The following is a 144179-nucleotide window of genomic DNA, read 5'->3' as shown; positions in this document are numbered from 1 at the left end:
ATTAAACATATATGTATTTATATATTAAAGCCCATTTCAAAGCATTTTTGTAATGTTTGTACACCAGATTGAAACCAATTACTTTAAAAAATAGCTTATGCTTTGATCATTATGTTTTCAACTTTTCATTATGTTTTCAACCTTTCTGATTATTGTTTTCAGCAATAGTTTTGTTTTTCAGTGACACATTTTAGACTTAAAGGGGATTCTTTTACATGAAAATAAGTAAAACTATTGTAAAATATTTATCTATATAAAAATATTTAGTGAACAAAAATATTTATTTCTATAGAGCCCATTTAATGAATATTTATACATTCTAGTAAATACTACCCATAATTTTTTTGTAATGTTATATTGTAAGAAAAATGTTTTCCTTATTTTGTATTATTAACTGCAATGTTTAATTGCTTAATGAATCTTGAAATTCATTTTAGAATGAAACACCACATGGTGGCAGTGTTTCCTAACAAACTGGCAGAGTATGGTTCCCCTCACAGGGATTAGGGCTTTTTATAAACTGCTGTATTTTTGTGCGTGTGTCTGTCAAATTGATCACGTATTTCAACTGTTAAAAATGTGTACTGGGTTCTTAAGGGTGAAAGTGGTAAATGCTTTTTATTCCATAAATTGTCTATGTATACAGTGCCTTTCATAAGGATTGGAAAACTACAGAAAAAAAATTGTTGGATTTAGTTTGCTGATGTATACTCCGTACATTTGCTTACAGATGAAAAGCAACAGAAGAGGGGCGCCCAGGTGGCTCAGTCAGTTAAGTGGCTGCCTTCAGCTCAAGTCATGATCCTGGGGTCCTGGGACTGAGCCCTGGGATTGAGCCCAGGATTGAGCCCTGCTTTGGGCTCCCCACTTAGTGGGGAATCTGCTTCTCCCTCCCTGCCCCCTGCTCATATTACCTAGAGGTTAGAATTTCCCACCAATTGTATTTTTAGTTTACATTTAGTCTACACAGCAAATGCTCGATGGAATAATGGCGGGTGAATAAATCCACACAGTGGCTTTACACCCCAGGTCACCGAAAGCTGCAGGACGAGACTGAGGGACTGCTAGCATAGAGCCTCCCTCCTCTGTTCCTACTGCCCCGTCTCCTTTCTTTGCACCAAATCGATCACTGAATGTGTTCTATCCTGTTTAAATAATGAATTCAGTGACATTTGACCCTTGAACTATGTGGGGGTTAGGGGCATCAACCTCCTTCTTAGTCAAAAATCTGCATACAGCATTGGACTCCCCTAAAACTTAACTACTAATATCCTATTATTGACAGAAAGCCTTACCAGTAACAAACAGTAGATGAATACATATTTTATATGCTATATGTATCCTATACTGTATTCTTCCAATAAAGTCAGCTAGCGAAAAAATGGTATTAGGAAAATCATAAGAAAAACACATTTATCGTATTATACTGCATTTATCGGGAAAAATCCATGTATAAGTGGATGTGCACAGTTGAAACCCATGTGTTCCCAACTGTCCAAGACCTTAAAATGTACACATATTTGGAGAAATTTTCTTCATTTTCTACTTTGCTTTGTATGGAATAGCTTTACATCTATGGTGCACAAAGCTGGGACTAAATTGCTATGGGATTTTAGGGCCTTGGGACACACAAGATGATGTGAAGAATGTTCTTTTGCATTTATGTCATTTATGTATTTAATTAATCATAAAACCAGTCATGGTAAGCTGGGTACATATGAACTCCACAGAAAGGGAATTTCTGCAAATAATGGGAAACGATTCCCCTATAAAGGAATTAAAGCCAGATTCCCTGGTGGTTAATACATAATCCCACCAGGTCAGGGTCTTCATCTGTTGGGTTTGCTGCTCTATCCAAGCATCTACTGAGTGTCTGATGTGAAGCAGGCGCTCCATAAATATTTTGAATAAATGGAACAAATAAATCTTTGAACTTCTAGCAAAATAAAGCAAAAGCTTTTTCTGTTAAGGAATATAATAAAAGACGGCATGACGTTGGAATAAGGTCTGGAAGAATAAATAATTCATTTCATTTTAAAAGCTAGAGTTCCAATTCCTGAATCTTCAATAAACAGAAAATGAAAGTTTATTTAAAAATTTTAAAATCATGTATAGTAAAAATTAGCTGGAATTATAATTTCATGGTATTTGTATATAAAGTAGAGATATATTGACCATATCCTTTATGAAGATACTTAAAAGGAGTATACAGTTATTCAGAAGATATTTTTTCCCGCAAAGAAATACAAAACAATACAAGATGAGGTGTGAGGATGAAGAGCCAGTGAATTCTGAACATTAATATGACTTGAACTGTGGGATTCTTGGGTGGCTCAGATGGTTAAGCATCTGCCTTCAGCTCAAGTCATGATCCCCAGGGTCCTGGGATTGAATCCCACATCAGGCTCCTTGCTCTGTGGGAGCCTGCTTCTTCCTCTGCCTGCTCTGCCCGCCACTCTCCCTGCTTGTACGTGCGCTCTCTCTCTCTCTCTTTCTCTCCCTCTGGCAAATAAATAAAATCCTTTAAAAAAAATGGCCTGAATTGTGCCTCTGGCTGGAGCTTAAAGATTTTGATGCCCTGACCCAGGTTTCATTGCAATGATGCCAATGATGAACGCCAGGATGATAATTGGGGGTAATGGAAAAATATTGATTTAGTTTATGTTGATCATTTGGCTTTGATCATTTATTGAGTTTTAGTTGCTGTTTAGGCAGCTTCCTATTTGTTTTTGGCTTTTACTATGCTTTTTCTTTGACCTATGATAAAAGTCCTCTCAATAATGAACACCCTCTTATTGGGTTGGGCACATGGAAGCTTTTTGCAAGCAAGTGGAGAGACATAGCCCTCCAATCTCTGGCACGATGATGGTAGGCAGGAGGAAGGCACACACTTCACCCTGCTTTCCTTTCCTGTCCTTGTCTCCTTCCTGCTCACTTGGTGTCTGCTAACTTCCTGCTCTCTTCCACCACCTCCCGCTGGCTTTCACATTCTCCTTTCTTCTCAGTTATAAATGACTGACCCCAGGGCAGCCTGGGGTAGGAGTTCCCCAGATAAAAAGAATAAATTCTTGTGAGAGGCTCTGAGGCAGATTGCTGAAGAGCACAGACTGGGGCAGGCTTTCGGGACTGAAAATCCAACACTGGCCACTGCTGGCTCTGTGATTTTTAGGCAAATTACTTAACCTCTTTGTGCCTCAGTTTCGTCATGTGTAAAAGAGTATTTACCCTCTGGGAGGATTGAATGAATTGTGTAGGGAAAGCTTTCGGCAGAAGAGCTGGCAATTTGACTGCTAGCTTTATTGGGGCAGAATTTTAGACATCTGTGTGGAAGAGGCAAGTGTTGTGAGGACCTTCAGGGCTCAAGCCATCATGAGATTACACCCCTCACTGGTCACCTGCTTCACCTGAGAATAAAGCCGCCTGCAACTGGGACCTGGGCTGAATTCATTATCATCTGCTCTTTCTGGATTTGAAGGAATTTAAAAGGCAACACATTTTGACCAGAAAACTTCCCCCAAAACACAAACAGATGCTCAAAAAGTGTTTGAAGTTTTAATATACTGAAGCATTTTCTAATATGAGGAAATTAATCATACATTACGCTTCAAAATATTTTTTAATAAGCAGACACAAAGTTTGCTACCGAAAGTGCTTACCCATATGCATTTCTGATCTTTAAACAAAATGCTACAGTTCCTCTAGTACAAATATTGGCGATAAAATGTGAAATTTTTTCTTTATGGGGAAAATTGGTGCTTTATTCTTATGTATATCTTATTTCTAAGTTTTAAAAAAGGAAACTATTCTCAGTTGAGATTTACTTGGCCTTCCTATAAAATGCATTATTAAAGCAATTTGCTATCAAAATTAATATATATTAATTTTATAGCAATATTAAGGCAATTTTATATCAACTGGCTTATTATAGGGTTGGTAAATCTGTGACTTTTTAAATTCCAGGAGAGTTAACACACAGTTATATTAGTTTCAGGTACACCCTACGGTGATTCAGCGGTTCTGTGTCTTGCTCACTGCTCATCCAACAAGTGCCCTCCTTCATCCCCATCACCTGTTTCACCCGTCCGCCCATTGCCTCTCCTGATAACCATCAGTTCATTCTCTATAGTTAAGAGTCTGTTTTAGGGTTTGTCTCTTTTTTTCTTTGTTTGCTTTGTTTCTTAAATTCCACATGTGAGTGAAAAAAATCTGTTTTTGATGTCTTTTCAACAGAAAAAGGACCAGGAAGCAGGATGTGAGTAAAATTAGAGCAATAACATTAATGGAGAATGTGATGTACTGTATGGTGACTAACATAATAAAAAAAAATTTTTAGAAATGGAGAATGTGAAATAACAGAAAACAAAGGCTTACATTCATTTATACCCTGGTGACAAACTAAACCAGAGTCTATGTCCTAAGCCATAGCCAATCTCTTTGTCAAGACTGGTTACAAAATTAGTGGGGCCTATTACAAAAACGAAAATATGGGGCCCTTTGTTTAAAAATTATTTAGAGTTTCAGGATGACAACGTCAGAGCATTAAGCCAGGCCCAGATAAAACATCCCCGAAGCTGTCCCTTGTCCTTGTACTGTGCCCAGGCAGTGTGGGAGGCTCTGAATTGCTCATCCTTGCCTCTTCCCTTCAAAGGAGAAAAAAATAATCCTCATAAATAAATGGGAATCTTTGTGAAATGAGTAACTATTATATGATATGCTTATTGCCAGGTTCTTGGTAGATACTGAGAGCCTATTCTGCGATTACTTGGTTGTGGTTTTAAACGTTCTTTTTTTTTTTTTTTTAAAGATTTTATTTATTTATGTGACGGAGATACAGCCAGCGAGAGAGGGAACACAAGCAGGGGGAGTGGGAGAGGAAGAAGCAGGCTCCCAGCAGAGGAGCCCGATTTGGGACTCGATCCCGCAATGCCAGGATCACGCCCTGAGCTGAAGGCAGCTGCCTAAGGACTGCGCTACCCAGGCGCCCATAAACAATGTTCTTAATACTAAATGAACGGTACTTATTTACCTCTTGGCAGAGTGTGACAATATGCCCAAAATATTAAGTGTCTACCATTTAAAAGAGCTTTGGAAAACCATGAGTTTGTTTCCTTAACCAAATCATTCATCTCTTTTAATCAATCAAAGCTTGTAAACTACTTACTTTTTCATGCAAAATTAAGTACTATGGCCAACACCCTAGATCACCAAGGTGGCCTTTCCTGATTGATAACAGGTTTGACAACTCATGTCAGTTTGATTGGTGTTCTCCATCTCCAGACCAGGCTGTTAGCCACACGTAGAGAAGCATATGTAAAACCTGGAACGCAGACTATTTTGGAAATCTCTTAGTACTGCCTTTTCTCCCCATGGGAAACACAATTTCTTTCTTTCTTTTCTGCCAAGTGCAGAGTGTACTGTGTGTGGTTTTTCTGATCATATAATCTCCTCTTCATGTAGCAACATATTGAGCTCATGAACTTTGGAATTGTTTTCATTAATGCTGGATGAATCTTGTTGGGACCGAAATATGTTAAAGACAGCAATATAGTGTTGTACTTTCATAATTATTGGCATAAATGAAAGCCATCATCCTACAGCTTCTCATCTCTACTATTATCTCATCTTGCTTAGGTCATTTTATGTGCAATGTGGGAAGATGTAGGGTTTTTTGTATTGTATACATGTTATACTTTCTAATTCATAGTAAATGTTCTACATATTAGAGGTTGTGAATTTAAATCTACACGTCACTGTGGTGACTTTCAAATAATGATCTCAGACAGAGATTAGATGCCCTACTGAGACAGCATGTGTCCTGGATACACTGGATGGCTTGGCTCTGTGCCAATGCCTGCGTCATGGACAAGTGGGCTCCTGTGGCTGTGCATTGAGGCATCCAGGTAGGTAGCGTAAGACTTAGCCCATAGTTGAAATGAGTCACTAAATCATATAAGAATGTGATAAATTTGGAAAATTAGAATCTGGTAAATGTAAGTCACTAGGAGGCTGAATTAAACTTTTTCTTTTCAGTTTAGACAATGATTAGGGAAAGAATAATTAATGCATATAAACATATCCAAACCAACTCTGTCCATTCTGAATGGCTTAGAAGACTTCTGCTTTGTGATGTAATGCAGAACCCACAGAAACTATAACTAATAACCTACACCACAGATTCTATTAATTAAATTACCCATTAACAACTGTGTCATTATTAGAAATTGGGAAACTTAGTAGAAATCAGCAATTTTTAGTTGGGACCACATTTAAGTATATTTGGGTTTGTCTTTAATAGGAGCAAGGAGAGTGGGGTATGTATAACACAAATTAAACTGACAGTGCAGTTATTAGGCTAATGTGTAGCCAAGCAGTTTGTAACAAATAGTAGTTTGAGAAACTGGTTAAGGTTCAGTCCAAAATAAGGTCAAAAAAAGGCTAAGTCAAAATCCAAGAGTAACACCACATTATATTTGGTTCACAGTGACCATAACAAATATCTGTTGATCGTGAGAATCAAGTTCTTTAGGAGCTCAAGCTGTTAGAAAGAAGGTTTTTGTGACCCTGATCAGAACACATTACTCACTATTCACATCATTTTCTTAAATGATCACAATAGCATGAATTTCTAAACTTGTAAGAAGGTAAACATTAAAATGAAAAGCAAGCATTTGAATATTAGTAAAAGCTCTGAATATAACATTTATTTCTAGACATTTATTGTCTTTCACCTGAAGTAAAACCTTAGCTAATTTATTTCACCATTTCTATTTTTTTCTAGAACCTAACAACTCATATCTTCAAGTATTTAGCATTTTTCAGAGTGACTAATATTTATTTATGAAAGAGAAAAAAAGGGTAAATATCCAAAATATATAAGGTATTCTTACAACTTAAGAGCAACAAAACAAAAAGCCCATTTTTTGAAATGGGTGAAAGACCTGAATAGACTTTTCTTTATGAAAACATACAAATGGCCAACAGGTGTGTGAAAATGTGCTCAACATCACTAATCATCAGGCAAATGCAAATCACAACTGCAAGGAGGTATCACCTCACGACTGTAAAGATGGCTATTCTCAAAAACTCAGAAGATAAGTATCTTCAAGATTGTGGGGAAAGGGAACCCTTACACTGTCGGTAAGGATATAAATTGGTACAGCATCATGGAAAACAGTATGGAGGCTCCCAAAAACAAAAAATTTAATCCAGCAATCCTACTCCTTGGTATGGAGCCAAAAGAATAGCAATCAAGGACTCAAAAGAGGTATCTCCAGTCCAATGTTCACTGCAGCACTATTTAGAATTACAAAGACTTGGGAACAACCTAAATGTCCATCAAAAGATGAGTGGATAAAGAAAATGTGTTCTATACATATAATGGAATATTATTTGGCCTTTAGAAAGGAATAAATCCAGTCCTTTGGGACAACATGGATGAACCTGGAGAACATTATGCTAAGTAAGTGAAACAGGCCAGATACAGACGAACCAGTACTTCATGACACCACTGATGGCAGGAATCTACGGCAAACTTACAGAAGCAGAGAGTAGAATAGTGCTTACTAGGGGATAACTGGGGAGGAGGAACTGGAAGTGTTTGCCAAAGGGTACAAAGTTTCAGTTTTACAAGATGAATAAATCCTGGGATCTGCTGTACAGCATAGGACATGTAGTGAATACTACTATATACTTAAACATTGGTTAAGAGGGTAGATCTTACATTAAAATGTTCTTATCACAAAAAAACCTGGGAGGGAGGAGACATGTAGAGGTGATAAGTTTCCAGCACTGTTTATGGTGACAGTTTACAGGTGTATACTTCAAACTCATTAAGATGTACACATTAAATATGTACAGTTTTTTGGACATGATATCTCAAAATTTGTTAAAAAGCCCAATTTTTTAAAAAAATTTATTTATTTATTTGACAGAGAGAGAGACAGCCAGTGAGAGAGGGAACACAGGCAGGGGGAGTGGGAGAGGAAGAAGCAGGCTTCCAGCGGAGGAGCCCGATGTGGGGCTCGATCCCAGAACTCTGGGATCACGCCCTGAGCCGGAGGCAGACGCTTAATGACTGAGCCACCCAGGCGCCCCTAAAAAGCCCAATTTAAAAAACTTCCACAGAGACTTAAAAACTAGCCCAGAAGTAAATAATATAACAACACCAAAGTTCTCTTTTTCAAATGCCAGTTAAAAAACTGTGGATTAACTAACACCATTCATCTCCCCTATAAAACATCTTTTTTTTTTTTTAAAGATTTTATTTATTTATTTGACACAGAGAGAGAAACAGCCAGTGAGAGAGGGAACACAAGCAGGGGGAGTGGGAGAGGAAGAAGCAGGCTCCCAGCAGAGCAGGGGGCCCTATGCAGGGCTTGATGCCAGGACCCTGGGATCACGCCCTGAGCCAAAGGCAGACGCTTAACGACTGAGCCACCCAGGTGCCCCGCCCCTATAAAACATCTTAATACTCAGAGCAAGAAAAATGAGGGGAGCTAGTAGGCTGCTACTTCGAACGTCCCTATTTTCTGCTAGCCCTAGTAGAGTTGTGTGCCAAAACACAGGCCAGCTGCAGTTGCTATTATAATTATGTAATTTAAACAACTTATGAATCAAGGAATATGTGCCCAAAAAAGCTATTATTTCTCCAGAAATAATCCAAATACTTTGGGAAACAAACAATAAAAATTGACTGAAAATTTGTTATTGATTTACACATAGGAAAAACAACTGTAAAAGATGGGGGGAAATCTAGAAATCTAGAATTAAGCACTTTGATTGTAATTTTTTTTTAATTTTTAAGAAATGGGAAAAGAGAGATGCCGTATTATGGGTGTGAAAAATACCAGAAAGATTTTGCAAAATTATAATCAGTGGGCACATACTCTAAGGAAAGGTGTGGCCCTAGACCAAAAGATTGGCGAAAGAACGTACGTTTACGAGTTTTAGTAAAATTTTGAGCAGTTGCTGAATAAAAGTAAACAAAAATCTAAATACATTACTTGCTTTACATAAAATCACTCCTGGGTCCTCTGCACTTTTAGCTCTAGCCCACTGAAGCCACTTCTAGTAGAGACCGGTAGTTGCCCATCTAATATGTATTACTTTTGCTCCTTCTAACAGAATCCTAATTGTACCCAAGGTAACAATGGATCCTCTTAAGATTCCCAGGGTCTCTTACTATTAGTGTGATCACGTGATGAGTTGCTGCCAATGAAATGTAAAAGGAAACTACTCCGTACATTAAACAGGCTTGAATCTCATGATGCATGGCTCTTCTCACCCTTTGATCTTCACTTTTAACCTGCCTGAAATGCCAGGCTGGTGCCTGGAGCTGTGGCAGCCCTCTTGAGAGCATGAGGGGGGTCTTCTGTAGGAAAGCTGAATCAATGTAAAAAAAGAGCATAGGTTGTGATGACAAGTGAAGTTACCCTACTTTACTACATTCCTAGTTTGCTTGCCTCTGGACTTCCTTTACATTTGACAAAAAAAAACAAAACCCGTCAAACTCCTAGGTTAAGTCTCTGCTTTTTGTTTAGTTTTTAGCAGCATCAGATGATTTCTATCTGATGGCTAACTCTTGCAAATGATGTGCTGATGGAGAGTGTGGGTTCTTGGGTCAGAGTGCTGGGCTAGATGTCTGGCTCACTCACTCTCTTTACGACCCAGAGAGCTTCTTTAATTCTCAGTACCTTAGTTTCCTCAACTGCAAAATGGGGTTAATAATAATCATTCTCATAGAATTTTTGGATCAAGAAAATGGGATAATGTATGTAAATTGCTTCACACTTACCCATAGTAAGTGTTCAGTAAATGCTACCTTTAACAAGGTCAAAAATGACTTCCAAATTTATAAATCTAGTAAATTTTCAGTATTTATTTGAATTTGGAAATTTTTTCTTACTAATACACATTTCTGCTTTTTTTGAACTTTCTAGCTGCATATAATTGGATTTAAATATGCCTCTCTTTAGAATACAGGCAAAATTACAGGACATACTAAGGTCTTGAACAATGGTTTCAGGGTAGAAAATCTTGCAAAAATATGGTGTAAGAAGTAGAATTTTACAAGTCATAAATACAAACATGTAAAATATAACTTAATTTTTTTTCTATTTGATTTCTGCTTCTGAGATTCCATTCTGCCTCATGTGGAAAAACTAATCTAGATACACGCTTGTAAATTCAGTGAAATCCAGTTGATAATTTCTGTTACTTCATGTTGAAAAAGTGAAACTTAGAACCGTTTCTTCTGCATCCTTCCCTTCCTCCCTGTGCTTGATTTTACCTCTGTTGGCAGTGTTTGTGCTGGAAGGAGGTCTCTCACAAAATTAATAAGGCATCAGCTAGGAGGGGATACTCATCAGTCTTGGTTCTGGGCTGGCATCCTTTGAAAAGTAACTCATTTCACTGTCCCTCAATCATGTTCTTCCTCATGTCATAAAATCAAATAATTCTTCTTTATGTGGTCCACCCCTCATCTTTTGCTTCAGAAGGGTGCAAATCTTTTTTTTCCTCCTCAGAGAGATTCCTGTAGACATGATTTCTGTTCTTTCTCAGCCGGTTTTCAAACTCTCCCCCATAGCTACAGGGCACTGTCCCGCAAATCTCTGAGATTCCAAGGGGCTCCAGGTTGTTCAGGGGCCTTTCATTCTCTTACTGACACCCCCTGCACCTGCCTCATTTCTCTGATTTGCATGCCACATGGAATTAACGATACTGGTGAAGCTGTTAACTCTGAATTTCCAGATGAACCAGGGAGGCCCATGTGAGCTCATTGTTTTTTTCTTTGTTCATTGTTCATTTTTCTCTAATAACTTATTTATTTATGGATAAACTAAAATAATAAAATTTATTTTAAAATTTAAATTATATTAACATATAATGTATTATTAGTTTCAGAGGTAGAGGTCAGTGATTCATCAGTCTTACGTAATACCCAGTGCTCATTACATCATGTGCCCTCCTTAATGTCTATCACCCAGTCACCCCATCCCTCTACCCACCTCCCCTCCAACAACTCTCAGTTTGTTTCCTATGATTAAAAGTTCTCTAATGGTTTGTCTCCCTCTCTGGTTTTGTCTTGTTTTATTTTTTTCCTCTCTTCCCCTATGATCCTCTGTTTTGTTTCTTAAATTCCACAAATCCGTGAGATCATATGATAATTCTTTCTCTAATTGACTTATTTCACTTAGCATAACATCATAACACCCTCTAGCTCCATCCACGTCATTGCAAACGCAAGATTTCTTTTTTGATGGTTGAGTAGTATTCCATCTTGTGTTTGTGTGTGTGTATACACATTGCATCTTCTTTATCCATTCATCTGTCAATGGNAAAAGCTATTATTTCTCCAGAAATAATCCAAATACTTTGGGAAACAAACAATAAAAATTGACTGAAAATTTGTTATTGATTTACACATAGGAAAAACAACTGTAAAAGATGGGGGGAAATCTAGAAATCTAGAATTAAGCACTTTGATTGTAATTTTTTTTTAATTTTTAAGAAATGGGAAAAGAGAGATGCCGTATTATGGGTGTGAAAAATACCAGAAAGATTTTGCAAAATTATAATCAGTGGGCACATACTCTAAGGAAAGGTGTGGCCCTAGACCAAAAGATTGGCGAAAGAACGTACGTTTACGAGTTTTAGTAAAATTTTGAGCAGTTGCTGAATAAAAGTAAACAAAAATCTAAATACATTACTTGCTTTACATAAAATCACTCCTGGGTCCTCTGCACTTTTAGCTCTAGCCCACTGAAGCCACTTCTAGTAGAGACCGGTAGTTGCCCATCTAATATGTATTACTTTTGCTCCTTCTAACAGAATCCTAATTGTACCCAAGGTAACAATGGATCCTCTTAAGATTCCCAGGGTCTCTTACTATTAGTGTGATCACGTGATGAGTTGCTGCCAATGAAATGTAAAAGGAAACTACTCCGTACATTAAACAGGCTTGAATCTCATGATGCATGGCTCTTCTCACCCTTTGATCTTCACTTTTAACCTGCCTGAAATGCCAGGCTGGTGCCTGGAGCTGTGGCAGCCCTCTTGAGAGCATGAGGGGGGTCTTCTGTAGGAAAGCTGAATCAATGTAAAAAAAGAGCATAGGTTGTGATGACAAGTGAAGTTACCCTACTTTACTACATTCCTAGTTTGCTTGCCTCTGGACTTCCTTTACATTTGACAAAAAAAAACAAAACCCGTCAAACTCCTAGGTTAAGTCTCTGCTTTTTGTTTAGTTTTTAGCAGCATCAGATGATTTCTATCTGATGGCTAACTCTTGCAAATGATGTGCTGATGGAGAGTGTGGGTTCTTGGGTCAGAGTGCTGGGCTAGATGTCTGGCTCACTCACTCTCTTTACGACCCAGAGAGCTTCTTTAATTCTCAGTACCTTAGTTTCCTCAACTGCAAAATGGGGTTAATAATAATCATTCTCATAGAATTTTTGGATCAAGAAAATGGGATAATGTATGTAAATTGCTTCACACTTACCCATAGTAAGTGTTCAGTAAATGCTACCTTTAACAAGGTCAAAAATGACTTCCAAATTTATAAATCTAGTAAATTTTCAGTATTTATTTGAATTTGGAAATTTTTTCTTACTAATACACATTTCTGCTTTTTTTGAACTTTCTAGCTGCATATAATTGGATTTAAATATGCCTCTCTTTAGAATACAGGCAAAATTACAGGACATACTAAGGTCTTGAACAATGGTTTCAGGGTAGAAAATCTTGCAAAAATATGGTGTAAGAAGTAGAATTTTACAAGTCATAAATACAAACATGTAAAATATAACTTAATTTTTTTTCTATTTGATTTCTGCTTCTGAGATTCCATTCTGCCTCATGTGGAAAAACTAATCTAGATACACGCTTGTAAATTCAGTGAAATCCAGTTGATAATTTCTGTTACTTCATGTTGAAAAAGTGAAACTTAGAACCGTTTCTTCTGCATCCTTCCCTTCCTCCCTGTGCTTGATTTTACCTCTGTTGGCAGTGTTTGTGCTGGAAGGAGGTCTCTCACAAAATTAATAAGGCATCAGCTAGGAGGGGATACTCATCAGTCTTGGTTCTGGGCTGGCATCCTTTGAAAAGTAACTCATTTCACTGTCCCTCAATCATGTTCTTCCTCATGTCATAAAATCAAATAATTCTTCTTTATGTGGTCCACCCCTCATCTTTTGCTTCAGAAGGGTGCAAATCTTTTTTTTCCTCCTCAGAGAGATTCCTGTAGACATGATTTCTGTTCTTTCTCAGCCGGTTTTCAAACTCTCCCCCATAGCTACAGGGCACTGTCCCGCAAATCTCTGAGATTCCAAGGGGCTCCAGGTTGTTCAGGGGCCTTTCATTCTCTTACTGACACCCCCTGCACCTGCCTCATTTCTCTGATTTGCATGCCACATGGAATTAACGATACTGGTGAAGCTGTTAACTCTGAATTTCCAGATGAACCAGGGAGGCCCATGTGAGCTCATTGTTTTTTTCTTTGTTCATTGTTCATTTTTCTCTAATAACTTATTTATTTATGGATAAACTAAAATAATAAAATTTATTTTAAAATTTAAATTATATTAACATATAATGTATTATTAGTTTCAGAGGTAGAGGTCAGTGATTCATCAGTCTTACGTAATACCCAGTGCTCATTACATCATGTGCCCTCCTTAATGTCTATCACCCAGTCACCCCATCCCTCTACCCACCTCCCCTCCAACAACTCTCAGTTTGTTTCCTATGATTAAAAGTTCTCTAATGGTTTGTCTCCCTCTCTGGTTTTGTCTTGTTTTATTTTTTTCCTCTCTTCCCCTATGATCCTCTGTTTTGTTTCTTAAATTCCACAAATCCGTGAGATCATATGATAATTCTTTCTCTAATTGACTTATTTCACTTAGCATAACATCATAACACCCTCTAGCTCCATCCACGTCATTGCAAACGCAAGATTTCTTTTTTGATGGTTGAGTAGTATTCCATCTTGTGTTTGTGTGTGTGTATACACATTGCATCTTCTTTATCCATTCATCTGTCAATGGACATCTGGGCTCTTTCCATAGTTTGGCTATTGTGTACATTGCTGCTATAAACATTGGGGTGCAGGTGCCCCTTCAGGTCACTACATTTGTATCTTTGGGGTAAATACTGAGTAGTACAATTGCTGGGTCGTAGGGTAGCTCTATTTTCAACTTTTTGAGGAACCTCCATACTATTTTCCAGAGTGGCTGCACCAGCTTGCATTCCCACCAACACTGTAGGAAGGTTCCCCTTTCTCCGCATCCTTGCCAACATCTGTCATTTCCTGATTGTTAATTTTGGCCCTTCTGACAGGTGTGAGGTGGTATCTCATTGTGGTTTTGATTTGTATTTCCCTGATGCCGAGTGATATTGAGCATTTTTCATGTGTCTGCTGATCATTTGACAATGGAACTTTAAAAGAGGTGATATATTTATATGAAAGCAGTGTATTTCGCACCTGGGCATACTGTTCTGACGGCTTTCCTGAGTGACATAAACACTGCCAGATTTGAGTGAGGCCGGGGGTACAGAGGATTTGCTGCAGGTGCTGGCAGAGGTGGAAGAAGCCTTGACACCTGGGCCCTGTGATCCATCAGGTCCTGTGATATTAGAGGCATCTGTGGTAGGCAAGATGCTGTGTGAGGTTGATGGCTAGCTCCAGGAGGATAGCTGCAATGTAGGCCCCTAGGGTTTCTGGAGTAAGGCCATGCTATCTGAGCATTTAAAAAATAGTTTCTATGGTGTTTACCAGAACTTAGTAGAAACCGAACTCCTGACAGTGGAAGACCAAGTAGCCCTGTACCTAGAACTTTCCATCATAAGCTGGCTTCTGTCAGACCCACTAAACCAGATCAGTTCATCAAAAGATGGAAATGGTATACCTGGGATCAGTCAAGAGCAGGGCAAGAGAACACAATGAATTACGTAGACAGGTGGCCCAACCTTCTATGAAATCCCCTGTTCCATGAGTTCCTCTCCCTCGATCAACCACTACGGCTTCTGTGAGGGGTAAAGGGTTTATGACCACTGATAGAAGAGGAAAAAAGTGAAGCTTAGTTCATGGATGGGTTTACTCATTATATTGTGCGAGTCAGTAATCCATTACTAGTACACTGCAAACCCACTTGGGGGGACCTGGAAAAACAGTGGGAGAGTAGGAAATCCTCCCAATAGACAAAGCTGTAGGCCTGAGATAAAAATATATATGGACCCATGGACAATGGAAATGGCTTGGCTGGCTGGTCTGGGGCATGAAAGAAGAATGATGGAAGCATGTGGATGAATCTAAAAGACTTAGAAGACCTATGACCATAAATTGTGAAGATCTCTATATCAACTGTTGGCATGCATTGTCCACCATGGAGGAAACACTAAACAATCAAGTAGATAAATCAGTTTCTGTCACTGACCAAACATGTGCTAGCACAGAGTAGTGCATTAACAGCATAACCCATGGCAGCAAGGATGGAGGCTAAGTGTGGGCAGAAGGGCACAGCCTCCCACTTACTGAGACTGATACAGCTTCTGCTATTGTTCAGTGTTCAACCTGTTAGCTGCAGAAACCAATGGTAAGTCCTCGACACGGCACCATCCTTCTTCTAGAAGACCTACTACCCACTTGGTAGCAACTTAATACACTGGACCCCTTCTATACTAGAAGGGGAGAGAATAATCTTGATGGAAATAGACACATATTCTAGTTTATCTTTTCTGTGTGTAGGGCTTCAGCCTGGATCACTATCTGAAAGTGCACAGGGAAAGTGATCCAAAACAGAGGCTCTAGCATAATACTCAAGGAATGCACTTTACACACAAGGACTGTGGTGGTGAGAATTGTGAACATGGAATTCACTGGCTCTATCATATAACATGCCAAGGAGAAGATGATGACCTGATAAAGTGATAGAACTGCCTTTAAAAAAAGTTGGATTGAAATATAATTTATACACCATTAAATTCACTCATTTTGAAGTATAAAATTCAATTAACTTCAGCATATTTTCAGACTGTATAACCATGACCACAATCTAATTTAGAACATTTTTATCACCCCCTAAAAAACCTCACGTCCACTTATAGTCACTGAACATTCCCATCCCTAGAAATGTCTTTGATATGCTTTTTGGCACATTTGTTGCATCAGCTTAGAAATGATAACTTACAAAGATAAGGTGCCATCCTCTTAGAGGCATGATATACCCTAAGTGGATGTCCACATGTCCCCAATGGGCAGAATACATGGATCTTGGAGCCAGTTGGTAGAGGAAGTAGGATCATCTTATCTCAGTGATTTGCTTTGGGATTTGTACTTTCTATAACTGCAACTCTAGATTATGTGGTTCTAGAGATTTCGATTTCCTGAGAAGGAATGCTTTCACCAGAAAACATGGCAAAAATCTCATTAAATTTTTAACTATGGCTGTTACCCAGTCACTTTAAGCGTCTTTTTTCACGAGATTGGGAGAGGACATTGACTTGGTCATTGGGAAAAGATATGACTGTTGTTCCAACAGAGTCAGGGAAGAGTAAGATTTGGACCCAGGTGACCCACTGGGGTGCCTGTTGGTTGTCCTCTGTCAAATTTTGACAGTAAGTAGACATTTTCAGCATCCATGACCCGGGAAGGGCATGGTTTCCAAAAGGCCCCTCAGAGCAGAAAGGCTTAATCATCCCACCAAATAAGTCACCTAGAACAGAGGTAGTTACTGCAGATGTAATTAACGTGGAATTGATCACACAGGAGGAAAATGATAGTCAGCCCTGAAACTAGCTGCAACCACGTAGTTTGTGTTACCATCCTTTTTCTTTCTGTGTTCTCAGGAAATGAGACCAATCAGAATCCTGGAGCAGCTGTACCTGGAGTAAACTTATGTAAGGCAAGTGGATCCAAAAGGTGCAATGCTGAACTGCAGTGGCTGCTGTAGTTCATCTCTCAGAGTCCATCTGGGATGATGTGTTCATCTCCCTACCTGTAGGTATGTTGCCTGCTGATGGCTGAGTTGAATCCCTGCCCTGAAATTTCCCTCAATCAAAAGAACTGCTTTGGCCATGGTTACACCCCTTTGTAGGGGCATTCCACATCCAGTCACTGGTCTGTGCACAAGACCTAGTCTGTGCCTGAGACCTTCTATTAATTGGAGATTTTTCTGAAGCGCCATCTTAGCGTCATGGCTCCCAGTAGGAATGACTGAGACCTTGAGTCATGGGATATATGTTCCCTTTGCCTAAACCAGTCTCCCTCACTGCATTGGAGATGCTGCTCCCAAGGTTTTCTGTAGAACTGGACCACGTCAAACATTCTAATTTGACTTTTTAAATGCCAGGGTATACCCTGGGTCTACCCAAAAAACTAAAGGGAGCAACTGATAATTTATTTATTAAATGTAATTATAGTAAGCCATCCAAAGAGGTAATTCAGTCCCACTACTCCCTCCCCTATGTTTTGGCCTGAGCAAGATTCCTTTCTTGATTTATTTTAAAAATTGATTCAATTTTCTAAATCCTAACCTACAAAAGAGTGCCCGTTCAAACTGCATGTCTTTTTAACTACTAATCTCATGAATTTTATCTTATTTCATTATGAGAATTGACAGGGAACTTGGTAGAACATGGAATCATTAATGGATTGCAATATTTTATACATTGTTGCAAGTTAAAAATCTTTTCCATCACAGTTAGCTGTATAATCAATTACGTGACCACTTGTTTTTATTTGGTAGAGTTATGGCTCAATTTGTTGTAAGGGACAAATCACTGACACTTCATCAGTTAGCCAGATAAGAAGTCTGCCTTGTACTGTGTTAGAAAAAACTTACCATAGCTAGCCTTACTATTATTAATACATTACATCATATATTTGCATGTGGAAGACCCGTACTCAAAAGTTACTTTCTTATTTATTTATTTGAGAGGGAGGGAGAGAGAGAGAGGGAGAGCGCGCACACGAGTGGGGAGAGGGGTTGAGGGGGAGGGACAAGCAGACCCCCCACTAAGTATGGAGACTCGGGGCTTGATCCCAGGATCCCGAGATCATGACCTGAGCTGAAGTCAGACACTGAACCAACTGAACCACCCAGGTGCCCCTTAAATATACTTAAAAAAAAAGAATTAAAACTATGTGACCTGGGACCTTGATTAGTCCATAATTAAGTTAGTAGTACATAATTAAAAAAGATAAAATCCACATACCTCTGTGAAGTACATACACATGTGCATGCACCCACACACACTAACACCCCCCCACACACACATGTTCACATTTACCATAGAATTCCCTAAACATATCAGTATCATAACCATGGAAAAACACTTAATAGTATACTGATAGTACAAAACTAAGACTGTGCGATTTTTGTGCAGAGATAATCTACGAATAGAACAGAATAAAGAGTTCAGAAACAAACCATTATATATATGTTCACCTGGTGTATGATGAAAACACTGCATGTATGGGAAAGGATCCTTTCTCTTTTAAATAAATGGTTCTGTGTTTTATAGATAGCTACAAAGAGAAATAAGTGCCGTGGCTCCTGCCTCACCTCATATATAAAAGTCAATTTCTAGGAGGATGGCTGAAATACATGTGCAAAGTAAAACAAGAACAATTTTAGAGAGAAACACAGAAGTGCATTCTTGTGATCTTAGAGTAGGTAAAACGGGACATAAAAAGTATTAAGCAAGAAAATAATGGAAAAACTCTATTATATTAAATATAAGTATTTCTGGTCATCAAAAGACACCATAAATGAGATAAAGGGGAAGGCTATGGACAGGGACAGCCACAAGCCATGCATATGACAAACCATACATGACAAAAGACCTTTGTGAGAAAGAACCTCTACAAATCAACAGCAAAAAGACAAATGACCCAATTAAAAATGGGCGAGATTTGAACAGACTTTGTGAATAAGGATAGTCTGGTGGTCCATTAGTTATAGGGGCGCCTGGGTGGCACAGCAGTTAAGCGTCTGCCTTCGGCTCAGGGCGTGATCCCGGCGTTATGGGATTGAGCCCCACGTCAGGCTCCTCTGCTATGAGCCTGCTTCTTCCTCTCCCACTCCCCCTGCTTGTGTTCCCTCTCTCGCTGGCTGTCTCTATCTCTGCCGAATAAATAAACAAAAAATCTTTAAAAAATAAAAAATAGATAAATTCATTAGTTATAAGAGGAAGATAAATGAATCTTTGATATGTTATGATAATGCTTCACAGCTACCAGCATTACTAATATAAAAAAAAAGGAGACACGAGGGAAGTAGAACTCTAATATACTGCTGGTGGAATTGTGAATCGGTATGGTTTTGGAACACAGGAATATTCTAGCAACAAGTAATTCAACTTTGAGTTTTATTTGATAAAAACGATATATACATTGTTAAAAATGCCTATACTAGAATGTTCATAACACACTATTCATAATAATAAAAACTGTATATTACCAAAATGTCAATTGATCATGGAATAGGAGAGCAGATACACAAAGTGATAACTAAATAGAAATGTGAAGGAATTATCTACATCTTCAGCAACAATATAGATAATTTTCACTAACATAATGTTGAGAGAAAGAAGCTCGTGAAAGAGTGCGTATCATATATTTCCATCTACCAAGTATGAAATCCAGAAAAATTATATTATTCTTTCAAAAGTCAGGATAGTGGTTTGCCTTAATGGTATAGTGACTGGAAGGCAGAACGACGAGGGCCATTGGTGTTTGTTTTTTTTGGTCTGGGAGCTGGTTATACAGATGAGCATTCTACGCCAGTGCACTGACTGATATGCTTAAGTCCGCTCATCTATATGTGTGTTTTTGTCAGTACAATCAAGAAATCACATCTTTCCTCTTTTGAAGAAAGGAAAAAACCCTAGGTATATTTCAGTGTCCCTTCAACTTTTTAGGTGATACCAATTATCTTTTGCTTATCTGTATGCTTATCACCCCCCTGTAGACTATTTCTTACCCTTTTTACTCGTAGGTATTTCTGGCATTTCATATCCATCATTTCAGGAAAACATGACATCAAAATCTTTGTTACTCTTCTCAATCCCCAGCACTCTCTTCTAAGCCAGGGATATGCAGACCCGCGTGTCATCAGGTTCATATCTGGATGGTCTGACTCAGTTGGTGTGGGTTGTAGCCTCCAAGTATCCCTGGTACGTCTGCTAGGGGGCCAGGAGCAAGAAGCCGCTGGACCATGCTAAAGATAGCATTAGCATATTTCTGTAGCTGTCTTGACAGCATAAAGGTTAGGGATTAGAATTTTAAAAAGTTATATTGGGCCATCTGCTCCGGAATTACTTCCTGGCCCCCAGCCCTCTGATTCATTGTGCCTGAATGTAGGTGGGGAGGTCAGGAATCTCAAGGTTTTTAACAAGCATCCCAGATAGTCTGTATATTCATTAAAACTTGAGAAACATTGTTCCTGTATCTGTACATTTCTTTCTTTCTAAAGAGGAAAGATAAATTGTTATAACACAAAGTAGCGCCACGCTACTGTTCCAAAATACCTTGTCCCAACTTTCCAGCATCTCATTTTCTATAAGCTATCTATCAGTTGCTGAAATGTAGCAATTGTAAAACTGAGACTATTGGAGATTTAAATAGTTACCTAGGTGTTCCTTAGCAGTTTACAATTCATGCAAATTACTTTGACTGGCTTTTTTCAGGATAAAGAAAAACAAAAAGGTATTTGTCTGTCTTACCAGAAAATGTAACAAAGTTCTAAAAGATACAGAAAATGGCCGCAGCACATGCTCACTGCTGTTCTGAGAGATTAAGGGCAAATTACTCACTACTGCTGTCTGAATGGCAATTCACTTAAACTTTGGGGGGGGGCGCTAACAATTCATGATAGATGAGAGATGCAAAAAGAGGATGCTTTTTCCTTGCCCTCTTATCAATGATATTTTTCTTGGTCTCCTGGGGAATGTAGTACTACAAGAACCAATACTCAGGTCTTTTTCCCTTTGTGAAACGATGTTAGTCAGAGCAGATGAAAAGATTGGAAATTTATGTGCAGAATACATGATTTTTTTTTTTACCATGTGCTCTAATTATGAAGACCGAGGTATCATCTGACAGATGGTTTAATACAGACAATTTAATAACATTTGAGCTGTTCTGTGTGCCTGTCGGAAACATTAACTCATTTAAAGCAAGTTCTAATATACATTTTGTTGCTGTGTGGTCACTTTCCTTCATTATATTAGTTTTATCTAGGTTAACAAAGAACCGAGTAGGATCCTTTATACTACCACCATGGGATTAAGAAATAATTCTTCTTTTACGAAAGCAATAAGCCATTTGGGGAACAGATTAGCTTTCTACTTTTTAATAAATCGACTAGAGGTATTGGCTAGGATTGTCCAAGTCAGGAAGTTACAACTTTAATTTTTTTAAAGAAGTAAGATTAAACTGCTTTCCAAGAGTCTTTGTAAAAACAAACGGAACAAACAAAAGAAAACCAGCTGAGGGATGATGGGAACATTATAACCACCTTGGGATTCAGGGTCCTTATCAGTAACAAGAGACAGTTAATCTTCAAAGTTTCCTCAGCATTTTGAGTCTACTTTTAGTGGACTATATATAAATAGGATGTAAGATCTTTTACTTTGGTCAATGTGTGGGAAAGACATAATAAATTGGTAAAGTTACGATTAATTTGGGGGGTTTGCTGCTTCGGGAGTTTTTTTGCCATGCCTAAAAGAATCCATTCCTGTGTCCTTAATACAGAAGGTGACTGAAGCCCAGGAAACCTAACCGAATGATTGTGACTTAGTGATAATGAACTGAAACAATGTTTCCTAGATTATAGACTGAGTTTTTCAGACTGGTAAAAATAAAGAAATTTCTGTATGTTCGTATTAGGTTACTTCTGGGGGATTTTAAATGTCATACTGGCACCATCTATAGATATCTAAGGTGAAGTACACCCACAACCGTTTCATTTTATAATTCAACCCTCCCTCGTATTTAAGCCCAGTATTATTAATTTCAATTAACCGGCAGAGATCCTAAACCACACTTAAATGTAAACCACAAGTAGTATTTGCCTAGTTGGGCTACAAACCTTTCAGGCAAACACGATTCTTTCTTCTGCCAATTTATATCTTGGACACATAATGTCTATGCTTTTAAGTCTAGTCTTTAGAATTTCTACAACCTCTGTAAAATATTAAAGTTTCATTTTTCATTATGAGTAGCAAATCACTTTAACATTTAACATTTAAATCATCAATTAAAGTTTCATTTTAATGATAAGTTCTACCAAGGATATTTTAGAGTTTTGAATGGAGAATTTTGGGGTTTTAGCACCCTTCCTGAAAATTTCAATGTTCAAATGCAAAAGTAACCCCGTAATGAAAGATATATTCTACATGGATATCATGAATTAAAAAATAAGAAAATAATTTGCTTAGAAGAGTGGCCTTATTGATGTGTAGGAAAAAAAAGTATATAGTTGAGTCTTTGTTGTGTGGGATTCGGTTGCTTAGTAATCTAATTTCCTAGGCACGGTGACTGCATTAATCAGAATGTGTGACAAAGACAGTATCTTTGTTATAAAGTTTTGAAGAACAGAGGAGGGGGAAAGCACTTTAAATGTAATTAAAGAAATTCAAAGAAGAATCTGTCTGAAATAATTTTTGCTGGAGGAAGCAGGGGAAAAAACCCCCGTATTTTCCCTGTGCTTTCAGAAACGTTTGTTAAATCCAGCTCCATGACCAATAACTATAGCAAACGGAATAATAACAATTTGGTGTAAACCGAATCTGAGGAATCAAGTGGTTGACTTTCATAAACAAAAGCAAAGTCCCTGAACTCACTCTTCTTGCTATTTACCAACCCTTTCTTTCATTGCTTTACCTGTTTGAAATGGTTACTTCAGAAGAAAAGCAATAAATAACACCCTAGCTCTGCAGATAATTGTTTGTTTCCCTCATCCTGTTTTAGGTTCTGTTCAATAGTAAACCAGCAAAGATTTTGGGCTTTATTTCCCCTACAGCAACATTTCAACGTTCATCAACTATAGGAAACTCTTATCTCTGGATATGGCTTAAATATTTTCAGATACTTCCAATTAACAGTGGAAAGTATAAAAAGGAATTCCATTGATGTCTATGGTAATCATATCATATTAAAAAAACGGAGCCTTCAGAGACTGGCAACAGAGACAGTCTGATAAATTATGTTTTTCTGCTTAACTGAAGCCTCGTTTCCAAATCTTTCTTGTTCTTACTGTCCTTTAAAATAAAATTTGTTGGTTCATTTTCAGTAAGTATTCTATGTTATACAGAAGTAGGTGTAGCTATTTAGACTAGCTATGTACTAATGCTGGGATATATTCCATTCATTTCTATTTATTCATAATCCTAAAATGTAAGCTTATTTTTTTAAGGGTTTGCTTGTCTTTTCTCAAAGTTATAGGTTCACTATAATTGTAGTTAAAATCTGAAATTAAGTGTCACAGATACTTTCATCTATAAATAACAATGATTTGCAAAGGTGCTATCAATTGCATATATAATGGCATTTTTTAAAATACAGGAGATGCTTGGAAGTATTTCCTTAAACACTAAATATTCTGTAACTCCATTTGAACTAGTATCAAATAGACTCATTTAAAGATGTGAAACCAGCTTTAGAACTTTAAAACAATGTATCTTGGAAAACCCATTTATAGGCGCAGTCATGGTAAATTTCAACTTAGTCCTGTAGAAACTATTCTGAAGTTCAGTATTCTTTACACGTAAATGTTAGCTCATAACCCCCTCCAGAGCTTTCTGGTTGTAACCTGAAACTGGCTGGAAGCAAGCAAAGACCACTGTGGAGTGGTAGGTGGCAGGTTTTAATAAGCAAAAAGAACTTATATATAAGACTGATCCTGGGCTGCAGCAAGATGAGCGGATACCCACATCCGCCCATCATATTTTAAAAGTTTATATAAAAGCCTTAACTGAGTTCAGTCACATATACTGTGCACGTGTTCTTAACACAACACTACTATCAAAAGGCTAGGTCCTTGGAGCAGCATTTGGGAGCAGGAAAGGCAAGCGGACCCCCCTTCTAAGGAAAGGATGAGGTGAGGAGCCTCCCATTGCCCAATCTAACTAACAGGTCAACCAGTGGTCACATCTTCTCAATGACCTCTCCCAACAAGAAAGCTTTCCTGTTGTACTGCGTTTATTCATCTATTTCTTTTTATGGGTTCATTTATGTAATACTGTACTTCTTTTGAATGCTTCTGGAAAAAATGTTTACATGTTGCCCTTTAAAATACAGCCTCACTGGGGCGCCTGTGTGGCTCAGGCGGTTAAGTGTCTGAGTCTTGATTTGGACTCAGGTCATGATATCAGGTCATGAGATTGAGCCCCCACTTGGGCTCTATGCTGGGCGTGGAGCCTGCTTACTATTCTCTCTCTCCCTCTCCCTCTGCATGCCCCCACCGTTCATGCACGGATATACACACGCTTTCTCTAAAAATAAAATAAAATACAATATACCCTCGCTACTCCTCAAATGAGAGATTTCTCAGCATTCTCCTAGAAGCATGATTCTATCTGAGAATGTCCAGGTAGGTTTCTGTGAGGTGGAGAGAAAGCCTGGCAGTCCCTGAATTTGAAAATCTGTGGAAGCTAATGTTCTTCAGGGCTGATCAGTGCTATATCCCTGGGAGCAGAGTTAAACACACCAGCATGAAGAGCTCTTTCCCCTCTGCTCTGCTCTTTGTCAGCACATCTCTTTATCTAGTTTTTTCTTTCCATATACTCAGTTACTGCCTGTCATATTTTTCTATATAATATGATATTTTCTGCAAATGGACCTCAAGTACAGACCGATGGCAGTGTCTAAATAACCCCCTAGAATGGGATTTCTAGTTTTCCCACACTTAGCTCTGCTGTCACATATTTGTGCTGTACCAGGAAAAATGAGTCAGATAATTTGATAAGTAAACATATTACAGAGACATACTGTGGAGAATTGGATTCCAAATTTATATGACAAAACTTTAAAACATTGTCATCAAAAAATTAAATTTACTTACAGCCTCACCATAGGAACTATTTTTTTCTCCATCCTTTCAAACATCCACATATGCCTCTGAATTGTCATTATTATAATTATCCTTCATATGCCATTCTATTACTTTTTTCTGAATAGTATTTAGAATTAATTAAGAGCTTCTGAATTATTTTTTTGTAATATAAAAAAGCGGGCATTCACTGAGCACTTACTGCATTCCAGGTGCTAAACAATGTGTATCACACATATTTTCTTATTTACACAAAATAGTTGAGAGGTGGTTATTACTATGCTATATACTGAGGATTGGAACAGTTAGGTAATTCACTGAATATCACACAGGTAGCAAGTGATTGATCATAGATTTATAACCAGATGGTGTGACCTTAGAACTTACGTCCTAAATTAATATGCACTACTGCTTCTCACAACTGATAATGTATGTTAAAGAAATAAGGACTGGATGGTTTCAAGGGTTGAAGAATTATAGTCACATAAAGTTTATGTTAGGGATCTAAATCAATAAATTCTTAGCCCCTTTACAATGTTACTTCCTGTTTCTCCTGCCTCTCCACCCCAAAATAAGAAATAGCTCCGGGGATGTAACTTGGTATCCCAGCGTTTCTAGACTATTCTTGCTCCTGGGTTTCAGGGCATAAAAGAAAGGGAGTAAACCAGATTTAGTCTACCTAAGACCAGGGATCAGGGATGGAAAAAATTCATCTGCGGGTGAATTTCCGTAAGAGTGATTAAAACGTGTTTAAGTTCATCAAGCTAAATAAGCCCACCCACATGGTTAATCAATTTTACAAAAGAAACTCCTGACAGCTGTGGGTGTTAGTTATGAATATAGAAAGGGATTTTCTTTAATAGCAACAATTACCTAAAAAAAAACCTGAAAATTATTTCAAAACACTTTTTTTGGAAGATCTCTTTGGCCTTAAGGAATAGACAGATTTTATTTTTTAATTTTTTAAAAAGATTTTATTTTTAAGTAATCTCTATACCCAATGAACTTACAACCCCGAGATCAAGAGTCACATGCTCAACTGACTGAGCCAGCCAGCTGCCCCAAGACAGCTTTTATTTTTGAAAGGAATTCTTTTCCAACTCAAATGTTTTTATTTTCTCTCTAGAAAATATTAGAATATTCATGCTTCTGATATGTCCCTAGGAGTCCCCATGTCCTACCCTTGAGTCTATCTTTGTGTCTTAAGGAAGAAATAGGATTTTAAAAGTTTTAATACCCTCATATACTATGGAGAATAGTGTCTACAAAATGCCATTGGTGAAATGCCACCTAGAAATTAGGAAAAGTGGGGCGCCTGGGTGGCACAGCGGTTAAGCGTCTGCCTTCGGCTCAGGGCGTGATCCCAGCATTATGGGATCGAGCCCCACATCGGGCCCCTCCGCTATGAGCCTGCTTCTTCCTCTCCCACTCCCCCTGGCTTGTGTTCCCTCTCTCGCTGGCTGTCTCTATCTCTGTCAAATAAATAAATAAAATCTTTAAAAAAAAAAGAAATTAGGAAAAGTGAAAAGGAACTTATGGAGTGCATCCTACTATTCTAAAGACAACTATTAGGGATTATTTATGTATATCAAACTCCGAGAGGGTTAGAGAATCCAATAGGGATATTTAAAAATAAAATTAGAAAACGTATGCTAGAAAGAAAAAGGAAACAGTGGAGAGTTTACACAAGTCTTGTTCTTAATTGTGGAAAATGAGAGATTTCGTCTCTCACATTTTTAAACGGAGAGGAAGTTCACATATGTTAAAAGGCAATAAATACATCAGACTAGAGCTATTTGATAAAATAGGAGAATAAAATACTAGGACTTATCACCTAGGCATTTAACAAATAGAAATCAATCTTATTAAGAAAGTGTTTAGGGATGCCTGGGTGGCTCAGATGGTTAAGTGTCGGCCTTCGGCTCAGGTCATGATCTCAGGGTCCTGGGATTGAGCCCCACATCAGTTTCCCTGCTCAGCAGGGAACCGCAGGGAACCTGCTTCTCCCTCTCACTCTACTGTTCCCCCGTTCCCCCTGCTTGTGCTCTCTCGCTGTCTCTGTCAAATAAATAAATAAAATCTTAAAAAAAAAAAAAAGCATTTTAGGGGGATCTGGGGGCTCAGTCAGTTACGTGTCTGACTCTTGATTTTGGCTCAAGTCATGATCTCAAGGTCATGACATTGAGCCCAGCATTGGCTGGACACTGAGCAGGGAGTCTGCTTAAGATTCTTTCCCTCTGCCCCTCCCTCCCCCTCTTCCCTCTACCTTCTCTTTCTCAAAAAAAAAAAAAAAAAAAAAGCCTTTTATAAAGGGGCCTGAGAACCTTTTCTACAGTCTCACTCAAACATTAATCTATAATTAGAGGTATTTGAGATTGTATGAAACCCTTAAATAGTTACTTTAGAGTGATCAAATCTCCAGTCTGCTATAAGAAATCATGTATAATTTATTATGCAATTTCTGTAAGTGTTATTGTATGTAATCAAAGCCCTGTCATGTGTTTGGGCCCTGTCAGGAGTTGGCTAATCAAAAGTTATTTAAAACCAGGAGCACTTAAACATTTGTTTAACTTAAAACATATAAATGTGCATTTATTAGGTGTAGAATGAAGTCTTTTTCTGTGCGTATATGTCCACTGTGTAGCATTCTGCCTCACCTTTCTTGAATAAACCATACATATAATCCATCTTTTAAAATTTTTCAGTTTTAGGGGCGCCTGGGTGGCTCAGTCAGTTAAGCGTCTGCCTTTAGCTCAGGTCATGATCCCAGGGTCCTGGGATCAGCCACGTGTCAGGCTCTCTGCTTGGCGGGGAGCCTGCTTCTCCCTCTGCCTGCTGCTCCCCATGCTTGTACGCTTGCTCTCTCTCTTTCTCTCTCAAATAAATGAATAAAATCTTTATAAAAATAAATAAAAATTTTCAGTTTCAGTGTCCCAGTGTCTTTAATATGTGGAAAAAATTTATAGATTCTTACAAAGCTGAGTGCAGAATCATACTATATTTTTTATGATTCCCTTATCTCCCCTCACTTTTTTTTTTACAGCGGTTTCACTCTCACCTAATTCAATGGCTTCTTTTTATTTTTATTTTTTGTTCTAGACTCTATGGAGCCTTTCCAAAGCATTTAACTTAATTTGCATATAGCAACTTTCTTTTCACACTTACATTTTTCAATTAATGCAGAATTTAATTAAATTATACAATTACAAAGATGATTCCACAGCAGGATACAGATCTAAGCTAAAATAACATTGGCCTAAAGAAAAAAGAAGTTTTCTCTCTCTCCAACAGAAAAATCTGGTTAGGTATTTTAAGGCTCCCAGGGTGCTCAACAATCATTAGGGACAGCGCCTCCTTCTAACTAGTTGTTCTTGTGGTCCCATCAGTGTGTGAGATGATTGCTCTCATTCCTGCCATTACATCCATATTGAGCTAGTAGCAGAAGAGGAAGGAGAAAGAAAAGTATACGCTCCTTCAACTTAATAGCGTGACCCATAATTTGCATACATCACCTCAGCTTACTTAGTCACATTGGCATACCTCGCTGCAAAGGAGACTAAGAAATGTAGCATTTAGCTGGGTGACCACGTGTTAACCAAAAATTTTACTGTTATATAACAACTAGAGAGTGGAAGAACAGATGCTGAAAGACAAAAACCAGTCCCTGAAATATTCCAACCTATTTGACCAATGATTCTTTTGAAACCAAATGCTTTAGTAGATTTGTTCTTACTCTTCTCTGATCATGCCACTGCATGTGAGATGAAGACCCCACAGGTCAAGAGAACTTTCTTTTGATTTGTATCAATCAAACTAAGGAACACTCATGAAAAAATTGAGGAAGACACACACACAAAAAATGGAAAAACGTTGCATGCTCATGGATTAGAAGAACAAATACTGTTAACATGTCTATGCTGCCTAGAGCAAACTACACATTCAAGGCAATCCCTATCAAAATACCATCAACTTTTTTCACAGAACTGGGACAAATAATCCTAAAATGTGTATGGAACCAGATAAGACCCCGAATAGCCAAAGGGATGTTGAAAAAGAAAACCAAAGCTGGTGGCATCACAATGCCAGACTTTAAGCTCTATTACAAAGCTGTAGTCATCAAGACAGTATGGTACTGGCACAAAAACAGACACATAGGTCAATGGAACAGAACAGAAAACCCAGAAATGGACCCTTAACTCTATAGTCAACTAATCTTCAACAAAGCAGGAAATAATATCCAGTGGAAAAAAGACAGTCTCTTCAACAAATGATATTGGGAAAATTGGACAGCCACATACAGAAGAATGAAACTGGACCATTCTCTTACACCATACACAAAAATAGACTCAAAATAGATGAAAGACCTAAATGTGAGACAGGAATCCATCGAAATCCTAGAAGAGAACACAGGCAGCAGCCTCTTTGACCTTGGCCACAGCAACTTCTTGCTAGACACGTCTCCAAAGGCAAGGGAAACAAAGGCAAAAATGAACTATTGGACTTCATCAAGGTAAAAACCTTTTGCACAGCAAAAGATAACCAACAGAATGGGAGAAGATATTTGCAAATGACATATCAGATAAAGGGCTAGTATCCAAAATCTATAAAGAACCTATCAAACTCAACCCAAGGAACAAATAATCCAATCCAGAAATGGGCAGAAGACACGAACAGATCTTTCTTCAAAGAAGACATCCAAATGGCCAACTGACACATGAGAAAGTGCCCCACATCACTCGGCATCAGAGAAATACAATTCAAAACCACAATGAGAAAGCACCTCACACCAGTCAGAATGGCTAAAATTAATAAATCAGGAAACGACAGATGTTGGCGAAGATGCACAGAAAGGGGAGCCCTCTTACGCTGTTGGTGGGAATGCAACCTGGTGTAGCCACTCTGGAAAACAGTATGGAGGTTCCTCAAAAAGTTGAAAATAGAGCTACCCTAAGACCCAGCAACTGCACTACTAGGTATTTATCCCAAAGATACAAAGGTAGTGATCTGAAGGGATATCTGCACCCCCATGGTTATGGCAGCAATGTCCACGATAGCCAAATTATGGTGAGCTGAGATGTCCATCGACAGATGAATTGATAAGTGGTATATATATCCAATGGAATATTACTCAGCCATGAAAAAAGTAATCTTGCCATTTGCAATGATGTGGATAGAACTAGAGGGTGTTATGCTAAGCAAAATAAGTCAATCAGAGAAAGACAATTACTGTATGATCTCACTGATATATGGAATTTAAGAAACAAAGCAGAGGGTCATAGGAGAAGAGAGGAAAAAATGAAACAAGACGAAACCAGAGAGGGAGACAAACCATAAGAGACTCTTAATCTTAGAAAACAAACAGGATTGCTGGAGAGAGGCAGGTTGGGGGACAGGGCGGCTGGGTGATGGCATTGGGCAGGGTATGTGTTGTGGTGAGCACTGGATGTTGTGTAAGACTGATTAATCACAGACGTGTACCCCTGAAACAAATAATAAATTACATGTTAATTTAAATAATTTAAAAAATAAAATATCTGTGAAGTGCAATAAAGTGAAGCATGATAAAAAATGGTATGCCTCTAATTTCAATTACTTAATCAGAAGAATAGCAAAGTGATATTGTCAAAAATGTATGCAAGATGGGAAGGACTGTCATGGCTATCTGGGAAACAATCTACCATAGACATTTTTTAAATAAAACATTTTTGTTTTAAATCTGGATGTGACACCTTCATTTGTATTACTGACTCAATTCTCTGCAAATATTAGGCTTGTGTCTCTGTACATCCAAATATCCACTTATTCCTGAATGTAGAATCCTTTTTCTCCACACATAAAACAACTGCATCCCTAATGGAGACATCCACAGAATTCCATCTAGCACCTGCATTCAAGTGCAAGATCTCTGGATGATGTTTGGACTCACTGTGGTCTGGTGACCTATAGACTAAAGGGCAAGTTCTATTTCTTCCTTCACATGTATTATGTAATGGAACAGTAAACAGTAGGAACAGTATAACCCCAATAGAAACTTCCATTCAGAAAAGGGAAATGTGGAAAATACATGGCAGTTGTGAAAGAGAGCCATCGGGGCAAGAGAGTAAATTTTTTGGTTAGCCCAGTTGGAATTCCGGGTTTTACTCCCTGAGAGAATAACCCTGTCCATGTTTCTCCAATATCTTCCTATACATGCTTCAAAATGTCTGTTCTTGTGTTGCGTTTCTGCTCTGTGTTCCTTTTGTTCAACTTCTCTTTTTCTTTTAAGATTTTCCACTTATATGGCTTTTCTAAATTAGTATTGTCCCATAGATATATAATGCAAGCCACATATGTAATTAGTAAGTGTTCTAGTATTACTTAAAAAATGGGTTAAATTAAATTTAATATATTTTAACTCAACATAAAAACTATGATTTCAACATGTAGCCAGCATAAAATTATTGAGATATTTTATATTCTTTTTTTCACACAAAATCTTCAAAATTTGGCATGTATTTTATCCTTAAAAACATATAAATTTGGATTAGCCATGTTGGTGCTCAGTAGGGTGCAGTCCTAAAGCTTTGTACTAACTTGGGATGTAAGTAGGACACAGTAGTTATTATCTACCACATAAATGCACTTTTCTAGACAGTGTGAGGGATATCAGTTGTGTCCTTTCAAGAAACCTATCTAGTGAATGAAATAAGGTATATACACTGTAATGATAATACTATTTCTCAAATAATAAAGTTCTAAAAAAACACACATTTGAGTCATTCTTGTTGGAGATAACTACATCCCTTTCTATTTTCTTTTTTCTCTAAACAGAGGGGCAGTGTAGGGCTTATCATTTCATTTGTTGAAATGCATTCAGGGAAGACTCTTATAACTTTATAAGACTTTATATGGTATCACCTTCCGTCTTTTGCAGAGAAAAAGCTTTGATAAGCCTGAGAGGGGATGTTCATGTCTTTGATGTGACATTATTTTGGGAAAGACTAAATGTTAGAGTACACTTGGGGGGAAAAAAAGCTTCTCATGTATGGCAAATGAAGTTGTTAAATATTGCCCTTAGTTTACTATCCCCAAGTAAAGCACTTACGTCTCTGGGGATATACCCCAAAATCCAATACCCCAAGATCTTACTTCACAAAGTATTTATTTGATCATTTTGATTGGGATAAGCAAAATATCAACCACTTGGGATTCACCAAGGCATCCAGCTTCCTGAGGCCATCTTTTATTCTAACACTTAAATAAAATGGCTCAAACCTCTTCCTATAAAATAATACTACCTAGCTTCCCCCTTCACTTGCTCTAAAATTTTGGGAGAAAATGAGGGTTGTTTCAAGTTTGCTTCTCTGTTGTTATTTCCAGGACTCGTAATCATAGCTTCTTGCCCAAACTCAGGCTTCATTACTTTGTGACTGGTTCCCACCTACGACTTTGGAACTTCCCTTCCCTTTCTCCAATCCTCAAAGTACCACTAACATTATGTGACTGGAATTCTATGTAAAACAGATTTCTGCTTTAGACTTGGGAGAAAAAGAAGATAATTTCCACACAGTCAGAAAACAATTCTACTACTGAATTCCTTGCCCCAAACTATGTCTCTGAGAATCCTAACTGTCTATGCCAGTATTGTCCAACAAAACTTTCTGCCCTGTCCAATTTGGTAGCCACTAGCCATGTGTGGTTCTTGAGTACCTGAAATGAAGCCAGTGTGACTAAGGAACAAAATTTTTACTGTTAAATAATTTTAAATAGTCATATGTGGTTAGTGGCTACTATGTTAGGCAGTGCACATCTAGAAACTTGATTCCATTTCTTTTTCCAAGGTTTCACTCCCATTTATATCAGTAGATAACTACACTAGTACATAACTATGAAATCCCTGTTACTTTATTTCACAGAAAGAGATTTCACTCAATTTTTTCTATGAGTCTTATCTATCCAGATTATTCTGGGAGCCCTACCATGTACAATAAAAACTGCTCAATGTCGCCCATCAAAATATTTTTCTAGATCCAAAGAACCACTTACTTTGGTAAAGACCTAGAAAGACTTAAGTAGTTGCAAATAATGTTATATTTTCAAAACTAATATTTTCATTAGGTTGTACCATTTCTTTTGTAAACTCTTTGTAATACCTGGAAAGGAAGTTTGCCTATGAACTCTTTCCATAGGTAATGTTCTAGAAAAGATAAAAACATATTGTCTAGTGTCCTATAGAAACTTCACAGGCTACTTAATCTATATGATTTGTAGCCCCATCATGAGAAAGTATTATAGGCATACTTCTCCCAAACCAGAAGAAATCTCTTAAAATGTTTGTGTAATTTAATTGGAGAACGAAAATGAGTAGTTGTCTCTTGAGCATGAGGGAATGAGTGTGGTCAGTTGTAAAGTTGATTCTCTATCCTGAGGCTTCCGTTTCTGACATGTAGCCTTGAAGAGTCAGGGCCCATTCCTAAGTTTTTGTCCCTCTGAGAATGGTGGACTCTTATTATTAAAATATTCTCCTTTTCCCATCTCTGCTCCCACAATGGGATCCAGAGAATGGTTAAGTTGAATATTCTACCAAATTCCTTTCTGGGTCATGTTCTGCTTGTGCTTAGCATGAAGCTCTTCCTCTTAGGGATTTTCTGTTTCCATGCCCATACCTAAAAGAGGAAAGAGTCATAGTAAACTAAGCCTACATGCTCACAGGATCTAGAAAATTCCCTTCCTCTGGAAATTCTACCTCCTCCCTTTCCTGACACTTCACTTCTTGCCAGAAGCTTCCCAGATCAACAAACTTGGCTTCTTGGCATGCTTAGTGCTTGCTAAGTGCCCATTCTTCTCAAAGACACAGTAAGAGGGTGACATTTCCATTTCATGGAGTCTTAAGTCTCGATTTGGAAATTACTACAACCCTGAGCTTTTCAGTACCTCTATAACGGCTGGTAGGCATCCCCAGTCAGTTGTTGGACAATGATGAGAAGTCCTTCATCTCAGGTGGCATTGATCTCTACAGTCTTATGCTTTCCCTTGATTTGCTTCATAGAGACTGCAGGTTTTTAACGGACTAGGTCAAATGCAACCAATTTATGCTCATTTGTCCCAAACTGGAGCAGAATAGTGGTGTTTATTGTCATGCGCCCACAGTCCTCTACCTGGGCAGGGAAAATATCACCTTCTCCTATTCCCCAGAGCCTTGAATAATGCAATCCTGAGACCATATTTTTGTTGACAACAACTTCTATTGCTTGTGTCTGAGCTGCTGCTTCCAGTCCAGCTTTGTCACAAGAAGTGTTTTCTATTGGTTTCCAATGTCACTTTATCTTTCTTCCTCCTGAATTATCCTCATTAGTTGAGAAATATATCCTATTTACTTTGAGATATTACAGTAAAATTTTACTATAGATGATCCAGTACTTGTTTTTTCCAACTAAATCTGGTTTACCCTGGTTTTAACAAGTGCTTCTCTTTGAAATAGCTTTCTTAACTTCATTTGATTAATTAATGTATTTATGCTGTAAATATTTATGGAGTACACACTATGTGAAAATACAGTTTTGTTGCAGGAACTTTCTGTCTTTAGTGCCCTGTGGTTCTTGGTCATGCCACTTCGAAGAATGAACAGGTACACTGGACAAAGAGTGGTAGGCAGCAAAACAAAGTTTATCGAGCAATAGTATAAAGCTCCCAGGGATGAGGGGTACACTTAGAGTTTCTAAGTTGAGGAGTTTGTTTGTTTGTTTTAGATTTTATTTATTTATTTGAGAGAGACAGATAGCCAGCAAGAGAGGGAACACAAGCAGGGGGAGTGGGAGAGGAAGAAGCAGGCTCCTAGCCTGCTAGCTCGATCCCAGAACGCTGGGATCACGCCCTGAGCCAAAGGCAGATGCTTAATGACTGAGCCACCCAGGCGCCGCAAGTTGAGAAGTTTTTTTGAGCTCTTTTGCAGAACTATCTTAAACAGTCAGAGTGGGCTGAGTCATGCCGATCGGGATTTTGGTCATGTCTCTGTCTACCTATTAGCTTAATGCCTATGTGCTGATGGTTTTTTTGCTGACATCTGGGGCCTTATGTCTTAACTGCCCCTTACCCGTGATGGTGACAAATACTTTGTGGTTCATTGCTTTATTTTAGGACATTTTGCAGAAGTCATTCCTGTAAAGGCTGCAAAACAGTGCAATGCAACACTGCAATGCTAGTGCGGTCCTGCCTAAGCTGCAAAACAGGACGTTAGTGCTGTTTTACTTCAGCTGTGCTGACTCCATGTTTTCTTGTTGGGGACGCTGGCCCTGACTACCTAACTGTCCAACTAACTCCTAACAGTTTTAGATGCTGGGTACATAGCAGTGAGCAAACTTGCACAAATCCCTCCTCTCATGGGGTTTATATTCTAGTTGATGAAGACCAAAAATAAAGAGATGGTTATAAACTCTGTAAAGAACTTTTCCTTTCTGAAGAGGATGACATGAGAATGGGAGGGTATGTGAACCAGACTAACAGCTTGTTGAACAAATATGCCATGATGACTGTTCTATGACCTGAAAACTTGAGTGCAGCCTTCCTCCCCAACATTTTTTCCTTTTGTTTAACCACACCCTCAAGTACATCCCCAGGATATAATCTCCTTGATCTGCCCTGGAGATACGACTATGATACACACCTATTCTTTTTTTTTTTTTAAGATTTTATTTATTTATTTGACAGAGAAAGAGACAGCCAGCGAGAGAGGGAACACAAGCAGGGGGAGTGGGAGAGGAAGAAGCAGGCTTCCTAGCGGAGAAGACTGATGTGGGGCTCGATCTCAGAACACTGGGATCACGCCCTGAGCCGAAGGCAGACGCTTAACGACTGCGCCACCCAGGAGCCCCGATACACACCTATTCTTAAACAGTCTTCTCTTGTGTGGTCCCTCAGCACATACTCCCCAGCCTCTAGGGCTCTAAAAGCAGGTCTTAAGGGAGATGGGGTTACAGAGATCTACTTGCATGTCATCTTCCCAAGACATACTTCTGTCCAGTAAGTCCCTGAATAAACCATTTCTTGTCAAGCTGGACTTGTCAGCTTTTCTCTTTGGTTTTATGGCTCCTCCAGTCTTTGGAGGTTGATCTGCATACATCTCCCTTTCATGGAACAGAGGGGGGTACCCGGGAGTACTGGTGGCAGTTGTTACTATTTTAGGTAGGATGGACAGGGAGCAACTCACTATAAACATTTCACTTAAAGGTGGTGAGGAAGTAAGCCAAGTAGAGATCTAGGGAAGAGTGTTGCATAAAGATGGGAATGGCAATTATAAAGGCTTAAACATGTACAAGAAATAGCAAGATCGTCAGCATAGGCAAAGTCAATCTAGAAAGTAGAGCTACAGAAGCTGAAGTTACTGAGAGCGTGGAGCATTTGACTACAGAGGATCTCGCAGACAATATGTGCTTTGGCTTTTACTCTGAGTGAGATACCATTGGTGCGTGTGGGACAGAAGAGCAATTCATACAAATAAAGATTTCTTTTCTTTCTTCTTTGTGATGCATATTTAAAAATGAAATGTCACGCTAGTTGCTATTCCACAAATTTGTCAAGACCTGCTCTCGTTTCGTACACATATCTGGGGAGACACAGGAATAGGATAGATTATGAGAATTTCCTTTTTTGGGGCACTTGGGTGGCTCAGTGGATTGAGCATCCAACTCTTGGTTCCGGCTCAGGTCATGATCTCAGGGTCCTGGGACAGACCCTCATGTCGGGCTCCGCACTCAGCGGGGAGTCTGCTTGAGTTTCTCTCTCCTCCTCTCCTTCCCACGTTTTCTCTTTCTCTCACTCAAATAAATAAATAAATCTTAAAAAAATTTAAAAAAGAATTTCCTTTCTTATATTCATAAGCAACCCAAAAGAGTAAGGTTTGGGATACAGTTTTCATTATTTCAGATGAGTCACCAATTTCCAGGCAAGGAAATCTAAAATGGTGGAATAATCACTGAAGAAAGATCTTACAAGTCCATATAAATGGACAGAAAAGAAGCAGAGACATTTGAATTCTGACATGCCAGTTAGTATCCTTGGAAGGAAATAAGCTAACCATACTTATAAGATGTTAAGCCTGGGGGTAAAAATCCACCAAATCTGTAGGTATGACAACGGTCCTTTCAACTACTTCTCAGAATGTGAGTATTAATGGTACATGATTAACTAAAACAAATTTAGTTGCAATTTGGCCTCACACACTGTTGCTATTACCACACCCCCACTGCAACCCCCACACATCTGTAGGTCATCATTATGAGACCCCTTTTCCAAGGATATTAAGCAATTTGTCAGAGGACAGACATCTGGAAATAAACCGATGCTAGCTTGAGCATGGCCTTTTGGTTCTATAAACCATACTGCCTCTCTGCAGAAATTATGATTCCACCCAATTCCTATATTCTTTGGAAGAAAACAACATTGACAATATAAACTCCAAGTTTCAAATGAAAAACTAAATTCACTATGGTAAAGAGGACTACTTTTTAAGACACATTTATCTCATGTAGCAATATTTAATTTTAGCACATTGGCAATAAAATAAAAAAACAAGACATACACTCACTGTGCTTTTCAGCTTTTTACAAAGAGAGCAATGAAGTTTGAAATCTTTTAAAAATGAAATTCAGTATACACAATATGTATTTATTGAGTTAATTCCATCATAATCGTAGCACCCAAAGTTAGCCATCATTGAGATTTAGGCATATTTCCTTTCTGTTGAATCTTTTTGCCTCGATTTTCTTTTTGACGATGATGGAAACATCATATTCATGATTTATACATGTATGTAAATTTACCTTGCTGCTTTACTTAACATGATATGAAAGCATTTGCCTGTTGTTTTATAAACTCATCAAAATATACTTTTAGTGTAACATTTCTAAAATATTACATGATCATGAACTTCACCATCTAAAATTCTTTACTAGCTCCTCACCACCTTCAGTATGATGTCACAAATTCCTTAGTGGAGAATATTGGGCTTTTCATCAGTTCCCTCCGGCTCTCAGGTTTTGTGTTTTTCTTTAATTTACCAAACATACCTTGGCAGCCTGACCAGCTGTTCGAGCCTGACCTTTACCTGCTAAGCTCCTTCTCCTTATCATCTAAAGGGATCCGTATTCTCTTTTAAGTTCCAATTTTTTTTCTAATCTTTGTTCTACAAAATCTATGACCAGGTTATTTCAGCAGTCTGTTTCATGATCCCACTAAAAATCTTTTCTTTTCTTTTCCTGCTAATCAGATGTAAGGGTCCTCATAGATTTATGGCCAACTGGTTATAGATAGTCTGCACCAAAGGTAGGAGAGAAGCGCTTGCTTATTCTTAATCAGGTATGTAGTTACCTGTAGTTACACATGGAGGGATGGCTATTTANCTTAATCAGGTTTGTAGTTACTTATCCACCCACACATGGAGGGACTGCTATTTGCATACTTACAAACACCATCACCTAACATTTGAATACTGCTAATTAACTTATAAATATCTTTCCATAACCATCAAATCCCCACTTGTAATACTGAGATGATATGTATGAAAAAAAGTTTGAAGAACTGTCTGGAGAATGATTTGCAGATGAATTCTATGTGTCTTGGTATATATATTTTCATTGCAGTAGTCTTAAGTAACACTGAAAAAATAAGTATTTGATAAAATTTTGAGCATTTACAAATGAGGAAATTACTGTTTTATGTACTTAGAATAAGGCAAACATAAATATTTTTTCTCCTCAAATTGCTTACAGTCTAATGGGGAAAATAGATACATGCATGTAGAACTATATTATAACTTTAATCTCTTTCAGACTTCTAAATAAGAACAACTCAGTAAGGATATAACTGTATTTCAATTTTTACATTTTTTAAAGGTCAAAATGCCAAAATACTTTTATTTGTTTTGCAATGTAAACAACTTTAAATTATCAAAATAAATCTTATTATGAGGTAGTGAAAGGATGGAGTGAGGCTGCTATTTATAAGAATTATTGGGACCTTTGTTGTAATCTTACCAAATTTATAGAGTTAAATATAGGTGTGAGCTAAACTTTTTTGAGGTTTGTTTATCTAGGTGACAGAATATATTAATAATGGGGTTAATTTATAGCCTTCCTTAGTTCTTAAATGTAAACATGTGTGATACACTGGTTTCATAGAATAGTCTGTAGATTTAGCTTTATAAACAATCTTCCTAGTCTTTCCATTTTAAAATTACCACGTGGAAACTTCTTCAAGTTTAAGAATTAGTATGTCTCTAAAACTTAGAGTTGGATTCAAATTGGAACATAAATCAATCCTTTTACATGCCATGTCATTATAGCTTTCACTGTGGCTATGATTCCTGGTAAAAAATGATATGGGAACAGTTTTTTGAACATATCCCCAAAGTATACAAAATATCACGTTAAAAATTATTGATCAAATACATTAACATCTTGGATCGCAGAAAACATCTATAACCAGAGCTCAGTGGGAATTCTCTCCAGCTCCGTTATCTATTCACTACTTCAGTTGGTCAGGGAAGCAAGAGCTCTGCAGTGGTAGGAAGGATAGAGTTTCTAGTGGTAGAAAGGGTGGATGCTAGTGGGAGAGGTGAGACGGTCATTGGCTTATTGGAGACAGGGGATCAGAGACACATGAAAAAGTTTATATCCTGTTNAGACAGGGGATCAGAGACACATGAATAAGTTTATATCCTGTCTCCTAACCTCCTTTGGTGTTTCTCTTTACTGATCTAATAAAGACTCAAACACCTAGAGCAAATCCCAGCCCTTTTCCTCATCCGAACCAAGAGAGAAGTGGTGGCGGTAGAGTGTAATGGGAAAGACGGTGGAAAAGGAGTAGTATTAAAAATTATGAAATCAATTGGTGAAGGTACATTCTGAGAAATCTCACAATAAAAGCATCCCTGATACTCACTGAAAACTAAATGAAGCCAAGATCTGCCATTTGACCAGACTTTCATGCCTCTTATTCTCTGTGAAATTTTAGTCACCTGAGCTTCTTTCTCCCAAAAAGAGGACATCCAGATTCTCCATTTTGAGTTTCTAAGAGTAAGGTAAGACTAATTTGCTACACACAGACCCAACCAGATCCCTGAACGAATTCTTCTTCTTCTTCTTTTTTAAGGGAAAGGGAAAGAATCTCAAGCAGACTCACCACTGAGCATGGAGTCTGACACGGGACTTGATCTCACGATGCATGAGATCATGACCTGAGCCAAAATCAAGAGTCAGAAGCTCAACTAACTCAATCAGTCAAGTGCCCCTGAACTTCTTTTTTCCATCCCTTTATCCTCACATGAGGAAGTACCTGGAACACATTTCATGGTCTGTGGGGACCATCAGAAGAGCATGGTTATGAGCATGGTTTTGGAGGCAGAAGACCTGCTCCCTACTAGTAATGTGGCCCATCTTAGGCAACCTTTCTTAAGCCTCCTACTCCTCATCTGCACTGCCTCCCAAGGTCAATGTGAAAATGAAGTGTGTTAACATACGGAAAGAGCCAAGCAGAGAACCTACTATAAGATTAAAGCTCGATAGGTGTATCAATATATCGTCTTTACTAGGACCCTTCCCTTCTCTTCTTCAATATCTCTTCTTCCCTCTTCCACTTTCTTCGACACCACTACTGGTCCTGCAGTCACCAGAGACTTTGTCAGTGATGGGCAAGGCAGTGGGGTGAGGAAAAGTTATGCATGGCCTATACCAGGTTTCTTAGCAGGGTCTGTGACAATGAATTCCATTCACCAAAACCAGAGCTGCCTTGTATGTCCAAATAAACAGCCATTAGCAAAGGATGGGTAGGTCAACTTGCAGCTGTGTTTTTCCATTGTCAGCTTTTGATCAACTTCCACTCCAAGTGGACAATTTACCAGAGTGGTTTGTAGTTATAAATAGGAGAGAACTCTTCCAACACATTTCCTTTTATGAAACTGACTATGGGTTGAATTTGTCTAAAAGAATGAGCTGAGCTTGACAAATATCACATTTTTGTTTTAAATATTTCATTAAGAGCCTTATATAGTGGAATTCCCAATTTTTGGGAACTATAGAGCAGCTGTCCCTTTTATTTTTGTGGCTTGTAATATTTAGTTTTTTCAGTTTTGAGGTATAATTGACAAAATGACAAGATATTTAAAGGGTACAACAGGATTTATGTATGTATACACTGTGAAAGGATTCCTCCCATTATTAATACATCCATTACTTCACGTATCTACCCTTTGTGTGTGGGGGGGGGAGGGGATGGAGAGAGAGAGAACATTTAAATTTCATTCTCTTAGTAAATTTCATTTATACAATCCAGCATTATCAACTATAGTCCCCATGTCATATATTACATCCTCAGACTTTATTCATGGTATAACTGAATTTTGTATCTTTTAACCAGTTTCTATTTCTACTACCTACTAGCCCCTGGCAATCACTTCTCCCTTTCTAGGTGTTTTTTTTTTTTTAATTCTACATATCATGATACCATGCAGTATTTGTCTCTGTCATATTTCATCTACCATAATGCCCTTGAGTTCCATCCATGTGGTCACAAATGACAGGATTTCCTTTTTTTTAAGGCTGAATAATATTCCACTCTGTGTGTGTGTGTGTGCGTGTGTGCGTGTGTGTGTACCAAATTTCCTGATTCATTCATTTGTTGACAGATTGTTTCTATGCACTGGCTATTGTGAACNCGTGTGTGTGTGTGTGTGTACCAAATTTCCTGATTCATTCATTTGTTGACAGATTGTTTCTATGCACTGGCTATTGTGAACAGTGCTGCAGCGAACATGGGAATACAGATATCTCTTCAAGAAATTGGTTTTGTGGGATTGCTGGATCATATGGTAGTTCTACTATCACCATCTTGAGGAATCCCTATGCTGTTAGCTGCACAAATTTACATTCCACCAAGGTGTGTGAAGGTTCTCCTTTCTCCACATCCTCACCAGCACCTGTCATCTCTTATCTTTTTGATAATGGCCATCCTAAAAGTTGTGAGGTGATGTCTCACTGTGATTTTGAATTGCATTTCCCTGATGATTAGCTTACGTGCCCAATGACATCTGTATGTCTTCTTTGGAAAAATGCCTATTCAGGTCCTTTGCCCACTCATTTTTCAGTGGGGTTTTATTTTGCTTTGTTGTTTTTTGCCATTCAGTTGTAGTTCCTTGTATATTTTGGATATTAACCCTGTATGTAGCTATCTCTTTTGAGATAAGAAAAGGATTTAAAATTAAATTTAAATTTTTAAATAAAAATTGAAAGCTTCAAATTTTAAGTCAACTTGTGGGACCTGATAGCTTAAACTCAAAATTGAACGCTGATTTGATTCAAAGAAGAAGAAATGTTTTTTGTTATTTTGTAAGTAATTTATCCTTAAAAAAATCACAATTCAGAAGGGTTTGAAAAATATTTAAAAAACCATTATTAATCAAATAGCCTNTAAATCACAATTCAGAAGGGTTTTAAAAATATTTAAAAAACCATTATTAATCAAATAGCCTGTGTATATTTTGTGTATTTCTTTCTGGTCTTTGCACATATATTTCAAAAAATAGGATTGTACTGCTATATATTTTGTATTCTGCTTTTTTTGTTTAATATTAATTGTTGTTTAAAGACATTCTCAATGGTGCTTAATATTCCATTGTATGAATGTACAGTAATATATCCATTTCTGTAAATGGCAGCATTTATGTCCTTGTTAGTTGGACATTTACTTTGCTTCCAATCTTACACTAATATAAAGTGATGTTGAAAATTCTTATACCTAAATATTTATCCTTATATGGAGAGCTTTGATGGAAAGAATGATGCCAATAATTTTTAAAGTAATTTTGATTGTATTCTTCAATTTTAATTGTGGAATTCAAAGAGAAAAGCATGTGTGTTCTGAAATAAAGATGAAGGGATCTGTAGAAGGAGAGATGGCTAATACCGTAGTAACCTCACCATAACTTGAAGTGAAATGAAGATATAGGAAGAACGACAGTATTACTATTTGAAAGGAGGAGAAGACAAGTAGGAATCAGGCTGTCTTTAAGACACTAAGTGAGGATTTCAGAAGCAAGGATGTTAAAGATTTTTATAAGAAGAAAAGATAAGGAACTATTTTTCTTGTAGTTTAAGCAAATGATTAGACATTCAGATACATACAGCTGTAATTGTGATACTAAATTCTAATAAGAACTATGAAGAAAATTAAATGAAAAACCATCATTATATAGGTGACCATTAAAATGGTGAGATAAAGAAAGATGCCTTAAAGTACATCCATACAGCACCTACCATATCGAAAGGGTTGTGCTAAGTAAGGGCTCAAGGGAATACAAGAGCAAGTGATGAGGTGACAGGTCAATGTAAGCAGCTCTGCCAGAGAAACTATTATATTTAAACTATACTTTGTTATATATCGGCTTTAGTCATGGTTATAAAGTAAAGTAAACTAGAACAGAAAAGCAAATATTGCCAGTCATCCCTTGCAATAATTAGAGAAACAGAATCACCATGAGGTGGTGCTATTCAACAAGAAATCAGAAGCCACAGGCCGGGAGCCCTCTTCTGTTTCTTTCGCATGCTAATTCTCTGAAAAGGCACGCTGAAACTGTTAAATCGTAAGGAAACAAACACTAGGCATTTAAAGGGACAAATTACTAACGGCTCATCTACCTCATTTCCTAAGGCCATTTTATTTTTGGAACATATTGCAAATAAATGAATTTGTGGTTTTCTAGAACTGGGGACAATAGCAAAGCTTGAAGACCCTCAGTCGGATGGCTTGGGTAAGCCACTGTGCAGTGTCCCTGCAGGCGGACTGAAAGGCAGAGCCCTGGGAACTGGAGGACCGGGGCCTTTCTGTTTTCCCAGTGCCACCTGTGTCCGTTTCTCCAGAGGGCAAGGCGCCTCCAAGTGTTTGGCAGAGAATGGTTTTGAGCTGAGCAGTATGGAATATTTTGTGAAACAGGCATTGGCTGATTTACAGTAATATAAAAGCAAGTGTTTCAAAAACTATAAAGTGGGGCAGTGACACTGGGGGGAAAAGAACAGTTCTGCTTTGGTAACTCATACTCCTTTCAGTTATTTTGAACCATTTGAAAATAAACATTGAATCACTATATGTTAAAACACAGCATTTACATGTTTTTCTGATAAACTACAATTATAAATGGGATGAATTTTGTATCTTTCAGGAGACTTCCAAGACCGAGTCTGGGCTAAATTAGTGTTTAAATTCTACCTTCTTTCTCCTGGATAATTCTTACGGTTTTTTCCAAATCCATGTAGTCTGTAGAGTTAAACCACCTGGTCCTTTTAAAAGGAGATACATTTGAAAACGGGGTCAGATGAGGAAAGACCAACAAAAAGTTTCTTGTCTCAATAAATAAGTGTTTATAACATCCACTGGGATTTTCAAAACATTTAGGAAATACTGAACCAAAAAAAAGAAAAAAAAAAAGGCGAGAGGCTGAAAAAAAACAGTTGAAAATAAAGATATCCACAGGCAAAAATAAGTCGAAATAAGAAAAATGAAACTAGTTTAGACTAGCCATATATTTGAATGAAGGATTCTAGAAAATTCAGTGGCTTTTTTTAATTAAAGAGGGATGTTGCTATTTGGGTGTAATGGGAAAAAAAGACCTAATTTCCTTAGCAGCTAGTACATCTATGTCCTTAAACTTGCAAACCTGCCCCAATTCTGTGTGTGGCCACTGCTGGTGGGATCTCAGTCTTTCTTGTCTAGACCAGGTGGAAAGGTAAAGGAACAGGAGATGGGGAACACTCACAAGAAAGGGTTGAATCTGAAAACCTATAAGGCAATCAAGAAAGAGGAAAAATGAAAAAGATAGGGAATTAGCATCAAGGACAGATTTAGGCCCTCTCTGCTCCCTGACTAGGGACAGAAAACTGAATTTACCCAGAGAGAGAATATTTTCTCCACTTTGTCATCTTTTCAAACACCAAAACCCATCTTGAACTTTCTTTTCACTGCTGAGTAAGGGCCAATAATGCACCAATGTCCTTTATCCATTGCTTCCACCCCCCCCCCATATCCTATAACCTGGTTTCTCGATTTGAAACACTGCAAGACGTCACCGTATTCCTCCAAATTATCTAGTGGAATGGCTTTTTTTGTTTTTTCCCAGTCATCTTATTTGATACCTGACTTAATTCCCCATTGAAATTTGACTTCCTTTGGCTTCTCTTAGGAGCTCTCCCGTCTCCTTACGGGATCCCCTGGACATACTTCTCTCTTTCCTCTTCAACTCTTGCTCCTTGGACCCTGACATCCCTGGCATACCCTCCAGGTTTCTTCCCTCTGGTGCCATACACTTTCACCGGGGGGGGGGGACACATGTCTTCCCCTACGGCTCATCTTCTAATTCTTTGCTGATAAATGGCAAATCCATGCTCAGTACCAGCCACTCCCAGAGCTGCAAATCTCATCTCACTGTCTGAGGAACATCTCCATAAAATGTCTGCCAGCACCTCAAACTCAGCGGGCTCCTGAACGGGTGGCCAGTTTTTCCTGCTGAATCGTCCCTCTCCTGTTTTTCTCCAAAGAGACAGTGCTCTCCCTTTCCTCTCCAGGAACTGTAGGGCCATCCCTGAGACTTCTCTCTCCTGGTTCCTCCACCTCATATTCATCAGTAAGTCACTGTTACGTGTTTTATATGCTTTAGTGCATTATGTTATACAGGTGTGGGTTTTTTGCTTTATATGTTTAAATACAAACATTTGTGCCTATTATCCATCCCTTTGTTCAGATTTTTAGTTTTTTCTCCCCTGAATCGTTCCAATAATTTCATAACCTGATTCTCTTGTAGGACATACTTAGTTCTTTATTCAAACTAGTGCCAGATCTAACTTTCCAGGAGACAAATCTGATCCCACATATTTCCATTCTTACAAACTTTCTCTGGCTTCTCAGGATCCATCGATTAAAATCCAAACTTCTAACACGGCATTCAAAATTATTCATGATCCGGCCCTAACATACCTTTCCAGTCTCACCGCATCCCTCTAACACTTCAGTCACTCCAGAAGACTTGTCATCACTACTATGCCTTTGCAAATTTTAGTGTCTCTTGTCTCAAAGGTCCCTTCCCCATTTTCTGCATTGTATCGATCAAGACTCAGATCAAACATTAAGTCCTCTATGACATTGATTCATATTTTTCTACCACCTATGACACAATAATAATTCCATAAATGTCTTATTTTTCTAAAACTGTAAGATGATTTCAAATCATTAATTAAATAATGCATTTTGCATTATCTTTTATGAGTAATTAATTTGTGTCAACTATGATGCTGGGCCATGGAAAGACAAAAATGAATTAAACCTGCCCTTGAAGGACTTACTGCATCCCGAGCAACAAAGACAGAGAAATGCATTATAATGCAGTTTTGCAGCCCTTTGCCTCCATGAATGACTGAGACATTATTTCCTTTCCAATACCAAATGTGAGTGGTATGTATACCAAATGGGTTTCTGTTCTATTAGAACTTGGGCATGTATCCCAGACTCAGTCAACTCCTAGTACTCTTTACTATTTTACAGCATAACCAGGGCTTACAGGATAAACTTGTTTTCCTCACTCCTCCAAAGCTGCCTTACCACCATCTGATTTTCTTGGGCTTTCCTAGTTTCCCATAAGGGAAAGCAAACAGGCACTTTCATTAGATGGGTTTTACCACTGTATGATCAGGACTGGGAAAGAGCACAGCAAGGAAGTAATGCACAGGGAATTCACCTAATTAAAAAGGATCTTTCAAACTTAACTTAGTGTGTCCTGGAATATTGTTGCTGAAGTAACTGGGTGCCCCACTGGTTTTCTCCTTTGAGCTGTTATTCCAGAATGTACACTTACTGCTCTCTCTCCTCCTTTCTAACTCCTGCTCATGGGCTTGCTTATTCCATTCTCTTTGGAGATCTCTTTCCCACCAAGGAGGCTAGGAATGTCTATCAGAATAGCATAGAGGAATTCAGCCATCAGCAACTTAGGTGCCCCTTTAAATTAAGGGAGTAATTCACATCCCTGTAGACCTTCAGATCTGAGGATATCTAGGTCAACTTGACCCCGCCTCTTACAGGAAGGTTGTCTTTGGTCTTTACCCTACAGAAACTTATTTCAGTGGTTCAGTTTACACATTTTTCTGTTCTAACTTCTCTTATAGCTCCCCTGGAAATGGATAGCGGCCACTTTCATTTACTGGTTTTCTACTCTTCACATACCTGAAAGTTTATTAATAAGTAGTCACGCATTTTAAGGCCAAAGAAGCACAAGACTCACTGAACAGTAAACTCAAGGGAGCAGTAATTTTTTTGTGTCTACTTATTTTGTTGATTTGCCATTAGTGCCTAGAATACTGCCTGGCAATTGACAAGCAAATATAGTTTTGAAAAAATAAAGGCACTGTGTTTTAGTGTACTAATTGTGATAGTCTCAAATTAATCAAAAAGAATAATGAATTTAATAAAATTTTTTAAGTCCCATGAATAATGATGAGCTAATACAACTGAGATATTTTGGCTTTTTAAAATACAGTTAAGAAAATTATCTATAAATTTAGCTTTTTTAGTGCAGATGATATCATCAGAACAATTTCTTCTATGTTGTCAGCTATAGTTATTTTGTAGCAATGATTTAACTTAAGTAATTTCTGTATCAAATTATACATTGTTTAGGGGCGCCTGGGTGGCTCAGGCAGTTGGGCGTCTGCCTTTGGCCCAGGTTATGATCCCAGGGTCCTGGGATCAAGTCCCGCATAGAGCTCCTTGCTCAACAGGGAGCCTGCTTCTTCCTCTCCCCCTGCCTGTCACTCCCCCTGCTTGTGCTCTCTCTCTGACAAATAAGTAAATAAATAAAATCTTTTAAAAAAAATTATACATTGTTCATATTAAATTTTAAAATACTTTTATAAGAAAACCTTATCTAGTGAGCTTCTGGGTAGAATATTTTTAATTAATTGAAACAAAATTAGCGTAATTGTTTTTGAGTACTTAACAGGTTACAGAGACAAAAACAAAACAACATAAATCCAATGTCACCAATTCGCTCCTGCTTCTGTCTTCCAGGAAACATATTCTCAAACACTACATGCATATGAAACAAGTGGAATTCTTCATAAAGCCTGGGGTGGGACTCCAAAATCTGAGTTTTCATAAATACCCAGGTGAATCTGGTACAGGCAGTGGTGGGGTTACAATTTGAGTACCATGTTCCCAGGGTCAGACTTGCCACATTTGTAATGTGACAATAATATAGTCATTATCTTTAGAAAGGAGCTCTGTACTTAAATTTTTGAATGCTTATTATTCAGTGTGTTATACTATGTGATCAAATATGTTATTACACTGACTATTAATAGGTGTTAATATTCAGTTAGTTAATTGTAGATTAGCGTATGTTATTTAGAGTGTGAGCTCTGTATGCAGACTGTCGATCCAACACCTCATTCTGTGTTTATGACTTTGTGACTTTAATGAAGATTGCCTTGCGGTGTTTGTCTATTGTATGGATTTAAAATCATTTTTTGTAATTATTTTTTATTAAATACACAGATTTGAGTGTGTATACCCTAAGGTTTGCACAGAATAGTTCTCATTTATACCTACTGTCATGTAATTCTCTCTCATTTAGTATTTGTCATCCGCAAAATTTTCATGGTTTGACAATAAATTATTTGGTCACCTTTAAGTGTATAAATTCAATTGTATGTTTTGAGAGCACAGACTTCATAACTAAATGGCCAATTATATAAACACACATTTTTCTTTCCTTTCTCCCTTTACACATCAATTTTGGAATTGTTGTAGGTAGAGAGTGCTGTGCACTCCAGACTATGATAATCTGGCCCCATGAACTCTTTCTACAAGCATCTGAACTAAGCTAAGCTTCTCAGCAGTGACTCTACCAATGAAGTGGATGCATTTGCCAGTTATCCAACCCTGACCCCCTTGAGCACAAGATTAGTTTTATGAATCAATATTCATGACATTATTTGCTATATCGGTGGGATCTTTGGCATCTCTTATTCAGAGCCAATTCTGTCAAACATGTTTTTTTGAAAAAGTAGGTATCCCTATCCTTTCATTTTCTCTTTCAATTTCCTAGAATTAAGTTACATAACTCCATCTCCTGTTTACCTCATCTAATTGTATCTGCTTTCTGTAATAAGCATATGTTAGACTATGTTATCTGAATTTAATCACAGAGCAGATACTGTGACAAATAATTGGTAATTGGCTCTTAAATTTCTGGTGCAAATTAGTACTGAAAGTTCATTCAAATGTAGCAGAGGAGTTTGAGGAACTAGAACTGCTCCCCTTCTCCTAGTTTTTGGCAAAATTGCATCTCTCTCTGTTTTTTTGGAAGCCAAGTTGAAGTTCTAAATGATGAGTTTCTCCTGGAACTGTGGATGTAGTAATATCTGTCAGGGAGCAAATACAGATTTTTCTGCTTGACCCAAAAACGTCACAGCATGTCATGTAACATCAAACAGCTTGACTCTGCAAAGATAGTACACAGTATTCTTTCGCCTTCAGAACCTGTGTATACAACCTAAAATATTTCCTTTATAGAAAAAATAATTGTAGATATTTAGCATATGCCAACTGAAACTGATCTATAATTATAACAAGCTGTTCAGGGAACTACGCTATGATTTTAAGATGGGGTATGTAGATACGCACAAACACAAGCACGTATAAACAGTCCAAAACAAGTTTTGGAAACCCTGTAGTCTTCTTTTTTTGAAGCAAAATTGAATCTAACATCCCAAATCAGTGAACCTGTATCCTTATGATTAAGCTCTCAAAAAATTTAGGATTTTGTAAAACATAGGGAACATAGTTAATAATATGTAACAACTTTGTATGGTGACAGATGGTAGCTAGATTTATCATGATGATCACTTTGTAAGCATATAAATGTTGAATCACTATGTTGTATTACCTGAAACTAAATAACATCATATGTCAACTACAGTTAAATAACAACAAAAAATTCATGGTTTTATTTCTTTCCCACAGCTTCCTTTGTGGTTGTCATGATGCTTTCCAGACAGTATATGTTATTTCATGTCTAACTCAAATCTGAGAATGCACCCAAGTTACAGTTGCTAGAAAAAATACAGGACACCTAGTTAAATTTGAATTTCAGAATAATACAGATAATTTTTAGTATATCATGAAGTATTTAGAACATATACTAAAAGATATTCAATACTACTTAAATATGTAGATCAACATTTTTTAGTGTATGTATGTATATATACACTAGATATCAGATGGGTTATACTACGAAACTTTCGTTATTCTGAAATTCAAATTTAACTTGGTATTCTGTATTTTTATTTGCTAAATCTGACAACCATAACCCAAATCTACCTGTCAACTGGATTCTTAAACTTGGAAAGGAGGTAGCTATGGTTCAGCACATTCAGACCCAATGAATAAAAAGTATGATATTTGGCTGGTTAAAGTGAGGAAGGAAGTAGGACTAGTGACTCCTCCGTATGGGCAATATGGAACCCAGTGTAACAGATTTCTAATATAATGAGCAAGTGTAAGCACCCCTTTAGAATTCATCATGATGGGATCTGACTAGGAATAATATGTTGAATATTATTAGCAGTTGACATCAGGTAGGATGTGAACAGAACGTACTGAAAAGAAATCTATACAGTCTGGTCACTTGAGAGTTATCTTATAATGACATGAGTGCTTTGGGTACTTGAATGAAAATAATGATCATTAAATATACTTTTGTCACCAGTTTGAGTGAGTGGTTGGGAAGAAATTACAACGTGAACAACAATATCAGAATTCAGAATATAATGGCAAGTTGAAAAAGAATGTATATAAATAGGACATAGTGGATGTGGGCTAATTCTGTTAGAAGAATACAATTTCTAAATATACAGGTAAGAGTATGCAGGCAAATGTACCTAGAGGAGATCTCAGAACTAGAAATATACTAAGCAGTAATGTACATTTATGTACAAAGCAAAGGAAAGGTGTGCAAAAAAAAAAAAAAAAAGAGAAAAACATGGATGAGGAGAAATCTTACCTTAATCAGCTCTGGTTAGAGTCAGGGTGAGCCTAAGTGCTGAAGATTATAAATTAAGGAAACTAATAGAAAATTTAATACAGAGAGAACAATATAAATGAGATGGAAAACTGACCAGGAGGGAAGCACAAAGAAATGGTGATGATTTGGATAACAAAAGAAAAGGTTGCAACGAGATTTATTTACAAAAAAGATTAAGAAAATGGAAATGACCATCAAATTGCTTTACTTTACTTGCTTTCTGTAAAATATCAGGGAAAGCTCTCTGATACCTGTTCGTAAGGCCATTTGCTGCTAGCTTTATAGGGAAGAGGAACTGAAATTGGTATGCTTTGATGGTCTCTACTTCCTATGAACTACTCAACAGGAAGTAATAGTTACGTGATTTTTTTTTTTTTCTGGCTATCTCTACTCACACAGCTGTTCTGCCCTTACCTGTTACACAATATGTTTATTTTATTAAAGATGTACTGAATATTATGCTGGGTACTGGGAATACACAAATGAGTAAGTCACATAATCTTTGACCTTGCAGAGTTTATAGCTGTGTGTGTGTGCGTCTGTCTTGGGAGTGATTAAAAGTAATTTGATATTCCTGAACTAAAAATTTCACAGTGATGACATTTAAATAAAACATAGGAATGAAAAGGTGCATATTTATTAGAACTTGATATGAAGGCATTAGTATACATGAAAAATATATAACCAGAGAGAAAAATATTACATTAGATGATAGCCCAGAACCTAAAAAGTTTGTTTTACCCCATTATCTTAGTAACTTACTTACCAGCACAGAGTATTTCCAAATTCTGTATTCTATGCATGTGTGTGTGCTGTGCTTGTGTGTGTAGTGGGCAGGGTTGACTGGCAAATTCAGGGCTAAAGAATGGGGAGGGAACTAGGAATGTTCATCTGAAAATCTTTAAGCTTTTGGAAGGCAGTCCTATTTAGGCACAAATAAATGCAGTGGATCCTTGCATTCTTAGGGCTCTAAGACTCACTTTGCACCTTCTATGGATTCCCTATCCACCAATCTCATTATTGATTTACTACTTGTTTTCTATCCTTTCTTCTTTAGTTTGATGTAGTTAACCAGTTTCTTCTGGATTATTAATTTTAATTTTCTGTCTGGTAATATTTGCCTCTCATCCTACTCATTGGAAATGCCCTTCCTGCCTTTAGTTTGTTCTCACCAAGTCTACCATGAGGGTCATGAATTGGTGTTTGGTTTGAGTCTTAATGAGAAGTCATTCCCATAAGATACAGGGAAAGAGACAAGGCCAGGCAAAGAGAGATTTCGGTTCCAAATATCAAGTTCGAAAGAGCAATGCACCATGAGGTTACATTAGGAGTTTCTAGTACCCTGCTTCTAGGCTCATCCCTTACCGAAATACTGTGAGGTTTAGTATACACACTGCAAAGACAACTAGAACAAGGACAGGAGGATAATGAGTTTTTCCCTCATGCGTGTGTTCTTCTCAGACCATGTGTCCAGGTAGAGCCTCTCCCCCTGGGATCTATTACTGCATCAGTCTCAAGAAAGAAGAAAGAGAAATATTGGCATCTTCAAGGAAAGAGGAGTCCAAGAAGGACAGCGCTCCCTCTTAATAGCCTTGTAAGTGTCCCTCAGTCTTCACCCATCAATTTCAATTCCCTTCCTCTTTGGACATGAAATAAGAGGACAGTTAGGGAAGGATATAGATATTCCCTAAAGACGAAGTAGAAGGACTTCTGAGTACTTTAGAATTCTCATGCCAAATCATCAGGGCATTTATGCATCATTTTTTACAGAGAATCTGCTACATGTCAGGAATTGCTCTAGTCACTCTCAGGGAGCTTATATTCTAGATCCAGCATTGTCTTATGTTCATGTCTTCAGTAATATCAGCCGGCTGAGGAATACTGAAGACCCTATAGGCCCTGACCTAATATATTCCACTCCAGAACCTATACCTACGCACCCTCGCCAACACACAGGAAAACGAAATCTTTGCTCTGTCTTACTGTAACTTTGTGTCAGTGATTCAGCTCAGTTGTCTCGATTTTCAGTAGTAGATTCCCAATTGTTTTTTTCTTGATGAACTCCTACTCATCATTAGAACCTTTTCTGAGGTCTTTCCCCAAACCCTCTCCTCCAACAGAATGGAATCTACAAGAACAAAAAGCTACTTGTTCTACCATGGGTTCAAGTTAACAATGAAAAACAATAAATTGAAAATAAAAGAATAAACCTCTAGATAGAAAAGATAGTATAAATAACAAACAACATTAAAATATTATATTGCAAAATGGGCATATTCCTACACGGAATGGGTGTTCATTACTGTCAAAATGGTTGTTGAATACAAAAGTCCTGAACAAATGACCCCTAAGTAGAACAATTTCATGAATGAAAGAGTACAAAAGCATGTTAGGTTATCCCTTGGCTACTGTGTTTCTATTGCCATGAAATAGTGGTAAAATTTGGTCAGCATAGTTCTTTCTAAATGCTGAGTAATTGCATAAAGCATTGACTTGAGGTATTGTTATGCATCATTAACTGTAGTATATGACAATTTCCAGTCAAAGAAATGCTTAAGTCAGAATCCCGAGGAACTATTCCACAGGACAAGGGCTAATATGAAAGGCTTTAATATATTTATGAGGATTATAAAATTAGCTTGAATATTGACCAGAATGTTTCAAAGAAGAGAAATATTCTGCAAATGCCTTTTAAAGTACACATCAAGTATATTGAAAATGGAATATAAAGTTTATAATTGGCCTACAAAAACCTCAAGTGATTTATAATATGGATTAGTTAGTTGCATGTTGTAACAGAATTACTACTCATATAAATGTCTTAATGCCAAATATAGATCTGAATACTTGTAATAAATATTAAACTTCTTAACTTTCTATTATAGAAAATTTGTTCTGCTTGTATATCAGAGTAGTGACAAGTAGGTAAGTCAATAATGCTTCATACATCTTGGCATCATCACTAGACCCTTATTTCCCCAATCTATACCTGAAATAACGCTTAGGTCCAGGTGAGATGGGTATAGTATGGTGTACCGACTGGTAAGAATTGGGCAGCCCAACTTCCTCATTTTCCCACTCAGTGACCTTGAGAAAATTACTTAACCTCTATGAATCCATATTTCCTCACCTGTAAAATAGGGACAATAACACTGTTGTGGAAAAAAAAATAAGTAAAAATCACACATGTAAAGTGTTGAGCCCAGTACAAATTCATAGAAGGCATTAGGTAAATGTGAATTCTTTTCTTTTGCTTGTTGCTCAAACTTAGATTGGAAGCTGAAGGAAGGAAGGGAAAGTAGATGGAGGTTACATGACTGATGCCTTAATGTCTTCATACCTCCTGCCCGTCCTGCATAGAGACAGTCCAAAGCAAACACCAAAGGATGAGAAAGAACAGAGCTGGGAACTGGGAAATGCAGCAATCTTGGTTACAATTGCTGATTGAAAGAGAACACTCTTGACCCACCGGGGAAAACCTAGAGTGTGTCAGAAAGAAGAGTCTGCATAGACTTCATCTATGGGAAATCCTATTAAGTACTCAATCAGAACTCTGACTTTGCCTTTCTATCCAATGTCTATAGCTCTAAGGCTGAAAACCATTTGTCTTTAACCTTCTGATTTCTAAAATCAAAGCAGGTGAACTACAGTAATAAATTCAGATTTTGAATTCTAAGTACATTTTTGTATAAGTTCGTTAACCTCGTCAAAAAATTTTTTTGTATGGTAAACATGGATGGCTGGAATACATTATTGTTTTTAAACGCATCACTTCTCTCATTAGAAGTGGGCACAAGGGGCCATTTGGAGAATACTATGTCACTTTGACAATTAGGATCTGAGGTAGATTTTGACATCAGAAAGGGCAAAACTAAACACACAGTTATCCCTGCTTTATATAAATCAATTCACTAATTGGGACCCATGTTCTGCTGCTAAGAAATTGAAGAGGATATTTTTTTTTCCTTTTTAGGTAAATACTATTTCCTATAACTCTAGCAAGTGCTTGAGTAAACACTTTATACAATTCTTTACATTTAGAAAATAAACCCTGGCAATGCTTTGAAAAATTAAAGCAAACATCACAGATTTTATGGCAGTAGTGAGAGACGGGGCAGAAGCAAGTAAATATGATACAATTTACTAAGTCTCAATTTTGATCAGAAAAAGAAGCAAGGCAGCAAAATGTGTCACTTTATGTAACCTAATTCAATCATTGTCAAACATATCTTGAGGTCCCTGTCAATTTTATTGCAAAACCTGCTCTCTCAGTCAATATTTTCTTACTTCTTCAACTTATCAAACATCTTCTTTTATCGCTTTATAACATTTTGAAAATTCCCTTTTCTTTTGAACAAGATGTCACTGACAATTTGGTGGCAAAACTCACTCTCTGAAATGTATGTCCCAGTCTGAGCTGCCTTTACCTCTGTTCTTCTGCTCTGATTACCTGACGCTCTTTGCAAATACTGATTATAAATGTCATGAGCTTTAGTGACTCACCTTCAGTTTCTAATGCTTAAGGAATGGATCATTAACTCACTTAAAAATTTTCCCAAAAAAGGTTGGTTCTACCCACTTGTCGTTCATTTAATTATCAGCCTGCAAAATAGAAGAAACAGAAGCTGTCCTAAATGACATCTCGGACCAGAAAAAAGAATAAGGTTGCCAGCGGTGCATATTTAAAAGAATGATTAATCTCTCTAAATTTGATAGTCAAAACATTTTGACACTAACTGGCAGTTTTAATGATCACTATAATTTAGCTGATGGGTTCATTAATAAAACTCCAGCACTACTTTATAACATTTAACACTGAGATCACAACAGTTAAGGTTACAGAGAAAAGGGAGCAATTCCTTAGGATATGTATAGCATGCTCTTGGGTATGAGACTGTGTGTAACCTGGACAGGAGACTGTGAGAAATGATTTCTGGCAAACAAGGAACCATGAAAGCTATCTTGTCTGCCGGTAGTCCTTGGTCCTGTTGTACAGGTGAAGTGTCCCAGAGCTCTCCCAAATGACTCACCTGCCAAGAGCTCACTCTATAAATGTTAGCTCCCGGCAGAGGAAGTAAAAAACACAAGCATTACCAAATCAACAAAGTATAATAATTTTTTAAACCCCACTAAAGCTATGAGGACTTAAGTTACTTTTGGTGCAGTAATTTGGAATGGTGTGGTCAGTAATCTGGGGAGCAAAGGTCAAACACTCTCGTGAAATGTAAATTTCCTCCAGGATGCCTTGAGGTTTAAGAGCTTATAGCTGAGTTCATCTCTCTCAAGAAAAAGTGAGGTAACAACACTAAATACCATTTAATTATATCAACTAGTACTTCAGCAACTCTTTGGTGATATTGGACAACCCCAAGAGTATCAGGGGTCATTAGAAGTTCAGTCATTATTGTAACAGCTTCAGGCTATAGTTTTAGGTAGTAGTCAAGGCCTGATAGAGGCTGTACTATCTGATACTCTTAACATATAAGTGGAGAGTCACCTGGGTAGAAGTATCCAATTTGTCTGGATATGGGAGAACCGGCAAATGACATCAAAGTGGACAATAAAAATAACAAATACTCACTGAGTGATCCTAGTGTGCTAATTACCTTATACAGTATTTTAGATAAGACCTGAAACACAAAGAGGCAAAGCAAATTGCTATCAGTCCATATCCATTCTTCCCCCGTTCTATGGTAACAGGATTGTTGGCTGGAAACAGACCAAAGCAAAGTCCTCATTGCCTAGTCTTCCTGTGGCCACAGAATTAGTTTATGGAAGTTAAGCAGAAGTGTTGTATAACACCTGGGAGTCTTTAGGAAATAATGTGCATATAACCTTCGTTCTTTACTTCTTTGCTCCTTCTTCTGCTCTGCTTCTTGGAATGTACATGTGCTGTTTTGGAGCGTGAAGTTGATGCTACGTGTGACAGGGCACCGAGACGAAGGGGGACATGTTCTCCGACACTGTGAAGTGTTGTTCAGCCTGGACTTTTATAACAGAAAGGATAAGACTTTGAAATTATTTATACCACAGCTAGTATGATTTCCTGTCTTTAGTGAGCAAATCTAATCCTAAACCTATCAAAAACAGGTAGAGGTCAATTCTAAATCTGTGATTAATAACCCCTTATTCTGTTTGAAACATCATCAGTAAATAGGCAGGTTCCATTTAAAATTTTTGCTTTTAACTTCAGTAAAAATTATTTTACTCAATGCTTTCTCTCCTTTTTTCTGTTCCTCTCTCTCCGTTTAAAGAATGGAAAGGAAATTTCCATTCTTCCAAAGTAGCCTGTACCGTAAACACCTAAACATATACACACACGCTGCAGAGACATTCTCTTATTCAACCATATTCAGTAAATACTTATTCAACATCTACTATTTTTCCAGCTCTTTTGCTATATACAGAGATTATCAAGATAAATGACATTGTAAACTCATAATGCATTCTGATATTCTTTAATGTAAGTATATCGTTGGGGCAATGGTATAACAAAGAGGTGATTAATTCTGCCTAGAAGTCTTAGGGGTTGCACTTATTATTTGAATTAAGTCTTAAATGTCGAGTAAAAGAAGGCAGAATATTTTAAGCAAAATGGCCCATGGGATGAAGCAGCATTATGAGAAGCTACCGGCATGTTTTTGAAAATGAGATTTAGCGTGCAGAGACGTGGAAGAAGATGATCTAGCTGTGTGTCATAGTAAGGTCCTTAGTTACCTCTTTTAGACTGTTCGGGACATTGACATACGAAATGGCATGATCATTTTTGCACTCTAGAAATATTATTACAGAATAAGTGAAAGGGGGTTTAAATGAGAAGAAGGGCAGAATTAGGTTATATTGGAGTGTTTAGTCAATGAAAGTGAGTTTGAGAGGAGGACATGGATTCCAAGATTTGGTTAGAGACTTAGTGGCTCTTACAGGGTAGGCCTGGGAAGTAGAAATCTGAGAAAGAGAAAGAATTTTTTAAATCCTCAGCGTATGGGTAAAAGTTTGAAGCCATGAGGTGTGTTGACTCCCTCAGGGAGAGGGTATAAAAGGCTGAGGACAAAACTCTAGAAAATAGATAGAGGAAAAAATGAGTCCATGAAGGAGTTTTTAGGGTAGAAGAGAAATCAAGGGAGAATAATCAGGAAAGCCAAGAAGGAGAGAGAGGAGGTGGGACAAGCTAAAGTGATATTTTTGATGATTTGATTAATGTCTGTCTTCTCTACCAGGCTGAAGTCATCAAAATGTTTTGCTCGTCATTCTGTTTTCAACTTATAATTAAAGTTCAGTGACTAATGTATTATAGTTGCTTATTAAGTATGCGTTGAATGAATAAGTACCCAATCCAAAGATTAACTAAGGCCTAGAAGGGACTCAAAGTTAAATTTTCAGGGGAGATCATACCAAGCACAACCCAATGTTAAACCCAATGTAAACAAAAAAGACTCTAGGGTAACATCTGTATCCTACTTCTGGTTTATGAAAAGAGTGGATCAAGTGCATTGGAGGCTTCCATCTAGAGAGATTGAGGGCTTTATGCCATTTATCATAATCTTTATTTGTTAAATTAAGCATACTAATTCTTAGTCTGGAAACCATGATCATTTGTCTCAATCTATAGGGGCAGATTACTAATGGAGTCAGACTTCTCTGGCCACTTTACCAAGTGAGAATACCTTGATGAAGAAACTGGAAAGGAGCACCATACTCAATCTACAAAACTCTGCTGAAACAAAGAAAACTGTAAATATACAAAAAAATCAACAAATAGATGAAACCAAAATATTGTTTCTGAGTGGAGAATTGCATTTTAGAAAAGTAAAATTATGCCCTGGGGTCAAGACATATAGCCCCTAGCAAACATCAGTACCAAGAGCAGAGAGAGAGCACAGATGAAGGGAATGTTAACAAGAACTCATATAGAAACAGCATAGAAAACAAAAAAAGAATTGAGATTATAAACATCAGATGTAATGTTACCGGGATCCTTGCTGGAAAATTCATTCTAAGCTAAAATATAAAAATAATAGTTAAGCGATTTGGGGGCTATAAAGGCTTAAAAATTAAATTGCTAGGTATGGGATGTAGAATATTTTCATTTAGTTTTTAATTTCTTCTGCATGGGTGGTACTCAGATTCAGAGGGTTTTTGGAATAAACAAAGCAATATGCTATTATTAAATAAAGTTAGAATTTTGTTTTGTGCAATTTTATTTCTATTCTGATTAGCTTAAGCACATGGAGACAACAAAACTATGTTCAATTTGACCTTTATAGTTAGGTTCATAAAAGTAATGAAATTTCAAAATAAAACTTTTATAGAAAATCTACCATGTTTAACGTTTAATAGGGATAGGATATACCACTTTCAAGTCCTACCCAATTATCAATGCTGAAGCTCTCCTTTTTCACAATTACTCTCTCTCTGTGTTGAAGACCCTCACCTGCCAATTCAGGAGACCCATGAATGTCATTCCAGAGGGGGCTAGCAAATTCTTAGGTCATTGGTATGACTATTTAAGCTAGAAATTCCATGGGCAAAGGGTAGGCATCTGTACCCACACCATCACCAGAGACATCCTGCTCTGCCCAGGTAATGAATAGTCTCTATGCATTGATTGTCTTCCCTAAGGCTCTTGGCTGCTGGCCACTAAAGGGGATGGACAGTCCATGAGGACACTACTTTACTTCTCTCCCCAGGGTTATTCATATGCCCCTGGTCTACCCCTCTCTCACTCCCTGACCTGCTATAAGGGTATGTCCCACACAGCTCCTCTTTCCCATTTCCCTCTGCCTCCCTCCCTCCCCCAGATAAACTTGTAGTCTCTGGGTGTGTGTATGCGCGTGAGGTGGTCTGTCTCTTTGCTATTCTTTATTCTGTTCAAATGTTACAGCATAAAGTCTACACCCTGCTTTCTCCAGGCCTTTCATCTACATTGACTATTTTTTGCTATTTTCATTCTTATTGTAAAAAATCATACCTTTCTTTGAGGAAATATGGGTACCTCTGACTCTGATCAAAAGATCTCATACACAAAAGTGGGAAAAACCAAATATGAAGATCAGTATTTCAACAGGACATGCTGAAAATGATAACATCAATGCTGTTGATATTTCATTACAAGATAGGCCTTAATCTGGACTTGGGATCTAAATCAGCATATAAATTTAACATAAGAAGTAAGCACTGTGTATAGTAAACATCTCTCTTTCTCTCTCTCTCTCTCCACACACACCCATCTGTTTCTATCTGCTAAAAGACTCAGGCCCTTTTTCCACAATTTCAAACTCTTGAAAGGGAAATCTGGTCTAACTTCTGTTTTTAAGCCACACCATAGAAGTTATATTTGCCAACTAGTTGTAGATGAGTTACCTTGGATTAGAGTCCCACCCTGCTTCACTTAAGCTGTGGAGTGAGCTGGTATAAAAGGTGACCACAACAGGAGGGGCTGTTGGCCTGGTAACAACCAACATCTGTGGTATAATTATATTCCAGCTCTCCCCAGACCAACCTAAGACCTTGTCTCTCCCCTTCATTATCACCATAGCCTATTAATTGGCCTTCCTGTTCTCCAGTCATAGTCGGCTTCATCTGTTACAACACCTTGAGATTTTATCTTCCTAAACTCTATTCCTCTGTTGTCTTTTTCAGCCTAAACAGTCAGCTGTGATTCACAATTGCCTATATTCTACTAGTATATTTTAGAAGATGAAATAGAGTTTTACTTGTATACACACACACACACACAGACACAGACACACACAAAGTATTTTGTCTTCAAGATTGGTAAAAAATGATTTAACAAATTCTCACCAACTGTATTTTCTCAGCATTCCCTAGAGACATTAATATGCTTATATGTATCGTCAATGCTTTCAAAGGGGGATACCATACGCAGTATTTCCCAAACTTATTTAAATAAACCTTTTTTAATGGATTGTCAAGTCTCTATGGAATATCTTTGGCAAAACACTGGCCAACGGCATAAAATACAAATTCATTATCTGCTATATTTAGGTCTTCCACAATCTATATTCTCAAACATATGTGTCATATATGAATTTTGTGGTTAGCTACATAAAAGGACATTTCAGCCCTATTGTTTTGAATTTATTATTATATTTTACTCTGTCATACATTTCTGGGCCTAATGGGCCATAAGACAAAATCACTGTAACCTTTCTGTCTCTCATCGATCCTCTTATATTTCTCTTTCTAGATCTCCCTCTTTCTCTCTTATTCTCCCACTCCTTTTTCCCTCTCCTCCTTTCCAACACCTTGTCCCTTTGCTTCTCTTCTCTACCTTTCTCACAAAATTGGTCACTTTTTTCATTTGACTGATGAACAAAAATCATAATGATATAGCTATAATCTATAATTTTGGTATAGATAAAAAATAATTCATCAAATTTTCCCAGCAAACTTAAAAAAATTAATGGTTCCAGGTAAAATATTTTTTAAAAGAAAAAAAATAACCGCTGTTAGAATAATGATCCAAAATACTTAATTGACTTAGAAAAGTTCATTGAGGATTTTTTCATAGAAGTTATCAATGTCTTCATAATTATGATTAACATGTTTTTATTCAGAATATCTTTTAAGTCAGACTGTGTTCTGGGGCAAAGGAGCAATCATAAGTGTAGGGTGGAAATATCAGGAGTAAGAAAAGATTTTACTATTTACACACTCTCATTGCTTTTGATTCACTAACACGTGGTTATAACCTGTTCCCATGGTAGAGATATTTTCCTTCTACCTCATACTCCTGAGTCTAAGTGTTCATCCTCCTTTCTATTGACCTATTTTCTACCCCTTCCTTAAGAATCCTTTCTCGTGGAACATTCAGTGACTAACTTAGCCTACCTTAAAATCCTTAAAGAGTAATTCTGTTAATGGGAGATTTTTGTCAATTACATATACTTAACAGCTTGTCCTGAGATCACGGTTTGGTGGGGGCGGGGGGGTGCCTCAATTGTGTCCAACTACTGTTATAGCTGTTAGATGGACAATACAAGATTGGACTCTACCAACGAAAAATTTAAAGTAGGAAGAGAATAGAACAGTTGACATAGATAATTTTTTGATGTGACTTTTTGAACTAAAAAATCATTGGCTAGTTGAAATAATGGTCAAAGTTAATTCTGCTAAAGCAAGGAGAATACTTCAATCGATAGGCAATTCTTACACAATATTTAATAGACTAATTAGGGGAAACAAATGTCACAAAATGTTCATTACCTATTAAAGATATGATATCAAATTCTTAATTTGAATTCCAAGAAGCATAGGAAGCATGACAACTACGAGTTTAATTAGCTTAAGTTGATAAATTGCATCTTAAAAATAAAGATTATATACCACCCAAATGAATCTTTTCACATAAGCTTAAAATTTATTAGTAAGTGAGGCATTCACAGACTAATTATAAAAGTTGTTAGGTTATGAATATAAAATGAAGGGAAAATAGTAAATTCATATATCTTGTCAAAGACATTTTAATTCCTCTTGTGTCTCCATCTCTGGAGCAAATGAAAAGGCCACAAAACTTCAGGAAAGAGGGTATTTATTAGTGTTACCTACTTTTGTATTTCATCTAACAGAAGTTGACACCTTGCTTTCCAAGTACTTTCCCCTCAAGTTAGGTAGCAGTTTAGTTCCTCCAGGAAAGACTTTCCATTAACCATGTGTTCCTTTAGCTCTCTTCTTTATTAAGTTCAATGTTGATTGGGTATTGATAATGAAATCTTAGAGAAAGTCAGAAGGAAAAAATATGTAGTGTGTTTTTTTCTACTTATTAGATATGATTATTACTTACAAGTTGAATGTTTATCCCTAATAATTATGGATTTTCATGATTAAAAATGAAACACATTTTTATAATTATTTCAATTTTCTTGAGAAAAAGATTTTTTTTTAAGTATTTTGTCTCTCAAGTTAATTTAGTTTGAATGTTCCAACCAAAAGCCATGTTCATGGTACTCATTCCATTTTAAGTGTATATCCCTTTTTTTTTTTTAATGGAAATGATCAAATTTAACTCTACTTCTCCAATCCCCACTAAATGTCCTATCCTGTCTGATATATTTCCATTTCTTTACAGCTTTTCTTTAATAGTCCAAAGTCGTCATTAATGATGACTCCTTCTGACAGTGTAAGTCTCTGTAGCAAGTGCCCTAATTTTCTGTGGGCAGGAAAAAGGTGGGAAACCTATCTAGCTACAAAAAGAGTAATTTCTTATGGAAAAGGAAGGATGACTCAGAGAGGGGAACCAAAAGCTCAGAGAATCATTTCATGGGAACCAGATTATGCCCCATTCAAGTAACAGATAATACATAACCCACAAGAGTTAAAAATTGCAATGAACAGTGACTACTCTGTGCTCACCAGTCAATTTTTTTTTTTTTTTGGTATGGAAGGGGTTACTGTGGTTATCCTGTGTCTGTTTCTGCATTTTATGTTAGGTATGTACGTGTAGGAGCAGGTTCATTGACCCACCCATACCCAAAGATTTAAAGGAGCCATATGGAAACTAATCAAGATACCTCATGTACACTGAACCTCATTAGATAATGAGGACCTCGATTTCAGGTCTGAACCTCCAACTGAGCATGGTGAGGCAAATCATTAACTTTCTGGACCTTAGTTTCTTCATCAGTAAAACGAGAGGAATTAAACCAGATTATTTCTAAGTTCTCTTCTCATTCTTTTTGTGATTATATCTCCTTCATATTTCTATTACTTATATCACTTCATTATTTTGGCTGAATCAAGGGTGACTACATGATCTTACTGGATACTATGCTTGTCTTGGGTCTTTTGAGGTAAGAGATTGCCAGACAGCAATGAGTATATCCTCACTATATTCTCTAAAATCTCCATAGTGCTTATTTTAGAGCCAAGTATCCATTCGATACTTAATAAATATTAAATGATGACTAGGACCATATTAATCTGCAGTGTCCTAGGCTTAGTGCCCTATTGCTGCTGACATTTCTTTTGCTTATTAATACCATTAATGTGAGTATGTGCTTTTTGCTACTATAACATGACAGGTGAGGGAACTTATGCAGTGACCTATTTCAGGACTTCATAAGTGACTGGAAATTGATTTCTAACTTCATAATGGAATGAAGAATAATGTACACGGTGTGAACTGTCCTTGGGAGATATTTTTTCATCAGGTCATTGCCACAAAAGTGGTTGTCTTTTGTGGGTTATTTGGGATATATTTTGACAAGATAATCTTTGTTTCAAAGGGATACTTTAATAAGGAGCAAAGAGACCACTGATCAGCCAAATGAAATACTTAAATAAGAGACCTAAAAGCTAGGTTTCATAACTGAGGAAGGCTTGGTGAACTATTTGGGGTGAGCCTGTGCTATGATGCATATTCCAGAACCGTGGTTTTCATCATTCACAGTCCCACCAAATGAAGGCAGAAAGTTTCTAAAGTAGGTTTAAATAGAACCACCTTCTTCTTCTTCTTTCTTCTTTCTTCTTCTTCTTTTTTTTTTTTTAAGATGTACTTATTTTAGAGAGAGAGGGAGAGGGCATGAACAGGGGGAGGGGCAGAGGGAGAGAATCCTGGAGCAGACTCCCTGCTGAGCATGGAGCCCAATGCAGGGCACAATCTCAGGACCCATGAGATCATGGCCTGAGCCGAAACCAAGAGTTGGATGCTTAATCAACTGAGCCACCCAGGCACCCCAGAACCTTCTTTCTTAACAACCACTTTATTTTCAACTTGCAACTTCTATGCGGACTAAAGTAAATGATAAAAATATATAAAAGTCTCAAATTCTTCATTGAAATCCTCCTCACTTCTTCAAGTGTTTTCTAATGGACGCTAGTGCCTGCCTCTTGGCCCTTTAACCTGTACTTCCTATTTGGAGGTTTGAGTGTTGAGTTTACTAATCAAAGGAGAACCAACCCTTGAGACTTCTTTCAAAATTGTGGCTAGAAAAAGAAAAATAACCACAGGAATATTCACAACTGAAGCAGTTTTTCCTCAGTAGGTAACACAGAAATAGTGATTATATGGCATAAGAAAGATCATATTGATTATATTAACCAGACAATAAACTAATCAGCTAAAGGGAACAAATCTGACATTCTATCGGATGCATTTCCTGTTTTTGTTGCTTGTGTGAATTACGCAGACCTAGTTTCTAAAACTAAAGGACATATTTGCAGTACAGAAAGAAGAGTCCAAAAGATCAAAAGCCATTATTATAAGCTTTGTCTCTCTCTTCTTTCACACACACATAATCATATGTATATATAATTAGGGTATAAAGGGATTTTGAGACCCAGAGGCAAGTTATTTCTTACAGAAAGGACTACTTTGCCATCGTTATTTCTTCGAAACTTTACCTATAATTTGGAAATTTTTAGAAGAAAAGGGTCTTTTCTGGACACACTTTGATTCTTTATTTTTAGTTTTCAGTGTATTCTTTCAGCAAAAATAATTGAAATGATATTCCAAGATAATGCTTAAAGGAAAGGCTTGATCTTTTGTGGTCTATGGAATTTGCAATGCTTACAGTGGGAAGGATCCTAATCTTTTAAAACTGACACCTCTGCATTTCACCTGACTCAGCAGACTTCTACTAGATTGCTGAGCCAAAGAAAACCAGGCTAGTCCTATTGGCAGCAGTAGGTCAGAGATGTGCTTCTGGCCCTAAAAAACTGCATATTGCTGGTGTCCCTGATGAAATCTACTCTAAACTCGGTGACTGAAGGGCCGTGCCACAGGAAGGAGTAAAGCCCTAGGGATGGCCCTGACCTCTGGTAGGAATCTGTGTTAGAATGATGAATGAAGCCTTTGAGATAATTATCCTGAGGCTTTGAGAATTCCTTTACATTTCCTTTGTAATGTTAAAGAGCTCCTAGGAGCCACAGGGCCCATTTTGCCTCTGCTATTTTGATCACTTCCAGTCCTGCAGGCTGACAGCAGGACACAAGTCACACCCAACTTGTTCGGGCCAGGGTCTGGATGTCCTCCTTGCCAATGGGAAAGTTAAAGAAGGGAATCAAGTCACGCTCAGAACATTTCCATCTGAAGACTGTTTTAAGCAAGGAAATGCTTTTCACTTAATACTCAGAAATAACATCAGTAAAAGCATCTCTTTCCCAAGCAACACTGAAATGAATAATATGTAAATTTTTGGTTGAATTTATAATAATACATTTCCACTGATGCTTCTGGCCCTTAGCCCAAGAAAGTCAAGAAATCAAGCATTTTCCTTTGGACATAGACTTGTTGTTTTCTCTAAACCCTCTCATTTACTGATAATGAAATTGATTTTGAGTGAGCCTTTTTGAGAACGTTCGTGTGACATTTCTTAGCTTTTATCTTCAAGATCTCCCCACATCTGCTCACAGAGGGCATAATACATAGCATTACTAGATTAGGAGTGGGAGGATGATTCATATGAAGTGTGGATGCTGTTTCCTAGAGAAAAAAATTATTCTTTCATTTGTACTTATATTTTCTAAAGTAGTCATTATTTTTTTTAAAAAAACCGCATTGGTGTTCTCCTGTCAACACAGAATAAATCATGGGTTTTGGAATCATATCAACCTGTGTTTAGATACTGGTTCTGTCACTGAGTCGTCTTACGATTTTGGGTAAATTATACTGCATAGCAGGCAGTCAAAAAATGTTGGCTTCCTTTCTTGATTTTTCCTGGTTTGCCTTTCACATCACTTACTTCCCATTAGAAACACACTTCTTTCTTTTCATTTTAAAGTCCACTTTCTTATGCATATCAAACAATACACCTGCTATGCAGCTGCTCCAAATACAGTACATGTGAGAATTACATTGTACACAGGCACTCGTGCATGCACACACGCGAGTACACACACACACACACACACGCGCGCGAGTACACACACACGCGCGCGCGCGCGCGTTTCCAGAGCTGTATTTCTCAATCAGTAGCATTTGTGTCTCTTGGAGTCATTTGCAAATATGTGGAAATTTCTGGGGTTACTATGAGAGAGGAACATTTCTGACAGCTAGTAAGGGGGACCAGAGAGGCTAAACACCTCGCAGTATATAGGACGGTCCTGCACATTTAAGAACTTTTAATATCAACAGCATGTTTGATAAACATTACTCCAGAGGACATTCTACAAAGAAAACATTATTAATGTATAATCTTTAAAATATCTCTTCCTATCACTGGTTTCTACCCAAATCCTTCACAAACATGAGAGTGGATCCTGAAAGGTGCTCTCTCTCTGTTCCTAACCACAAAATATTTCCTTGATAGAGGTGTTTGCTTCTCTTCTCCCTCTCACCCCACTCGGTTATTATCTGCTTCCACTTAGCCTATTTGGTTTCTTGCATTTCTCTGACTTTCCCTTTTTCCCCTAAGAGACTTCCAGCAATAGCTCAGCAAGCAAGAACCTTTTGCATCTAAGAAGCTAGAAGAAGGAACAGGGGAGGATTTGAGGACTCGAATGTGACCATTTCCAAAAACTGACATTGTAAGTAGACACCTAGGTGGTTACGTGTAATCAGGAATCTGTGCATCTTTCTTCTGAATTGGGATCATTAATAGTTAGGTACATAGGTTGTATTTTCCACCTTGGTAATGTCTTTAACTGTAAACGTAAATGTTAATGGTATATAGGTATGTAAAATATTATGTTCTCAAAGTCTAAAATATTTGACAAAATAGAGGCATATATTTATGAGAATAAACTTTCTCCCTGAATATGACTAAGCTCATAACAATGTTATAAATTATTGAAGAGTTTTCATTTTATAAAGTCAATGGTTGAAGGAAAGAAGGAGTTCAAGTGAACATATAACATATTCTAATTGATAACAAGAATCTTTGCAATTACATCTCAATATGGTACTTAAATGGTTCTCTGAACCCATACACTGACCAAATAAGAACTTTATATTTCAAGAGAGTTGCAAAAGGAAGAAATTATCCTCATGTTGGTCTATCTTGTCTGTCTCTAACTATGAAGATAAATTATAACTTGAAAGGGGGCATACACCATTTATGTTAGGGCAAATTCAAAAAGTTAAAGACACTACCCAAACATCTGCATCTTTTGTTTAAAAACTTGTATGGCTCATGGAATGCCTGGGTGTCTCAGTTGGTTAAACATCCGACCCTTGATTTTGGCTCAGGTAATGATCTCAGGGTCCTGGGATCAAGTCATGATCTCAGGGTTGTGAGATCGAGCCCCACCTTGGGCCCTGTCCTCAGCATAGAGTCTGCTTGTCTCTCTCCTGCCCCCCCTCTTGCACACTCTTTCTCAAAAATTAATAAATAAAATCTTAAAAAAAAAACAACCAAACTTTCATGTGTCTGAAATTCAACCTTAAAAATCATAGCTTACATTTGGAAAGAAAACAAAAATTCTGTTTCATGTATAGGCATGTTAGAATAACCTAAGAAATGTCATAAATACATCACATTCTTATTTTACCTTTGTTCCCTATGCTTTCTTATAAGCATATAAGAGAACAGAAATGATTCTCATACAATAGAAAGAAAAATCCATAGGGAATGAAGAAACTCTATTAAATTTTGGAAAAACTATATAGCATCTTAGGTTTTAAATTTACTGTTTCACCAAACAGTGTTGCCAAGGTAGGAAAAGCAGCCTTTAGTTTGGTGAAAACTAACATTGAATTTTAACTTTAAAGGGAGTGCTTGTGAAAGTCCCTTGGGATATAGCTGTACTTGGATGGCTAATGCTCAAACCCAGTTGTTGGTTGAAGGACAATAACAGGAATTCTGTGTTAAGAAAAAACTCTGTAGGGCCAGGTCAAGAATAACAGTCAATTCAGTAAATTTGCAACCACAGGCATTTAAAATTGTTATTTTGATGAAAGGGGATCTTTGGACAACTTATTCTACCCGGCCAGCATGCCTTCACTGAGACAGCATTACTAAGGAATACAGCAGGTAAATATTCTGTAATCCTATTTCTCTGGCAGAACTTCTGCATAAAATTGAAATAAGGCAAACATTCATTCCGTGATGGTGAACTTATTTATAATGTTCTGTTGGCATTATACGTGATAATTCTATCATCTCCCTCACCACAGAGTCCAAGAGTAATATGGTGTTGCCGTCTCTTGACATTGGTGGATGGAAAATTATTTTAAAACCCTAGGTATAAATGGAAAGACTATGGTAGATTGGAAACGGAAATGGAAAGACAGATAGACTGGATTGAGTACTTGATCATCCTGGGAAAAGCAATGGTTTAGGAATTGTTACACTTGATTTTGTGGCCTGGTTTAAGCTTTTTTGCAAGTCACCGAACTCTGGTAGTCCTCATTTCTGAAACGTGGATGATGCATTCCCTCCTTCCCCTCTTTAAAGGATAGTTGTAAACAGTACTTAGCAACATTTTGTGCAACAACACCGGGCTCATTCTGTGATACCTTGCAAATCATTATGTTGCTGCACTTAAACTTTAAAAGGGAATTCCTAAATTATATGTCAATTCTTTATTTCTGTAAGATTGAGGTAAATGGCTCAGGTCTTTTTCATCTTTTTATTCCGAGCACCTAGGCAAAAAGGCTGATACACAGTGGGCATTCAGAAATTCATTCACTGAATAAATAAAACATTTTTCAAACCGTAAAGATCATTTATTAATGGCACTCAAAATTAAATTTTTCATCTTCATGCCACCTTTTCTGATTGCATTGTGTTTTTCTCTTTGCCTATGTTATTACTAGTTTCAAGTTTCTTTCCCAAAATGCTTTCATATTAGTTTAAATATTTATTTGTCCATGTTGAATAAAAAAGAAAGTGATCTAATTAGATAAATATGCCTTTTTAACCAATACATTTCACTGATACTGTCAACATAGCTAGAACCTTTTAAAATTAATTTCTAATAATAAGAATATAAAACACACAAAATTAGTTAATTTTTTCTTTGGTAACAAAAATTATTTCAGTATCATGGTGTGCCTTTGGGTGATAGGGAGAAAAAAAATAAGAGGACAAGGAGTAAAGCTAATATTTTTTTCTAGGCTTCCATTTGCTGAGAGTGTGTTATACACGGTTTTATTTTTATTTATTTTTTTAAAGATTTTATTTATTTATGTGACAGAGAGACAGCCAGCGAGAGAGGGAACACAGCAGGAGAGTGGGAGAGGAAGAAGCAGGCTCCCAGTGGAGGAGCCCGATGTGGGGTTCGATCCCAGAACGACGGGATCGCACCCTGAGCCAAAGGCAGACGCTTAACGACTGCGCTACCCCCGCACCCCTATATATGGTTTTATATAAGAGATAACTGAGACTCAGAAAGATTGAGTAACTTGCTTAAGGTCACATATCTGATTGGTAGCAGACCTACTTACGTGTTTAACTAAAAAAATCTTGCCATCTTTCCACTAAACCATTTTACAGTACTCCAAAAATATAGTTACTTGGTGCTAATTTAAACTCTGCTGAAAAGTTATTATGAGTTAAGCCAAAAACGTGCATTTTTCTATAACCATATATTTTAATAATAAGTACTTGAAAACCATGTTGCAGCCAAAAGCTATTCTACTCTGCCCTGTGTTGGGTAGAGAACATACCTTCATTCTGAAACTTATGAGCCTTTAGTAGCCTTATCTGACTTAATGGATTTTGTTCTGTGGTTTTCTGCCATGCTTTTTGTTGAAAAAATCACCTGATATTTGGCTGCCAAATTAAGGTGACAATTCATGCTCTTGATTTTTTAGCCCAAGGTTTATGAGTCCAGTGCAGTTCTGAGATTCAGTCAGTCAATTTCTTGGGCAATTATATATAAAGTTTACGAAATATTTGGTTTATATAATCTTTCTAACTGAATTAAAACAGTAGTATTTAAATCAATTTCATTCAAAAGAAAAATTTAGAGGTAGACAGATATGGATTCATAGATTTCCCTTTCTTTCCATCAAATAATTACAAATATCCTTTTTATCCCTTTTGAATTGTGTCATGTTTTATTTTTCCACTCAATTCCAATCCCTGATAAATTATTGAAGAGATTCCTTTGGAAAATACTAACATTTCAGAAAACAAGCTCTGAAATGAGTTCTTCCAAATATGGTGATTTTATTGTAATTAACAGAATTTATAAACCCCAAACTGCTACTTTACTAAGGGACTTTTCAGAAACTTGATGTGCAGTGTGATTCTCTAGGAGGAAGATAAGGTGAAGCATATTTTCGAATTATTTTTTATTGTTGTCACTTGTAATAGTCGTAGTGACACAGCTACATATCCAGAATGCCAGCTTTGGGAATGTTGATGTAACATACCTAGTCTCTGACTTCAGAGGTTTAAGCTAAATAGAGCATATATACATTCACAAATAAATACAATGGAAAGTCAGTATATACGTGTCGAATAATAATAGAACCAGAATCAGGGGATAGAAAAATTCTTGTGAGTTCTAGTAGTCATTAAAGCTTTATAGAGATGCAAGATTCAAGCTGGACTTTGAACTACATGTCGGAATTACATAGGTGGAGATGGGAGTGGGATGTTCTATGCAGGGGGATGGCACATGGTTAGGGAGAAAGTGATGATGTGAAAAGTCTGTTTGGGAGATGGATGTGGCTGGAGCGGAAGATCTCTGTGCACAAGTAGGAATGAAGTGGGAAACACAGCTGTGGAAACTGAAAACACCAGTTAGGCATTTAGACCTCATCCTATTGGGAAATGTTTGAACGATAGTTTAGGAAAATTAACCAGTGAGCTGCACACAGTATTATTTGAAATGTGGTGAGATGGGGAGGAAAAAGGGGGACAAGGGCAAGTGGAGTGAGGTCAACAAGACCACCACATGCATTTATGCTGGTTGTGCCCTGAACATTTCTGGGGTACTATTATATAAACTTATACATCTGTGTTCAGTGACTTTGAAGAAAAAAGAGAGATAAGTAATAAATGGTATCAAAATGGAGGACAAAGAGTAAAGAAATGTAGGCAAAAAAAGTTTTAAACTAATGCAGCAAGGTAGGGCCCTGATTAGCAAGGTCAAATTATTTTTCAAAAAAAGGGAAAATCTGTGCATGTGTGAAGTTCAAAGAAAAGGAGGCAATGGCAGAATGATTAAAGAGAGATATACTTAAAAGAACTGGTTTCTAAAAAGGTTGGGATAGAAAGCCCAGATAAAAGATCTGGTCTTTGATAACATTTGGGTACTTTTATTTTTGAACCTAGAAGGAAAGAAGCAAAGATGGATACAGATCATTCCATCATTATTTCCTCAAAGAACTACTACAAACAGATACAGGTGGACTAACACACCTATGGAATAAGTTAGAAAGGTCAGGTAATTCTGACACACCAAACGCCACTATTTGTCCACCTGGGAAGGTTGAGAAAGGATTTTCTTACAATCCTAGTGGTTCATAAGGTGACTAAGTGGTTGTATCTGTTACAATGCTGAATTTTAATATTTGGTATTTTAGAGCCAAAAAAATAAGCCCTAATGTGCCCTCCAGTGTATCTAGCTATCTAACAATATATTCAGAGAGACAAGAGAGGTGAGATATCCATTTTACTCATTAGTCAATAAATTTGTTGTTAATGTCATATTAACCTTATGTTGTTAGGTCACTTAACTCTATAATTATACAACTTTATCAATTAATTAGGTTATATAATTAACCAATGAATATTTACTTAACATTTTACAATGATCAAAATATTGAGGTGGTGTTTAGAAGATACATACTTATAATATTTCGTCATTATCCTTAAGGAGAATACTGTATAGTTGGAAAGACTACACACACACACACACACGCGCGCGCGCGCGCGCACACACACACACACACACACACACACACACACATAGCTATACTAAAAGCCAGTGTAAAATACCCAATGGTTGGGGCACGTGGGTGGTTCATTTGGTTAAACGTCTGCCTTTGGCTTGGGTCATGATGTCAGGGTCCTGGGGTCGAGCCCTGCCTCCGGCTCTCTGTTCAGCGGGGAGTCTGCATCTCCCTCTCCCTCTGTGCTTGGGTGCTCATGTGCTCTCTCTCTCTTGCTCTCTCTCAAATAAATAAATCTTTCAAAAAAATACCAAATGGTTGGTAAAGCTAACAAGTCTCTCAAAGGAGAGACTAAGTGATCATTAAGGGGCAAAGCTTTGTAGAAGAGGGGCGCCTGGGTGGCACAGCGGTTAAGCGTCTGCCTTCGGCTCAGGGCGTGATCCCGGCGTTATGGGATCCAGCCCCACATCAGGCTCTTCCGCTATGAGCCTGCTTCTTCCTCTCCCACTCCCCTGCTGTGTTCCCTCTCTCGCTGGCTGTCTCTATCTCTGTTGAATAAATAAATAAAATCTTTAAAAAAAAAAAAAAAAAGCTTTGTAGAAGAGTGTGGCTGTCCTATACCCGGAAAGCTAAATAGTGATACGTATTGCACAGGTTAATTTAAAGGTGCGCTCTTGTTTAAAACCAAAGGGATATAATAATCCCAGGTATGTTTACTATAATTTGTGGTGCATATTATATTCATGAGTCCTGTTTTATTTATAACTAAATTACCATTTTGGACTATTATAGTCCTTAATAATAGACATTTAATTTTTCCCTAAAAGTAATAGATGATTATGACAGAATCCTAGAAGATATAAAGAAGTACATATAATATTACATACTTAAGTGTAGATAAAACATGATCCCACCAGAGATAAGTACTATTAGCATACTGCCATATGTTTCCCTATGGCTGGTTTGAATATTTTAGTGTAGCTCTTATCTGAGTCTGTCTTTTACTCCTTGACTCAATTCTTTCATTAGAACATCTGCTCCCTGAGTTCAGTAAATGGAAATTTATCTTTGTAGTTCTTTATTGCATAAATCACCATTTTCCTCACATGTGTAGCAAGAAATAGGAACCACTGCTTGCTTTTCACAGTAGATCAGTAAATTCCTCCCTTTTAAATTTAAATTTTCTGTAAATAAAAGTTTGTCACTTGTTTTCAAACCTAAATCTGAAGAGCACTTCTTACATGTATCTTATTGTAGTTAAAAGGCCTCTTAGGTATGATTTCCCCCTTTTTATTATAAGTGGTGCTTAAAAATGAAGTCCTTTTCCTTGGTTATAGGTGCATGATGTAAGCTCCTGTCCCACCCCTCCTCCCCAAGCCACATATGAGATGTTCTTTTTCAGAATCTTTTAGGTTTCTGAAACAATGATTCATCCTGCAATCCTTATGTGCTCTGGAGTGGGATGAAATTCTGAGAAATTGTCGGCAGCTGATTTCTATGGAAGGAAGTTCTTAACCATGTCAAGCACAGAACGAACTGCTCTAGAACAAATGTCTGTGACTTTTGTTCCTACATTGCTGCTTCTCTGAAGGTTTATGTGAACTGCTAGAGAGTGTTCCTTTAATCATGTTGAAGAATCACAAATAGGATTTTGAATAGAGTTGGACTTACCAAAAATTGAATATTTACTCTGTTGTCTATGAGTCAACATATTTTGTTTTTTTTTTTAAGTTTTAGGCAAAAAAACTAAAATATAATGGCATACCACAGGAAACTTTGCTCAGTGGCTTATACTTAGGGGAGGGAGCTTGTTAGATCTATGAATAGAAGTAGCTCATATCTACACAAAGGAGCATGATAGTTAAGGCTATAACTATTCCTTTAGATTTACTTCATAAAAATATACTTATGGACAGCACTTTTATTGAAAAGCAACATATGCAGATGGTAAAATATACTAATAGTTCCACAGACCTTCTTCCTAAAGGCTATTACCAGTTGTGTATAATCTTCTAGAAATATTTTTTGTATATACAAGTGTATTTAATCTATTTTTCCATAGATGGAAATAGAGTGCCTACATTATTTTGCAACAAACTTGTCATTTATGTCTTCCACCTTTAAAAATTATCTTAATAGTATATCTTGGGGATTATCCTGTATCAGTGTATGTCTATGTATATGCGTTGTATTCATTATTATATTTTTATATAGATACACTACAATTTATTCCCCTATAGATGAATACGCAAATTGTTTCTGGCATTTTTATATTTCAAACAATCTTCCAAAGAATATTCTTGTATATCCTTATCTTTTCATGTATGTGAAGTAATAGCTGTAGGATAATTCTGGTACCTGCTCCACAGAAGACTAAGAGACAAATTCTTGACTCTTTGATTTGATGCCAAGATGTAAAGTCTTGGAACTTCCAAGACTGTAGAAACTCAGTTTAGCAAAACTATTATCCCTTGAATGATCAGAAAACTGCTTGAAGGGAAATGGCAGGTCAGCTCCTTGGGTTGTAGGGTAAAATGCCTTAGGGAATAAGCCTTGGATGTAGTTCAAGTACTTATAAGCCTTTGGGAGCTATCCAGAGTACTGAAGAGCTGCCACAGGAAGCAGTCTGTTCCAGTAGACCAGAAACCTCAGTTTGCCGAGAGATTATATATATATATATATATATATATATATATATATTTTTTTTTTTTTTAATGTCTCCCCTACCTTGGATCTTGCCCTTGAGATTCTGAACACTTCTAACTCAGCTATCACCCCTCAGCTTCTTCTTTCCCTGTTTTTAACTTACCCCATCCTCCATCTGCCTCAGTCCAAGTCTATTATGCCTGTTTTTCCAACCAACACCAGCTGTGACTCAGTCTCACCATTGGATGTCAGGATTCCAAAATGAATAAGCTAACAACGCATCACTAATGTCACTTGAATTTGGCTGATTCCTGATAATGGTCTCAGTTTATATAGCTATGCACAAATCAGTTTAAAGCTACATCAGAAGGTAATACCAGAGTATCTTGGAACTTTTTATTGCTGAGTTTTGCTTTCCTTCCTAATATAAAGAATGAACTTCATAATATAACAGAATGACTTATTTATTCATGTAAGTCATAACTGCTTGGAAATTTCTTCTGCAGCAGAGAATTTTTTTTGCAAATTGCCATTGGAACAGCAGTAGTCAGTCTCCGCATTTGGTTTTTGGATGGTCAGGAAACAGTATTACTTTATACTGCTTGTCTGTTGTCCATTTTCATTTATTTGTTCCTACTATCCTATATTCATTCTGTTTATGATACAACTCAGTTAACAATTCTCTTCCTCTTAACTTACTTTTATACCATATTCAATACTTAGGAATGCTGCTTCAGAAAATTCTTATCCTGGCTTCATATCACTGTGGTAATATTTTTGAGGTTGCTGGTTGTCCACAATTTTCTTAATTTGTTTTTTTCCATTTTTATAGTATAGTAGTACTTAACATCTATTTAGCATCTACACTCACCAATTTCTAATTTTATATTGCACCTTTCAAGTTAAAAAACTATCATCAAGAAATTCAAACACTGATTTGGTTTACTTGAGAAAAAAATGAACAAAAACACAAAATAAGTGATTAATAAATAGAATTCTCATCTCTTTCCTTCAAATTATATTCTTAAACAACAGAATATACCTAGAGGACCGCTAGTACATGCATGTACTACCCTTCTGAAGTATATTTTCTACACATGCTCATGCAAAGGAGATCCTCAGACTTTTTTTTAATTTGTAGCTTAAAAATAAGTAAAAGGATAATGTGAATTTCTCAGCAATTCACACTAAAGTAATGTTAGAAATATAAGAATGGATAAGGAAGTAATAAGGCTAGAAGAGTAGAAAGCTAATGAATTTTATGAGGAGTAATTAGAGAATTAAGCTTATATACATCTTATTGTTCTTTAAGTATTTCAAAAATGTTACTCTTTTATCCCCCTCACTATATTGCATTTTCTTTGAGTATCAGGATCATAGAATTTGTCCTTTGAATTCCTAGGTCTTTCAACATGGAGATCAAATTTAGTGGGTTTTGAATATTGAGGCTAGGAAGATAGCCAATCCAACTAACAAAATATACCTATATCTGGCCACCACTGGAAACCACATAACAATCTCATCTACAGCCACTTAACTTATTTATGTGACTGGGACAGGATAACATTTATTAACATCTTCCCTTATCTAAATCATCATAGGGAATCCTGTATTTTGTGATGAACCTTCAGAGAGGAGGAGTGGGCGAGGGAGGCAGAAGAAAAGACTGGTTATTTGCATGGGCCCTGGTGCCAGACTTCCTGGCTTAGGGTCTGGATCTGCCACTGACTAGATGTGGGAACTTGGGCAATTTACTCAACTTCTCTATAACTTTAACTAGGCATTATAATGGAATTTACCCTATAGTGTTATTTGGAGAACAAAATGGGTTGATAGAGTCAAGTTTATAGAAAAGAAACTGCAACATACTGAACAAGGTAAGTGTAAGCAATGATTATAGGTAGGGAGAAGAGTAAAGGCTTGGCAAATAAGTTAACATAATATACAAAATAAAAAAACCAAGAGAAAGAAAAAGAGGCAGAGGGAGTGGAAACTGGGGAAGACGGGATAAGGGGAGAATTTGGTGAAACGTTTTGAGGAATGATCAAATGTGAAGAATGTGGGGTTCTCCAGAGCAGGAAAGGAGGTAAAAGAGAAAAGAGGTAGAAAATGCTGCCAGGATTGATCATGGATTACATTTTGTTTAATATTCTCTGAGAGCCATGAATAAGGAATGGGACTGCTTTTTAGATTTATTGCAGGGGAGGGAGAGGATTTGAGTAAATTGGATACTATTTTAGAACTAAGCCATATAAATCCTCACTTTTACAGGTTTTATTTATGTGTTCCCTGATTCTCTGTCTTTTCTGTCCAGTCCTTTCAGTTATTGAATTAAAGCCATAGCCCTAGGAAAATATGAGTGAGAACAGTAATGCAGAACTTATACTTCTAGGCTCATGGTAGAAGAGAGGGCATGAAAACAAGGAGCCTCTTAGCCCCATCATGAGCTCATAGGTGTTGAGCCAAGGAAATTGACAGGTATATTTTACCATGATCATTTTCATTAGAAGAGTTCAAGCCCATCTGAATCTGAAGATGCCTCCAGCTGCTTTTTCAATTGTTTATGTGTGATACTCATTATCATAGGTAGTATAGAAAAACAGTTTCAAAAAACAGTGTAGCTCTGATACAATGTTTATAAGGAAGTGAGTTTTAATGGCTTTTGGGAAAGTAAAATAACAATACATTAAAATTAAAAATCCAGATAAACTTTGTTCCATTGATTCAATATCTTGACATCATTCTAGAAAAATAAAAGCCACAATGTGTAAGAATATGAATACATATACACACAAATAAGTTAGAACTGTGTGGACGAAGTGAAAAAAATTAACAGACACCTGTATGATCCCAGTGGGTGTGTCGGGGTGGGAAGATAAATTGAAACCTGTTATCAGAATACAAGAATATGAGCAGTATAATATTAAGACAAAATGCAGAAAGAAAATACAACCCATAATTTTACTGTTAATGCGTTAAAAATGAATATAGGGATGACTGCATAAGTGTCCAGCTCTTGATTTTGGTTCAGGTCATGATCTCAGGGTTGTGAGATGGAGCCCCACATCAGTCTCTGTCCTGAGTGTGGAGTCTACTTGACATTCTCTCCTCTTCTGGCTTCGCCCATTCCCCCTGTTCACGTACATAGGCACATGCACACTCTCTCTCTCTCCCTCAAATAAATAAATAAAAATCTTTTAAAAAATGAATATGCATTTGAAGAAATGATCAACAAAATGAAAAGGTAACCTTTGAAATGAGGGGAAATAATTGCAAAATACATATCTGATAAGGTGTTAATATCCAAAATATATAAAGAGCTCATACAACTCAATAGCAAAACAAAAGCAAACCAAAAAAAATCCAATTTAAAAGCAGGCAAAAGACCTGAATAGACATTTTTCCAAAGAAGATAGTCAAATGACCAACAGGTACATGAAAAGATGCTCAACGTCATTAATCATTAGGGAAAAACAAATCAAAGCCACAGTGAGACATCACGCCACACCTATTAGAATGACTATTTTTTAAAAGATTTTATTTATTTGTCAGAGAGAGAGAGAGTGTGTGTGCACAAGCAGAGGGCGCAACAGGCTAAGGGAGAAGCAAGCTCCCTGCTGAGTAAGGAGCCCAATGAGGGGCTCCATCCCAGGACTTTGGGATCACAACCTGAGCTGAAGGCAGATGCTTACCCAACTGAACCACCCAGACGTCCCTAGAACGACTATGATCAAAAAGAAAAGAGATAATGCTGGTGAGGATGTAAAGAAAAGGGAATCCTTATAGACTGTAGGTGGGAATGTATATTAGTATAGCCATTATGAAAATGGTATGGAGGCTCCTCAAAAAAATAAAAACAGAATGGCCATATGATCGAGCAATTCCACTTCTGGGAATATATTCAAAGGAAATGAGATCACTATCTCAAAGGCACATCTGTACCTCCATGTTCACTGCAGCATTATTTATAATAGTTAAAATATGAAAACAACCTAAATGTCCATCAACAGATGAAGGCATGCACACATACATACACTGGAATGAATACTGTTCAGTCATAAAAGGAAGAAACTCCTGCCATTTGTGACATGTATGGAGGGCATTATGTAAAGTATAGTAAGAAAGAGAAATACAAATACTTCATGATTTCATTTAAATGTGGAATCTAAAAACAAAAAACAAACTCATAGAAAAAGACATCAGATAAGTGGTTACTGAAAATAGGGGGTGGTGATGGTGGGGAGGGAGTTGAATGAAGGTAATCGAAAGGTACAAACTTCTGGTTATAAGATAAATAAATATTGGGGACGTAACGTACAATATGATGACTATAGTTAGCAAGTTTCAAATATACCATTATGGTAGTATTAAAAGAGTAGAACCTAAAAGTTCTCATCACAGGGAAGAAACTTTTTTTGTAATTATATGAGGTGTTGTATGTTAACTAAACATATTGTGGTAGTCCTTTCACAATCTATGTAAGTCAAGTCATTATGCTGCACACTTTAAACTTACACAGTGGGATACATGTACCCCAGTGTTTACAGCAGCATTATCTACAACAGCCAAATTATGGAAACAACCCAAGTGTCCATCAACTGATGAATGGATAAGGAAGAAGTGGTATATCTATATCTACACTATATCTATCTATATCTACACAATGGAAGATCACTCAAAAGAGAATGAAATTTGTTATTTGCAATGACATGATGGAGCTAGAGAGCATTGTACTAAGTGAAAGATGTTCATCAGAACATTCATCAGAAAGGAAAACACCATATGATTTCACTCCTGTGTGGAATTTAAGAAACAAACAAGCAAAGAGAAAATAAAATGAGAGAGGAAGGCAAACCAAGAAAGAGACTCTTAACTATACAGAACGTACTGATGGCAAACAGAGGGGAGGTGGGTGGGGGGATGGGTTGAATGGGTGATGGGGATTAAGGACACTTGTAATGAGCACAGGATGACGTAGGGAATTGTTTAATCACTACATTGTACACATGAAACTAATATTACACCGTATGTTAACTATCCGGAATTTAGATAAAAACTTAGAAAAAAGAAAAGTATAAAAAATAAACTTATACAGTGCTATATCAGATATATACAAAGATATATCAATTATATCTCAATAAAACTGGAAAAAGTGACAATAGATGTACATTAACATAAGGTAAAAGTTAATGAAGAATAATACAGACAATACAAGCTAAAAAAAGGGGGGTGTTGTTTATAATTATGGAGGGATGTTTCAAATTGGGACTTCCCCTTGCAAAGAACATAGAGTTATCCTAAATATAATTCGCCCACAGCAGCATGAATATTCAAACCCCACACAACTGTCAGGATCACTGAATTTTAGTTTCTCTGAACCTTTCAGATAATCAAAAGATGTGAGAATTCATGACAGAGATATCATCTAGTTGAGTTACCTAGATTTATAGAAGAGAAATCTGAAGCTCACATAAGAAAAATGACCTGTCCTAGGTCACACAATTCTTAGGCACTAAAGTTATTTACAGAACTCAGTGTAATATTCTGCTATAACAATTTCACAACCAGTATGAATACTATAAAAGTACTAGTATCTTCGGGCTCCTGGGTGGCTCAGTCACTTGAGTGGCTCTTGATTTTGGCTCTGGTCATGATGCTGGGGTTGTGGGATCAAGCCCCGTATGGGGTTCTGTGCTCAGCATGGAGTCTACTGAGTTTCTCTCCCTCTCCCTCTGCCCCTCCAACAAATAAATAAATAAATAAATAAATAAATAAATAAATAAATAAAATCTTAAACAAACAAACAAACAAACTACTAGCATCTTCTTATCCAAAGTCAAGATTTCTCGCTTTTGGGTAGATGGTATTTCCATATCAGGGATCAATAATGTAGCATTCTCATTAGAAAGTTATTAAAATCAACCTAGAATGGAGTTTGTATATCTGAGCATAGGACACCTGATTTTTTTTTTATTGTAAGTTACCCATCCTTTTATGAGGTTTACAATGCGCCATTTGTGCTTGAAGACTAACCACTGGTTCAACAGTCCAATCTAAATAATGACAGTAGCAGATTCACATGGCTCCCACAGAGACAGATAATATGCTTATAGTTCAAAAGTATCACAAGACTATACAAGCCAGGTGTCATGGAGACCTGGAACTCTGCTGAAGACAGTGTAACTCACTCAGGATCAGTGCAGAAGGAGCTTCCAATGAGAAGGTTGTGGCTTGAGATGCCCAGAACGTAAATGATTCACTCAGGGTTCTAAAGGGTCAGAGTAAGCAATCAAAAATTTTGGTGGTCAGGAGTGCTGCAATTTTAAGTGGGTTAATCAGTGTAGGCCTTTTGAGAAGGTGACATTGTGGCAAGATAGGATAGAGGACGCAAGATAAGGAGAGGATAGTGGATACAGGGAATTCCCGATGTCGTATAATTTGATTCTGTGGGTGAGAGTGTGTGTTCCAGACCCAAACTGGCTGGATGGGGAATCTGAACCCACCACTCTGATAAAGTGACTTAATTTTTGATGCCTAGTTGTCCTAATCCATGAAGTGGGGGCAATGAATTAGCCTTACCGTTACAAGTTGCCGTATAAACGAGGTACTATTCATGAGTAGCATGCTTGGAATAGGGCCTAAAGTGCAGTCTGCAGAGCTTAGACATTAGCTGTTGTTATCCCTGCCCACATGAGCAGCCTCAGGATAAGCAGTGTGCCAGGGGCCAGCACTGCAAAGGCTGGCATTGGCGCTGCTCTCTCAACCTAACAGCCTTCGATGCCACATCACCTCCCTCATTATTTTGCAATAGGAACACACTGCAGCAAAAAGATCAAAGCCTGTTTTCCCTTCCTTCTAAACTTCTGATGGGCTAAACTGAGAGAGACAAAAGTCTTTCCTCTGTATTTGCCACCCATCAGCTAAGAGACCCAAAAAGGGAAGAGTATTTATTTATACCAAGGATATTCTTGCAACATAGATTTCTCAGAGTTGCCAAACTCCTCGGTGCCTGAATCCAGATATCTTGGTATTTGTACAGGACCTAGAATAATTCCTTGCTCAAAGTTGAAGATTTATATATATATGTATATATATATACACACATATATATATTCACATACGTGTGTGTGTGTGTGTGTGTATATATATATATATATATATACACAACATATGTAGATATACAAATGTTTGACAATGGAATCACTGAAAGATTACAAAGATGGGAAGAAGGCTGGCACTGAAAGAATAAAACTACACAGGGAGTAAAGCTTGCAAAGCCTGATTTGGCTAATTTAAAAAATACAGTGAGACGAATGGAAATTATCAGCAAGAGGATGTGGAACCATCTGGAAAAAAGAAACTGAGAGACATTAGCCTAAAACAAGAAGGATGCCTGGAGTGAGAAGGGAATGAAGCAGAAATATAGAGAAAAAGAATAGAAAGTGGCAAGGAAGATGAGAAGATGGAAAATAGGTATGAGAGGCAGTCATAGAGTTTTATAGGAAGATAAAAACAGTAGATTGAAACAACTGGGTTTTTGGCAACCAGAAAAAAGATAACGGGCATGACAAGCATGAAGTTGTCCTGAATGTCTGTTCGCAGACTATTTGTGACTCACTGATACAGCTATTTCACAAGAGATTTGAAAAACCATTTGAGAGAAAATTGAGGGTATTGTACACATAGGACTTCTTTATGGTTCATCGTGATTATTTACTTTTTGTTCTTAAATGTAAAACTGTTCTAAACTATGGCAATGATCTTCCTTCAAAATTTTGTGTAAATTGTTTTATTCTATATAAAAATCACATCAGACTGGAAATGTGTGGAAGGGATGCTTCTCAGCCTTCAGTTTTATATCCCTGAAGCTAATTCCACTTCCATGCCAAGTAGATGTTGGAAATTTTCCGTTGACTATTACACAAATTTCAAAAAGCCAAGCCATTGAGTCAGAGGAATTGTTTATGGCCCATTAACAATACATTTGCTTCTCAGAACTGTAAACACGGCCTTATGGATCTTAATGTAATTGTTTAGGACGAGTGTGTTGGCAAGAACTATTGGAGTCTGTTGACACAGTCTGGAAAGCAATGTGTTTTAAGCAAATCTGCAAAATGTTACCAACTCATTAAGCTAAGAGCTTTATGCCGCAGTGTTCTAAAGCAATTCTGTAAGATACATCCGAACAAGGCTGTATATCCATTTCTGGTTCTGCCATGATTGATATGTATATAAAAGGGGCTGACAATATTTCTCATTGCATTATGCTGATAGTGTTCCATCATTATTGTTGCTTTTTTCTTAAACCTTATTCTTTCATTCTGTTATATAACTAAAAGAATGCAGGGAAGCATTTATATACATTCTATGGAATAGATTTTGCTGTATTGAAATATGCCATAGGGAGTGCAAAGGTGCTTCCAAAATTATGTTCCACAGATGCAGTATTAATGCAAATACATTCCCACTCTCATGTATGTTCCTTTAAAATTCAGTCTTCCATACCTACTTGAAACCAGAAGGAACTTTAGACATCATACAGTCCAACCATGTCCTCACCAAAGCAACACTTTCTAGAGTATCTCTGTTGGAGAGACTAAAATTCGGTACGTTTCAAGAGAGGCAGTCTTGATTCAGTTAAAATGTTTTCAAGGGGAAATGGAAGAAACACAACTCAAACAAATTGAAAAATTCAGCAGTTTCTCATTTGCAGCATGGGTGGTTTGAAGGTCTCAAAGTATATTACCATCTCTTCACCTCTTAATCCTGCTTTTTTCCCCCCCACATGAATTTCCTCCCTGTCTGTTTTCTCTTTGAGGTACCACTCAGGGGTTCAGTGTTACATCTTAATATCTCCATGGTCGCACAAAAGGAAATTCTGTTTCTAACAGTTCAAGTCAAAGTTCTGGATTTGAGTGTAGCAGAACGACCTGCATTAGAGAGGCACCTCTAAACCAAACACTGGACCCAGGGAAGCAGGAAGACATGGAATGCCCAAGTTAGGCCATGTGCTCAGACACAGGGTGATTTGTTAATGTAACTGATCTGGCCTATATTATTTTCAATTGCTTTCTTTCTTTCATCCCCACCAATACAGTGAGGCACAATTCTTTTAACTCAATAGTCGATTCCTTCCTTTTTACTGATACCGATACAGCCTGAATTCAAATTGTCATTGAGGCTTTCCCTGGGACTATAGTTAGAAATACCTCTTCACCTCTAGTCTTCTCCTCTCCAAACTGTTTATATTGCCAGAGTGATTACCTTGAAACTCATATTTGTCTGCTGCCCCACATCCATCCCCTCTAAGATCTATTCATTCTTTTTCTTTCTCAAATTCTACCTTAAGTTGAGATCGGTATTTCTCTCTTCTACTATCCCATAATTGTCTCTACCTTCATGTTAGGTCTTAGATGCTGAGTCCTCCAGTAGATTATGAGTAGTTAGAAGGCAAAAACCATATCTTATTCATTTTTATATCCACAAAGACACTGAGCCTGAGGTCTTACCCAAATCTTTCAATAAATGCTAGCCAAATTTAGTGAAATGCCAAACAGTCCAATTTAACAATAAGTGTTTCAAGAATGCAATCTGGGCCAAAGAACTCGAGGAGAGGCACATATATTGGTATGTAAGATTTTATGACCTTACTAAGTGAGAGCCAAAGGTAGGTCCCAGTATCTGGCCAACATCAGGAGATATTTTTCCATGGGTCTTTTGTATTTTTATAAATCTTGCAAGTGAAACACTAAAGCTTTGTTCTATCTATATTTTCAAAGATGTTTTTATTGAAAACATAGAGCCATTGAAAACAGAGATGGTACTTCCCTCTACAGCAAAATGCATGCTTGCTTACAGTGCATTATAAAAGGTTCAGGTTTCCTTAGGGTTTCTATCCTGTATGCAACCCATTGCACGTGCATGCAGCCCCAAGTTGGTCTCCTTCACAGCATACTGTGGGTATTGGGATTTAGGAAACTGATACATGGAAATGGTGATTCTGTGGCTACTGCTACTGTAGAGAATGACAAAGCCTTTGCCTCAAACTCGGGTTTCTCATGTCTTCTGTCAGTATTCATGAAGCAGGCTAACTTGTTCATTTGTAAGTAGGGAAAATCTCAGAATCTCCACTGTTCTGAAGAGTCTGTACCGTAAGCATGCTCTAGAAGTTCTTATTTACTTAGGGCACTTTGATTGAGGCAGTGGTATACCATGTCAGTGACATACCACCAATGGCATACCACTGGCAGAATGCTAGTTGTGGTCTTGTATGACCCCAATGGATAGTTTAAACATCTAGGATTAGGCCAATAATTTGCTTAAGGTATAGCAAGAACAAGCAGTAAATTCACAAATTATAGCTATAGTTATTGACTACCTATTATGTACTAAGTGCATTAAATGAATTAATTTATTGTATTCTGTATTCCTTAGTGAATAATACTACCACCTACCAAGGTGCATAAGCAGAAAACCTGGGATTCTTCCCTAAGTTGTCACTCTCACTTTCCTCTATACCTAATTAGACTATTTCTAGAGATCTATTATTTTTTGAATCTGCTTCTTTTCATATCCACTACTTCTACCATAATCTCTCGCTCCAATTAATGAAATAATCTCCTAAATCTTCCCCCTTCTCCCCATCTTGGGATCCCTACCATCACTTCTGTATACTGAATCAGGGTAAACATTCCAAAATGGAAATATGACTGAATTACTTTCTTAAAAAACCTATCTTTGATTCCCATTGCTCTCTGGATATAACCTACACTCCTAAACTCAGCTACAGAGACTCTAAATGATAGTGGATTAAATAAGACAGAAGTGTATTTCTCTCAGGTGCCATTTTGGAGATAGATCATGGTGATTCTGCTCATTGAAGTTGCCAAGCAAGAACATGCTAAAATAATCATGATTTATCTAAGCTGTATAAATCTAGATAAACCAGTTCTTTAAACCAGCTTTTTTTTTTTTTTGCATCCCCCACCCCCTCATGAAAATACTGAGCAGAAAGCTTTTGAGAGACCTTCTATTCCTGACTTTCTCTGATTATAGGAGCGATAATCTTGTAGAAATTTAGTTAAGAATACAATAATGATATTTTATTACTGAACTATCCCCAAAAGGCTGGACACATCTGTTTCTCTATGCCTTTTATTTCTTTAATTAACATTTTATACTATCCTTAGTACCTAATCCTTTTCATAGTATTTGTGGAAGCAGGATGAGTATGAATAAATACATAAAAACATTTTCTAGAATTTCTTTAGAAAGACATTTGCAAAGACCACTCTTAAATGAGTAATGATAATAAGGGTTTGTTTAATCTTCGCTGAGCCCTTACGCTTTCAGAAAGTAATCCTTGGTATATTTTTACAAAGAAGCAAAGAAGTATTGTGTCCTAGTTAAAATAACGTACAGTTCTAAAAATGAACACTTGGTAACATAAGAACTGATTAAAAAGGGGGTAGCGGTAGGGAGGGGGCTTTGAATACAAGGGAAATCCCAAATACTTATTACTTTTTATTCTTTTTTGAAGATATTTTAGTTGATATACCCAATGTCCATTTGTTTTCCCTTTCATCTTCCCTTTCATCACAACCGGGACGCCTAGGTGGCTCAGTTGGTTAAGTGTCTGCCTTCGGCTCACGTCATGATCTCAGGGTCCTGGGATTGATCCCCAAGTCAGGCTCTTGTCTCAGTGGGAGTCTGCTTCTCCCTCTGCCCCTCCCCCACTCATGTTTTTTTTCCTCTCTCTCTCAAATGAATAAATAAAATATTTTTAAAAATATACATGATCTGTATCTATATATGTATTTAAAGTAGATGCATAAAGCTTGGCAGTAAGAGGATAAATTAAATCTTACATCCTAAAAAAACTTTATTAAACTTAAAAGAAAGTATTTTGGGTGATGGAGGGTGCATGTTTACTGACCTTAGGTTATAGAGAAAACAGTCTTTTTTTTATATGTGTTCTTGCAATTGTAAAAATTGCCTCATGGCAAATAATATATTGACTTTGGCAGTTGGCATACACCTAGTCTTGCCAATACAGTTATTTGGAATTAAACTGACTTTCTTTGAAATGTTTAATTGGAATCCTTAAATTGCTCAGCAGACTCACAGCCCAATTGATTGCCTGTCTCCCAAAGGGCACCTCTTGACCACAAACCTCCAAAGTGCTAATTGCTTTACTGCCCAAAGCTCTAAGGACCAAAACGTTGAGAATTGACTAGACCTAGTCTAACTCAGTTATTCATTTATAATATATTTACATCACACGTTATTACACAACAATCACAGATGCCCTGGTGTTCAATTTAGAATCTCTGCTTTAATTAGTCAATACTTATTTTAATGTGAAATGACTTGCCCCTTCGCAAAGACTTTGAAATCTGGAAAGTGAGGGTGATGGTGGTCAATAGTGATATATGTTGAGCATAAGCCCTAGAAGCAATGCTGACAATAACGTTTTTGAAAGAAATTTGGGAGATGTTTGCATCTCTTTCACTTTTAGATGTCCCTCTGTCCTTCTAGACTTTGTGGACTGGGCAAGAGTGCAACATAATCCATAAGCAGTTTTGAACACTGACCAGGTATCCTGAGCCTTAAAACAAAATGTTGAGTTTTGCATCACTGAAGAGTTATTTTAAAGGTATTTATTTATTAAAAGTGGATAGAATGAAGGCTATGTAACCTCTACGACAAAATTTCTAATCAAAAAAAAATCTCACAGAAGAAAAAAAATGCATGGGAAGAAGGTTGGCAGTGGATTTTTCAATTATGTCAATCAGAAGTAAGATTTTCTTCTTCTCTTAAAGAAAAAGATGGGTAAAACCAATATTTACCTTTATTTTGCCTTTACTAATCTCAAAAGAAGCAAAAGATGGTATAATGATTTATGAGATAAAGACATATACTTGAGACAGGTTCATATGACTCGTTTATCACTTTAAGAATGTAATCACTGTGTAGTTTACATTAATCTATTGATTTACTTATTAATCACAAACAGAAAATTCCTTCATTCATTTTTCAATTTTGAGCATAAAATAAAATTACCAAACAAATTCCAAATACCTAGCAAATCAGAGGCTATCTGGCTTCAACCCTGACCTTATTATTTACTGCTTATTTTAATGTGCTCTCTGATATAACCAAATAGAACCACTTAACTCTTTTGTAGGTACCCTCTTAATGTTAGTTCACGTCCACATCTTTGCTATTCCTGGTCTGTTGTTCTGGAAAACATTTTTTTTTTCTAAATTTCCACAGCCAAAATTTTAACTATCTCTTAAGTCCCCTTTAAGTGTCTTTTCCTGGGGTGCCTGAGTGGCTCAGTTGGTTAAGTGTCTGTCTTTGGCTAAGGTCCTGATCCCAGGTTCCTGAGATAGAGCCCTTCATCAGACTCCCTGTTTCTCCATCTCCTGCTCCCCCTGCTTGTGCTCGCTCTCTGTCAAATAAGTAAATAAAATCTTTTAAAAAAATAAAAAATAAATATCTTTTCCTTGTCCACCACTGTTCTGTTTTGGAGAAGGGAAATGATTTAAATAAGACTGGAAGAATGTTATTCTTCCTGTTGTGCAAAGGGGCTTAAGAGCAGAAGAACAGTTAAGAAGCTCTTGGAATAGTCTAAGGAAGAGACAACGATAACCTGGAACAGAGTAAAATCAATGGATAAGGACAGAAATGGGCAGACTGTATATATATTTTGGGAATAGAATTAACTGGTCTTTCTAACGATCAGACATAGACAATTAATCTTGAAATGTATATTAGAGACCCAAACTGATGGGACAAGAAGGCAACTAGATACAATTCTGGATCTTGGAGGAGAGTCAAGGCTGAAGTTATGAATATAGTCATTAAAAGTACAAAATACCTTTAAAAGCCATGAGAACAGAGGCAGTCACCTGGGGAGATAGGTAGAGAGAAGAGGACTCTGAAATTTCCAGAAAGGCAAAAAGAAAGAAAGGTTTGGTTTTGCAGAAGGAGGGACTATTAACTAACGTCTTAGATGCTAAGAAAATGTGGGAAAATATCCATTGATATTGGCAACATGGAAATCATCTGGAACTTTGACAAGGGCTTTGATCAGGAAATGTTTGGTTATAAGCAAGATTGTTACAAGTAGAATTATGACCTGAAGTTAAGGAAACAGAGAAAAAATTGTTTAATAATTAGATGAAAGCTGGAAAAATAGGGCAGAACTTATTGGACAGTGTGGTGTTGAGGCAGGTTTCTCTTCTTTAATATGGAAGAATATGTCCATTAATGGGTATGATCCAGTAGAGAAGAGAAGACTGTCGATACAAGAGGAGAAAGTCAAGGTGGAACATTAGAAAGACTCTAAGGATTCAATCCAAGGGATAAGGAAAAGAGGGTACCGGCCTTTGGTCTCAGAAATGTCAGTCCTCCATTTTATTACGAAGAAGAGAAGATAGATGCAGGGGCAGGTGGGGCACAGATTTCGTTGTGGGGATGTGAGATCTGGGAATCAGCCAGCCTCCATTTTGTCAGGGAAGTGCTGGTTAAGGCCTTCCAGCATGGGAGCTGCAGAATGTAGGCCTGACTACTGGAGGAGAGAGGAGAATTTTTAAGAGTTGTCTCTGAAAGTGGGAAAGTGAGTTTATTGCAGAAGGAGATAAAATTTCATGGGGCACTATAGTGTGCCCAAATGAGATTTGAAACAGGAACTTTTCAATCTGATTCTGTGATTTTCTTCACTCACATTCAACTGCATCTGGAAAGATGCAGAAGAAATCAGATTGCTTTTTACTTTACATTATAGTTAAATATTTACTCATTTCATTTTTCCTCGATATAATAAATTAATAAAGAAACAATATGGAAACAATATAAAAAAATACAAGATTCCCATCTGTATGCCCCACAGCACTGAGCACATTGCCATCTCCTAATAAAATTATCAATACGTTCTGGAACAAATGAACATTTTCCTTGCTGTCTTTGTAAACTGGGTAAAGGTTTTTTCTTGGTTTTTGTTTTTTTCTTAGAAAAGTTAAATACTATTATTACTCACTGCTAAGGAAATGAATGTAAAACAGTAATGTTAGACTTTTTTAAAAATCAGATTTAAAATAAAATACAGTGGGTTTTTTTTGGGGGAATGGTTTCCATTCCTTTCAGTCTCTTAAGAAGCTTAAAGAATATGTCATACTGAATCTTCCAAATCATATCCCAAGGTGGAGAAGCACAAGAGCGGCTGAGAGACAAAATAGAGAAGCAGAACATTTCCGCGGATTGCCTCATTGGACTGTAAACGGTGCTGAGACAGTAGAGAGTGAGTGCTTGGTGATAGCTTCGGTTTCTTGCTGCAAATGCCAAGCTGAATCATAAATTAGCTGAAACTGTGATGCCTGCTTGTCAAACAATGTGACCCGAAGCTAATCTTGATGTGGAAACCTGGTTGCATATTAGCAGAAATCCTGACATTTAAAAATCTTGCTATGAAATCTCAAGCTGCTGTTCAATATTTCGGGTAACTTTGAGTTAAAATATTGGCATAAATTCATAATAAGCATAATGGATTTAGAAAACATGTCTTCAAGACTTACTGTTTTGAAACCAAAATATGCGTATATATCCACTGTATACACCGTAACACAACACAGAACCATGACCTGTCACTTTGGGAAACGACGGCTGGCAGTTGTTATTGTTTTCCTTTTCATTGGCCTTAAAATAATCCAAGTGAGTGATAGTAATCTCCAAGACTCATATACCTGACAGCTTGTCTTTATCTGAAAAAAATTAGTTAAAAGAGCCAAAATAAAATGATGAATGGAAAAAAAAAAACTGCTGAAAAGTATTTGGGGAATTATTTGGCTTTTCTTTTTCCTCTCTTCTTGTCCATAGAGAAATAGAAAATATTAACTAATTAGCTTTGATCCTGTAAAAGCAGACTTCAAAAAGAGAGATTTGCTTATGAAAACAGTCTTATCATAACATGCTGCTCACGTGCGTGCGTGTCAAGTGCTTGCACATGCGCACAAGCTAAAATCATTCATTCAACTTACATTCACCGAATACCTATTATGTGATTGGCAGTGGCTGTAAACAAGAAACAAAAGGTGACTAAAGATAATGACTGTTCGGATTGCATGGTCAGTAAAGGCCTTGCTGAGGAGATATTTGAGCGAAGATCCGGGTGATACAAGAGAGCGGTGCATGAAAAGCTCTGAGGGGAGATTTTTTTTTCAAACCAAGGTAGTGGAAGGTAGCTTCAGAGTGTTTATATAGGAAGATCTCACGGATTTACTCTTCAGGAGGAAAACCGGGAGAGTTCCTGGCATCTATCAGTGCTTAACAAGCATACTTCTTTTAATCAGACTGCATACCTATTTATTTTAGCTAGATGGTAGAAATAGATTAATAAAAAAAAATAGGATGATGTTAAAGCCCTCATTCAGTGTTGGATGACTAAGATCCCTTCATGCTGCTCTCTGGGAATGAAGGCATAGCAAATGCGGGATTCACAAGGCAGGAATGCACCAGTGTAACTGGAGTTTAGGAAGAAGTGTGATGTGGAGACCAGGTGGAGCATTGGGGCTAGGCCAAATTAAGATATAGGTTTTTTCATTCTGAGTGCAGAGAGCAGCTGTTGGAGGGTTTTAAATAGATGGGTAATATGATTTTACTTGTATGAGGAAAGGGTTGAAGATGTGCCCAAGAGAAATCAAAGATATCAGTTGGGGCTGTTACAGGAGTCTGGCTGGGCACTGACGGTGTTGTGAACAGGCTGGAGACAATGGAGACTGAGAGAGGGTGGTTGGGTATGGAAGGTATCTGGAAGCAGAACAGGCGAGACTTATAGAGGATTGGATATTAGAGGGTAGTAATGGGGAAAACGGTAGCCTCAGACTGTTAATTGAAAGGAGAAAAAAGTGTATGTATGTGTCTGGTTGTGTGGGTGTGTGATTGTTGATAATTTATATTTTAATACAACTGTATACTAGTTAGAATTTATGACATTGAGTTTGTCTCTCAGTTACAATTTGAGAGCAAAATATAATGTTGACATACTCAACTAAAGTACTTCCTTTGATTTGTTAGCAATTCCAGTGGAAAATAAATAATGTGGTGAACTGCTAAGGAAGAAAAAGTAAAATAAAATTATTAAATGTATAAAGTAATTTCTAATTTGTATTAATGTCATTAGCTACCATATACTTTAAAAACTTACAATCTCGAGATAATTTGACAACTGTTGAAGGCTTAGAAGAGTTTGAATTAAAAACATGAATCAATTAGGATAAGATTTATGTACTATACCAGTGAACATCATATATTTTAAATATCACTTTATATTCATATATAGCAGCAGACTGCAAAGCACTTCTCCGTCAGTCATCATGTTTTCTTTTTACAGCACTTATGTGAAATGCCGGAATAGCCATTATGATTATTAACCCATTGAGAATACCAAGACTTAGGTTAAATGCTCAAGATTGCACAAATGATAATAGAACACTCTGACTCAACTCATGACCTCCTGATCTAAATAAAGTTACTTTTTTATTACAGAGAAAACACTCACACACACAAATACAGAAGTAGGTTTTAATTTCCTTTTCTTTTTTAAGATTTTATTTATTTACTTGTCAGAGGGAGAAAGCACATGAGCAGGGGGAGCAGCAGGCAGAAGGAAAAGAGGTTCCCTGCTGAGCAGGGAGCCTAATATGGGACTCGATCCCAGGACCCTGGGATCATGACCTGAGCTAAAGGCAGACACTTAACCGACTGAGCCACCCAGGTGTCCCAGAAGTAGGTTTTAATTTAAAAGTATGCTTGTATATCAGTTAATTTATCATATCTACTAGGAAACATCTACAATACATGTTAATGCCATTAGATGATAGTGATATTTTTGGATAAAATATAGATCTAAAAATATTTTGGAAAATTATAGAAAGAATTTGGAGAAATATATCTTCTCTAGACAAATATATGCTAAAAAATTTAGGTCCTTAATCCATTTTGAGTTAATTTTTGTCAGTGATGTAACATAGGGGTCCAACTTCATTATTTTGCATGTGAATATAGTTTCCCCAAGACAATTTATTGAAAGGAATATTCTGCCCCTATTGAGTAATTTTGGCTCCTTGTCAAATATAACTTGACCATATATATATATGGGTTTACTTCTGGGCTTTCAACTCTGTTGTATTGGTCTATGTGTCTGCTTTTATGCCAGTACCATACTGTTTTGATTATAACAGTTTTGTAATATAGTTAGAAATCAGGAAGTATGATGTCTCCAGCTTTGTTCTTCCTCAGGATTGTTTTGGATATTGGGGGTCTTTTGTGGTTTCATACAAATTTGTTGAATTGTTTTTTCTTTCTGTGAAAAATATCACTGGAATTTTGATAGGGATTGCTTTGAATCTATACATGGCTTTAGGAAGAATGGATATTTTTGTTTGGTTGGTTTTGTTTTGTTTTTGGGGTATTTCCTCCAAATATTTATTTAAATTCCAGTTAGTTAACATGCAGCATACTATTAGTTTCTGGTGTAGAATTCGGTGATTCATCACTTACATACAACACCCAGCACTCATCACAACAAGTACCATCCTTAATAGCCATCACCTATTTAACCCATCCCCCACCCACCTCCCCTTCAGTAACCATCAGTTTGTTCTCTATACTGAATAAGAGTCTGTTTCCTGGTTTGCCTCTCTTTTTTTCCCCCATGTTCATCTGGCTGGTTGGTAGAATGGATATTTTAGCAGTATTCATCTTCCAATTCATGGACATGTGGTATTTTTCCATATATTTGTATCTTCTTCAATTTCTTTCTTCAATGTCTTACAGTTTTCAGTGTATATGTCTTTCACCTCCTTGGTAAATTTTTTTCCTGAGTATTTTATTGTTTTTGATGCAGTTGTAAATGGGTTTCAATGTCTCAGATAATTTGTTGTAGTATATAGAAACACAACTGATTTTCACAAGTTGATTTTGCATCCTGTAACCTTACTGAATGGATGTTTTGTCAAATCTTAATAATTGCAGAAAAGCATTTGACAAAGTTCAACACTCACTCATGATAAAAACTCTCAACACATGGGATTGGTTACTGGAACTTCATCAGTTTTCTTTGGCAATGCCGTGTTTCACTGATTACTGACCATCCATGTAGCCTTGAATTGTCGTCCATGCATGTGAGGAGCAAATACTTTTTCTTGTGTTTACAGACTGGTTTTGGCAGGTAAAGACCTTCTCCTGTTGGGTCTGCAGACTGATGGGACTGTTTCCAGGATTTTACTCAAGAGGGACTAGAACGGGTCACATGGCTGTTTCTGGGTCTGTGGTTGGCAGGCCTATTATCAGAAATGTGGGCAGGCATAGTTCCTGCCAGATCCTCACATGGACAGGATTGCCTTTGGGACCTTTGTTGAGGATGGTGGGAGCCAGGTTACAGAGTCACTTCTGACAGACAGTGGGCCTATTGCCAGGGGCATAGATGGGTTCCCACTGGGTTTTTGAGGTGTCTCCTTCTGGGTTTCTGGTGGATGTCTGGGTAGGGAGGACAACCTGCAGGACTGTGGTAGAGGGAGCTGGAGCCAAGACACAGGGCTGCTTTAGGATTTGCAGTCAGGACTAAGGTTGGCTGGCCGTTACTGGGACGGGGAGGGTGGGGTGCAGGTGGAGGGTACGGATGGGCATGTCTCCTGCCAGGTCTCTGTGGGAGTAGGATTAACTCTGGACTGGTGGTAGAGTGGGGCTGGAGCCAGGTCACAGGGCTTCATCAGGGTCCACAGTTGGGTCTGTAGCTGAAAAGTCTGTCACTAGGGCCACAGACAGTTACGGCTCCTCTGGGTCCCTTGGTGGATGGCACTGGTTGCAGGACCATGACGAAGCAGGGCTAAAGCCAAGTCCATAAGGGATCAGGGCTGCTTTAAGTCGACAGAAGGGAGCGTGCTTGTTTAGTCTGCCACCAGGGTGCAGCCCTGCCTTCCTAAAGCAGCACTGTTGATACTGGGCTTCAACCAGGGTTTTACAGTCTCCTACCTGGATCCCAAAGCTCCCACATAAGTGAAATGGGGTTCTCCTATTCTGTCATCTTGTTGAAATTCTTGTTATCATGTTTTTTGTACTGTAATTTTAGATATTGCCTTATTCTCTGACACATGGAATGTTAAATAGCAAGCATTGGTACCTTGAAGAACTATGTTCCATATACATGAACATATTTTTAAATTATATTAGTTTCAGTCTTCTCTCTTCTGCATTAAATAAAACCCAAGTTGCTCTAACCATTTCCTTAAATTAATTTTAAAAAATGGGAATAGAGAAAATTGCTCATGATATGTTGTCCATGAAATAGTGACTAGAGAGTATCTTCAGAGGATACTCCCAGAGGAACAAGTCTGTATCAAGGAAGGCAGTGTTTCATCTTTACCAATTTTTTTTTTCAGGTTTTAAATCAGACAAAAGCTTTTAGCCTATCTTTGTTCTAAAAAATAATTAACTATGGTACTTTGAGTATTTAAGGCACTTTGAATCAAAGTAGTAGTAATCCATATTTACTAAAAGTTACCTAGGTTTATGTTTTTATAAACCATAGGGGATGATACTAGATTTTTAAAACAAATGGTGCTAACAAGATTTTTATTTGGTGATAATATCTCTTAGAGGAGGAGACAGATCAATAATTTACATGCTTATTTTCCTTCTCTCTCTGTTACTATGTTCTCTACATGTTGTCTAGATTTTAAAAAGTCTTAAATCTCTTTATCCTTTGTTTTGAAGGAGGTAACCAAGGTTGGAAGTGAATATTTTCCTTAATAGAGAAAATCTTCCCCAGAGGTAAACTTTAAAGCACTGCATGCACCCTGTTGCTATCGGCAGGCACACATGAGCTTAACTTCAGACCAGCAGAACTTACATTTCACCGCTGAGGGAGATACGATAGCTTACATTGCATGTATACCCACAAGAAGTTTCATTAACAGCATTCGTTATTTCCACTCAAGAAATCAATAGAGACTGTAAAATCTATGTGACCGCCAATCTTTTCTACAGGGTGGAGCATTTATAAAATGCTTTTCTCCCCTGGGGAAAAAAACGTGTTAAGTGTGTGACATTACAGGGTTTTAACGGGCAGCTTTCTGTGGTGGCCACATCGATATTTGGTCTTGCTGTAATGGAATTTTCTAGGATGCTTCTAGGCACAAGTGATATTTAGGCATGGACTTAATCATCAACCAGCTACTGCTTTCACTAAGGAAATTTCCCAGGGGAAGTAAAAGATTTGGCCCAGACCTTATCCTTTCTTCTGTCAGAGCACTCATAATTGATGGAATTCTGCCTGGTTGTAGGGAGGTAGGTAGTTTATTCAGAGGTGCTACTAAGGACCAGAGTTTGGGGTTGAAGTCTCACCTGGAACTCTGACACACTTCATACAACTCATGTAACTATCCGGTGATCGTAAGAAATCAGTCTTATAACTAGCACATTGCTCTCTCTCTATTATCAGAAATAGGCCTTTGGCTCTCCAGAGAAATACAATGCTAGGTCTTCAGCAGCCTAAGGCAGCGCTTCTCAAACATTTTTTTTTTAAAGACTTGGTTTTGGATTTTAATTTAAAACCATAACTAAGATTTATTAGCTTTCTCCGGAAGAGTCAATTATACCTTAATCCTACGTAGGGGCAAACCAAGAACAAACCTTTGATTTTTGTAAACGATATTTTCTTGTTTCTTTCTCTATTTATCCAAAAGATTTAAGGAAGAAACCTCTCTTCTGGTTCCTAGCTTGTTGAGGTTGATAAAGAATGCAGCTTTCCATGGGTGGCAGGGATAGTCAGTGAAACTTCCTTGGCTCATGAGCTGAGCTGTAGCAGGGACTCAGGTAGCAGTGATAATTTTTTTTTTAAGATTTTTATTTATTTATTTATTTGACAGAGAGAGAGAGAGAGAGAGCCAGGGAGAGAGGGAACACAAGCAGGGGGAGTGGGAGAGGAAGAAACAGGCTCCCAGCAGAGCAGGGAGCCCAATGTGGGGCTCAATCCCAGGACCCTGGGATCATGCCCTGGGCCAAAGGCAGACGCTTAACCACTGAGCCACCCAGGCACCCCCGCAGTGATACTTCTAAAGGAATACCAAGGTCTATGGAAAGGCTTAACTTCAGGGTGGCTTGTTCAAACTTGATTTTCACTTATCTCTTATGCAGTGTTGGCCAGAGCCTCGATTGAAAAACGTTTCTTCCCAGAGCCCCATCATCTCCACATACTTGTGAAATATCTACTACCTTTGTCCCTGTATTCAGGGTTCCTTGCGTTGACAGATAAATCTTCTATATTACATTAGAAATCTCAATATTACAATAATTATATTAACTGTTTTAGCCTTCAATGTATACTGAACATTTTTAGTTAAATCCTTTCCCTGCCATTATTTTAAGAAATTTCAAAGGAGAATTCATGCTTTATATACATTTTGAATTTGGAAATAACTTCCTATTTTTAAACAGACCAGTTGTCTGTATGCATAAACAATATTTTCACAGCATCCTTGCACTGGAGAGTGAATCATTACAAAAGATCATGGAAAGAAAAGATGAGGGAGGCAGACCTATTCTCTGATAATGCTGATAATTAATCCTCCAAACTGTCTCTCTCAAAAGACAGACATTTTTTTTTCAAGTAAGGAGCTGGTATAGTAAATTTGAATATTCCTGAGTCATCAAATTGAAATATATAAGAATGATTATTAACAAACTATTTATCAAGGGCCATATTTATTCCAGCCATTTTTCTTCTTTCATTTTCCTTTCTGCCTTTTTATGCTTTCTCCTGATTTAGCTTATCTTGTCCTTCATCTATAAACCTCATGTCTCAACCCTAATATTGTTTTGCCTATCCCAGTGCAATTCATTCTTAAAGAATGGAGAATTGTTTTAGTTAAACTCACTCAAATATTCAGCTGTCCTAAGTTCTCAGAAATTCATACACATGACAGGCTTCCATCACTTAAAAAAAAGTAGTAAAATTCTAGAAATCAAGTATCCTACTTCTGTTTGAAATTTAACAACCGTGCTTTCAAAACTTAATGTTAGTACCCAGAGTGCAGTTGGGTTTATGTAATTAAGATAAACACAACCAACAGCAACTCCTTCCTTAAGTGTCGTCCATATGGTTCAACAGCAGGCGTGATCTTTGTCCAATTCAGTTTCAATATATTTATGGTGCTAACTACATAACATTATGTCATCATAGAATTCCTTTTCCCTGAGAGAATTTGCTAAATTTACTTCATCTTTTCCATGACATTTATCTGATCATACTAGGGAATTTGTAATTAGGACTCTTTAGATTTTAACATTTAGAATTTATAGTGAATGAAATACTTTTATAAAAAGTTATAGTTAAATTTCACGCAAATAGAGCCTGAAGTATATAAAGCTATACATCATTCTGACAACAAGCATGTATCAAGTGTCTTTTATGCTTGTTTAATATTTGGATTTCAATATAAATTTAGAATCCTTTTAGTGATCAAGTAGAATTCATTTAAAATGATTTCCACATTGATTCAATGGTGACATAACTGTGTTAAGTTAGAAACATCCATATCAAACTTCTAAATATGGCTGTCTAGTGATCTCTCTCCTTTAAACTTTCACTAGATTTACTGTCTATCTATACAGAGCGACATTTAAAAATGCTGACCTATACTATTCTTTAATAATTTTATTTGTTCTCAAGTTTCAGTCCCAACTTGATCCCACAATGCTAAATATATTTCTGGGAAGTTAGTAGATACTTTTCTACTATATACATATTCATTGAGTTCCTTTAAAAGACCCGTATTTAAACTTTGTATTAGGCCTCCTAAAATAAATCACCTGAATTGCCAATGTGGTTGTCTATCTTGATTAGAGTAACCAGCTAAACACCAAATCTTACTCTATTCTTCTGTAAATACAGCTTTTTAGACATTTCTTACTAAGTGTTGAGAAAAGACAAAGTCTTAAAGATAGCAAAAACAAACATTTTGCGTTTGTGTAGTTCTCTAGAAATTCAATAAGCTGTTAAATCATAGTTACCAACTGAGAAAATAATGTGTGCTAGGCCATATGACAGCTGCTTTATATACCTTATATCTTTTTCTTTTTTTATTAGAGACAAAGAGAGAGACAAGGAGAGTGAGAAAGAGAATCTTAAGCAGGCGCCACACCTATCACCGAGCCCAGTGCAGAGCCCCATGTGGAGTGGCCACGCAGGGCTTGAGCCCATAACCCTGAGATCACGATGAGTCAAAATCAAGAGTTGGTCTCTTAGCTCACTGAACCACCCAGGCACCCAGGCACTCCTTATTTTTTTCAAAAACCACAAGCTTCTGAGACAAATTGCTTAGGGTTGGATTCTAAGTCCCAACTCTGCCACTTACTACCTGTGTGATCTTAGGGATGTTAACTAATCTTTCTGCAGCTCAGTTTCTTAATCTGTAAAATGGACAGAGGAGTAACAGAACATGCCTTAAAAGGCTGTTGCAAGAATTACACAAGATATTTATATACCAAGAGTCTAGTTAGCACTCTGCATGGCATGTATAAGTGTTCAATAAATATTTTCTGTAGTTTACATTAATTCTGATAAATATCCTGAAAAGTAAGGGTTACTTTTCTAAATGTATAGATGAAGAAACAGGCTGAGGAAAAAAAAAATATATATGTATATAGCATACTTATACAAATCTATTTGCTAAAGCTGCAAAGATAGCTCTTTTATTTATCAGGATAGCTTGGATTGTGCTATGTAACATGAATGCTCAATATCTCCATGTCTTAAAACAACAAACAGTTATTTCTTGCTCATGGTATCTGTCTATTACGAGTTGGCTGGAAGCTCTATTCCTATGTTGCTATTGTTCTCACTGAAGGACAGGCTGATAGATTTTCCAAATATTCACATGACAGAAAGAAAGGGAACTCTGTAGGTTCTTGCAGTGACATTAAATGTTCAGACCCAGAAGTGACACAAATCACTTATGCTCCCAACTTTTTGGCCAAAACTAGTTATATGGCCACACCCAACTACAAAGATTTAAGAAGTTTAATTCATAGATCTCATTATTCATTCACTTCAATCATTGAATTCTTATAAAAAGGCAATTAGATATAGGAGTCTGGAGACTAGGTTAGGTTTACACATATAAATATGGAACAATAGGTTAACTAGATGATATTTAAAATCATGGTACTAAATAGATTAACCTATCTAAAGTGTGTAGAAAGAGAAGAAAAAATCAACCAGCAGTGAGTCCCACATCACCCTAAAATTTAGTGATCTGAAGAGGAGCAAGCAGGACACTGAGATAGAGTGACAAATAGTAGGAACATAATCCCTCACTGAAGCCAGGAGGTGAAAGTCTTTCAAGAAGCAATCAGTTCGGGACGCCTTGGTGGCTTAGTCGGTTAGGCATCTGACTTTGGCCCAGGTCATGATCTCAGGGTCCTGGGGCTTGGGACTCCTCCCTCAGTATGGAGTCTGCTTCTTCCTCTCTCACCCTCCCCCACCTTTTGCAATGCTCTCTCTCTCAAATAAATAAATAAAATCTTTAAAAAAAAAAAGAGAGAGAGAGAGAGAGAGAGAGAAGCAATCAATTGTATGGAACGTTCTTGAGAGATCAAGTAAAATAAGAACAGAGAAGCATCTGTTGGGTTTGACAATATGGAGGTCAGTGTTTGCCTTATTAAGAGCCGTCTCTGTGGAAGGGTATAAGGAGAAGCCTAATTGGAGTGAGTTGAGAAGAGACTGAGGTGAAAAAATGGAGGTGAGACTTTCACAATGAAGAGGATAAAAATGGGGTGCTAATTGGAGGAGAATCTAGGGTAAAGAAAGTACTTAAAAAAAAAAGAGAGAGCGAGAGATGGTAGATATAACCCGGCAGGGGAAGAGTATGGGGAAGGAATGGAGATTGAGAGGGGAGGAAAGAGAAAACTAACGGTGCAGAAATAGCTCAGGAACAAAGATCCTGAGAAGAAAAGACTGTCTGGAATCCAGAATATAAGTGGACTCCAGCAAGGACAGTTCACGCACACTTGCAGGAAGGAAGGGGAAGTAGCTATTCAAACAGAGGTTTATTGGCAGATTTGTGGAGGGTAGAGGAGAGACTACTGGTTGGATTGCTTCTTTTTAAAATTTCAAGAATGAAATAAAGTCACCAGCTGAATGTGAAGTGGGGGAACACAGGTAGTTCTAGGAGAGAGTTTGGTGTGAGCTATTCCATTTGGAGAGTGGTAAAACAAAAACAAGAAGTATGAAAATATTGTTATGCTGTGTTGAGTGATCATTTTATATTTGTGTTTATGCATGTATAGTGAGATCTGTTAGCCTGACTTTATATTACTTTCCAGCAAAGTTCAGTTGTTTGGATGCAGTCATGGAAAGGCAAGACAGGTAAATTTAATCAGAGATGGGGGGTTGCCAAGAAAAATGGAGGAAGAGATATGTGAAATAATTGTTTGTAACAGAAATTATAATGATAATTAGCTCTAAATTTGCTACACAGAAGTGAAGATATGACAGGTTAGAGGGTAGAGCTTAATGGCGAAAAAGTGGTTTGCTGGATTAAAAATCTTACTTTTGGGGGTAGACAGGCATATAAATAATTAACTATAAAACAGTGTAATATATCCCATCTTTAGGCAAGTTTAGGGTCCTATGGCAATAATTAATTCTGCCTGGGGGCAGGGGTTGGGGAATATATCTAATACACTCACCTCTCTCTAAGAATTATGCCAAATCTTTAGAGCAGAAGTAGCGTTTTTACTACCTAAGTTGTAAATAACGTTTAGAATTTGGAGAGCCAGTCACTGTGTTGAGAACATAAGCATATTTTTCTACAACCCTCCTTTATGCTAGAAACAGACATACCCGTTAGGAAGCTAGTCTTGTAATCTGGGCACATGGAGATGCACTAAATCTTACCAGGCTCTCAAGTGACATTTGAAATGAAGAAATGATGCCCTGTTGAACATTAGATCTAGGGAACAAAAAGAAGGAAACATAAAAGATGTAGTTTGGAAGACTGGAAGAAATAGCAATACCATTGTTTTAAAAAAGAGCCTGTCTGGGAGAAAAATGGTTGACATTGGGAATGAGAGATTTGAGGTGGTTGTAAAACATGTTTTGGGATCAGGTAGAAATATAGAGTTGGTGTGTCAGGACTGGAAATGAAGACCGGGAGCCACTAGAATAGGAATACTAGCTGACCACCACATTCATCAAGATGCTTCTCTGCCCAAGGACCTGTAAAGGTTACCTATGTTATCGATTTTAATGTTGCCGTAAACTGTCCAATCTAGACATCAAATTTCTTCCCTCACTACTTTCCTAGTCAGTCCAGACACCTAACCAATCTCCACATATTCGTGCCTATATCCACCCCCTGCATTTGTTTTGTTCTGTTTCTTTATCTGGAATGTTGTCCCTCTTTCCTTAGCATATACACAAATCTTATCCACCTTAAAATCCACTTTTTCCTTAAAATTCTACTCTAGACCCAAATTGTAGATATATAACAGATATACAACTTCTTTTTACGTTTTGGGTTGGTACTTGCTCTTGTATTAGCTCTTAATTTTTCCATGTGTTTAGTTTCATCTTCATAAATGGATTTATTGGCAACAGAACTGTAATCAAAGGAGCCCTGGATTTGGGATCTTGAGTTCTGGCTTCAAATCATCTTCAGCTTTTTAATTTCATAGGGCAGTGCAAAACATTTTCCTAAACTGGTTTCTTCATCTACAAAATAAGGATTGTAATTCGTAACCTTCAAGTTTATTGTGGGAGTTATGTGAAACGATGTGATACTAGAGTTTTTCATCAGGAGCCACAAAATCCACTGTCATGAGTTGTGATGGGTAATTATATGTGTCAATTTGGCTAGGCCATGGTACCTAGATACTAGGTCAAACATTCTAAATCTTCCTGTGAAGGCATTTTTTAGGTGAGATTAACATTTAAATTGACAGACTGTGAATGAAGCTAATTATTCTCCGTAATGTGGATGGACTCCATTCAGTCAGTAGAAAGCCTTAATAAAAAAAAAAAAAAAGACTGACCTCTCTGAAAGAGGGAATTTTGCCATCAGATGATCTTGTGACTGGAACCACAAATGTCTCCATTCTGTTGGCCTGCCATGTACATTTTGGTTTGGTCAAGCCCACACAATGGCATGAACGAAATTCTTAATATAAATCTATCATTTTGGATCTATTTCTCTGGAGAACCCTAATACATTAGTTTAACCAGAAAGATATGTATCACAGAGTATTAGATAAGATAAAGAAGCTCTAGGAAGTCAAGGGAAAAATATGGAATGCTACACAGCCAGGAACAATGAAGCCAGAAAAAACTCCCAACTATACACCTACAAATTCCTAACTGTCAGGGAGTCTCAAAATGTAGTTTTTAGTTTTCCAGTCTTTATTATAAGAAGACATGCTGAAAAGGAATTGCAATGGGATTGAGTGAACCAACTTAACAGTATTTGCAACAGATAGCACATGGGAAAGTAACCGATATTATGCCTGACCCTAGTAGAAATCCACATGTAGCTATAGGATTGCAAACTTCATGAGAATATAGGTCACATGTTATTCCCCTTTCTGCCCCTCTAAAATCCCAAACTTCCGATGTTCAGGTCACATATTCTCTGATCAGCTACCTTTATCTTTGTTCCACATTCCTCCTATCTCCCTCCAATGCACCGTGGTGTCACCATTTTAAAATTTAGTTTCTCTGAGGACAATTTTCCATGTAATTCTGAAATCACATTTTAGTCACAATTTCAGTAATAGACCCATTGTTCTTATGACAATGTCTGGCAATTGCTTGCTTCATTGATTGATTTTACTTTGGGTCAGTTGATTTAAAGTGTGGAAGAGATGGATGTAGTAATTTTCACAGCGCTCTGTATCAAAGAGACTAACTTTGGTAAGCTTGGTAATTACAGAAGGATAAAAGGGAGTAAACATGTATTTTGATTACCACCAAGGTTAACCAAGTTTTAGGGCAGAAAGTATGAGTACTGTTTTAAAATTCTAAGCCAATTTTTTAAAAATCTTTTTTTTTTTTTTTCATGAAGAAATGGGATTTGTTAACTTCCCTGATTCTTTCTATCGATCTGATGAAAATATTAGGACTGGACCACAAAGAACAGAAGATAGGTATGCTCATAGCTAACAGCTAATATAACTGAGTCCTATACTTCATGCTAGATACCGAGCTAAATATTGTTAAGTGCAATTGATTTAATTCTCGCAGTAGACTTACTATGTAGGTAAAATTTCCCAGTTTCACAAATGAGTAAACTGAAGGATTTGTAGCTTAGGAAATTTTCCAAAGATATAACAAAGGCAGAACAGGCTTAGAACAGGATTAGAGGGGCGCCTGGGCGGCTCAGTCGTTAAGCATCTGCCTCCGGCTCAGGGCGTGATCCTAGAGTCCTGGGATCGAGCCCCACATCAGGATCCTCTGCTGGGAGCCTGCTTCTTCCTCTCCCACTCCCCCTGTTTGTGTTCCCTCTCTCGCTGGCTGTCTCTCTGTCAAATAAATAAATAAATAAAGTCTTTAAAAAAAAACAAAACAGGATTAGATATCAGGCTCCAGGTTGGATCTCCTAACCGTTACATTTTGTTCTCTATTTCTGACTGAACAGCATTATGAAGGGATGGCTTTTATTTTTGGTGTTTATATGTATGCTTTTGCTTTGATGGGCAAGAGAAAGAAGAATTAATAGAAGATGGCTTCTAAGATTTCGTTATCCATACATGAAATTTGCTCATGGATTATTTTCTTTTTCCCTTTTTTGTCATCCACCTTATCTTAGCTTTTCTCCTTTTATTCTATTAAAATATGAACATAAAATATGTGGCTCTAGACAAGGATTACCCTCTGCCTCCACCTCGCACCAACATGAGAAACTGGGTACATACACTCGGACGGACGAAGTTAAGGGGTCTATGAGGAGCAATATTTGAAGTAACTCTGAAGACTTGGCCCACATGGCAGAAGAGTATATGGTATATCTGGGGATAGTCATATGCTTCTCAAGTGAATTAAAGGTTGAGCACAGAGAAGTGCATCATCCAAATAATATATCACTGTGCGTCAATCAGATGGTTGTAGAAATTTTCTCTCTGTGGGAAGAGCAGCCTCATTTAAAACTATTTTGGTCTTTGGTGGGGGCAGGGAGGGGTGCTTCAAAAAAAAAATTTCAAGTCCTAACAGGATTACATAAATACAAAATTACATAATTACAAAATCTTTTTGAAGAAATGATTATAAATTGGAATAAAATTATACCACAAGTACATTATTTTCTTTTTCTCTTAAAAGGTATTATGTTCTCAGCCCCAATAGTGTTGGATTTCAAAATTAAAGCCTGTATGACTAAAAATGAGAAGAGACCCTATTTCCATTGTTCTCCATTCTCTTTGTCCTGGGAGATTAATTATCAGTCATTTTCTTTCAGAAGTTTACCTTCTTTTGATGATCCTAACAGAATTAGCTTAACAATGGGGAGGGCAAAAGTCTTCCATGATGGCGCTACAGAAACTCGATCTGTAAATTGTATGGTTGTTTGAATTAGCTAGTCATTGTTTTGGTGTATTTTCTGAAAAGAAGCATGAGAATGGGAAGAAGAGCAATTTTAAAGTATGAATCCACTGCTTTTAATATTGCATGTAACCTGGAAGCCGAAGTTCTGGAAGTAAATTATAACAAGAGAGACTCCAGTGTAGAATATGAAAAGAAACAGAATTAATCTCTGGAGAACACTTCTCACATTTAGCTGGCTTGCCGGCGTGGGCCCAGATAATATACAGGTTTGCTGAATAATGTACTGGGTATTTGCCAGTCCTTCAAGCTGAATTTTCTTACCTCTGGGAGAAAAAAGTCTTTTGTGTACAGGCCTTTGTCCCTTTTAGAGCCCATAACCCTGTTTTATCTGCTATCGGTGCTTCGGCAGAAGTATGTCTGTTAATTTCAGAATATGTGCAATGATAACATTGTGAGGAAAATGGTACAAAGGAAGGGTAATTGAAGTGGAATTTTACATTTTTTTAAACAAAAATAATGGAATATTTTGAAGCCCATGTAGGAAGATTCCATATGTTCAGTATAATTCTGAACTCCTCCTGAGTTCCCATGAAACATGGTAGGAGAGAAGTGATCTGCCCTGTTTTAACTATGGGAAAAACTCGGGTAAAGAGGTCAGGGGACTTGCCCAAGAGCTAAATGGAATGAGTCCAAATACTTTAGAACTTCTGGCTTACTTCTAACTGTGAGTTTACCTACTGGCGTATTTGCTACTCGAATTATATTTAGGTGCGTCTTAAAGTGGCACGCTTTTCATCCCTCAGAAGGGTAACCCCGTAGAGCAAGCCTAATGAGTTTCACAGAGGTGGGCATTCTGATGATTATCCCTAAAACATGGCAAATATAAGGCATGTTATGTTGGTACAAAAATGACTGGGGGGCAGATATTCTTTCCAGGATTAAATCATGATACTCTGAGCACAAAAACTACACAAACTGTACTCCTTCTCTGCCTAAATCCCCACACCTCTGTTTTTATTCCCTCTCCACTCTTCCTTTCCAGTCTTCCCCAGGAACTCCAGATCCTCATGCTGGAACCTCTTAAAATCAAGGGCTCCTTCCTGAGGCAGCTATAGATTTGAAATCTTATCCAAATAACTCCCCTGTTTGGGTCTTTCCTCCTTCTCTTATCAAAACTGAGCTGTCCTCTCTTCCCTCAGGATACTGCTGTGCAGCAGGTGATCTAACCTGCTAAAAGTAAAGGGGTTTTAACACCTCTCAAACCACATCTCTTCCCACAGGCTGTGCATACCTTAACTCTCTGTTACCGATGTCCAGACTGAACGCAACTCTCACTTTCCAGCTCCTTTCTCACTCGGGGCTCTTTCCGTACTGTTTTCTCTGTACGAGAGAGAATGATCTATTCAAGGCAGAGTTGCAATCTTTTGGTTACACTGGTGGGAAACAAGCATTTGATCACATTGGTACACCCCATTTTTCTAAAGTTCATGTGATGCCACTTCATTTTTATGAAAGACCTATATTAGTACCTGTTTTCAATAACTGAAAGAAATCCAAAGAGGACTTTCACTTTATGAAAAAAAGGTGAAAAGTGAAAAATAACATTTGGCCTTTGTTTTGCAGGGAGCTCTGTTTCAGAGGCAGTAGGCAGCCTGAGCAGCAAAAGTTACCCCATCAGGATGCCTGGTGGCTCAGTCAGTTTAGTGTTGGCCTTCGGCTCAGGTCATAATCCTGGGATGGAGTCCCACATCAGGCTCCCTGCTCTCCCTCTACACCTCCCCCTGCTTGTGGTCATGTGCTCTCTCTCTTGCTCTTTCTCTCAAAAAACAACAACAAAAACAAAAACTGACCCCCATCGAACTCCTTCCCCGGGAACTACACACAGCATTTCTGCAATGAGTGGCCATAGCTTTGAACTGTCTGGGAGCATCAATGAGTGTTTAACATTGATTTGTTTTGAGTGTCCATTAGCAGATTATGTCCTAAGTTCTCAGAAAAGCCTAACAGGTTATTTTTTTGCATCTGGGAACATTTGAAAATTTTCCATGCAAATTAATGGTAATTGCTTCTTTCTTTATGCCCTTTGGGCTTATGAAAGATTTCATAGGAATGCTCTATTTTCGAATAGGAGAAACCCGTATAACTTTCCTTGAGAGCATCTTCTCTCCCTGATTAGGTGAAAACTCCTGGAAGTAGTGCCTGCCATTTTTATTGCTATCTGTATTATCATTCTTGCCACTTTTACAAACTGATGCAATTTTACCAATAATGAAATTATCAAAAATTTAATTCTTTTGCATTCACCTTATATTTTCATTTCACCTATATATTCACATATATGTGTAAAATTGAACTATAAGTTCAACTATAACTCATGCTCTTATTACTCTGAATGTTTCACTGTAATATTTCAGATATATGTAGGCATGTTGCTAGGTAATGCATGCGTAGGTGGAAATTGATTTAAAGTTATTTTCCCTATTTAGAGCTTTTAATGGCATGCACATAGCCAGTGGTTAGTTAAAATACTTGTTGAATATTATTTTAGAATGTATAACTAAATATCAAAGTTAGAAACTGGCCTCTATTCCTTCCTAACATATTTGTTTTCTATATTCATTGACCAGAGTTTATCTGCTGGATATAGATGGGGAGTCTGAGTCACCAGAAAATGGAAAAAACAAAGTAGGAATGATCAGAAGAGCAATGATGCACATTAGAAAATGTCAATCAAGCTGCTACTGGGTTTAGTAGATAAATTTTCAAACTAATTGCTTTGAAAAGACTGGTCTTACATATAAAGTTTGAAAATGCTCCCTTGATATATAACATTTCCAATTAGTATTTTCCCCTATGCTTTCACTAACTTCTGAAGAAAACTACCCTCAGATTAAAAATCATGAGGATCAATTATTTTGATATCCTGTGGGGGGACTATTAATGAATACATTGGAACAGCAGGTATCGATTAGGACAGTCTGGTGGAAACCAAGGCACACGTTAACCTGTCACGACGTCATATGAACATTTTAGCTGCATCCACACAGAATGCAACCACTCTCATGGTAATTTCATCAGAAATGTGTTCTGCTCCCCTAGTGTGTGTATTTAAACTTGTTAGCTATTAAAGTGTCTTTATGGAAGTGTCCAACCCTGAAAAGGCTACATCTTTTAAAATGCTCTGAAGAACACTACAATAGTTCACGTCTATTGCTTGAGAGACATTTGTCACAGTGGATAAGAGCATGCACCTTGGTGTCAGACTTGGGTTTCAATATTCTCCCCTTACAATTATACAAATTTGCCCTTTTAGACTCTATGAATGTCAGTTTTCTCATCCATTAAATAAGGGTGATATTAATGGTATCTGACTCAAAGTAGTCATGAAGATTAAATGAAATAAGGTAGAAAAGTACTAGCCGAGTATCTGGTATAGTATAATCAGTGTATCATGTCAATGTTGGGAGAGGCAATCACCATGGGCCCTGAATATGCCTGTCCTTCTTCCTGAGTGTATCTAGAATGCACAATACTGACTGTTGCTTACCCAGGCCATTTTACAGTGAATAACCCTGAGGGAGGGAAGGAGTAAAGTCTCCCTTCAGGACAAAGAGCAGGTTTGCTTACTGCTTGCCCTCAAACATGAGGTTCCACAAGTGTTCCTTAGCTGCAATGCAAACCCAACTTGTACATGTAGCATTTATCTGGGCCCTCTATATCACTCCCATGGAACTTGGGGTCAAAGCGAACCAAAGCAAACATGTTGATGTGCATGCCACTTGCTGGGCTGTAAGTAATACATTCTTTTGTCTCTGACCCAGCAGTCTCTCATCTTCTGCCAGTATCCCCATATCCTTGAAACAGTAAGAGGTTAACTTATTAGCTTGTAAAGAAAAAAATCTCAGACTCAATAGTTTTGGTGACAAGGATTGGATACTGAAAGACATATGGCTTTTTGGCAGGAGGAGGACAAAACCCTGAAAGTCAGGTTCAGGGATATGAAGGACTCCTGGAATCTAACAGGGAGTGCTCTTGCCCAAGCCATGGGCAAGAATGGGGGTGCTGGACAGAGTAAGGGTCTCTCCTTGCCCTATTAATGAGGTGGGTGGTGAGAAGTAATGTTGAAACCATCTGCCCAAAATGTACCTTGGTTATTACTCTCTATCCTCCAGGCAAGAGGAGGAAAGGATGTTACCATGACAATGGGACAGTAAGCACCACAGTGCCACCTGAAAGGCAAATGGCTTGAGGTTGCAGAGCTGAGTAACCGATACAGCAAGGATGTCAGCAAAGATGACCTTGTTATTTGACAAAGATCTTTGGTTGGACCAAAAATACAGGATGTTTGTTTCACTGATCTGCACATGAGCTGCTTGAAACAAAGTAAATACAAAACCATTTCTTACAAAGCAGAGCCAGCCACGTGTGTGAACCTGCTAGAGCCCAATGTGCCTGGCAACAAGGACAGGACACTGGTATGGGATGACCAGAGGAGCTGAGGGATGTGAGGCTGGAGCCACAGTGACATGGATAGGGGCAGAAAGAACCCTAGGTGCTTGGATGCTAGGAGGTGTACAGGGAAGAAAGCAGTGCTATGTTTGCCTTCCACTATGAAATAAGGGACCCAAGGTAGGAAAAAATCTCCCTGCTCCCTGCAATCCCTGCCCTGTCTTCCATAAGACAGCCTCCACTGCCACCCTACCCATCATGCCTTCCCTGCTGGGAGATGGTGTGATCTCCCTAGAGCTGATGCCGTGGCCCCTAAACCATACACCTGTTAACCTGTTGGTCTATGTTCCCTTAGGGGAAAATGGTGCTCAAATTCAACTGTTAGGGTTTTGATGGGGCTTACATTAACTGAAAGGAAAGTTAATGTGACATGATGTGTGGGGCCCACTGGGCTAACTCATTGTACTCTTTTGTAGCTCCCACATCTGAATGTATAATGCAATGGTGTGTTAGGTGCCTGCACGTCCCCATCTCATGAGTGCCAGAGGGAATTTTCTCGCTCTGGGTCTTTTCCAGGGTACTCTAGCAGAAACAATAAAAAAAAAAAATCCCAGAAAGGGAAAGGGAAATCATAATTCTAAAGATGCAAAGGCCATGGGAATATTCAGAGAGGTCATTTTCCAGTGAGACGGTGCCATCTGCCTGACAAGCCACCAAGTACACCCCTTCTGAAATAATAGCCATTGGCCTGATACTACTTTGCTCTTGATGGAACTGAATGAATACCTTACTCATGAAGACCTTGTGACTTTCCAGTTTGACATTCTTATTTCTGGGTGAGTAAACTTGAACTTGATGACTAACAAGGTAGATAGGACTCGATATGCTTCACCACTCATGTGGAAATGGCATATTTATCAGTGCGGCTAGCCTGGGCTTGATGTCATCTCAGTTTTACATGAAAAGACAACTTTCTCCTTTAGGGGAAAATTATTGCTCACTTCACTGCCTGAAGCAAAGCAGCAGGAACAATAGGTTCCTAGGTTCACAGAGGTTCCCTTAAATATCAGTGCCTGGTGCAGTGATAGTTTAGCTAAATTGACACCTAATCCTGTCCGTTGGGCCATTGCCACTGTTCAGCCTCCAGTTAGCTATGCAAAACCAAACGCAGTTGCTCTCAATCCTTTTGGTGGGCAAGCTCAAGTTAGTCCTCCTAGCCCTGGTCAGTCCTCTTCTTGATGAAGCTTGCTGCATTTTATTGACTCCTGGGCTGTTGTTAGTGACCTAGTCATCTGGCTGCCACTTAGAAGAGCTCACACTGGCAGATTAAAGGTACTCCTCTTTAGTGCCATTGTCCTGGCCCATTCTCTGATGGGACCAAATTGAATTAAGAAGATAAATCCTATATCACCCAGGTCACTGCCATCGCTATCTGGATTCACTGGCATACCAGATGTGGTAACAGATACGCCATCATAAACCATGTGTGATTCCTGCCAAGCTTGAACTATTTGTATCGCAGAGAAGGAAGACACACTGCTTGGGACGTTGACCCTGTTTACTCCTGACAAATTCAATACATCAACTCGACCCCCTCTTGAGGCTACTGCTATCTTACCATTGTTGAAACTTTCTCAGTTTCCCATCTAATCGGCCAACTCTGGCCACAGCACTGTGGATCTTAAAATTAAACTGTGTCATGTTTTCAGCTCTTCAGTCTATTTAGAGTTCAAAAATAGCATGCCTTTTGTCGCTAAGGCTGGTCCAAAATGGGCCAACTCTTAAGGTATTTGATGGGCATCCCACATTCCCGACCATTTTCAAAACTCTAGTATTGAGGAACACCTGGAAAGTCTTCCTTAAAAATCAGTTAAATATTTGACTCTCCCTACGTCCTTCTGGTCTATACAGCGTAGTAAGGTAGTTTGGTCCCTGAAGGCCACTGTCCTCAGAAAAGCGTTTTTTGTTTGTTTGTTTTTTGTTTTTGGTTGACTTCAGGGTGATCATCAGTAGGAAAAGAGTTGGGGTTGTATCGATCTATTTTGAAAATTCAGGATTCCCCTTGACCACTCCTGTGCGTGATGCATCCTTCCCTCCTCTGACTGCACCCTAACCCACTGTGCGCAGCCTCCGCCCAGCTCTCTGCTTCACCCCCACAGGAGTAGGAACAAAGGGAACCATCACATCACGCTGATGCTCACGCGGCTTGCTGTGCTGTAATAAAATCCTCTGTCTCTGAACCAGGAGTCGTGTGTCTTCTACCAGAATCCACGCCACAGTAACAAATTTATTAGTTTATAAGAAGGGTAAAATAAAATCTCAGACATGACAATTAGTGATTAATTGCAACGTTCTATTCTTAGGTTACTGATCTGAAATTAAGTGGTTGAAGCTTTAGTAACACCAACAAAAGGGAATTTGAAGTAAATGCCTAGGCCTGGCTCAATGTGGAAGTGTTAAAGGTAAGGAAAACTGCTTTTATTTTGCCATCCCTTTTTTTTTTTAATAAGCTAATGATAGTGTCTTATGCACACAAAGGAGAATTATCTATGAATGTCAGATCCCACCTTTTCTAAATTACAAATTTTATGATTATGAAAGTGAACTACTGAAGTTGGGGGAAGCTGTTCTATTATTATTTACTCAAAATTAGTGATAAAGAATTCAGCTAAGCAGTAGGTTCATGCACCTTATTTTAAGATGTTTAAATTAAGATGCTTAATTTAAGATTCACACGCCTTATTTCAGATGCTTAAATTGAGGCATGGAGAGGATTATAATGAGAATTTAGTAATACCTGGATTTTAACTAGGCATATATTTTTGTAAGAACTCTGCTTTTAAAAAGCAATGGCTCTTCTTAGAGCTAAGATTGAGCTGTTCATTACATGTGTGCCTTTGAAAGAAAATAAACACCAGACAACTTGAGGCCTTGAAAAATGTCTTAAGTGCTTCCTTATTGCTGTTAAGGCTGTGTGGTCTTTCTCTCCCACTGCTCACCACCCACTGGTCAATCAACGACAGTCAATTAGCAAAGAATAGCTGCAGTAACCCACAGGAGAGGCCACAGACAGTTTAAACTGCCAGCCCAGGAGCTGCCGAGGAAAGGCACAGGCCTGAAGAATTACGTTTTCGATTCCTATCTGGCTTCTGTGAGTTTTGTCTTCATCAAAAATGTCACATAAAGAATAAGATTCAATTAGAGAGACAAACTTTGTTTTTTATTGTTTTCTTGAAGATACGTTAGTAAATAAATTGTTTGATTCAGGAATATGGCTCAGCTCTATCTCCAAAATTTCCTGAGTATCTCTAAGCCAAGTGATGATAAATGATTGCCTTGTTCACTGAAGAGTCAAAAATCCTCTGCTATAATTCAGGGGTGAAATCTTTCATTTCTTATTGATTTTCCCCAGCTTTCCCTGATACTAGTGAACTATGAACTTGGTTTAACAGCCTGTTTGTGAGGTACAGATTGGAAAAGGGGACTTTTGAGCTCTGAATCAGTAATCACATGGACCTACACTAAAGAACGATAGTTTTAAATTTCCAGATACATACTCAATAGACTGTATACATACAGACATTTACACACACACTTTCTTTTACTTCTATATTGTTTGATGAGCTTCTATTTGTACATAAATATTAGATTTTTACTCATGATATTATATATCTTTTGAACCTCTAAGGCATATATTTCATTTTTTTAATGTTTTGAATTTTTATTTAAATTCTCGTTTGTTAACATAGAGTGTAATAATAGTTTCAGGAGTAGAATTTAGTGATTCATCACTTACATATAACACCCAGTGCTCATCACAACGAATGCCCTCCTTAATACCCATCACCCAGTTACCCTAACTCCTGCCCACCTCCTCTCCAGCAACCCTCAGTTAGTTCTCTACAGTTAAGAGTCTCTTTTATGGTTTGCCTCCCTCTCTCTTTTTTTTTTCTTTCTCCTATGTTCATCTGTTTTCTTTCCTTAAATTCCACATATGAATGAAATCATATGCTATTTATCTTTCTCTGACTTATTTTGCTTAGCATAATACACACTAACTCCACCCATGTTGTTGCAAATGGCAACATTTCATTTGTTTTTATGGCTGAGTAATATTCCATTGTATATATATATATATATTCTACCTCTTCTTTATCCATTCATCAGTTGATGGACATTTGGGTTCTTTCCATAATTTGGTTATTGTTGATAATGCTGCTATAAACATTGGGGTGCATGTGTCTCTTTGAGTCAGTATTTTTGTATCCTTTGGGTAAATACTTAATCGTGAGATTGCTGGGTTGTAGGGTAGTTCTATTTTTAGCATTCTGAGGAAACTCCATACTGTTTTCCAGGGTAGCTGCACCAGTTTGCATTCCCACCAACAGTGTAAGAGGTTTCCCCTTTCTCTATATCCTCACCAACTTCTGTTGGTTTCTGTGTTGTTAATTTCAGTAAGGCATATATTTCAAAGGTTATTACATTAATTGATTTCTTAATTTCTTAATGTGTTTATTCTTCTATGCAATATCAAGGGCAAACTACTTATGCTGAATTTTATGGAGAAAAAAGAAAAGAATAATATAATTACTAGAATCTAGGATTTTACAGTTAGGAAAGGAAAATACTACATAAACACTATGCTAGGTCAATGTCAGATGTTTTATATACTAGAATGGAGATGCCAATAAAAAATGTAAGCTTTAGAAGAGCAAGAGGTCATTTTGGGCTTTGGTATGAAGGAAGGTTCATGAAGAAAATACAATGAAAGCTAGGGCCAGAGTGTTGTAATGAGGCTGGAATACTTTAAATCACTGTGGTTGATTTATTAGTTAGAACACTTGCCACAACTTGTATTCTATTTTCACTGTATTCTCAGAAATGTGCCTGATAAGCTCAAGTTGTTCCTGTCTCAAAGCAGGTCAGGTTTGCCACAGAATTCTTGCATTCTAGTTCAGGATTTTCAAACACTTTGATTATGCCCACAAAAATAAATGTACTTTACATCATGATCCAGTATACACATACATGTATAGTCAACCAAAGCAAAATGTTGACACAACAACAGTTACTCTACTCATATATTTTTTTCATTTTTAGGGAGGTAGAACTCTCACAGTGAAGCACACATATCCTAAGTGTGAAACTTGATGAATTTACACATGGAGCTGTAATACTCTTCATGTTACCACAGCCTCAATCATGACATAGAACTTTTCTAGGCCCCAAGAAGTCTCCCTCTTATCCCCTTACACAAAAACATTCCCCGAAGAGGTAACCACTATCTGGAACTTTATCAATAAACAGTAGTTTTGCCTATTTTTGAATTTCATAGAATAGAGTATCTGGCCTCTTCTGATCAACATTATGTTAATGCTGCCTACTCTCATTTTTATTTAATTTCAGATATAGACCAATGTATTTTAAAGTTGAGATATAATTCATATACGATAAAATTTACTATTTTAAAGTATACAACTCAGTGATTTTTGGAGGGGGCCTGTGTGTCTTGGGATATGCAACTTCCTGCTTGTGCAGAGATCCAATTTCAGCTGGAGGTGAGAGCTTAGGGCCTTCTCAGATCTTTCCTGAGCATGTGCCCAGCCTTGGAAACAGGCATAGTCCTTTATATGCATTTGGCCTTCTATATTCCAAGAAATGTATCACAACTCGGCGAAGTTTCCAGTGGGCATCATTTCTCAGACATTCCTTTTAAGCCTTTAGCCAAATCTTTGCACCAGTTGTTATTTACTGCATCAGGCACTTGTGATGTTCAACAGTTGCCTCTGATTGTTTTTAACAAGTGCCTAGAGAAAAAGCTGTTTTCAGCTTTGTGAGTGGATTCTTCCAGGGAACCACCAGACAGGTCGAATAATGACAGTTCTCTGGGGATGTGGTGTGAAAAAGCTCCATCCTTGTTGGAACCCCCTCTGGTGGTAGCCAGTCTGCTGGATTCACTATGATTGTGGCTGTTCTGCAAGTCTACTGCAGGAATAGGGCAAGGTAAAAAGCTACAAAATAACCTGTTTTTACAAAGATGCAGCCAGCTCCTCAGTTTGCTGAAAGCCTTTGTTTAATTTCCCGAGTTCTGAAAAAGTTGACCCTATTTTGCCATTGTTTTTATTGCTTTTACGGACATTCTTACTCTACTATATTCCCTGACATCACCTCAACACTCCTTTTTTTTCTTTTTTTTTACACACTGTTATATTTTTAGTCTCTGTTGTTGAAATAATGGTTACCATCCACCGAATTATTTAATGGCCTACTCATGGGTTGAATTCCATAGATTGAAAAATCAGGAATCTAGTCACCTAAGAGCATTTATGTAGTTTCAGTACCAAGAAGAATACAATCTTGTAGAGTACAAAAATGAATGTAATAGCCATAAACAAGACTGGAAAGAATGTACTAGCATACAGAGAAACAAAATGTGAGGGTGTGGGATACTGCAGGATAACTCAAGCTTAACCTGCACATTTGCCTTGATTTTTGTGAAGCAATAAGCAAAAATATGTTTGACTTATATTATCTATATGAGGCTATTTCAAGTCTCTAATTCAATTTTTATCTATAGCTACTGTTGTGGGCTGAACTGCTCCCCCCATTCATATGTTGATGTCCTAACACCAGTACTTGAGAATGTGACTGTACTTAGAGATAGGGCCTTTAAAGAAATAATTAAGGTAAAATGAGTTCATACAGGTGGGCTCTAAATCAATATGACTTTTGTGTTTATAGGAGGAGGAAATTTGGACAAAGACAACATACAGATAGAGGACAGAGCATGTGGAGACAGAGAGAAGATGGCCATCTGCAAGCCAAGGAGAGAGCCTCAAAAGACTCAAACCTGTTGACACTTTGGTATTGGACTTCTAGACTTCAGAACTGTGATAAAGTCAATTTCTATTGTTTAAGTCACATAGTCTGTGGTATTTATCACAGCACATAGCAACAAACTGATACAGCCACTAAATATATATACCTGATTTGCCTATGCCTCTTTTTCATTTATTTTTTCCACTTAATCAAAATAACATTGTCTTCAATGAAATATTATCACACATGAGAAGCATAAAGCCCTAAAACCAACAACCCCCCCCAAAACCCCCCTATTTTGGCAAATATTTTGGAGATAATTATTAGAGTTTTTGAATGACTTTCACCTACTCAATGGAATTTTCTTGTGGATTTTGCATATATTTCAAATCCTGAATAAAAGATTAAGTCCACACAATCAACTGAGATAAACTTGTCCTTGTTGCTCCTCTTTTCCCCATCCTATGAGACACAGCATCCACCCTATTTTTCTTTTAGATTAGGTTACAAGTTTCACACTGGAAGCAGATTGTTGTAGAGGTGTGATCCCATTTTCTCTGCTTGAACAATACTCTTGGGTTGCTGAACCTTAGTGCCTCCAATTCTACACTGAATTGCTTGTACAAAGAGGGGATCATTTCCCTGGTTTGATCTGCTCAGGTGGTTTTAACCCTATTTGACTAGCGAGGCTGCTCATTTGGGTCCAAACCGTGTGCTCCATTGTAGAGTGAAGACCAGATGTGTAGAGGTTTACCCACTTTTTACTGTGACCTACAACCTGCCATTTTATTCCAACGGAGTTCAGTATGAATGCCCATAACTTCAAGGTTTTAAGGTCTATAAATCTTAATAATATAAAGAACTGAATTTTTGCACAGTCTTCATACATGCCAAATATCATTTATGTGGAAATTATTTTAAGCATTATTTCAAAGATGAAAATTTTAAATGATGTTTTCTTCTCTAGAACTGTTTCTTTAGCTGTTTGTTTAGGATATTTTGGTGGGAAGGACAAATTGTTTTCCTGTTTCATAAAGCTGATTTGTTCCCCTTCATGTGATCTTGATTTATGGGATTTTTTTTTCCTTAATAGCTCAGACCAAGTTATGTGCAGTGGATATAAAAAGTTGGCAATGTTTAAAGGGCATCATTTCCACATGTGTCTAGATATTCCAAGAAATTGGAAATAAGCATGTCAGCAAACTATTAAGCTTTTATTAAACACTCTAAAACTATGTACTTATTTATAACATTTGTATCGAGCATGTGTGAGTTGTTGGTAAAGGAGCTGACATTTACTGTTGTGGTTGGCTATAACTCTATATACCAAAAGAGATAAATGACTTGATTTGAAATATCTCCTATATAAATAAATTTTGATTAAAAACACTCTAAGAATACAATAAATCAGTAATAAACAAATTATTTTATAACGCAACATCTGGAACTTGGAGCTCATTTTTTTATTACCACACCAACAATTATGGGTAATGTAGATGGAATAAGATTTCGAAAAGTTTTATCCTAATATTGAAAAAAGTAAATATTAGTTGTAATGAATCATTAATGCTTGAAAAACTAATGGCATATGGATACTCTGTTATATACAGGAGAGATTCTATAAAACACACATTATTTTCTTTATTTATGTTTTGACTTCACTTTTACCATAATGAAAGCACTACATTCTCTTCTTAACCCTCTAGGCAACAAGGAATTCTTGGTAGCTGTTTCTATCACATGAAAGCTATCTCAGGAGGGGAGGTAAGGAGCTGTCATGCTGTGAAGCTTCACGGTGGCTAAACATCCAATTCTGAAGATCCATAGGCATCTGATTCATGTTCAGAAGCCCATAAACCAAGTGATAACCTGTGCCTTTTCCCCTCTCTGAGCTGGGAATAGTTCAGCAGAATTTTAGCAGCCAAGGGACTCTGCCTAATAAAATGGATATGTTCTCAATCTATTTTGACCAGTTCTACCCACTTGGAAAATCCAAATTTGGAAAACAAAATTAAAAAGTGGATATTCAAATCCTCAAATAATATGGCATTAGTTTTCTCAAATAGATGAGCCTAAGTGAATTTTAAAATGCAACTTGATTTGGTTTGAATTCAGTTCAGTAGGGCACTGGGCATTGAGGAGGATACTAAAAACGTGGCAGGCAGGGTTGAGAAGTTTTCACTCTAATGCAGGGACAAAGTCTGCAGGCTTAGCAATCAGAGTGTAAGATAAGGTGTAAGATTGCTTGGAGTAAACTGGTAAAGTCAATTAAATTCAGGAGGGCTCAGTTTACATATCTGTTTGATGAGACATTTGGTCCAAATGACTTTGGGATCCCTTCAAGTTTCTTCATTTACAGAGTATATGTACTCCAGATATTAAGAAAAGGAAAAAAGTAGAGGCTAATATAAAAAGGTTGCTTATTTGATTCTAAAATGGGAATGGGCTCAGTTTGGGTTTTAAGAAAACGCAATATTTGGACTGATGCCCAGAGAGAATATTGAGTTGTAGAGAACTACAGAAAAGTAAAAAGGTAGAATGGTGTTGCATGCATGTGGGAAGAGTTGAGTATTGAGGAAATGGTAGTGGTTAAATGGAGCAATCATATGTTTCCAGACACTGGGGAGATTCAAATGATAAGCTGAGAAATTTTGATTGGTCCTTACAGGAAGGTAAGTCCTATGCAGAAACTAGCAGAAAAGGGGGAGTGTGTGTGAAAAAAGGCATTTTGGAAAATTATCCAGAAGCAGTCAACAAGGTAAATGAAGGACAGTGGAGAGCAATTAGGAGGATACTGCAGAAATGAGATACCGAGGAGCAAGATCCAAGGTAGGTGCAGTGGGTGTGAAAAAACTATGCAAACAAGCATCAAGATGTTATTAGAAGTATGGAGTTTTGTTGAAGAATTTATTAATAATAATACAGAGGTCTGATACTACTCAAACTCTGTTAAGGCTCCTTAGGTTTTGAAAAGCCAAACATATACATCAGGTTTCTTTGTTCTATGTCCCCAGATAAGAGTTTTAGGTTCAAACTGGGCTGGTTTTTAATTTACAAACAGAACACACTGACCATGGCTATAAGGCAAAAGAGAAATTACTGACAGTAGATTCAGTAACCCAGAGAATTACTTGGTAATCTAGAACCAGGTTAGTGATTTGCTAAGAGCTAAGATTGAAACTACAATTAAGGGAGAAATAGTCTTCTATTTTTCTTTTTCTTCTGGGACTGCTCTCTTCTGAGTCTCACATTCCATTGATAAACTCATCCACCCTCTTGACTTAGATTATCAAGTCCAGGAGCAGAGCTTGTTGCAAAGGTGCAGGATCCCCTTACCCTCAGTAGAGGCAAAGCAAGGAGAACAGCAAAGGTTTCTAGACAAGTCTGGGCATTGGAGATGATGGGCAAGCAGACAAGCAAGATAGGGGCCTTATACATTTTCCAAGAACCAGAGTCCTGAAGGTTCTACTGTACTTTCCTCTCCCTGAAAGTTTGCTTAGATAATAGTTTTAGAATTTGTAGTTCCAGATTTGATGGGCCTCACATGCAAGGNAAACCAACAACCCCCCCCAAAACCCCCCTATTTTGGCAAATATTTTGGAGATAATTATTAGAGTTTTTGAATGACTTTCACCTACTCAATGGAATTTTCTTGTGGATTTTGCATATATTTCAAATCCTGAATAAAAGATTAAGTCCACACAATCAACTGAGATAAACTTGTCCTTGTTGCTCCTCTTTTCCCCATCCTATGAGACACAGCATCCACCCTATTTTTCTTTTAGATTAGGTTACAAGTTTCACACTGGAAGCAGATTGTTGTAGAGGTGTGATCCCATTTTCTCTGCTTGAACAATACTCTTGGGTTGCTGAACCTTAGTGCCTCCAATTCTACACTGAATTGCTTGTACAAAGAGGGGATCATTTCCCTGGTTTGATCTGCTCAGGTGGTTTTAACCCTATTTGACTAGCGAGGCTGCTCATTTGGGTCCAAACCGTGTGCTCCATTGTAGAGTGAAGACCAGATGTGTAGAGGTTTACCCACTTTTTACTGTGACCTACAACCTGCCATTTTATTCCAACGGAGTTCAGTATGAATGCCCATAACTTCAAGGTTTTAAGGTCTATAAATCTTAATAATATAAAGAACTGAATTTTTGCACAGTCTTCATACATGCCAAATATCATTTATGTGGAAATTATTTTAAGCATTATTTCAAAGATGAAAATTTTAAATGATGTTTTCTTCTCTAGAACTGTTTCTTTAGCTGTTTGTTTAGGATATTTTGGTGGGAAGGACAAATTGTTTTCCTGTTTCATAAAGCTGATTTGTTCCCCTTCATGTGATCTTGATTTATGGGATTTTTTTTTCCTTAATAGCTCAGACCAAGTTATGTGCAGTGGATATAAAAAGTTGGCAATGTTTAAAGGGCATCATTTCCACATGTGTCTAGATATTCCAAGAAATTGGAAATAAGCATGTCAGCAAACTATTAAGCTTTTATTAAACACTCTAAAACTATGTACTTATTTATAACATTTGTATCGAGCATGTGTGAGTTGTTGGTAAAGGAGCTGACATTTACTGTTGTGGTTGGCTATAACTCTATATACCAAAAGAGATAAATGACTTGATTTGAAATATCTCCTATATAAATAAATTTTGATTAAAAACACTCTAAGAATACAATAAATCAGTAATAAACAAATTATTTTATAACGCAACATCTGGAACTTGGAGCTCATTTTTTTATTACCACACCAACAATTATGGGTAATGTAGATGGAATAAGATTTCGAAAAGTTTTATCCTAATATTGAAAAAAGTAAATATTAGTTGTAATGAATCATTAATGCTTGAAAAACTAATGGCATATGGATACTCTGTTATATACAGGAGAGATTCTATAAAACACACATTATTTTCTTTATTTATGTTTTGACTTCACTTTTACCATAATGAAAGCACTACATTCTCTTCTTAACCCTCTAGGCAACAAGGAATTCTTGGTAGCTGTTTCTATCACATGAAAGCTATCTCAGGAGGGGAGGTAAGGAGCTGTCATGCTGTGAAGCTTCACGGTGGCTAAACATCCAATTCTGAAGATCCATAGGCATCTGATTCATGTTCAGAAGCCCATAAACCAAGTGATAACCTGTGCCTTTTCCCCTCTCTGAGCTGGGAATAGTTCAGCAGAATTTTAGCAGCCAAGGGACTCTGCCTAATAAAATGGATATGTTCTCAATCTATTTTGACCAGTTCTACCCACTTGGAAAATCCAAATTTGGAAAACAAAATTAAAAAGTGGATATTCAAATCCTCAAATAATATGGCATTAGTTTTCTCAAATAGATGAGCCTAAGTGAATTTTAAAATGCAACTTGATTTGGTTTGAATTCAGTTCAGTAGGGCACTGGGCATTGAGGAGGATACTAAAAACGTGGCAGGCAGGGTTGAGAAGTTTTCACTCTAATGCAGGGACAAAGTCTGCAGGCTTAGCAATCAGAGTGTAAGATAAGGTGTAAGATTGCTTGGAGTAAACTGGTAAAGTCAATTAAATTCAGGAGGGCTCAGTTTACATATCTGTTTGATGAGACATTTGGTCCAAATGACTTTGGGATCCCTTCAAGTTTCTTCATTTACAGAGTATATGTACTCCAGATATTAAGAAAAGGAAAAAAGTAGAGGCTAATATAAAAAGGTTGCTTATTTGATTCTAAAATGGGAATGGGCTCAGTTTGGGTTTTAAGAAAACGCAATATTTGGACTGATGCCCAGAGAGAATATTGAGTTGTAGAGAACTACAGAAAAGTAAAAAGGTAGAATGGTGTTGCATGCATGTGGGAAGAGTTGAGTATTGAGGAAATGGTAGTGGTTAAATGGAGCAATCATATGTTTCCAGACACTGGGGAGATTCAAATGATAAGCTGAGAAATTTTGATTGGTCCTTACAGGAAGGTAAGTCCTATGCAGAAACTAGCAGAAAAGGGGGAGTGTGTGTGAAAAAAGGCATTTTGGAAAATTATCCAGAAGCAGTCAACAAGGTAAATGAAGGACAGTGGAGAGCAATTAGGAGGATACTGCAGAAATGAGATACCGAGGAGCAAGATCCAAGGTAGGTGCAGTGGGTGTGAAAAAACTATGCAAACAAGCATCAAGATGTTATTAGAAGTATGGAGTTTTGTTGAAGAATTTATTAATAATAATACAGAGGTCTGATACTACTCAAACTCTGTTAAGGCTCCTTAGCTTTTGAAAAGCCAAACATATACATCAGGTTTCTTTGTTCTATGTCCCCAGATAAGAGTTTTAGGTTCAAACTGGGCTGGTTTTTAATTTACAAACAGAACACACTGACCATGGCTATAAGGCAAAAGAGAAATTACTGACAGTAGATTCAGTAACCCAGAGAATTACTTGGTAATCTAGAACCAGGTTAGTGATTTGCTAAGAGCTAAGATTGAAACTACAATTAAGGGAGAAATAGTCTTCTATTTTTCTTTTTCTTCTGGGACTGCTCTCTTCTGAGTCTCACATTCCATTGATAAACTCATCCACCCTCTTGACTTAGATTATCAAGTCCAGGAGCAGAGCTTGTTGCAAAGGTGGTCAGGATCCCCTTACCCTCAGTAGAGGCAAAGCAAGGAGAACAGCAAAGGTTTCTAGACAAGTCTGGGCATTGGAGATGATGGGCAAGCAGACAAGCAAGATAGGGGCCTTATACATTTTCCAAGAACCAGAGTCCTGAAGGTTCTACTGTACTTTCCTCTCCCTGAAAGTTTGCTTAGATAATAGTTTTAGAATTTGTAGTTCCAGATTTGATGGGCCTCACATGCAAGGCTTACAAAAACTACTATGCATCTCCATATTAATGTGTGCCCAACCAGGATCCACTGACCAACCATTCTTTATCCACACGGCAGTACACACACACACACACACACACACACACACACACTCTTCCTTCTCTTGTGGTTCCTCTTTCAGTGAATAACACTTTTGTCTGCACAATTTTTCAAGACCATAGTGTAGGCAGCATTTTAACTGCTGCATTTCCCCATTCTACCATCCACATTCAATCACTATGCCCATGGCTTCATTTTCAAGATCTTTCCTTATTCAGAACATCACCAGGATGTGCCTCTAGAATTGGAATTGCCCCTGTTTGGGGGCATTCTGCCTTCCATTTCTCCCCTCTGTGATCTATTTTCTGAACGGGAAATCTTTAAATCATTTGAATATTTTCATCTCCCTAAAAATAAATTTAAACTTCTCTGCATGGATTAGGAAAACTTCTCATTTTCTTTCTTACCTCTCATTTATACTACTTTTGTGCTTTGTGTTCTAGCTTCTTTAAGCTGCTGTGATGTTTTTTGTTTCAAGCCTGTCGTATAAGGGCCCCTTTCTCCTAGAAACCCTTCCCACTCTTACTGGCTAATTCTTATTTATACTTCATTATTCTTAGATATTCTGCATTCTTCATTATTTCATTATTCACTGCAAATGCGACTTCCTCCAATGACATCCCCCTAGTCATTCCCTCACTTTCTCCCCAGAATTTAAGCTAACTGACCCTCTTGATGTACTGTCATAGCTTGCTCTACTCTGCCATCAAAGCATTTGTTTCTGGTGTATTTTTGCCTGTTGACCTGTTGGTATCTCTTTTAAACTCTAATCTCCTGGAGGTGCTAATCTGCAAAACAGGGATGACGATATCTATTGTGATTGAACACCTGGTACAGAACCTGCAATGTAGCAGCCAATTAATAAAGAGTAGCTACTACTACTATCGTCACTACTACTAAGAGTTGCTCTCCTATCCAGGTGCTTAGAAAGACTGCCCTGCTCTAAGAAATAGTGCAAGAGGATTTGGAAGCAGAAGGTAGAGAATGAGGAATAATGAAATTAACTGGAATAAATGGAAGGGTTGGCATTGGCTTCTTAAATTACTTCTCAGACACACTTCATTACCAGTTGCTCAAATTTAGTGCAGTGAAAACCTTGTCTCTGTTGGGATGCATCATTCGGAGAGATATGGGCTTTCCAGCCCAGCGATATGGTTGTCTCGCTCTCATGTCAGTGCCTGTCCTCACCCTGTTTGAAAATAAGTCACTTCACATTCTCTGGCTCAATCACCTTGTCAGAGGGAATGATGGATGTAGGATTGAAACAACCCACATACGATCACAAAGAGCAAGACTGAGAATAACACTACAGCAAGTAATTAAAACCAATTCTGCTCCCTTGGAAACCGTCCCCTGCCTCCCATCACCCTGACCTCTATGTCTTGGCAATGTCGGCTTGCTGGCTGCTCTTTCTGCCAGCTCCCTTCGGCTGGCTTTGGCACGCCATGCAGCTGGCAGTCTTTGTCCCGATTACTGAGCTCCTCTTCAGAGCTGCCAGGCTTTGGTCAAAGGCTGCAGGGGGCACTTTGAAGCCCTTCCAAACATTTGGGCTTATGGTTGGGAGGTTGGTTTATTATGATGTGCACTTAATCCACTTTTTTTTCCCTGACCTGCTGTATCCTAGGTGATTTATAATTTTATTTCAGAAAAGGGGTAGAAAGAAAACATTTTTGATCTCCCCGAAAAGGGGTCCAAACTCTACATCTGTCCCTATGTCACACATTCATGTATAGCCTCAAAAGGAATAAGGTAGGTATATATGTAAAATAGATATAGTTTTAGCTAAAGCTACTTCCTGAAACATTTAGTCAGAGATGATTAAAACCAAACAGCCAGAATATCCTGTTGTACATGGAGTTTCCTATTTGCAAGCTGGTTTACAAATGTTGTTTTAATGTTGTTTTCCACGGGATCTTAGTCAGTTGTTTGGAAAATAAACCAGCAACTATTCTCTATAAATAACACAATCTGCCTTATTCTCCACTGCTGGCTATGGCCCAAATATAAACCCTTTAGGACTGAGAAGGGGAGAAAATTCTCTCAAGGTGTTGCTCTCAGAATCTGACTCAGACAGAAAATTGAACTGGTCATTGCTATACATGCAGCTAACTCCTTCCCTTTTATCCATTTTCCTTCTAGTCTCAGAACCCAGGGCACAGTGTGGTTCTCCAAAAGCAGCAATGCTGAGGACAACTGGATGTCAACGCTGCCAAGCCCTCTCTCTGCCACACCCACCCAATTACACGACAGGACAACCTCGTGTTTGTTAGAATTCTCTTCCTCCACTCCTGAACAGAAGCTCTCTCTCCTCCCTGAGGGATGCAGGCTCGATTGTGTGCGTTTGTCAACATATTCATCAATGAAATGTCAATAAATTCTCTACAAATATTATCGGTCAATTCTGAAAATACTTCACATGGGCTTTCTTATAAGCGTGCTTTCTATGGGTTCTTCTATGATCCAAAGCAATTTCAGACATCCAATTTCCTCATCACTGATCAAATCTGAGGTAAATATCTGGTCTATTCCATTGCACATTTACAGTCTATAGGTTAGGTCTGATTTTCACAGTAGGGGGGAAGATTGTACACAATTGAGCCACTTTGGAAAACTGTTATAGGTTGTTGGTCATTTCTTTTTTTTAACTGTACCAAAATAAGCAGACACTTTCAGCAAATGACTTTTATCAATGACATTCTCCCTTCTCTGTTACCACAGCAGGACCCTGCTTATTTCTCAATTATAGTATTTTTCATAATTTGTTTGTTTTGTAAGTTTTTTGGTATAAATAGAATTGTAAACTTCTTGAAAATAGTGACTTCTTTCATTTTTATTTCCATAATGCCTGGCGCACAGGAGGTACATAATAAATCCTTATTGAAGGGATAGATAAAAACCAAAACAGCATAGAAGCCCCAAGTAAGAGCCACATGACATGAAACTACAAGTCTTCCCAAATCAAAGCAAACTAATCTATAGTTCTCTCATGTACTTCACTGAACCAACACTATTTTAGAGCCTATCTGTTTTAAGAATGACTATAATGGCATTTTCTGTTCTCAAAAGATTTTCTCATTACTTACAAGGAGCTGCCTTAAGCTTCTCAGCATACTGTGAGTTATCTGTGTTCAGTCCTCCGGCATCTTCTTGAGGATCCCTCCTTTGAGGACAATTGTTACTAGTCCTAAACTGGAGAGATGATTAAAAACAAAACAAAACAAAAAAAACACCTGGCTAAGGTATAAAATGATTGATGGGATGACTACCTCCAAGATTGGTTGTGATGGAGGGAAAAAAGCTTGAATTTTTAGAAAACTGACTTAATTGCACTCTTTTACAAGATTTAGCAAGCTGACAAATGGCATCATTACAGCACAGTGTTGCATTGAGCTCCATTCACCCTTCAGAGCTGGCTAAGAGCCCTCTGTAGACAATGGGCTGCATACAAGAAATGCACAGTTGAGTTTAATCATAGGAACTGCATCTGGCCCAGGCGGAAATCACTTTCACAGTAATTGGCATATAGTTAGGCCTGGAGCAGCAGACATTGCTTTGCAGTTTGACGAATCTGCTCTACGATCCCCTGGAAACATGAGCCTTCACTGCAACGGTTGGACCGTCAGTACGTGGCCCATTCAAATCGATTCAGAAGTTCTGGTCCTCTTTCAGGTTAGTCCATATATCTCTAGCAAGACAGGAGTCTGTGGGAATGTGTTGCTCTTGGCCTTCGGGGCTTTCAAACAAAACGAATTTGACAGGCAAAGCTTACTTCTATGTAAATGTGGGTAGGGCAGGAAGATGAAGCTGGATTGTCTCCTCATCATCTCTGAGTGAATAAAAACTGAGTTCAGACAGAAATAACACATTTCCTGCAGGACTTTGGTTTTCTTCTCTCACTCCGGAAATGAACCAAACAAGTGGCAGCAGAAAGTTTTCTTTGCTTTGGAGCAGTGTGTAGGATTCCAAAGTGTTAACCTCACTGTGGCAGAACCATGGGGTCAATATTAAGGGAAAGAATCACAGAAAGCTTTCACACCACCCACCAGCTAATGGCTGCCAAAGCTTCTTACGCCCACACCTGTGGAAGCTAAAGGTAATTTTTCCAGAGGACTGGCTTCAGGCTCTAAACGTCCCCCCCACCTCCACCCCTAAAGTGATACCACCAGGATCCTCTCCCCAAACATTTGAGCTATTATAGTTTATTTTGGCAAACAAGATTAAACTACCTGAAAAGTGAATGAATAAATCTTAACTAATAGACATAGTAAGCAATCAAATTCTCTCATCCAACTCTTCAAAATTCTTTGTACTTAACTTCTCTACTTACAATTTTTGCTTAAATTTCTTCCTCAGAGTTGTTATCAGCCTTATTTTTATAAATGAGGTCCTATAGACCAAACATGTTAAGTGATTGATGCAAGACCACACAGAAAACTAGGAGTCAAACCAGATTTATGACTATAGATTTCCAATAAGGTGTGTTTTTCTAACTTCTTCCTCATTTCCCTCACCCAAAATAACAAACTTTCTCAAATTAAATGGTCTGTTACAGATGTTACATATTTTGCTCTATGTATTTTATAGACTTCTCACTTTCTCCGAGATGACAGATTTGAATTTGGCAACAGTAAAGTGAACATTGCTGGGACCTATATAATCTAAGTTCTTTCTTTCACTCTATTTCTTGCTCCCCTCCCTTCTTCCTCCTTACCTCCCTGTTCCCAAACATCTGTCTTTTGCCTGTCAACTATTATGTATTGGTCAGATCTTCTGATCAATTGACAATATCTTTTTGCTGTTGGGGAATGGTAAGACAGGAATTTTTATAATAAACATGGAGGAATAAAGAATTAAGAGAGGGGCAACAAAGACACCATGAAGCCCAAAAGATTCTTCCTCTCCTAGAAACGGCCATTTCATTGTAGAATAAAACAAAGCAGATGGTGAGAACACATGCAGAAGTAATATCTGATCAATGGTAATAGCTTCTCGTATTGTGACAACAAGATTGCAGAACTTCAAGTGGAATAAGAAGGTAGAGGGAGCACTCCCGGGATAGGGATGAGAAAGTACTCAGGAGCAGCTGCAGGATCAGAGTTCCAGAAAGAATACCAATCAAGCAACCAATTCTTAGATAGGTATCTTAACTGTATCTACTTTTGCTGATAATAAAAAATGTCCCAATTTGACCAACCCATGTTTTCTCTTCATAACTTTTTCCATGCTTTGATACTGGCAATGGACCACCTTTACTGAGAATGATGAGATCATCTCTTTGGTTTCCGCTCACAAGCTGATCTCCTTGAAACTATTTCTCCCACTAATCAAGTCTTCGCCTATAGAAGTGAAAAGGCAGAAGTTGCCCCCTAAGCATCGGGAAAATATATAGCCTTCCGTTTTGCTCCACTCTAAATAGATCAGATAACAGTGAAGAGTGAGTGAACTATTACACTCTGTATCTCCCTTTTATGTGATGCCTGATTACTTGTCAATACCTACCACTATAATGTAAATTCTATGGGGGCAGAGGCAGTATCTCTCTTGCTTTTTGTTTTATTCCCACAATATAGCGTGATGCCCATCAGAGAGAATGAAAGAATAAATGAGTGAATGAATGAATGACCAAGGAAAAAAACAAATGGAATGTTCAATGGGAGGATCTATAAGGATCATTCGTTCATCATGGGTCATTCATTCATTTATTCACATCTATGTACCTTTCTACTTGGATAAACATTTTTCTTTTCTGTTGGGGATCACAGTTTTGTGACCAAGCATTGGCTTTCATCATGTTTATGTAGAGGTTTCTTCCTCCAAAAGACCCAAAGGCCAATCTCGCATAAAAAGCAATCTGTCAGCTTGCTGATGGCTTTTGATCAGTTCCAGCTACACCACTGGGCTTCTTATTTTGGTAAAATATGCCTTTCCTAAATCATTGTGACAGGCCCGCAGTGAGCGTTTGCTGCTAACAAAGGATCAGACTCCAAGACAGAGAGGGACTGTGCCTAGCGGAGGCGAACATTTGCATCTCAGGATCAAAGCCAATGGACTGTAACCATGCAGCCACCTAATTCACTGAGTAGGACAGAGGTCACCTCCAGAGACATTTTCCTTCCCTGACAACTACAGATCAGAGGAGGTGCAAAAATGCATAACACTACCATAGGAGGAAAACCACCCTGGAATTTGGACAATGGTTCTGGAATATTTGATTACCACATATCAAATTTAGCTGGCCAGAACATTTATTTTATTACTTATTTGTACACTTTATCTTGTTCTTATGGAAAAGATCTAAGGTGAGTGTGCCAGAAAATATTTATATCAGGAGTTAAAAACTATACCTGTTAGTATAGGAAGGTGAAGGAGAGGATTGTTTGAAACATATTTGTTTTTTAAAATGTTTTTGCATTTATGTTTTATTTGGACATCTTTCATGTTTTAGGAGTTTACAACATTCCAGAATGAAGCCACACTGTGAAGACCTAACTTGATTAGAACTCTTCCTAATTCCCACACATTTCATGATTTTTTACACGCTAATTATTAGCCCAAGATTCACCATCAGTATCAATATCTCAGTGAATTAGAAGGTTATTTAGAGTTTTGGTTAAAGAAAAAGTATGTTTTAAGAAATGAATGAGAAGGAAAAAAATAAATTATTTCTATTTACTAAGCTAACATTGGAAAATATTTTTAAACAATAGTTGATTTTACTGAACCAGTATTGTGAAGTGTTTATACCAATATATGTCAATAATTAGTTTAATCAATTTATGCACGCAGATGAAGCAGCCACTTTGCGCCACATACCAGACTTACTAAAAGCTATTCAATTTTTATGGATGTCATATGACCGTCACTTCTTATGTAACAACTATGAAAAAAACTTATACAACTGTAGAGAGAAAAATAAACCACATTTTCAGAAAACTATCAAACATTCAACAGTTTTCATGATTTTGCTTCACTTGCTTTATCTGTTCTCCCTCTAATTTTTTTCTGAAGTATTTTATAACAAATCCCTGTAACATGTCCTTTTACCATTATATATTTTAATACACATTTATAAAAAATATGGAAAATTTCTTATGTAACTGCAATTTTGTTATCATATGTTCAATGTCACCTAATGGTCTATATTAAAACACCTCTTGGGCTCCTGGGTGGCTCAATTGGTTGGGCATCTGCCTTCAGCTCAGGTCATGATCCGGGAGTCCTGGGATCAAGTCCTGTATTGGATTTCCTGCCCGGGAGGGAGTCTGCTTCTCCCTCTGCCCCTCCCCCTCTGCTCGTGCTCTCTTGCATGCTCTCTCTTTCAAATAAACAAAATCTTTAAAATAAAATAAAATTCCTCTAGATAATTTCTCCTCAATATTATTTGAATTTAAAACTTTTGGGGAAAAGGAATTTAAAATAAAAACAAGAATGCCTTTTACCAACATAAAAATTATTGAACTTATATTTTTTAAAAAGCTTAACACTGTGAAATTGTCTATTATGTATTGGGTTCAATATTTGAAACCACATATCTTTTTTAACAGCATAAATATTTGACAAATTACATGCCAATTATATCGGTATCCAGACTACTTCTCCTTTTTTCTCATATTTGCCTCGTACAAAGTCATGTTTGTTTTCACAAACCTCTGAAAACAATCCGCTGACGTCACGCTGGTGTGTTAACGTTTGAGAGAGAAGGAACCTGAAACCATCCCTTCCGGCCCTATCTTCCTGCTGGTTCCATGTTTGGCACTATGCTCCCATGAGAATAATCTAGCATTCCAGCAAAACATGGCTTTCTAACTATAAGAAATGCTAAGACAAGGTCAAAAAACACTGAAACAACTTGCCTGGACTTTTTTCATGTTCTTTCCAGTAGCCCTAAGCTTAAATGTAGGCTTTTAGGCCTGCCCCCTGGCATCAAAAAGACCGCCAAGATTGACCGCTTCTGTTCAAATAAATCCGAGCGCTTTTGAAGACTAATCAGTAACAGCATCAGCAACAGCAATTCAGCGTGCCAAATTTATCATACAATGCAATTTCGGCTTTCAAGAAGTTAGAATGCTATGCCAGTTTTCATTATTACTTCATTGAGATTCATGTAGCTATGAGGAATCTCACTCTTCCTCCACCAAGGATGAAAACTACCGGGAAAGGGTAATCTCCATTTGCAGCTGTGCATTTTTGAACTCTGACAGGCTAATAAAGTGAAAAATTAGAAACTTCTCATTGTTGAGATTTAGACATTGTGAAATCTACCCTTTAGAAAATCTTTTATATTACAGAGAATGTGTACTTGTTTAGTATACTGGTTTATTTTTATACCTATATAAAGAGCCCATACCTGTAGTTGGCTTTTGACACAGTCCTTCTCGTTCAATATTTACTTTCTTCCTATTTTATGCAGTAATATAAAGTATGTCCTAAGTCTTCCAATCTAGATAAGCAAAGTCCTTGATCTCAAATGGCAGACAGTCAATTATGAAAAACAACTGAATTCAACAATGGTCACAGGATAAGAGAAGCAGCTAAACCCTGTCTAGTTTCTCACTTAGTGTCTTGCCTCATCTTTGTTGTTATCCTGATTCCACACTGCTACCTGACTATAAAACCCTGTCTTTTCACTCAGTGTCTGGTCAGGCTCTTTGTATGATGTCTGACATTTATTTTTAGTCTTCTCCTTCCTGGTCCTGGCTTACTGTTCTATCTCTGCAAGCCACTTCCACCTACAGTCTAGACATGAACCATTTGAAGTTACTTCTAATTCTGTGATTTACACATTTGTAAAAGAATGGGGGAGGACTAGGAGAGGCATATGTCTTACATAAAAGTTAAAGTCTGGTTATAGTTCTTTGCTGCAGAAGTTTTCATGGATCGAGTTTGCAAAACCATATCCAGTAAAATGGGAAAATCTTTAAAAGTTTCCAAATAAGAATTTAGAAAATAATTAATAGCATTAAAGTTCTGGGTAAAATGGATTTAAAATGGATGAGAACATTACAGCTTCAGGAAAGCATTGCACATCTTATCTGTGTCAGTGAACAATTGAGGGATCAGTTGTATTCATTTGTGTACCTTTGTACACATTTTGGCTTGCAATTAGCTTTAACCCAAGGGCTTAAAGTTTAGCAGCCAATTTTCACCATCACTAATTATTAAGATTTCTGTTCATCATTGCTATGGGGTTGTGACATTTTCCTGCTAAAGGTGATTTTGTTTTCCCTCTATATTTCCTCTCTTGGCTTTTCCTACTATGTCCACTGGAAAGAAGAAAATAAAAATGGATCAATGTGGCTTAGTGAAATAAGTCAGGTGGAGAAAAATAAATACCATATGCTTTCACTTACGTGTGGAATCCACAAACCAAAGGAATAAAACAAGCAAAAAGCAGAATCATACTCATAAATACAGAGAACAGACTGATGATGATTGCCAGAGGGAAGAGGGGCAAGGAGATGAGCAAAGTGGGTGAAGGAGAGTAGGGGATACAGCTGCTAGTTAGGGGATGAATAAGTCACAGGAAGTCAGCATGGGGAATTTAGTCGATGGTACTATAACGGTGTTATATGGTGACAGGTGGTAGCTACACTTGTGGTCAGCATAGCATAAGCATAAACTTGTCAAATCACACTGCTGTACACCTGAAAGTAATGTAACACTGTGCGTCAACTATAGTCAAATTTAAAATAAAAAAGAAAATTCTGTAATATGCAACAATATGGAAGAAACTTAAAAACATTATGACAAAATGAAATAAGCCAGTCATAAAAAGACAAATGTTGTATGACTCCACTTATGTGAAGCAGTTAAAGTAGTCAAAAGTCAAAATCATAAAGACAGAAAGTAGAATGGTAGTTATTAGGGTCTGGGGGAAGGGAGAATGGAAAGTTATTATTTAATGGGTACAAAGTTTCAGTTTTATAAAAAAGAGGAAAAGAGTTGTGGAGATGGATGGTGTTGACAGTTATACAACAGTGTGAATGTATTTAATACAGTGGGACTGTACACGTAAAATGGTTAAGATGGTAAATTTTAGGTTATGTATATTTTACGATAAAAAATTGAAAAAGAAAAAAATGCATCCATGTGAAACAGTAGTTTGCTATATGACTACTACTTTTCATTGGAGTTTAAAAGTCTAGCATTAGGCTGCATTCAAATGAGCCAAGTGATGTCCTTATCAGTCCTGAGTTTAAGAGTTAACACTTCGGTAAAATATTAATGAGGATGCCATTCAGATAATTTTAACTCAGGCTATACAAGGACGGTTTATTGCTTTACTTCTTAAGAAGCACCAGGTAAGTAATGAAATTTGTGCTTTAATTTTTACAAGGAGGAGGAGAGGGGAAAGAGAGAGAGAAAAGAGAACTGTGACAAAGATGTAAATAATTGCTAATGAAGAATTGATTACTCTTGCCTTTCCATCGCTTGTGCATAATACAGTTGAAGGAAAAACTGTGGCTATAATGCCCAATCTTCCACTCTTAGGTTCTTTCCATAGGTGACATACAAATTGTAAAAGTGGAAACTTCCAAAAGTTTGTAAAACACACCGATGTGTTTTTGTGGGCTAGAAGCTAGTATGAGCCCAACCAAGGGTTAAGAAATCATCCCTTTAATCTGGGGCCAGATCAGATTGCTGCTCATGGCAGCATGGATGTGGAGACCAAGCCAAACAACAGTGAACATGCATTTAACTGGAGAAAAAAAACAACTTTTCAGATTTTAAAATTAGATACTTCTTTTTTCTTGAGAATATCACCTAACTTCTAGAAATTATTACTAACATCTATTTTTATAGAAATATAAAATTGGAAGGAAAAGAAAAATGATCTGTTCCCAGCTTAGTGGAAAGGGGTCCTGGTGTGGTAGACCAAGGCTGTGCCTTCATCCAAGCCCTCTGCTCATCCTGGAGGCAAAACCATGATAGACGTGCCATTGATCAGACAGAATTCTCAGTTCAAAATCTGTTATCCATTCATCCAAACAAAGGAACTTGCTACTTATTCTCCTGGGTTAGACAACAGAATTTCAAGAAGTTTAAAAACTCAAAACCACCCAAATTATTTTGTTCTGAACACATAGGCTCCTTCAAAAGAGTCCTTTCTGGATGATGCCTGGCGGAGGGCCAGTGTATTAAATCATTCATAGACATTATGATAATGGTAGTTGAAAGAAAATTATTCTTAATCCTTAGTTCTTTATCAGCTTGTTCTGTCCAGCGAGCCATAATATCTCTGCGAGTTATGCTACCACTAAAAAAAATTACTAAGAGCCCAAAGATATTGTCCAACTTGCTTCCTAGAAGATAACCAATGATGAGTATCTGTGAAGAGACATGGTCTGCCAATTAGTGTTTCGTGAGGTCTTTGCTAAACATTGAAGGTTCCCATCCCTGATTTTTGTTGAAGAAAACCTAGGTATAGTGACATTTAGAGTTTCAATCTGACACATATTTGGAAACTGTAGGGTTTATTTATTTGATGTTTTTTAATTTCTTTGCATACAAAATTCTTTACTTAGATATTTTCCATTATGATTTGCATACATGAATAATTAAGTTAGATCAGTTTACTCCAATCAGGATTACAGGTATAAGCAGCAGATAAACAGCTCAAATACTTACTAATTTAGAAGTGAGGGATTCAGCTGAAAAAGACTGGTTGTGAAGAGGACCTCAATGCTCTAATAGGTTGTTAGGGCATGTTCCAAAATACTGTTATATGCCATGGCCAATCAGAGAATGGGCTTGACCAGAGGGCTACAGCTGGGCCAGTATATAAGGCAAGAAGGCTGCAGAAGGGTCAAAGAAGCAGGAGATACCTAAAAATGTGCTTGCTCCTGCTTCTTTAAACACCTTGTCCATTACCTCCTCTCTTCAGTCACTTTCACCTCCTCACTAAAGTTGGCTGCTAGGAATGGTGCTGGTTCCTTGGCAACCACCCAGTCTCCTCTATCCCACAGTCATGTTTTGGATGTTTCCCCTCTGCTTAAGTTTCTCTGACCTACAGCTCACTGTCCTAGCTTCCACAAGCTTCCAGTCCTCAGCTTCCTAATGATGCCTTCCAGCTTACCCCTATACTCTGGAGAGGGGAGGGCTGACTTAATTAATTGCACCTGTATGTATTTGCACTGTTCAATTCTGATTTTTGTTTACTCCCATCTCCAGAAACTCCTAAACTATTTTTTTAAAGATTTTATTTATTTGAGAGAAAAAGAGAGCTCAAGCACAAATGGGGGGTGGGGGGGTAGGGAGAGGCAGAGGGAGAAGCAGACTCCCTACTGAGCCAGGACCCCGAGATCATGACCTGAACTGAAGGTAGCCAGTTAACCAACGGAGCCACCCAGGTGCCCCTCTTAAACTATTTTTTACCCCAATTGTAAACTAGTTTTTACCTGCCGCTGTAAATCTCACTCTAATTTCCATTCCAGTTTTTGGTTTTCCTAGTTCAATCCCCCAGGCCTTCTTAATTTCCTTGGTAAGCTTTTATTTTCTGCCTCCTGTTCATGCATTTTTACTTCTACATCATATCAATGGGGTAATGGCAACAACTGAGACAGGGGATGTCCTGGATCAACTGGTTCAACCTATGTCATTGGCAAGTGACCTTAAGCAGTGACTTTACTTCTTTTTCACTCAGACTCCTCATTTGTGCAATAGATGAATCAGACCAGATGATCTAGAAAGTCTTATCCCAGGGCTTCCATGGCTCTATAACTATTCCTATTCCTCTTATTCCTCTTGCGACTCAGCTTTTAATGTTCATTTGGTGGCAACTCTCTCCTCCTCCCAACCATTCCCCTGTAATACTGAATACTGTTCATCAGGCTGTAATTCATTTAATTTAGATGTCACTTCTTTAAAAGTGTTCTTGAGGGAATAGAACGTGGCCTACCATGTGACTAATCCAAGGACAGGTTCCAACAGAGTTAGTCCTATCAACTTGTACAGATTTCTAAAAGTTCCAGGCGGGCCATCTAAGGACAGCCATGACTGCCCCAAAATGTCCCTCATATATATCATCCAGCTTTTCTTGTAACATAGGTTTTCCAACAGAGCATTTTAAAATACCTTGAAGGAGCCCCAGAAATGCAACTTAATACAGATGCAGTCTCTGAAGTGAGCTGTCATCAGAAGGGAATAAACAACTTCTGCAAGCGAAGTGGCTACATGAAAAACCAAAGGTTACAAATACCTTTGTCAACCTCATCAAAGAAAACAGTCATATCTGTCCCTACAAACACAAGGAAAGTCCAAAATTAGAACTCAACCCATGAATACACATATATACTTGTACGGGTGTGAAGAATGATCAGTGGGAAAGAACAATATTTCTTTGCCAACTTACTGTTTGTAAAGACAAACAAGATTGGGCCACAGAGACATCATTTATAATATTTGCTGAAGATGTAAGTTAAAAATCTTGCCAGTTTTTCCTCTCTCTTCATTTTATATTCTGGGACCAACATAGTAGACAATGCTTTCTGTGTCTTCTTATTATTTTGGAAAAAACAATGTTTGCCAAATAACTATTTAAAACCTACCGAAAATCACTAATCAATACTTCCTATACACTACCAATCATTTCTGCTCTTTGAAAGAAATGAAATGCAATAANGACAATGCTTTCTGTGTCTTCTTATTATTTTGGAAAAAACAATGTTTGCCAAATAACTATTTAAAACCTACCAAAAATCACTAATCAATACTTCCTATACACTACCAATCATTTCTGCTCTTTGAAAGAAATGCAATGCAATGAGACATTAAATAACATAAATTTCTCCTTAAGCTGTAAGTAATGTAAAATTCTCCTTAAAATATAAACAAAGGTGCTATTTTGAATTCAAAAAACCCTCAATATTTTACAACTTAGAGCATAAATATGAACATTTTTGGCACTTTTCTTTCATACTCTAACCGTGAAGAGACAATAAATACACTTAATACTTCTGGAAACAGCAATAAGATGAGGATGAATTAGGAGGAACAAAATGTCACATAGTTCAACTTTCAATGCCATTAATACAGACTACGTATTTACTCACATGACACTAACCAGCCCTGAGAGCTTGCTTTGACATTAGAGATTTTAAAGGCTACTTCAGATAAAGGTGATAATAAATAAAGACAGAGTGGTAATAATGCGGATAAAAATGTGCTTGAATTTACCATTACATTGATGGATGGATTCTATTTTTGCTGAGAACATTCATAACACGATTTCTGTCCAAGTAGTATAAGAAAAGAATTCTATAGCTGTGTACCGGTGGTTCTTAAATTACAGCATGCATCAGTAACTCTTGAAGTCTTATTAAAACGCAGATTGCTGGGCCTCACTCTCAGAGTTTTTAATTCAGTAGCTAGTACCGCTTATCCAGGAACCCCACTTTGAGAACTGCTTCTGTATAGGATACCCAAAAGCCACTTAATTTATCCCCCTGCCCCTGCACAGGAGATGGCGGACAAACCATGAGACATGGCCAATGACAAGTGGGCCCTAATTATATTCATTTTATCATTAATGATCTAATTTTATTTTATTTAAAGATTTTATTTATTTATTTGACAGAGAGAAAGAGAGCCAGTGAGAGAGGGAACACAAGCTGGAGGAGTGGGAGAGGGAGAAGCAGGCTTCCAGTGGAGGAGCCTGATGCGGGACTCAATCCTAGGACTCTGGGATCACGCCCTGAGCCGAAGGCAGACGCTTAACAACTGAGCCACCCAGGCACCCCTCATTAATGATCTAATTTTAAAAGCAGCTCAAATAAAGTAGAGAGACTGGATCATTGGTCAGGGAACTTATGAGTAATATGAAGAATTGTCTGAATGTTCCGCCCTGGTCACAGGAACAGGTAACAGATTACCAATAGCGGGTCTGCCAGTGGGAGTTATGACCTTCACCTCCCTTTCCCTACCCACAGAGGCTTTTCAGGGAAACTGTTACTGCTGGTGTATGTGGGTGTCACAGTTCTCCTGGCACTGCAGACAGGAGACTTACACCTGAGAGAGACAAAGTCTAAGTGACAGAAGGGTAATGGGGGGTGAAGGGGTGGTACTGGGGTGGATGGGGTTGGGGGGTTGCGCAGGTACTTGGCAGACAGTAGAAATTCAGGAAAAGTTGTGCGGAATGAAATGAGAGAACTATTGCCTTTGCTCCTTTTTGAAACACTATACGATGTTGGGAAAATCACGTCATCTACTTGAATCTGTCTTCTAATTTGTAAACATGCCTGGGAGGAACATCTCCATTGCAGGAGATTTTGAAAATGAATGAGATAATAAATACATCTGTACTCAAAAATGCACTATAAGTCTAAGAGATGCTTCCGTGTTAACGTTTTCAAATATTCCCAGATAGTAATATTTCAGTAGCTAAAACAATGACGAATTTCTCATTGATATTCTTCTATTCAATAAAACAGGCCCTTGGCATTGTTAGAATAACATGTTCATCTCTACTTCCTTCTAGACAGGGGCCCAAATGAATTTGCATTTAAAATTTTTTTATTTTACTTTATTTTTTTTTAGATTTTAAGTAATCTCCACAGCCAACATGGGACTCCAACTTACAACCCTGAGATCGAGTTGCACATTCCACCAACGGAGCCAGCTAGGCACCCCCTCATTTAAAAATTTTTTAAATGTGTTTTGTAAACATTTGTCATTTTTCCTAAGTGTTTCTACCTCATTATCAAGTGAAGTGTAGGGCAACCAAATATCTGCTACTTTATTTTTACTTGACCTATCATGCCGATATTGATTATTCAGTACTTGAACGTCTCTCAATTTTTTTATAGCATTCTCTTTTTGAATTTGTTCCTTCCTCTGACTGCTCTTTCATACTTCCTCTACTAGTTTGTCTTCTACTGCCCGCACTTTAATACCAACTCTTCTTTTTAATTTTAATACCAACTTCCTATACTTTTGCTTTGAGCTTCAATTCTCATTCTCTACACTGTCTTTGGCGATCTTACTCCATCTACTATAGACTGTTTGTATCTCCCCAAATTCATATGTTAAAGCCCTAACTTTCAGTATGACTGTATTTGGTAATGGTGAGTCTAAGGAAGTAATTAAAGTTAAATGAGGTCATAAGAGGAGGGGAGATCCTGATCTGTCAGGATAACATGTTATAAGAAGAGACCCCAGAGAGCGTGCTCGCTCTCCATGTTCACACACCCAAGAAATGCCGTATGAGGACACAGTGAGAAGGTGGGTATCTATAAGCCAGGAAGAGAGCCCTTAACAGAAACCAAATTAGCCAGCACCTGAATCTGGGACTTCTCAGTCTCCGGAAATGTGAGAAAATAACTGTCTATTGTTTGAGCCATTTAGTCTGCGGCATATTTTTACGGCAGCCTGAGCACACTCGTGCACCATTTCTTGACTGCAACTCCCAAACCTATGCTGACAGACAATAAACTGAGGCCTCTTGTCTGAGCTCCAGCTATGTACTTAGCCATCAGTTTGCAAGTCCTGAATGACCAATGGGAAGCTCACACTCAACATTTCCAGACATAGTCTGCTTTATCTCTTCTCACATCTGCACCTCTGAATGTGTTACTTATCTGCGTGACTTATTCATCACCTAGGCAAGAAAGTTGGAAACTGTTATTTCTTTATTGATGTCTGTCCTCTTCTAAGATATTTGAAGGCCAAATCCATGTCTTTGAACCTATGTATCTCTAGAATCTTTGAATCTTCAAAACCTGGAATTTACAGGCACTTAAAAGTGAGTAAATAATGATTAGGTACATTCTACCACTTTGTCCACTCTCCCCTACACCTTTGAGCCAGACTGATTGACTGACTTGCCAGTTTCTGATGAGAGCAAATTATGACACCTTCTTACCATTCCCCAAGCACTCCCTTCTGCTAAACTCACACCAAATACATTCTAATCCCATCAGTCTTATAACCTAAACTTTGAAATATAACGATCTTTAGTTTTTGGTCTTGCATTTCCCCTTTGGACTTGCCAATTTCTCTGTTTGATCTTGATTTCTCTGGTTTAACTTAGACTCTTTAAGGATTTTAACATGAATTCAACACTCCGATATTTCTGTTTTGAGCATCTTGTAGAAATTCTTTGCCTCTAGCTCTGGTCATAGAAGCCTGGATAGGGTCACTCCAATCCTCTTTGAGGTGGGCATGGGTAGGCTTTTATACATATCTTAATAATAATAGTAGTAGTAGTTACTCATTGAGTGTCTGGATTTTGTGCTAAATGTTTTACATAAAGATTCTCATTCATTTCTCATATTAATTCTATAAAGGAAATTATTATTATTTCCCTTTTGTCCATGAGGAGATTAAAGTTTAGGGACATAATTTACTGGAGGTCATACAGCTCATGAGAGACAGAACATACCCTGGAATCAAGTCAAAGTCTGAAGCACTACGCTTTGAAACACAACTAAACTTGAGATTTTCCAATTGCTAATTAGTAGATTAAATCTGAGTATCAGATGTGTAGTGTGAACCCAGCTCAGGGTACATCCAGCCAATGTTGTGTAAGTTACCTAAATAATAGAGTTCAGAGGTTGCTTGCTCAACTGTTCAGCAGTGATCATTAAAGTAAACACATGGGTAAAGACTAGGAGCAAAAATGATCTCAGTCCTGCAAGCCTATGTGGAATATGAAGTTTATTCTTTCAGAGAATTAGGATTAGAAGAGACTACTTCTGTCACGTATCAGAAGTGATTTAAGAAGCTTAATCACCCTCGGGCAGGGATAGTGCTCCCCTAAATGTTGTTCAAGAGGAATGTCATGGGCTGAGTCTTCTGTCCTAAGTACAGCTGTGGAGCATATAAAATAATTTGCCTGCCATAAAAAGCACTTGTTTCTAATTGGAAATGTAACGGATTAACCAAATGCCACACATGTGACTCTTAAAGGAGTTCATTTAAAATAATAACCTATTCAGGAATAATCACTTAAAGTGTATCCTCTCTAAGCTACTCCTGGAGGCAGGACGTTTAAATTAGTTTAACAAGAGTGTTGTAAAAAGAAAATTTACAAGCTGCTTGTTTTATCACTTTCTTTTACAGTTGGCTGTTCTTGTAAGTGTACCAGTGTTATTAGGTCAATTTTGTTCTTAATCCTAATGTATTTAATAAGAGGAAATGAAATTGTGTCTTAAAGAGACACTTATTCTCCTTGGTCAAACTTGGCAGTGATTGTGCAGAATAGTTTCTCTACGAGTAGGGTCAATACCTCAAAGGAGGTCAAAGAATATTATGAAGTACCATGGGGAAATGACTTGAGAGACCCCCTAACAAAAATCTTCTCCTTTCTATGAGCAACCATGTATTCCCTGCCCTTATGTCACACTGCCTTTGTTCTGTTAATAACTCCTTTTCCTCTGCCATCTATCCATCTACCCACCTCACCAGCAATTGAAAGAATATAACATTGGACAATGAGTTGCTATGTGCACACACGTTATTGAGTAAAGATCTCAGAGAAAATTTACAAACTAAAATACAACTTATACATGGGGATTTAAAACTTCTTAAGCAGCCTTTTGTTTGCTTTACATCTTATAAGCAAAAGTTACATGGCTATATTCAGTTAAACATGAGTCAGTCCCCATGTAGCACTTCTTCCATAGGGTATATACAAAATGATAAGGCAAAAATGGCCACTGTGGGCTATCCAAAGACAGAAAAATTTTATTTGGTCTTAAAAAAATAGACATAAATTTAAGTGCAATTCAATTACTTTTCAAGCATTTTTATCAAATAAAAAATCACTTACAGTGTCCTGTAATTGGCTAGAATTAGTGTAGGGGGTTCTTAGCCTGGAATCCATAAACTTTCCATCTGCCCTCCAAAGTCTCTCTGAACTTTTATGGGAAAAAGATACTTTTTATTTCACTACCTCTAACTGAAATTGATAAGTGCCTTCAATTACTAAAATAGGAAAAAACCTGCAACACAGAATTAGTATCTATGGTTTTGCCACCAAAAGAAATCACCAATATTTTCATATCACATCACTGAAATATATTGAAATATTGTTATACTTATTTTGAAATTCTGGTAGCTATTAAATGTATCACTTGATCTTACTTATTAGTAAAGAAGCACATATATTATTCAGATGAACCATATGAAATTGTTAATATTTGGACATTTTCTATCCAAAAAAAATAACAGTTATATATAACTCAGCCCAATATCATTTTGTTTTAAAAAATTTTTAATAATGTATTTCAATAGACTCTTTTTTGTTAATCTTACGTGTTTCCTTTTATGCTTTAAAAACATTTTTCTGAAAAGGGTTCCAAAGGTGTCTCAAACTACCAAAGGCATTCATGAAAGAAGTTTAAGAATGCCAGTGGTTAAAAAGTCTTGGCTCTTAGTTCAGAGAGACATTAATTTGATTCCCTGTTTTATCACTTAATAGCCATGTGACTGTGAGTACATTAACTCTTCTATGGCTCAGTTTTGTCAAATGAGATCAAATGCAGAATACACACTGATTTCCTCATGGAACTAAGGGAGATACTTCCTGCTCAGTGGGATGATACTTAATAGAGGTTACCACTATTCTTAGTTAATAAAGGTTTTGTGTGTGTGTGTGTGTGTGTGTGTGTGTGTGTGTGTGTGTGTGTATTTAAATGACTTCGTAGTTGTTATGGGTTGAATTGTGTCCCCCCCAAAAGATATGGAGTCCTAAGCCCTAGTACTTGAGAATGTGACCGTATTTGGAAATAGGGTCTTCAGAGAGGTAATCATATTAAAATGAGGTTATTAGGGTAAGCCCTAATCCAATCTGACTGGAGTCCTTATAAAAAGTGGCATTGGTAAACGTGGACTCAGAGACAGACACGAACAGAGGGAAGACCAGGTGAAGACCAAGGATTG

This window comes from Ailuropoda melanoleuca, chromosome 3 (assembly GCF_002007445.2).
Source record: "Ailuropoda melanoleuca isolate Jingjing chromosome 3, ASM200744v2, whole genome shotgun sequence".
Classification (NCBI taxonomy): domain Eukaryota; kingdom Metazoa; phylum Chordata; class Mammalia; order Carnivora; family Ursidae; genus Ailuropoda; species Ailuropoda melanoleuca.
Note: the sequence above shows the minus strand (reverse complement) of the source record.